At 49.4% G+C, this 116,711-nt stretch overlaps 2 protein-coding genes across 3 annotated transcripts; one reads left to right on the top strand and one right to left on the bottom strand.

Annotated features, from left to right (window-relative positions):
- The first annotated feature begins 14,308 nt into the window (after nucleotides 1-14,308).
- Nucleotides 14,309-59,695, top strand: PTPRO (protein tyrosine phosphatase receptor type O). The gene is made up of 14 exons (XM_032960081.2): nucleotides 14,309-14,893; nucleotides 22,331-22,454; nucleotides 36,388-36,502; nucleotides 37,801-37,869; nucleotides 41,316-41,351; nucleotides 44,302-44,383; nucleotides 47,089-47,179; nucleotides 48,095-48,171; nucleotides 49,901-50,035; nucleotides 50,292-50,414; nucleotides 50,893-51,047; nucleotides 53,865-54,000; nucleotides 55,112-55,232; nucleotides 55,606-59,695. Exons 1-14 carry the CDS (start codon nucleotides 14,864-14,866, stop codon nucleotides 55,617-55,619), a joined length of 1,308 nt encoding a protein of 435 aa, XP_032815972.2. The 5' UTR covers nucleotides 14,309-14,863; the 3' UTR covers nucleotides 55,620-59,695.
- A 10,114-nt stretch (nucleotides 59,696-69,809) lies between these two features.
- Nucleotides 69,810-108,715, bottom strand: LOC116945440 (epidermal growth factor receptor kinase substrate 8-like). Of its 2 annotated transcripts, none has more exons than XM_076069444.1 (21): nucleotides 108,465-108,715; nucleotides 96,798-96,895; nucleotides 95,800-95,855; nucleotides 93,564-93,628; nucleotides 92,282-92,443; nucleotides 91,608-91,757; nucleotides 90,756-90,820; nucleotides 89,923-90,083; nucleotides 88,918-88,997; nucleotides 88,299-88,425; nucleotides 86,948-87,036; nucleotides 86,174-86,248; nucleotides 83,945-84,093; nucleotides 82,492-82,663; nucleotides 81,905-81,939; nucleotides 80,557-80,656; nucleotides 79,564-80,103; nucleotides 78,662-78,866; nucleotides 75,872-76,049; nucleotides 73,895-74,027; nucleotides 69,810-72,105 (listed from the first exon to the last, which is right to left on the bottom strand). In XM_076069444.1, the coding sequence occupies exons 2-21, from the start codon at nucleotides 96,872-96,874 to the stop codon at nucleotides 72,043-72,045; spliced, it is 2,682 nt and encodes an 893-aa protein (XP_075925559.1). In that variant the 5' UTR covers nucleotides 96,875-96,895; nucleotides 108,465-108,715; the 3' UTR covers nucleotides 69,810-72,042. The 2 variants fall into 2 exon arrangements, with proteins under 2 accessions (XP_075925559.1, XP_075925558.1); XM_076069443.1 differs by having other exon boundaries at nucleotides 96,798-96,938; nucleotides 108,465-108,714.
- Between the last annotated feature and the right edge of the window lie 7,996 nt (nucleotides 108,716-116,711).

The following is a 116,711-nucleotide window of genomic DNA, read 5'->3' as shown; positions in this document are numbered from 1 at the left end:
TTCGACCTAGGGGAATCCCAGGACCGTTTCAGATCATCGTCACTGGTGTCGGTCGTGAGCCAACACCACGACAAACGCACACCTGTACGCACACACGTGCTTCAATGCTGTACTCTCTTTTGCTTTTGACATTTAGGTGACTCAGGCCACTCTTGAAAATTATATTATCCTGGTCTCTTGAGTTCCTACCTGGTTTCACAAAATAGACTTAACTTGACACGCATAGTCATATTCACTCCTGATTTGGTTATTTGACTCGGAGGCATCTGATAAGCAAAAACAATAACTGGCTCAATCGGTCGCGATTGCGCCAGCGCGCTGCGACTGATTGCATGGTGCAATAACGACGCGACGCTCTGCCAATAGTGGTGCGATCGATCGCCCTCGATACGATTGTACCAACATTACACAGTTTATACATAGGCCTTAAAGGTCAAAACTAAATGAATAACGAAGTTTGACCGTGCAGGTATCAGTATTTATCATCAGTGCCCTCTAAAATATCCAGTAAATCTCCCACAGCAGCATTCCGAGAGATACAGTACGTTCATGTAGACAGGCTTCATAGTAAACTATAATATTTATAATTATCAGCCATGATCGATCCACTGCTGGATGAGGGCATCCCAAAACTGCTGCCCACCTCTCACAAACGTGTGATGCAACAAGCATAAATCGAGCACATGAACGGATTTCATTGATCCATATCCTCAGTGGACGTCCTCTCGGATGCATTCCATTCTCTGGCTGCCACTCCATTATTATTATTATACATTCCACGGTTTTATTATTACAGAGAGATATATATATAAACATTTCAATGGATTGACATTCATTCAAAACGTCGTCTGTTTATTACAGGGGAAGGCAACCTGTGACTCCAGAGCCAAATGCGGCTCATTGAGGACTGCATCATGGCGTTGTTCGCCACGTGCATCACGGCTCTTGAAATATAAAGTTTGTTTTTTACCGAATTCGAAAAAAATGTATCTTCTTGATATGTTGTTTGCCGACCTCTGGTTTAGTATAGAATATTAACTCGACAGAGAGTTTAATAACTTGTTTCTTCAATAGTTTTTAAAAAATACGGACTCTTTTAAATTCCATTTATGTTAACATTTCTACACACTGTTATTTGCATAAAGCAAACCGAAGCTATATTCTTGGTTCTTTTGGTAAAGTCACGTAGAAGGGATACAATAAAATAATACAAATATAAAACAATAAAATTATCACGACGTTTCGACTGCAACACAAGCAATCATCATCAGGTGTGAAAACCACAGCAAGAAATTTTGAAAAAAAAAATCAAAATTCAAACCGAAGCTGTTAATATGTTTTAATGTTCCCGATATTGCACAATTTCTAACTGGTTAGTATTGGCTCACAACTCTGATTTGCGGTCTTAAGACGCAGGCAGTGCTTAATTTCAGGCGGAACAGTCCGGAACTCTGTTCTGGCAATTATTCTGGCACGACATATCCATCTCGCATTATTTTGTCCTCGTAACCCGTACTTTGTCCTCACATCATTTTAGAAATATAGGGTATGATCACATAGGTTTATTTTCCATAGGCACACCATTGCATTCTAGTGGTAGTGCCGACTTCCAAAAATCCCTACTCGAAGCCAGCCTAGCAGCGTTTCTGGAAGATATTGAGTGAAAATATGAAGCCCTGCGTGCAGCACAACCTATGCAGTGGCATTCGAGAGGAGAGACATCGCTTTTGTAAGATTGACAAAATTCGCCTAGGGCCAGTTATCGGTTCTTGAGCCATTGACTCAAAAGTGGCATATCAGTACCATTGGAATGCTTACAATATTTTTTTCTTGAAGCATTTATCTTAAAATCGCGAATAAATATCATAGCAAGATGGCAGTGGTAGCTTTATAAATAGCTACCACAGTGCCCAGGGTGCGTTTGACAGAAAAGATCGTCTTCTGTTAAACATACGATGACACAAACGTGATATGACACGACAAACGTGATATGGCACATCTACAGAACATGAAAATAAATAGGAAGAGTGTCTATAAAACAGACGGTATGTACCCGAAGCTGTGTTGCTCATAGTGGACACTGCCCGTGGTGACTTCTGCTTGAACTTTCCACCCAACGTGGGTATGAACAAACCTGCTTGCCTCTTGACCACCGTGTTTTGACAGCGCGCGGAAATGCTGGCGACGATCCTTGTGATGGGTGGCACGACTACGCTCCCCAAAAAGTAGTTGAGAGTTCAGAATAATTAAAATAATATTTCGTTTTATCTATCGCGTCGTCATCGTTCATTACAAATTGCCTCTCCCGATCGCCGACGGACCACAGACAAGCTTGGTGAGCCGGTGCTAGCAACAGCTGTCCAAGCTCTGCAGTCCTCCCTATATTAAGATGTTTTCAGCCAATTAATGAGCGTTTAATGTGGGAGAAAAACTCGGAGCACCCGGAGAAAATGACGCATGCAAGGGGGCAACACTCAATCCCGTACAGAAAGGACAGATTATATTATCCGCACTTTGTTGTACCGCCTTCTCAAGGCAAGCTAGGGTAAGGCACCTCGACGCCCCATAGGTAGGGACTTTCACAAACATCTGTGTGATTCACCAACCCTCACACCTCCACAGGACTGGTTAACAGGTGTGCCAACACCGCCCCGGCTAGCCACAAAACCAATAACGAGCGCCATTCATTTAAAGCGAGCAGATTCTGAACTGATTTATCACCCCACTCTGAGTCTCATCAACAAAGTCAGGTTTGCTAAACAAATGTAAACAAGCAATATTGTAAAACAAAAAATTTGAATGTCGAATATAAACAGCGAGATGTCTCAATTTTGCCCAGCTGATACAACCCCCGGCAGGAGCCATTAGTTTTTTGCAAACGCAGGCGCGCTCTGCGTCGCGCGCGGCTATTATTTGTGGAAATGAGACGTACGCCGATTATCCCATAATTTTGTCTATTTTTACTGCATCAGATGCTAGAGCAATTGCGGTTGAACACCCACCCATTGCAATTATGGCCCTGTACTGTTGTGACATAGGCGCACACACACACCAAGCTTCCTACAGCGGCGATTGTGAACAAAGATATATTGCATGCTGGAGTCATTTGTGATGAAGCTGTCAGGACCATCATTCATTTGGGTGTACAATTCGTGGTTAGTTTATATTTGTGAGTACGACCATGTCAGTTTGGATGTGTACATCAGTACTCAGCAGGTCTCGGAAGCTAAGCAGTGATGAGCCTGGATAGTGCTTGGATGGGTGACGACCACACATTAACAGGTGCTATCGGCTGCGGGACCATTTGGGTGAGCACCAAACGGCGGTGCTGCAAAATCTCTGATTGCACAAGGCACCTCTGCTGCCTGCTTTTACCAACGCGGTGAAGTATGGGTAAAATGACTCTGCACGACCAACGCATCATGGGGAGGCCCTCATCCAGCAGTGGATGAACTTCAAGGGGCCTGTACATGCACTTGTACATTCTAAGCAGACGTATTGTGTCGTGCTCCTTCATTATTGGCTCGAGACTCTTTGTCGGATGGAACTGGTGGGGTGCAGGTCGTGATCGCAGGGGGTAAATCAGTTACACGATTGAGTTGAACCGATGAGTACCTGGGGAGACAAAGGCGGCCGGGCGTGGTGTTGGTCACACCCATCCGTCGCGATTGAGTTGAACCAATGTAACACGTTGTGACTAAAGCGCCTTAAGCAGCCTAAAGGCCTGGCTAGTATTTGGATTGCAGACTGCTTGAGTCTACCCAATCAGCAATGGATTCTGTGCAGAGATTTGAATGCTATCTCCTCGTATACATAGGGGTTTCTCCAGGCACTCTGGGCTTTCCCTATACGCTAAATACTCATTTATTGACAGTTACCCTCAATAACTCAATTGAGGCTTTCAATTGGAAAGTCAATTACCTTACATGATTATTTATTTATTTGCTTGTTTGCTTTACAGCCCTACTCCCATCCACTGGTGGGTAAAGGCCTCTGACCGCTGTGTCAGTAATGTGGTCCTCTGATCATACTTCACTGCGCTGGTCAGTACGGATTGGTGAAGGTTGAGGTGGGGTGCCGATAACCGGTTCAGATATCACTCGCCGCTGATGTTAGCCGTGGTCAAGAATCAAACTCAGGTCGCCGGGTTCATAGCGCAGTGCGCTAACCGCTACTCCACCGCTCTCCACCCCCATTATTATTACTCACATCAAATCTTGTTGACTACAACTCTGAACCGTACAAGCACACACCGAGCGTGACAAACACCCAATAGAAATGTGAGCGAGAAAAAAAAAATCCCTGCCCTGCTGCCCGCATGGCGTCCTTAATACAGAATGTCATTCATTTCAGTAGTGGCCGTGAGAAAATAGGGGGGTGGGTGGGGAGATGGGAATAACAACAAAGATCCCCCGTATAGGCTTAACAGACTGTAGGGGCAAGTGCTGTTAGCGAGCACCTGTAAAGGCCGGCACGGCGCACGAGGGGGTGGATGGCTAACACCACACCCGGCCGCCTTTGGCTCCCTAGTGGCGATGTTTACACATCACACCAGGTACTCATTTGAGGCTGTCGACCTCGGGGAGGCCCAAGGCCGGTTCAGATAATCGTCACTGGTGTTTGCCGTGAGCGGGAATCGAACCCGGGTCGCCAGGTTCGTAGTGCAGCGCGCTAACCGCCACACCACCGCTCCCCACACTGCAATAACAACACACACACCGTCCCTCCCGTGTGCGCTCAGGGCCCTATGCTGCAACTGTTGCTCAACAAAGGCATCGGCCACCTACACCCCATTTTTGGGGGAGGTTGGGGGTGGGGGGGAGGAAATACATCGAGAGAGGTGAATGCGTGAATTAGTGAAGCAAATGCAGAATTACGGACACCACATTGACCGTTGAGGAATATTGATGTGCACATTATTGGTCTGGAAAAAAACCCCATAGCCATATGGACTCATACCATGTTAGAATTTTACGTGGAAATATGAAACGTAAAGTTTTTAGTTTTTTCATGTCATAACCCGTAAACGCCCCGCGCCAACGCAAGACGAGACGTTGCATTGACTCGGGAAAAAGTAAGCGGGCTTACGCAGGACACGTACAGTAGCTGGAGAGAGAGAGACGGTCGGTGGTCGAGACTAGAGACGCAGTGGCAGCCACGGCCGTCTGGAACGCTCTTCTTTCCGATATTAGGACGCCACTGGAGCTATGCACTTTTAAATCTAGATTCGAACACTAATTTCATTAAGAATATATTTTTTGTGTTTAGTTTGTTGTCCTCGCGCACCTCCGATTAGCATGGTTGGCTATGTACGGCGCGAAAGAAGTTCAACGTACACACAACACAACCACGAGGACGCCCACTGTGGAGATGGAGCGATGAGATAATCTCATCTCGTGTGCAGGTGCGAGATGGATTATTGCATCGCACGACCGTGAGAAACGGGGACGGGTCAGGGATGCCTTCACCACCGCAAATGGATTAATCAAGGCCGATGATGATACCTACACCTGTTCTTTTAGAGGCGATATCGTCAGCATAATTCAGTGCAGGCTGGTGACGGTGTCACCAATTTCATATGCTTGCATCACTCGAATCCTCCTAAGCCCTCACCGCTCTGCATATAATTATCCTAACTTCTGAAGCCTATCCTGACTGACACAGCCACTATAGCCAAATCCACACTTGCTTCCCTTTATACACGTGACACATGTCCAGCCCTGTGGCCGTATGGCAACGGGCACAGATACATCAGAGTGGCGTGGTTGGCAGGGGTCCTAGCTCGACACCTCGGGCCCAGCCGTGTGTGGGCCCTGGCGCAGTTGCACCGCCTGCACACTCTGCAGCTATGCCACTGAAATCTTACACGTCCGACAGAGTAGCTGGCGCCTTAAACGAGCATGGAGATATGCTCATCCCGCTGTTCACTGTGTTGAACGAGTGGTGGAAATGCCATGTTCCTATGGACTAAAATGAGTCAACTCCATGGGACAAACCACGCAATTACATATGTTGCCCTTCAAGTACCCGAGAAAGCCTCGCCGAAACACTAGAGGGGTTTTTTTTCAGGGTATGGGGGTCCTGCTTCAGAACGTTTGGCCAATTACACTCGTGACTGGCATGTGGGATGAAACGGGAGTAACCGGAGAATGCGCACACGTCAGAGGGGATAAATACTCTAAGGTCAAAACAGACAGGTGGACTTACCCACTCGGTTTGTGAAATCCTCTGGCCACCTCACAGCGCAGTGTGTTTGGGAACTTCACCAAATCTGCGCTGATCCACCAACCCTTGCCTCCAAAGTTCCCCATCACAAGCGTGCAGTCCTCCACGCCGAACACTTGCTCCGTTTTGAGGATGACACTCACAGCTTCGCACAGATGGATTAAACGTCCACGTTGCGTCTGGAGTCAGACCCTAGGTGTGGCTACCACACCTATCGAGTTGACCGGAGAACCGAAATGAAACGAAAACAAGCAGACCGAGTGTTTCTAACCACGTCCCATTACAGCCGCGTGCTGTGCAGGCGGTGGGGGGGTGGGGTAATAAAACGTGGAGCGGACCTCCGTGTCCCCATGCCGGGACTTTGTGCAATCGCGTCGAGCGCTTACCACGGCCCGCCACCACCACCACCGCCGCCACCGCCGCCACTAGAACCTCGCTCTGACCCCAACCCTCGTCTCAAGCGACACGCGCGTGCACATTAACGTCACTCGCGCAAATCGTTTTCTTTTTTGTTTGTTTACCACCGAGATAACGCAATGCCCTACCGCGTCTGTACACAGTCCCAAAATAATCCGTGGGCTCGTTTCGTTCGGCACCCCCAAGCCCCAGCCAACCCCCCACCCCACCCCCGCCGCGCCAAGCACTTCTAAGTTTGGCCCATGGGCTCATTCTAAATGAGTGGGACGTGTAACCAATCTGTGTGTGTGGGGGGGCATTCCGGTGGAGCAAGCTTCGGGGAACATTCCGCATGAAGCCATCAAGGTGGGCTTAATGCCTTAAGTACAACGTCGTAGCAATGCACAATTTCAGGCAGTCCGGATATTATTTTGGCACGCCACATCCAGCTCGCCTGACTTTGTCCTCATGGTATCAACCCGTTTGTGGGATTCTAGGAATACAGGCAGGTAACATAATACAGGATTGTTAGAGACAAGCGTACTTTGTACTCTAGTGGGAGTGCTTTACGCCGATAATTCATACTCCTAGTCAGCCGAGGAGCGTGCTGGAATGCATCGAGTGGGAAATATAAGCCCAGAGTACACACCATCACACGTATCCACACTGAACTATTAGCTGCAGTATTCGTGCAATGTTTAACTGTCATATGTGTCTTTAATAGACGCTCACAAATACAACCTGTTCACGTCCAGTCGTGTATTCTCAATCTCGCGCACATTCGCTTAAGTTTAGAGTACAGAAAAGCGTTCGCCCATGTTGAGAGTAGTTGCACTTTGTTTTTGTCCAGTGACCTACTTACGCACGGTTTAACTGCCGTGTGCTAAAGATGGTCACATCTCTGACGTTTTCCCATTGTCTGGCTATACCTTCAATCGCCAGTGAGTCGGATATGCGACGCTGTACCGCAATAGGGAACGGTCAAACGTGGAGAAGATATGAAGTAGAATAGAGCGCAGTCTTTATGTGACAGTAAATTCATGGCCTGCCTATATGAACTAAACTGTAAGTAAACTATGTTTTATGTTACCAGGTAAGGCCCAGTGAGCTATGTAGCTCTTTTTCAGAAGCGACCTGGCTACAAGTGATAGCCCAGTGAAGTGGCTTATCATGTGGAAATTTATATCAGTAAAAACTCTAAACGCAAGTTTCTAAATGTGAAGGGGGAAACAACTGGAGAACCCAGACAAAAACGGCACGTGTCCACGGGGAGAGAGACATGCAAACTCCAAATATCAGAATCAGAATATTTATTTATACTGGAGTAATCCGATGAGCTATAAAGTTATCTTTCACATATGTCCAGTCGGGGCGGGTAAGAACGTTACAACAGCAAACAAGACAAAAAAAACATGATAGGAGTGCAAAGTACAGGAAAGGTAAACAAATCACCCAAACACCACAAATACAGCACTCGACCAGCCACATCCTACCAGACAAAGCCCACTAAGCTATTAACGTATTGTTCAAAAGAGACCTGGCCACAAATGGTAGCTCAACAAAGTGGTTGATCGTTTGGACATTAATTGAACCTTATGGCGGGACCCCGGGGTCCCGAATAAACGGAAGTCAAAATCGTAATTATTTAAATTTTGGCGACTCCGTCCCACCGCGCACATAAACGCCGCGACCCACCAGAAATCAATCCTCTCGTTTTTCACCAAGCACCCCGGGTTGTTGCCAAAATTGCGGTAGTCAAAAACAAAACTTTTAAACTTTGATCAGCGCATCGTGTAGAGCTCGCCTAGAGGAATATATTGCCGTGTCGTTCGCCTTCAACAGACGTGAAATGACGTCGCAACGCAGTTTATGCGAGAACCCGGAGGGGGGGGGGGGCTTATGGGACCCCGGGATCGCGCCATAAGGTTAATTTACAGCTGCAAAATAATCGAAATATACAGCCGGCGTCAGGGTCGGGATTAAACCGTCGCCACCGTGTACCCCTACATATGTTTGGGACCAACTAACTAATGGACCTTGTGTATGCAATATGTGATTGTTCAGTTTGTCCTCCATACTGCACACACCTCTATGTCGTCTCTCATCCGCTCCCTTTTCTCGTCATTTAAAGTCATTAAGCGATGCACTTGTAATTGTTTCTGCCAAGATGCATTGCTAATGAAAGTGATACTAAGAATGCCACGAACGAAGGTATTTTTTGGGGTACGTTGTTGTTATGTCTGCCATTAATATGGGAATGAGCAGCGGCGCGGTGGTTCGGGTTACCGCGTTCTTGAACCCAGTGACCCGAGTTCAATTCCCAACCAGGGCCGACGTCAGCGGTGATATCTGAGCCAGACACTGCCCCCCCCCCCCCCCCCCCACTTTATAAACTCTCACTGATCGGTGTGCAGGTAAAGTCTGGTGAAATAACCCCCATGGCCAACACCGCATGAGGTCGCCTTTTCCCGGCTGTGGATGGACAAAGGGATAAACATTCTCGCTGTATTCAGTTGTTATTAATATGTTTTAAAGAACATTTGACGATCACATTCAAATTTCCGGACCAGTGTTTCGAGGGGTGTTCCGGCGTCATTTTCGTTCTTGCGGAATGCAATGCATTTTCAGTGGTGAGGATCACGTGATCACAATGCTGATAGATGAGTGGGTTTTTTTTTATACAACTGACGTTTTATACCCCCTCTTTGTAAATTCACGCGATGCGTGTATGGGGCATTTCTTACGACCATTTTCATTTTCGAGTCGAGTAGGATGCCATTCGATGCCGCTTTTCCTTCCTGTATTATGTTCAAAAATAAACCCACTTTCTCTCTCCGTGTATATAATAGAATCTCTCGCTGCCTGTCACACCTCTCTCTACCTCCTTCCTCCAGTCGCCCCGTGTAGAGCCGATATCCTTTCAGAACCGGATAAATCACTACCCTCCCAACCCACTCCGGGCACAGAAAGGCACTTCAACTGTTTGGCGGACGGGAGTGTCCAGCTAGCGAATGGGTCTCCCAGTGGATGTTGGCGCGCGTGTGTGGGTGTGCCATGCTGGCCTCCATAGGTGCTCGCGAACAGCACTGGCCCCAAAAGTATGTTAAGCCTATGAGGGGGATCTTTGTGCCGTGCTGGTCTCCATAGGTGCTCGCTAACAGCACTTGCCCCTTCAGCCGTTTAAACGTTATACGGGGCTCTTTGTCTTTGTGTGCTGCCTGAATATATGCGCGTGCCGTGTGTGCGTTGTTTGTGCGCGGGATAGTTTTGTGGTTAGCGCAACTGTATTACGAACCCGGCGATACGAGTTTGATTCCCGCTGGGCCTCCCCTAGATCGACCCAGCCTTAAATGAGTACCTCGTGCGGTGTGTACAAAAAAACACAAACACCGGGAGGGACAAAGGAGGTGGCCGAGCGTGGTGCTGACCACTTCACCCCGCCGTGTAACCGCGTTCAAAGATCCTCGCTAGAAGCACTTGCCCCAACAGTCGAGGAAGACTATAGGGGGGATCTTTGTCTATGCGAGTGCGTGTGTGCTGACCTGGGAGCGCAACTTTGTGTGAGTGCCTCCGAGCCATATCTAACACGTTTTTGGGGAGTGACCGGACACATTGGCGGAGGGGCGGGGGTGGGACTGCACCCCCCTACCCACGAAACGGAGACTTCTCACAGACCAAGTTCCGTCCCCGTAAGACAAAAAAGAAAGCGCCGAGGACTATTTCTGGCCAGATTTATCCTCCAACCGTGCCAGAGGGAATCTCCTACCGGCTAGAGAGAAAGTCGCCACTGCAACGTGTTACATCCAGAAGTGGCAGCAATATCATTTACAGGGAGAAGAATAGAACTAACAAGAGGGCGATGTTGACATCCGTTCAGAGCGACCTGGCTCCTTGTATCGAGGTGTCGGCGTTGCGATTGTTGAGAGTATCGCGAAAATGTCACGGACGGTGCGGCGGCGTTAATCTGCATCAGAATATTTATTCATACCGGAGAAAATCCGATGACCTGTAAAGCTCTTTTTCACAGATGGGGCAGGGCATGAGCGCTCCCGCCTTCATCTTGTAACGCTGTGGCCGTGTGGGTTGTGCGGGTGTCAGTCGGAGTTTATGTCGTTGGTTGCCGAGCCTATGCGGAGTATTTTAATAACGATGAAAGCAAAAACTAAAATCACCACTGTTTATTTAGCCCGGAAAGTCTCAATAGGTACCCTCTGGCAAGAAGGGTCCTGCAACATAGGCCGCGGAGTGGTGGCGCAGTGGTTAGCGCACTTGCCAGTCACGGCTAAAATCTGTAGCTTCCCCCTCAACCCAACACGCATTGACAAACGTGGTGAAGTATGGTCAAATAACCACCACCACCAACAACAACACCATCGACACGGCGTAGGGTGACCTTCATCCGGCAGTGGATTGACAAAGAGCTGTAACATTGCATTCATACCACCTGCTACATTGCAATATTTGACCAATGCCACGAATGAGTGTTGGCTATGTGGAAGGAAACGGGAGTAGCCGGAGAAAACCCACAACACATACCAGGAGGATCGTAAACGCCGCACACATAGATGCAGTTTTTGCCAACGAGCATGCTCAATGCCGAATTGAGTTAATTTTCCCCTTCACTCTTTGGTGCGCTTTGAGCGTGTTTCACGTCTCTTCCAGAAACTAGAACAAACTTAGCCATTGTGTGTCATGACTGAATGACTCATATCTGTGAGGGGAAAGAGGCACGTGTCCGTCTGACAGGCTGCTGCGTGGGTGATGCGTGTGCGCGCGCGTGCTTTGATGTGGGGGGAGCGGTGGCGCAAAGGTTAGCACAATGTGCTTCGACCGCGATCACCTGAGTTCGATTACCGCTCGCAGCCAACATCAGTGGCGAATACCTACAACCAGTCCTGGGCCTTCTGTAGGTTGACTCCGGCCTGGAAACGAGTAATCGGTGCCGAGTGTAAATGTCACCACTAGAGAGACAAAGGCGGCCAGGCGTGGTTTTGGCTACATCACCCCTTTGTGCACCGTTTGGGTCTTAATAAGTGTTCGCTAACAGGATCTACCCCAACAGTTGATGTATTTATGGTTGACGTGAGTGGGATGTGAGGGTGCATTGGTGGTGTTTGCTGTTGTTGATGCTGTGTGCATGTGAATGCGTGGGATGTGTAAGGGGGTAGGTGTGGGTGGTGTGTTTGTTATGGCTGCTGTGTGAAGTAGTGGGGAGCGGTGGCGCAGCGGTTAGCGCACTGCACTACCACCCTGGCGACCCGAGTTCAATTCCCGCTCACGGTCAACACCAGTGACGATTATCTGAACCGGTCCAGTGCCTCCCCTAGGTCGGCTCCGTCTCAAATGAGTACTTCATGTGGTGTGTAAACATTGCCACTGGGGAGACAAAGGCGGTCGGCCAGTCACACCCCCCCCCCTCGTGTACCGTTCCGGCCTTCAAAGGTGCTCGCTAATTGCACTTGTTCCAAAAGTCTGCTAAGACTACACGGGGGGGTGGATCTTTGTCTTGTTTTAGTGGTGGGGTTTGTAGGTGGGTAGTCGTGAGTGCTGTGTCTGAGCGCGGGGTGTGTATGCACGCAGATGCGTGTAGTTAGCTCAGCTGGGGTATGTGAAAGGGTTTGCTTAAGTGGTGTCCATGTGAGTAGGGTGTGTACGTGGTTATTTATGGTTGACATATAAATCATGTCAGTGCTGTGTTGATACCACATATTTCTATATGTTGGGACACATCGGCGTTAACACACTACAGGACACAAATCCAAGTTGTACCGTATCACGTCTTAAGTGGTGTCATTAGGATGACTCGAAATACCCATTCGTGTCGTAGTGGAGAGAAAATAAATCTCAACATACGTAAGCAGACAATGTTTCTTTCGCGTCACTGCGTTTCTTACGGAAGCATTCACCCGCACGGCCTTCGAGGATTTTATCATTTCAACAGCGTTGAATCACGACGAGGAAACGACCGACTGCGTCTCATCAGCAGAGTCAGCCTTGCTTGGCTCAACGCTCGAGTACGGAGCGTTCTGTCTGTGCAGTACGGTGTGTGTGTGTGCTCCCATCTGCAGCGTGTACTTATGTGGTGTCGCTGGTATGTAAGGACTGTGCGCATGTGGATGATAGCGCAATGTGCGTATAATTGGAATGTGGTGTGTTTCCTCTGTGCGGTGTGCGTGGATTGGTGTGGCTGATGTGTGTGAGTGTCTGCCTGTTTGTGAGTGATGTGTGACTTGGTGGCGTGTGCACGTTTGTAGGTGTGTGTGCATCGCGTAGTCATGTATACAGTTGTGCATAGATGAGAGATAAAGAACCCCCGTATAGTATTTCCAAGCAGATGGGGCAAGTGCTGTTAGCGAGCCACTATGAAGGCGCCAAAGGGGGTGTGGTGTTATGACTAAGAACCACGCCCGACCGCCTTTGTCTCCCCAGTGGCGATATTTTCACAGACCGCACCAGGTACTCATTTGAGGTTACCCATTTCAGTACCTGGTCAGGGCCAGACATTGGGCAGGGGTCGGGAGTCTTACTTTCCGGAGCGACTTATAAATTATAAGTTATAATCCGAATAAAACGGTCATCTGCATGAGGACAATCGTTGCGTTTCGTGCGCGCATGGCATCTGACAACTGAACCTTATGGCGAGACCCCCACCACAAGGTTCAGTTGTCGGATGGGGGGGAGGGGGTGCCCAGGCTGGCATATAGCAGCCGCGGTGAAACATTATCCGGCTGGGCGCGGTCGTACAGAGCGTGCCCACTCCGTACTCGGCGAAGATGAATCATAATTGGCGAGCTGGAGTACGCCCCCCGGGAATTTTCCTATAGGTCAGCAGAGGGGGTGGGGGGGGGGTGTTGATGTTTGGCTGCGTGGGACGAGATGGGATTGGTTCAACTTTCGTGTTTAGCCCTCCCTAGAAATTCTCTGAACATCGCGTCCCCCAACCACACAAGCCACCCACCGATCCACCCTGCCGGCCTCTCTCGCCTCTACCCCCGCCGCCGCCACCACCATCACCACCCTCCTACCAACGCCATTCCAGAATCCCCAACCCCATCGCACCAACTAACACCCCCCCCCCCGAACCCACTCTTCTATCAGACTATCACTACCGTACTCTCGGTGTTATATTATCAGATGCACCTCAAACGTGTGCAGGGTGTCAGAATCGGAAACTCTATTTATACTGGAGGAATCCGATGAGCTGTGAAGCTCTTTTCACAGATTTTCAGTTGGGGCACGGGGTCAGAACGTTACAACAACAAACAGTACATAAACACGATAGGAGTGCAAAGTATAGGAAAGGTAAACAAATCACTTAAAAATAAACAAAACAACTTGACATTTGTTTGCCTTACCAGATAAAGCCTACTGAAACATAAGATATACTAATGTGGTCACACCAACACATACAACATACACATCTACCGGATTATAAGACACACCCCCTCCCCCCCGAAGTTCAACCTTATTATTCAAATTCGGCGTTATTACTCTAATTCAGACTTATTATTCTAATTCAGCCTTACTATTCAAATTCCACCTTATTATTCAAAATCAGCCTTATTTTTCTAATTCAGCCTTATTATTCTTATTCAGCATTAATATTCAAATTCAGCCTTATTATTCAAATTCCGCCTTATTATTCAAATTCAGCCTTATTATTCAAATTCAGCCTTATTATTCTCACTGTTCAGCCACCCAAACAACCACTCTCCCAGCCAGCCAGCCCACCACCCACGGAGCTTCAGTCAACCGCTCGTAGTCCCGTTTCAGTAACTCGAGCTGTTCCACCAAAACCTTCACTGCTCTGAGCCCCCCCCCCCTCAGCCCACTCACTCTCCCCTCAACCCTACCCCTTCAAACCACCACCACCACCACCATCGACAACCCCCAAACTCTCCTCCCCCCCACCTCCTCCTCCTCCTCCACGTTCCCATGTTTTGAGCCATTCACACAAATGGCAGCCACAGCAATGGGGCACGGCGAGTGATGTCGTGACCGCTGTCTCCCGCACGCGGTGCAGCGACGCGCAAAGAAGAGCACGGCCACTTGTGAAAGAAATCAGCAGTAGCCCCCCCCATCACCACCACCACCACCCCCACAACAATCGCGGAGGAGGCAACGGTGATGTTGATGTCACTGGGACATCAGCAGCAGCAGAAGAGGAGTCGGAGAGAGAGAACCACGTTTGCTCCAAACGCCCCCCGGTGAACAACTCGGGGCTTTACTTCGCCAAAAAAACATGAACTTGACCAACGTCATCAGTCTGTCGGTGAGATGACGCACACACACACACGCTCACACACACTCACGCACACTCACACACACTCACTCACGCACACTCACACACACTCACACACACGCACACTCACACACACTCACGCACACTCACACACACTCACACGTACACTCACGCACACTCACACACACGCACACTCACACACACTCAGGCACACTCACACACACACTCACGCACACTCACGCACTCACACATAAACACAAAGATTCCCCCCACCCCGTATAGCCCGAACAGACTGTTGGGGCAAGTGCTGCCCCAACAGTCTGTGAAGGGACACGAGGGTGTGCGGTGGTCAGCACCACGCCCGGCCGCCTTTGTCTCCCTAGTGGCGGTGTTTAGACACTCATTTGAGGCTGAGTCGACCTAGGGGAGGCGCAGGACCGGTTCAGATATATCGTCACACACGCACGTACGAGTACATACAAAGACTGATCACCCGTATAGCCTACATGTAGACTGCTGTTGGGGGAGAGCACTCTTAGTGAACACAACATGTGTGTTGGCCAGAACACTCATGCACGTGTACGACAACAACGACGTTTACCACTGCGTTTTTGCCTGGATGGGTGCACACAAGTAGTTGTGCGCGCATAAACATGAACGCACGTGTGCACATACGTAGACATGCACACGTGCACGCAAGGGAACACACGAAGTCCCACAAACAAAAGACAAAGCTCCCCCGTGTAGCCTTAACAGACGTTTGGGACAAGTGCTGTTAGCGAGTAGCACCTTTGTAGGCCGGCACGGCACACGAGGGGGTGGGTGGCCAGCACCACGCCCGGCCGCCTTTGTGTCCCCACACAGACCTGTACCACACACCTAACATGTACACCCACACAGCCCAACAACCAAACACACCCACACCTATACACACACACAGCCCAACAACCAAACACACCCACACCTGTACACCCACACAGCCAAACAACCAAACACACTCACACCTGTACACCCACACAGCCCAACAACCAAACACACCCACACCTGTACACCCACACAGTCCAACAACCAAACACACCCACACCTGTACACCCACACAGCCCAACAACCAAACTCACCCACCCCTATACACACCCACATAGACCAACAACCAAACTCACCCACACCCATACACAAACACACCCACACAGCCCAACAACCAAACACACCCACACCTGTACACCCACACAGCCAAACATCCAAACACACTCACACCTATACATCCACACAGCCCAACAACCAAACACACCCACACCCATACACAAACACACCCACACAGCCCAACAACCAAACACACCCACACCTGTACACCCACACAGCACAACAACCAAACACACCCACACCCATACACAAACACACACACACAGCCCAACAACCAAACACACCCACACCTGTACACCCACCCAGCCCAACAACCAAACACACTCACACCTGTACACCCACACAGCCCAACAACCAAACACACCCACACCTGTACACCCACACAGCCCAACAACCAAACACACCCACACCCATACACAAACACACCCACACAGCCCAACAACCAAACTCACCCACACCTGTACACACACACACAGCCCAACAACCAAACACACGCACACCTCTACACCCACACAGTCCAACAACCAAACACACTCACACCTGTACACCCACACAGTCCAACAACAAAACTCACCCACACCTATACACACACACAGTCCAACAACCAAACTCACTCACACCTGTACACCCACACAGCCCAACAACCAAACTCACTCACACCTGTACACACCCACACAGCCCAACAACCAAACACACCCACACCTATACCCACACAGCCAAACAACCAAACACACCCACACCTGTACACACACACACAGCCCAACAACCAAACACACCCACACCTGTACACACACAGCCCAACAACCAAACACACCCACACCTGTACACACACAGCCCAACAACCAAACACACCCACACCTGTACACACACAGCCCAACAACCAAACACACCCACACCTGTACACACACACACAGCCCAACAACCAAACACACTCACACCTGTACACACACACAGCCCAACAACCAAACACACCCACACCTGTACACCCACACAGCCCAACAACCAAACTCACCCACACCTATACACAAACACAGCCCAACAACCAAACTCACCCACACCTATACACAAACACAGCCCAACAACCAAACACACCCACACCTGTACACAAACACACACACACACAGCCCAACAACCAAACACACCCACACCTGTACACACACACACAGCCCAACAACCAAACACACCCACACCTGTACACCCACACAGCCCAACAACCAAACACACTCACACCTATACACACACACAGCCCAACAACCAAACACACTCACACCTATACACACACACAGCCCAACAACCAAACACACTCACACCTATACACACACAGCCCAACAATCAAACACACCCACACCTATACACACACACAGCCAAACAACCAAACACACCCACACCTGTACACACACACAGCCCAACAACCAAACTCACCCACACCTCTACACCCACACAGCCCAACAACCAAACACACTCACACCTATACACACACACAGCCCAACAACCAAACACACCCACACCTGTACCCACACACAGCCCAACAACCAAACACACCCACACCTATACACCCACACAGCCCAACAACCAAACACACCCACACCTGTACACCCACACAGCCCAACAACCAAACTCACCCACACCTATACACACACAGCCAAACAACCAAACACACCCACACCTGTACACACACACAGCCCAACAACCAAACACACCCACACCTGTACACACACACAGCCCAACAACCAAACTCACCCACACCTGTACACCCACACAGCCCAACAACCAAACACACCCACACCTGTACCCACACAGCCCAACAACCAAACACACCCACACCTGTACACACACACAGCCAAACAACCAAACACACCCACACCTATACACACACACAGCCCAACAACCAAACACACCCACACCTGTACACACACACAGCCCAACAACCAAACACACCCACACCTGTACACCCACACAGCCCAACAACCAAACACACCCACACCTGTACCCACACAGCCCAACAACCAAACACACCCACACCTGTACACACACACAGCCCAACAACCAAACTCACCCACACCTGTACACCCACACAGCCCAACAACCAAACACACCCACACCTGTACCCACACAGCCCAACAACCAAACACACCCACACCTGTACACACACACACAGCCAAACAACCAAACACACCCACACCTATACACACACACAGCCCAACAACCAAACACACCCACACCTGTACCCACACAGCCCAACAACCAAACACACCCACACCTGTACCCACACAGCCCAACAACCAAACACACCCACACCTATACACACACACAGCCCAACAACCAAACACACCCACACCTGTACACACACCTATACACACACCTACACACACAAGCACGCATGTGGGTAACGGGTCGATCGCTTGCCACTGTTGTCGCTTGACACTGTTGTCGCTTGACACTGTTCTCGCTTGACACTGTTGTCGCTCAACGATTTCTCTGTTTAGTGACCGCAAGCTTCGCGCTGTCAAATTTAATTGCCCTGTTGTTGCGTTGATTTGAAGCTTTCGTGACTGCAGGAATTACTCTTTGTTTTTTTTCGGTAAAGTCACGTGACCTTACCGAAAAAACCAAAGAGCTGTTGTTGCGTTCTTTGGGTTAATAATACTGACGCTTGCCTGGTTTAGGCCAACCAAAGTTTGTTGATATTTTTTTTTGTCTCGACGGCTAATTGTGATCGATAACACACGGGCGCTAACCTCGCGTGTGTTTATTTAAGTCGTGCGATGCGCGGAATACAGGCACCGATGAAGCATACGTCCGTCCGGTTTTGGATGGGTTATTATTGGAGCCAAGTCAAACGCTGGCAACTTTGTTTCTTCCAAATAAGCGCACGCGGGTTGTCCAGATCGATAGATGGACTAACGCAGAGATAAACACTCGCACGTCGTCTCGTTAAGCGGTACGTTAGTGATGTTCGTCGCCATTCACTCTGAATCACGTCACTGATTTCCGTAGGCCACGTGGGATCTGAGTTTAACAAGAACACCGACATTTAAATGACGCACATGTGCACGTGAAATGCAAAGATCTCCACGCCAGAGCCTTGAGTAGGCTGTCGGGGCAAGTGATGTTAGCGAGCACTTATGAAGCCCGGAATGGCACGCGACGGGGTGGGTGGCCAGGACCCACGCCCGGCCGCCTTTGTCTCCCTAGCGGCGATGTTTACACACCACACCAGTTAATCATATGAGGCTGAGTCGATCTCGGGGAGGCTCAGACACACACATACACACATACGTACCACACAAAAACGCGTACGCACACAGCCTAACAACCAACAAACGCTATTTAAATGTGACCCAAAAAAAACCTTACATCAATCATTCCATAAAAATAGGGTTTCCCCATTTTTTCTGGCAACAAAACAGGTGTTAAGATGTTAAAACACCAAACTGAAACCTTTTACAAGGAATCATACCTGCATTAACCACAATACTTGTGGTCAGAATGCAAACAAAAAACATACATCAGAGAATAAAAAACCTATTCTCATATTTTGGTACTGGCAAAGTAGTCCAATGATGTATCAATCATTCCAATGCGTGGCACCTGAACTTTAACCACCGCTTCGACAGATCGACTATTGACGTCGTCGCGCTCAATGTCACCGGGGCAATGAGCGAGGATTATTAATCCGGCGGTGGCCGTAAGATAAGACGATCTTATTCTAAGCCAGACAAGCCCGAAAAATGTAACGGGATCGGCTGCTCGTATTTTATTTCTCCGCGTGCTTCCATTCCGTGCCTCTCCTCTGGCCACGTCATCTTGCCCTCGCGTCTTCGTTCCACCACATCTCGCCACCCATCTCGCATCCTCGGTCTTCCTCCGACTTCTTGCCTCTCTGCTCCGGGTGGCATCTGTTGCAACTAGCTGACCCCCCCCCCCCCCCCCCCCCCCATACTGGACATGTGTGAAAGAGAGCTTCAGAGCTCATCGGATTCCTCCTGCAGTCTAAATAAAGATTCTGATCTCCCATAGCCAGTCATCTTATTGCGTCTCCCATCACCCTTCTAAGTGCAGAAGACAGGGGGAGGGGTTCTTCTATGGTCCGTAGTGGTGCCCGTCTATAAATATTCCCGATGACCGCGACGATGTTTAAAATGGATTGGCCTGGCTGGGCGGCTCTACTTACTGCAGCTCTGACAGTGGGTGTCGCAATAACAACAACAAATTAAAGTGAGGAGGCCGCGTGGCATTATAAGGGGGCTTCACGTGCCGCTTCGGAGACACTTGAGCCACCATCGCTGAGATTTATGGGTTCAATCCAGGTTCCAGCCGCCCGTGGTCAAAGCATGTTTTCAAGTGCGTCTGCATGAAACAGAAAAAAAACCCGTCATTTTACATTACATTCGTTGCATAATTTCTGAATTTTGTAGCTCCGTGGATTACATATTTTGGCTTGATTGCTATGCGATGAATACTTTGAGCAGAACACGTAGAAATGTGGACCACCTCGCAAATAGAACATAATTGCATTGTTATTCTTCTTCTCTGTGGGGTGGAACGGTGGGCGCAGTGGTTAGGGATGAAATGTGGCCAAGCAACTCCCCCGATTGGAACGGCCTCAGGAGGCCTTCATCCAGCAGTGGATTGACAGAGGGCTGCAGAGTTAGTTTTAGTGCGTGTATATACACGTATAATTTGCGCAAATCTGGCAATTGCCTGATGATGCTGGTTGTAACATATATCAGCGAAACGCTGAAGCAATTTGTTAAACGCTGTGAGGTCGCTCTCCAACAACACTCCAGCGTGGGGCAGCTGAAGCAGTAACACGTTGGCCACGTTTGTTCATCACGTGACAACTTTATCAATTGGCTATGTCGGGTGGAGGAGGGTTTACGACACACATTTTACTGACGTGGCGATCTGAGCCCTAAAAAAATCCGTTATGATACACAATACTTCTGAGTACGTCTTGACACGTGAAACCTATTTACAGAGTTTGCATTAATATGCACGGATACAAATGCAGAAATATACACGGTATATACTGTAAATTCATGTGTGTGTACATGCAACCATGAAAGACAAAGATCCCCCGTACAGCCTTAAGATTGTTCGGACAAGTGCTGTTAGCGAGCACCTCTGAAAGCCGGTATCGGCACACGATGGGGTGGGTGGCCAGCTCCGCACCCGTCCGCCTTTGCCTTCCGAGTGGCGATGTTTACACACCGCTACACCAGGTACTCATTTTAGGCTGAGTCGACCTAGGGGAGGCCCAGGACCGGTTCCGATAATCGTCACCGAGGTCTTGACCATTGAGGGGGGAAACGAACTCGGGGATGCCGGGCTCGTAGCGCGACGCGCTCGTCGCTGACACCTCCGCTCAACGAACACGATGCGACGAAACGCACGTGTCACCCGTACGGTAAATGCAGGACGCGTACGAATGATGCTTTGTTCACGGCGAGGTGCGGAGGTCCCAACTGAGACAACCGTCTGCCTTCGTAAGGAAGACCGTGCCACCTTTCCAGGAGGGTTGCTCCGCTGTCAGCTCGACACGAGGCCGCTAACGATCGCCAAGCGCTCGGTGGCTTCGGGCTCCAGCGGATGAATCCACCTGCACCCGGACTGGGCGAGCCGGGGGGGGGGTGGGGGGGGGAGTTCGTACCTTCCGCGACCCGAATCTAGGAGCCACCGCAACCACTGCTGCTCACTGCGGTCGAGATTGATTTAAAAAATCGCCCTCACCATCTTCAAGATCTTAAAGATCCTCTGCCTAGCACTCTCCCCCTCATCTCACTCTGCTCCCCTCCACGCACTCTCCCACCTCTCACCTCACTCTACTCCCCTTCCACGCGCACTCCTATATTTTCCTCTCGTCCTACTCTTACTCTCCGCTCAAACAACCGAGGCTTTCTGTCAGACCCCCAAGTCGACCTTCGTTCAGCGGGAGGTCGCTTATCCTCCTCCGCCGGAATTTTCCCTTCCGTCCAGCCACCCTCGCCGTTGACTTCCTGCCCCTGCTCAAGTTCACGACCCTCCTTCTTTTCCTCTGCCCGCCATCTGCAAACTAAATACAACCACGTGTTTCTTCGGTTCGGCGGTCTCGCGCTTAGACATCGCGATGTGAATCCAAATCGCTTTGCTCGTGTTCAATCCAGGGAGCGGTGGTACAGCGGATAGCGCGCGATACTAAAAACCCGGACACCCGAGTTTGATTCCCGGGCCATGGCCAGCATCAGTGGCGAGTGACACTTGAACCGGTCCTGGGCCCCCGCCTTTACCAACCCACCGTGACCCAGTGCGATGAATCGTCCCCGCGTGCCTGTGCGTGTCTCTCAGGACGATGTAGCGAGCGCCGACGGAGAGAGTGGATCGCTGGTAGGGCTGGGCTCATCCGGATGGGTACGCGTCAAAAGTGGGGGGCAAAGCCCCCCTTCGCTCCTTCTGGCCGTGCATAGCCCAGGTGAGCCGTCATCGTCATCATCATCATCATCATCACGATCCATGAGCAGACATCCCGTAAGGTGTCCGCTGCACGTTTCGTCGCTCTTTGTTTCCGCTTTCCTCTGATGTCTTTTGCCAACATGCTCAAGTAATGGCCACATCTTTCTGGCACAAATCTCTTACGACGTCGTTGTCAAGCCTAGGCGAGTGCCCCCCCCTCCCCCCCATCTATCTCCAACTCATCTCCACCCCCACCCTGCTCCGCTTCGTCCCTCCTCTCCTTCCTCATCCGCCCACCCGGTGAATTTACGATTCCATTGCCGAGCTGCCTACGGCAACATCGCCCAGAATGCGCCTGGTCTCGTCGGTTCTTCAAAGATAAGCTAAGCAGGACGCTGAGCCTGGTCAGCACTCGGCTTGAAAGATTGCCGAGCTATGCCAGGTCTCGTTTGATTGGCCTCCGGGGTGGCCACGAGATGGCAGCAAGGCAATGGATTCTTGAATTCATTGTTGTGAACCTTTGAGTTGCTACCTCCTCGTACGTGTGTGTGTGTGTGTGTTTCCCCCTGGGTACTCCAGTGTCATTCCACACGAAACCAAAATGCTCAGTGTACAGAGCAGCGTGGTTGGCCATGAGCCCTGGTGCACGGAATGAAGTGAGGCTGCTCCCCACACTCTCTGTCCACGCCTGGGCCTTTCTGTACCATGGGCCCTGGGGGCAGTTGCACCGCCTACACACTCAATTTAGCTACGCCACTGCAAGCACTCATCAATGGAATTGGGCAGTGATTGATGAATCTCGATGGATCTCGAGTGAAATTCCATGTATCTAAAGACCGCATTCATTCGATCATTCGCATCTTTTATTTGTAATTGGGTTAGGGCCCATTGGGACTAAACATTCCTATTCAAGAGAAACCCGAGGGTTAAACAAGTGCAGCCTTATATTATAAAATAAAAGCAGAAAGAAAAAAGACTTCAGAGTAACAGGAAATGGAGGAACACACAAAAAAATCACGTGACTCAAATTTCAACGATTAAATACGAACATACTTTGCGTAAGTATTTAAAAAAAATATTTTTACAACACTTAGATTCCGAGCATCCAAGTAATTAACGCAGTTGATTTTAAATGGATGAAGAGCGCAGTTCGCAAACAATATATAACTAACTGCCCTTAGTCTACCCACCGCCTGCTTGAAGGCCACCCGCACACGGTGTGAATAATGGGGGTTGTTGGACCGTACCTCAGCGTGCGGCCTCAGTGCGGATTTGTGAAGGACGGCGGTGTACCCAGGACTCGTTCAGATGTATCGCTCTCTAGTGGTGTGAGCCGCGGCTGGGAATTGAACTCAGTTCGCCGGGTTCGTAGCGCAGTGTGCTGCTAACCACTCCACCAAATCACGCGTACGTACCCGCGCGAGCGTCATCAGAGGTGAGAGCCCATTAAGGCAAAATGTACGTTGAACTTCTTTCGCCACCGTTCGTAGCCAACTGTGCTCAATCGGAGGCGCAAAAGTCTCTCTTTGAAGGGCAACATGAGGTTGGTGCAAGGCATGCGCGGGTACAAAAACAGTATCATGGTGAAGAATATGAGCGCCGCAGTCACAAACATCGACAAAGATGAGATGAAAAACAAACTCAAGAAAATAATTGAAAATAATTCGTATGAGGACAACCTGGTAAAGCATTGCTTCTATACATACGTGCATATCTCCTTGGGTCTAGAATAGCGGCTCGGGTGTATGGAAACTCTGACATGTCTGTTATATAAAGACAAAGATCCACTCTTCATTCTATTAAGGCGAATACAGCGAGCACCCATTAAGACAAGCAGAGCTGACAAGGGAGTGGTGTGACCAGCATCACGGCCAGCCACAGGAATCACCAGATTTCGTAGTGCATTGTGCTAACCGTTGCGCCACTACTCCCCCCCCCCCCCCCACACACACAGTGTGCACGTATACACTAAAGCAGTTGCTGCAGTGTGTAGCTATGCCACAGAGGAATGTTCATCTTGACCTCTGCAGGAAATTATAATGAAATTGCTAACATTTGGCCGCTTTAAATAGCAATGTCTAGCGGCTGTGCGCGAGTGGTGGCGGGCAGTTGTGGGAACGAATACTTGAAAGCTGGACCGCATATTTGTCAAAATATACACCTCAATGGGCCACTTCACCAGGGCGGGTGGCAGGGCGAGTGGCAGGGCGGGTGGCAGGGCGGGTGGCAGGGCGGGCGAGAGGGCGGGCGGCAGGAAGCGCAGCAGGGTGGTGCAGTGCCTCACCGCAAGATGAGCCTGGGTTCAACTCCCGACTCGAGCGCTTATCTGCCAGGAGTTTGTATGTTCTCCTCCTGTTCAGCTTGGGTTTTTTTTACTTCTTCTGGATTCTCCACCGGCCTCCCATAGCGAGTAAGAACACTAACCATACAAACATCCAAGTGCTGAAACAAATGACCTGCAAAATACTCAATGGAGATTGCACAGAGCGGCAACATCAAGCCCGACTGAAAAATAGTTTTAAGGCTCAGTGAAGCTTTCCTGGGTAAACACGCATAGTAATAATAATATGTTTGAACAACCTCACAAATAAAATAGGTCGCATCCAAGTAGTGGTTTTGAGTAAGTTATGGAAATTCCACATTACCTATGGCAAGGACGAGTCTCTCCGAAGAAGAACGTCTGATGCGCTGTGCTGACCCGCCATGTCGTTTTCGCTTTAACGTGAACATCGGATGATGATGAAGGTGATGATGATTGCATTGCACAGATGAGGGTTATATTTTGTAACAACGTGATAAAAAAGATCATTATTCTTCTTAATATTACATGTAGTAGATGATTATTACATTTCATCGATGCTGATGATATATATGCCGGTGATATTGCTGCTGCTGATGATGGTGGTGATGATGATAATTAGTTAATGATATTTAACAAGTCGTTATGATGATTACCTTTAATAGATTATGTTGATACTGGTAATGACATTCATAAGGTATTATGGTAATGATTGCATGTAATACAATGAAGATGATGGTGATAACATTTCAAAGACGACGATAATGATTTATGATGATGACAAGTAGACCCAATTAATATTTAATTCAAACTTCTATTCCAACAATCGGAATGCCTTATCCCTAACCACCGTCTGAGCGTTATTCCCACCACACTGCAATTAATCCACAATTTGTGGTTATCTTCAAAATGCGATCGCATCTCAAGATGATGTACAGAAACAAAGTGGGCATATTTATTTTGTAGAGAGAGTGAGAGGCAGTCAGTGATGGGCAGACGAAGAAAAAAAAAGGTCTTGAGCCTGCAAATGAATATGAGCAGTGAGTTGACTGGGGGAAGGCACGAACATGAGCAATTAAAATTATATAGGAAAAACAAACACCAATTGTGATCGTTTAGGCACGGGTGGCTTTACTTAAAAGCTGCCGCAGTATTGTGCGCAATCCGAGCAATCACGTTGCTTCTCCCTCCCCCATTAAACTATTTCAGGTCATTGACCTTGGTAGACATCCCCGGGGTGCCCCAGGAGCCGTAAATTCTGCAAGAAAGTGGCTGTGCAGATGACTGAGAAATATTTTAAAATAAATACACATTTATGAAATCTCCTTTTGCTTTCGGTGATTCCTAAGCAATGCATAATATATGCCTGATAAGTAAACGATGTCATTGTGTGATTTATTTCTTATGCCGAGTGTAACATGGGATCACTGATATTTGTTAACCGACTGATCTGTTTTAAGTCTGTTCGGGGTTTAGAGTCGGGGAGAGAGAGAGAGAGACGAGAATTTACAGTTGGGAAGTGTTGATTGAGCAATGTCCATTCTTTAGCTCGCGATACGTTCGTCTGTGTGCAGCAACACTGACTGGTCTACAGTGAGGGAAAAAAAAGTATTTGATCCCCTGCTGATTTTGTACGTTTGCCCACTGACAAAGAAACGATCAGTCTATAATTTTAATGGTAGGTTTATTTGAACAGTGAGAGACAGAATAACAACAACAAAATCCAGAAAAACGCATGTCAAAAATGTTATAAATTGATTTGCATTGTAATGATGGATATAAGTATTTTACCTCTCTGCAAAACATGACATAGTACTTGGTGGCAAAACCCTTGTTGGCAATCACAGAGGTCAGACGTTTCTTGTAGTTGGCCACCAGATTTGCACACATCTCAGGAGGGATTTTGCCCCACTCCTCTTTGCAGATCTTCTCCAAGTCATTAAGGTTTCGAGGCTGACGTTTGGCAACTCGAACCTTCAGCTCCCTCCACAGATTTTCTATGGGATTAAGGTCTGGAGACTGGCTAGGCCACTCCAGGACCTTAATGTGCTTCTTCTTGAGCCACTCCTTTGTTGCCTTGGCCGTGTGTTTTGGGTCATTGTTATGCTGGAATACCTATCCACGACCCATTTTCAATGCCCTGGCTGAGGGAAGGAGGTTTTCACCCAAGATTTGACGGTCCATGACCCCGTCCATCGTCCCTTTGATGCGGTGAAGTTGTTCTGTCCCCTTAGCAGAAAAAACACCCCCAAAGCATAATGTTTCCACCTCCATGTTTGACGGTGGGGATGGTGTTCTTGGGGTCATAGGCAACATTCCTCCTTCACGACGTTTCGGCCACAACACAAGCGGCCTTCATCAGGTGAAGGGACCAGCCTGTCTCGAAGACTGCGCTGGAGTGAAAAAAAAACATTCCTCCTCCTCCAAACACGGCGAGTTGAGTTGATGCCAAAGAGCTCCATTTTGGTCTCATCTGACCACAACACTTTCACCCACTTGTCCTCTTAATCATTCAGATGTTCATTGGCAAACTTCTGACGGGCATGTATATGTGCTTTCTTGAGCAGGGGGACCTTGCGGGCGCTGCAGGATTTCAGTCCTTCACGGCGTAGTGTGTTACCAATTGTTTTCTTGGTGACTCTGGTCCCAGCTGCCTTGAGATCATTGACAAGTACCTCCCGTGTAGTTCTGGGCTGATTCCTCACCGTTCTCATCAGGGGCGGAGCCAGAGTGTGATAGGGTAGACAATTGTCACCCCCGAAAACAAATAAAAAAAATCGAAAATCTGAAACATTCTGCGTATAAGTGTACGACACTCGATCTGGCGGACTCCGTGCAACTGCATTGTCAGAGTGTGTCGCCAAACCGATGGCGTCTAGTTCAACAGCCTGACTCTCTAATCATTCTTGAAATTAACATTTGTTGAATGTCACCCCGGGCTGAAAATCCTGGCTCCTCCCCTGGTTCTCATGACCATTGCAACTCCACGAGGTGAGATCTTGCATGGAGCCCCAGGCCGAGGGAGATTGACAGATCTGTTGTGTTTCTTCCATTTGCGAATAATCGCACCAACTAAATTTTGATTTAAAGCTTTCGTGACTGCAGTGATTCATATTCTTGGTTCTTTCGGTAAAGTCACGTTGAAGGAAAACAATATATATATGTTTTATTATTTTATTGTTTCCCTTCAACGTGACTTTACCGAAAGAACCAAGAATATGAATCACACCAACTGTTGTCACCTTCTCACCAAGCTGCTTGGCAATGGTCTTGTAGCCCATTCCAGCCTTGTGTAGGTCTACAATCTTGTCCCTGACATCCTTGGAGAGCTCTTTGGTCTTGGCCATGGTGGAGAGTTTGGAATCTTATTGATTGATTGCTTCTGTGGACAGGTGTCTCTTATACGGGTAACAAGCTGAGATTAGGAACACTTCCTTTAAGAGTGTGCTCCTAATCTCAGCTCGTTACCTGTATAAAAGACACCTGGGAGCCAGAAATCTCTGATTGAGAGGGGGTCAAATACTTATTTCCCTCATTAAAATGCAAATCAATTTATAACATTTTTGACATGCGTTTTTCTGGATTTTGTTGTTGTTATTCTGTCTCTCACTGTTCAAATACTTTTTTCCCTCACTGTATGTTGTATCCAATGTATTCATGTGGCACCCTGCAGTCACTAGTGGCCACTAGGTTGATCACAACGCGAAAAGGTTAACGAATAGACGGTTACCTGTTTCCCCATCGAATCGCAGCCCCGATTCGTGACCATTCATCGAATCGCTAGAGATATTCGACTGATCGTTACACCGTTAATTTGGAGTCAAATTAAACCAATGATGAGCTGCCAATTTCAACTGTTGTATGCAGCTCTGGTGAACGTGTAAACGCGGAACCTCTGAGATTAATGAGTCCCCATGAATAGTCCAGGTGCGATTATTGTCGGTCTTTTTTTTTTCCTGGCACGAGGAAACTCCAAAATATACCCAGACAGACTTTAGGCGACCACCAGAAAGTCGGGGTTGAACCACCCCGTCCTTTTTTTGTCTCTTTCGCCGTTGTGGGGTTTTATTTTAAACCCCCGGACAGGGTTGTCCACGTCTCGTGGCCGAGCGGAGCAAATCGTCCGTGATCTCCGGCGGCACTTATCACGAGACGCTAACGGGAAGCGGTGCCCCGTGTAAACACTGCGGTCTGTCACGAGCGGCTCGACGCAAATGTAGAGCCATCTTATAAATAGATTTGCATCTGCCTTGCTCGTGAGGGCCAGCGTTGGCTCCGGCTCACGCCCAACGTACTCCTGCCCCCCCCCCCCCCCACGTCTCTATCTCTTGTCCACTGCTCTCACTCCCAAGCTTCCCAGCCTCCCAGCCGCAACGCACACCAACACACTCACCCAGCCACCCACCAACTCACACATGAACGCAGCCACCCACCAACTCACACACTCACCCATACACCCTGCCATCATCCATCCACCGAACCACCCATCCAACAACCCAACCGTTTCCCCACACATCCAAAAACTCACCCATCTAAGCACACACCCAACTACTCACCCATCTAACCACCCAACAACCCACACAACCACAACCCCACTTAGCCACCCACCCACCAAACTAACCATCGACCCACTCAATTATCCACCCACCAAACCATCCAACAACCCACACAACCACAACCCCACTTAGCCACCCACCCAACTAACCATCGACCCACTCAACTATCCATCCAACCACCCACGCGCCCCACACCCAACCCACCCGCACGCAGTCACGGCCAGCCACCAAAATAGCCTGAACGTAAGAAGGTCACTGTGTGCGTTCGGAGGCCCGTGTTTACCCTCGTTATGTTGATTATGGGAGCCCGTTTGGAAAGCCCAAGAACCATTGAACAAAAAAAAGGGGGGGGTGAAGTGTGTTGCATAGCTAAAGCCATGTGGCTTAGCGTGCGTGGCCATTCCTAGCGTGTTATCCTCTCCGTGTGAATTATATAGCAGCCAATCGGCATTCGTTGTCCCATTAAAGGGCGTTGCCTGCTTGGTTTTCATGCTGGCTTTCGAGCTCGCTGTTTAAAGGCAGCGAACTCGTACCCTTAATTTGGCACGATCGCTTCCTTTTCCAATCGGCGTACCCAGCGGTTTATCTCTGGGTCGCTGTCTCAACTCTTACTTGCTGGGCGTCACGGTGGAAAAATGTTACGTCCCTCGCCTGGTACACAGGAGGTCGTGGGTTCGATCCCGATCCCTGACGCCTGCTGCTGTATATTTGGAGTTTGCGTGTCTCTTTCCCCGTGATCGCGTGGATTTTTCTCCGGGTCCTCCAATTTTTCCGCCCACATTTAGAAACGTGTGTTTAGAGTATTTGTCTGCGATCTATTTCCACGTGATAAGCCACTTCATTGAGCAATGATTTGTGGGCTCAGTGCGCCTTACCTGACGAAATAAAAAAAACAGTGTAGTTTTTAGTTCAGTTTAACACGGCCACGTGACTCGGCTCAGCGCTTGAGTTGAGCGAGTGGCTCGCATTCGGAAGCTTGCGAATTACAATCCTGGCTGGGGGTTAACTCAGCCCATCATCCCTCAGAGGCCGATAAAACGAGTATCACTGTGCGGGGAAGTCAACGGTGGTTATCCTATGGATAGACTCGCCCTCGCCACTAGGAACGTGGAATCTTCCATCACTGGCTCAAGGTTGCAAGCAGTAGATGAGCATCCTCTCAATTCTGATTTGACTTAAACGTTTAATATCCAAGTGCTTTTGGGACAGTGAAACGAATGATGATGATGATGATAATAAGCAACTCAACAATGTGCCTAACGAAGAGAATTGCTCAATGTAAGCCTCGCTTACGCGTGCACTCGTTTAACCCGCCACGGTTATTAATGTTCGCGGCAGTGGAGTGACAACGAGCTGTAAATTATTATCGCGTTATTGATCGACACCGGGAATGCGCAGAACCCCGCCTGCCCTGTGAGCTGGGCACCGCAGAGTGGAGTTTCCCGCTCCCTTTGCACAACTCCGGTCAAGGAACAATCGCCTGGTCACAGGCGACAATTTGGCTCGACTCGTTGGGCACCACGCGGGGGAGCGGTGGCGCAGCGGTTAGCGGACTGCGTTTTGAACCCGCCTGTCACCCCGAGTTCTCGATTCCCGGTCATGTCAGTGGTGTGTGACTGCTGAAGTAGGTCAGGGACTCCCCCCATTTACCAACCTGCCCTTAACCGACATGACCGGCACGGCATTAGATGGCCTTCATTGAGCAATGGATAACAAATGGTTGTAAAAGAACGATGGAACAGCGCGTGTGATTCTTCACTCAAGCAAATCTAGTAATTCTTGTGATTCGTGGGTCTTCTTTGATACAGGAGTCGCTGTATAAAGCTCATACCACACGCTCGTTGTTTCAAACACAGGCCTCAACCCTTACAAAAAAACGAAAAACTTTAGTTTCAATGAGACTTCATTATTTGGTGAAACTGCGTTCGCAGGTCGTGCACAAGCACAAAGAACAAAATAGGTTCAACACATTCATCGATAACATGGAGGTCTTAAAAAAAGAGAGAGAAAGTGTGTAATAGGGCAACGTTTTGGGCAGTGGGACTTCTTTACAGCGCATACAAAGGGGCAAGATGTGAGAATCGTTATTCATCCTGGAGAAATCCGATGAGCTATGAAGCTCTTTTTCACAAATGTCCAGCAGAGAGTCTCAATTGGCATTTACCGGATTGTAAATAAATCGCCTGCTGGTTATCAATAAGTCACAACGTGGATTCTCACTCAGTGGAGCCTGGTGTGAGAGCACTCCGTGCCACGTATTCACGTGGCACGGAGTGATTATACGCACAGGACAACCAACAACCGCCGTTGACTTCCCCACGAGGTAGAAGTCTTTTTTTCTTTATCAACCGCAGGGAAACTACGTGGGGCCCGAGTCCACACGTGAGCGGGATTTGAACTCTCAAGCTCGTAGTGGCACGTCACCCAGGGGGTATCTCTCGCTCCTGGGAGGGCGGCGTTGCTCCCCCCCCCCCCCCCCCCACCTTTTGCGCTCCACCACCGTCACCGCACGGAGGGTTCGCCCCAGTGTCAGGATGCCGATGGGACAGCCAAATTCACACCCCCCTCCCCCTTCCCCGCCAGGACCCCAAAATAGGGCCTCGCCGAAAGCATGGCTCACGTAAATAGTAGCGCGGGAGGATTTTGATGCTCACGTCGGCTCCAACTCAAGGTTCAAAAGTTGTCCGCGCATCAGCTCTGCGTGTCCGCCGTCCGCAGAGAAACTCTCGCGATTCCGACGACGGGGAACCACACCGCGGTCATGAGGCCGCGGTGCCGTTGGGAAGGCGGGTTATCGCGGCGACCCGCGTGTCACGCAGACGGACGGCGAGAGCCGATGAGATACGAAGCTTTCGAGCATCGTTGGAGGGGGTGGGGGGAGAAACCCCACATACTAAAATTACACTTTTTTTTAGATCTTTTACAAAAGCGATCTGGCCACAAGTGATCACTCAACGAAGCGGCTTATCAGGTGGAAATGTATAGCAGCCAAATGCTCTAAACGCGTGATGCTGATTCTAAATGTGGAGGAAAAAACCGGAGGACCCAGAGAAAAATCCACGCGACCACGGGGAGAGAGAGAGACGCGCAATCTCGAAATATACAGCAGCAGGCGTCAGGGTGGGGATCGAACCCACGACCTCCTCCATACCAGGCGAGGTAGTTAACATCTCGACATCGGCGTCCGTTCGCAATGCGTGGTCGCTCGGGAGGTGTGGAGAGGCGTCGCTCGGCACAGCGACGCGTTCACGTTCACACGCTCGGCGGGCGGTTTCACCACCTGGACACTATTGGTTACTTGACGCCTCGTTTAATGCATAGATAGATGAAATGTGTTTTTAGCTTTAGCTGGCCTAACCGGGCGGGGTGGTGGAAGAGGGGAGGCTACCCGGACGGGTTAATGGGGTGGCACAAAGAGTTCAGCTGCCAATGGGGAGACCTTGAAGCCAGTTGGTGGGGGACTGTTAAGAGCAGACCTTGAAGGACAGGTGTCAAACTTACGACAGCTACAGGATCAAGCGCATGGAAGGGATAGCAGGTTCGGTGGCATCAAGGGAATTGGCAATGATGACCTATTGACCTTAACCTTAATCCATTGTTGTATGGAGGCTCCCACACGCCAGGTTAATATTGGTGGTTGGTTCACCGTACTTTAACCACGCTGGTCTTGGCAGGTTTGTAGAAGTTGGATGGAGGAGGGAAACGCAATACCGGTGCATAGATCACGCGACCTTAACTGGATGCGGTGCTCGATTTCACCCGGTTCTGCCTTGGTTGGCGGCCCAGGAAAAAATATGTTGTACCAGCACATCACAAACTTCTTGCTGTGGCTCTGGCTACTAATAGTCACGTACCACCTACTCCAGTCTGCCAACGACATGGAAAACATCCAGTGAAAATGTAAACCCTACCTGGATGGATTGTAATCTAAACTATACTCAACTATTTTTTTTATTTTACCGGAGGCCCACTGAGCTTTACAGCTGTTTTTTCTGAAAGGAGCTGGTTTATTACGTGGAAATTTACAGCAGCCAAATACTCTAAATGCATGTTTCTAAATGTGGAGGGGGAAGAAAAACGGAGGACCCGGACAAAAATGCACGCGACCACGAGAAGACGTGCAAACTCCAAAATATACAGCAGCAGGCGTCAGGGTCAGGATCGAACCCACGACCTCCTGTACACCAGGCGAGGTAGTTAACATCTTCTAGCCACCGTGATGATGATGAGAGAGAGAGACACGCACACTCCAAATATACAGCAGCAGGCGTCAGGCTCAGGATCGAACCCACGACCTCATGTACACCAGGCGAGGTATTTAACGTCTCACCACCGTGGCACCATGCCATTCACTTGGTGAATGTTTGCCGGGCATACTAATATAATGAGCCAAGAATGTATGTGTGTAACACACGTGACGTCACTCCACGTCGACCAGCCCCTCTCATTAATAATGATGAACAGGTGGGGTCCTCCACATGACCCCCCCCCCCCCTCATTAGGTCGAGCGGAAATATATTTTTTCGCAAATTCGCCTTACGTTTGACGTTTCTTCTTGAAAGTGATTCAAATAAATAATTATATGCAGCAACAAAGTCGATTTGGTGTCTTTATATATTTCTTCAGCACTTGAAACAAAAAGTAAGTCTAATTTATGCTTCGAACTTATCATAAAATAGACATTTCTCGGTGATTTTCCAGATATTGTATCAAATTCAAATGTCTTTCAACCCCAGCGACTGAAAGCAGAAGAGAATAAAGTATCAGAGCAGTGAATTTGAACAAATTGAAGGTCAGTTTATATACAGTGCTACAGTGACATGAAGTGAGGTATATTCTTGGTTCTTTCGCTAAAGTCACGGAAAGGGAAACAATAAAATATTTTTATTATTATTTTATTGTTTCCCTTCTACGTGACTTTACCGAAAGAACCAAGAATATGAATCCCTGCAGTCACGAAAGCTTTAAATCAAAATGAAGTGTGGTCTTTTATGACGTAGTTTTGTGCTAGATTCACTGCCATAAAATGTACACAAGATACAATTATTCTCTGCTCAATTTTTTTCGTAAACATTACAGCTTCCGTCCAAGGACGGCCGAACAAGCTAGTCTCGTGCAGTTGCCGACATGGAGGGTAAAGGCGCAGCCCCGCAAATGCCTTGCTCGTTCCACTGCTTGCGAAAGAGCCTCCACTCGAGAGAGCTCACAAAGGAGCCCCCTCCAGACGCTGCCCGAAAAAAACCATGAGAATACCCAGAGTTTACCCCCACGACATGCAAGCTGCCGACGGGCTAACCGTGTTGAACCCACGTACTGTTCAGCAGGTTGCTAGACGGAGCAGGGGGGATTGAAGGCAGATAGATGCCTGTGGTTTAAAACTGCTGCGCCAGGAGATCAAGTCGAAGCGGCGATCTTTGGAGTTCGAGTCCCCGCGCGCTGACCCTGGAAAATCAAGTATCGGGATCCCCGCCTCCTCGTGAATCTGGCTGTCCCATCGGCAGCGTTCACGCGAGGTGGACATTGTGGATGAGTCATCCACCACCTGCGTAGTTACCACAGGAAGAGTTATATTCATATATGTGAAGAAGAAATGTGGGGGGCGGGTTGGCGGTGTATATATAAACAAAACAATCCATGTTGACAACGAAAGCAAACAGGAATAATGTGACGATAATTCACCATAGATTGGACAGTGTGACAGTGGATGGACTGCTCGAGGGTAAATGAGATGCGATTATAATTGGTACGGCGTTACGTAATGCGAAGCAACAAAAGGCGAGACGGTGGTGGAGGGGTTTCTCTCTCTCTTTCTTCCGTTGTGATGAGTGGTTGTGTGTGTTTTTTTGTTCTCGTGGTTTTTCTGCTCGGATGTCAATGAATGTTCATGAACGTCCGTGGCATGAATGGACGAGATGCAGGGACAGCGCGCGCGCGCGCGCGTGTGCGCGTGTCCAACTTGGCGTAACTTGTCAACAAAATCACGGATCGGCTGCGCTACGTGTTGCTGTGTCCTGCGCGTTCTCAGCTACTGGGTGATGCGTGCGCCTGCACGCGTGGTGTGTGTGTGTGTCTCATTTTGTAGATGACAAAATGAGAAAACCATTCATCTCTATTCATCCATTATCTCAGGATCCGGTATCCCCGCTGCTGTGAAAGTCATCGACTCGCGAGGATTGGCATTCACCCGTTTCGCACGTGTACATTTACACAGCCCTGTTGTTGTCACTCTTGTTTGGCCATACTTCACCGCGCTGGATGGTGTCGGTTGGTGAAGGCAACATCAGCAGCGTGGCAAAATCCATTGTTGTTATGTACTTCTGTGCTCCCGTGTCTATGTCTGTGTTGACAGCTTTTACCAACTTGTACTGAGCAGCAGGCCCGTCCATCCATAGGGGGGTGGGAGGCCTGGGGCAAATCCCACAGTGTGCTCCCCCCCCCCCCGACGCCTTTAAACTAAACCGGGACTATTAATCTCACACCGTGACGTCGAAGCACGGGGCCTCCCGAAGCGCGGGGCCTCCCGAAGCGCGGGGCCCGGGCGGTGGCTCTGATCCACCGCTACCCTCGGGACGGCTCTGCACAGCGTGGTGTGGAGGCTCTGATCCCGCGGTGAATAGACAAGAGGCCTGTGTACATGTACTGCACGTTGTGGAGACACGGTCTCACCGTTGTCCAGGGCGCCACGGTGGCCAGATGTAAACCACCTCGCCTGGTATTCAGGAGGTCGTAGGTTCGATCTCAACCCTGATCACTCCTGTATATTTGGAGTTTGCGTGTCTCTCTCTCCCCGCGGTCGCGTGGATTTTTCTCCGGGTCCTCCGGTGTTTCCCTCCACATTTAGAATCAACAACGCGCGTTTTAGAGTATTTGACTGCTATATAAACATTTCCACGCGATAAGCCACCTTCGTTGAGCTATAATTTGCAATGGCCAGGTCGCTTCTGACAAAAAGCGAATAGCTCGGTGGGCCTTACCCTGGTGAAATAAAAAAAATTAGTTTAGTTTAGTCGAGTCCACGATTCTCGCGTCACGCATCCCCTTCCCCTCCCTGCCCGTGACGGGGCTCGCCGCCGCTGTCCGGTGCGTTGTCCGGGCAGGCGATGTTGCGGGCTCAGCGGACGCGGTTTTGCCGATCGTGGTGGCTCTGGCGTTGGTCGGCGCCCTGCTGTCGGCCTGCGTCTTCCTGCGACTCCGGCGTGCCAAACACCCCAGGTGAGGACGAGGGCCGGGATGAGACGCGTGCTCGGCACGCCGTTGTCAATCCACTGCTGGATGGACATGAGCCTCCCCAAGTTCTTTCAGGCAGTGGGAGTTATCCGGCTGGAATTTTGCCGTGGCCTGTCAGTGTGCAGGTTCATGAAGGCGGGGTACGTGCAGCATATGCAGGGTGCTTCAAAACAAATGTTAACACTTACATGGGAATATCGTTTTTAATGGGAAAAGATCGGATAATAATACATTGTAACGTGATAACAAATGTATGTTAATAGCTTCAAAAAGTCAAAGAGTCTCCGACTGTTCGCCATCGTTGGCAACACGTGGCATGGAATCTTCTCCTGGTGACCTCCAAAGCCCGGAGGCGGCAGCACATGTTACGTGGTATTGTTGCAAATTCTTAGAAGTGTTAAAAATAATGTTGAAGCACCCTGTATATATTGCAATACGTCGATTTACGTCTTTCCCCTTGTACGTCGTTTCGCAAGTAAGTAAGTTAGCGTCGTCTCAACCCCACACACAATTACGCCGCTGACGGCATCGTTCGCTCCTTTCTCGTTATCCCGTCGCCTCCACCATCAGCTACCGCTGTAAGTCGCTCTGATTGACGTCGTTTCGATATCCGTCGTCGTCGCACCTTTCAGGAACGCATCCCCGACGTAAACCGGGGTGTTGCTGGATCAGCAAAAAACAGAGAATGGTTTGTGATGATATCAATGACGGTCCGATTAAAGATGATTCATTGTAGAGTTAAAAGATTTGAGTAGTATTGATAAAATCATCCGGATAGTTGCCACTGCATTTAGCCATGGCTGGGAATCGAACTCGCGTTGCACTTTAGGCGAGACCAATATTCCAAATGCTGCGCTCTACACCCCCGGTGATTCGCGTGCTTAGCGCGAGCAATATTTATCATAAATATACCATTACAAATGATACTTAGGTAAGAACTCAGTTGCCGCATTAATACAAATATATTTAATCTGAAATTGCATTTGTATGTAAATCACAGTTATTATTATAATTGCTTCGTGAAAACCGATTAGATTCGCGATGTAAAAAAACATATCATGAATATTATTCAACTCCCTCCATTTTATTGATGATAAGCTGTGCTGTGTTTGTATTACGTGATGTGTTTATTAAATACAGTACTGACCTTTTTTATGCTTGTCACCGTGTCTGGCTATCTTTCCGCCTGTATCTCTCGGTGTTCCTCTCTGTCTGTCCGTCCATCTGCCCGTTGTGCCACCAAGTACATTAATACTCCCCCCCCCCCCACCATCTTTTTCCAGGGGCTATGGCTCTGGCTCAGCAGTGACCTTATCTGTGGCCAACGGAGACGGAAAGCTACCCTTTACAAAGTGGGTGATGCCTCGTTTTTGGCGCTGTTATGCAATTTGCGTGATGACACCGCGAGCGGCGATCGATTGGTAAAGATGCGCTGTGAAGATGCGCTTAAAACAAATGCGGTGATGAGCAAAAAAAAAAAAGCCAAGTAAAAATTAAACTGATCGAATTGTGGTTGATGTGTTTTGCTTGTTTGTTTTACTCTCCCGGTCCCACACGTCCACAGCGGCGGTGACTCGGCCCAGGGACAGAGCGTACGCCGCTCGTTGCAGGGGTTTCACGGTTAGAACTCCATTGGCCGCGCTGGCTATTACCGCAGTGTGTAGTTACCGTGGTAATGCTGCGCACCGTCCACTTCAAATTGGACGTTAAAGATCCCCCCACCCCGCCCCGCCCACCGTGACAGAGTTCGCAAGAGCAGGCCATTGCGTGCCTGCGTCAGGGGTCCAAGTTAGACATGTTCCCCCGCAAAGTTCGACAAAATCAACTTGAACGACAATCTCTCCGAGAAATAGTTTACCACGTAGGCTTTCGCGACCAATATAATTCATAATAAAGGTTTTTGGGTTAGATCGCGTTATTTATAAATGTGTCGTAACCCTCCACCACCCGACACGGCCAATCAGCAAAAAAAGTGTCACGTTGACAAAAGACAATTTTATTCACTATTTTAGCCCACCGGTGTGTTGAAGAGTGAATCCACAACATTTACAGTTTGAGTACGACGTTTCGCTGGTAAATACATCCAGAATCATCGGGCAATTCGCCAGAATGGTAAAGCCCTCGCTTGCTCCCGGTTTTATATAGAGCAGCAGTGTGACGTCATCCTTTAACTCATTTCAGGTGCAGTGATTAGAGGCGGAGGGGGGGTATTGTAATTATATAATCGATTAGTAGTCAGTCGATGGTTATGATTAGTAATGAGTTGTAGATTAGTAATTAGTTGTAATGTGTTAGTGATTATATGCTATGTTAGTAATCCGTTAATTAGTATGTGTTTCCCCTATAAGGAATTGTAATGTGCATTCATATTCCTAGCTCCCTGGGCAATACTTTAGAAAGCAAAGCGCAACGCAAAACAAAACGGCTCTTCTCTCGTAGACGCACACCTTGGCTGCGTGCTCTGGGCTGTCCAACACGAGTGTGATCCTCCGTTAATGACAAAATATAATTGACATTTACTCTCTCGGCAAACACGGAACGTCGGGACAACGTTGCACGTTTACTGTGAGGAGTGTTTAGCATATCCCGTCCGAGTGACATTGTTGCGGTGTGACTGCTGTTGGAACTTGATCTATGTCTACGTAATGGGCAGCGGAGGGCGGTGCGGAAAAATGCATTGTTGTGCTGTACTTCTACGCGCCCAAATCTATGTTCTCCACCGCCACCAACACGCACTGACCAGCATGGTGCAGTTTTACCCCCCCCGCCACGACCCGAACGGCATGGGGTAAGCGCCGATCCAGTCGTAGAATGATCACAGTGCCGTACGTGCGCATGTACATTATAGCTCGCAGCGCATTGTGGGAGCCAGTAGTACAGCTACACCACAAAACATAGCGCATTGTGGGAGCCAGTCTTACAGCTACACCACAAAACATAGCGCATTGTGGGAGCCAGTAGTACAGCTACACCACAAAACATAGCGCATTGTGGGAGTGGGTCTTGTCAAACTAATGGAGATCAGCGCCTCCGTGTGAATACAAAATAAACCAATGGATGCCGCTCAGCCCGAGAGGCGACTACCCAGTAAACTAGCAACGTTGGCATGTGCTTGGAACCATTGGACGAACGTTGGCCCGACGTTCCATGTTTACTTTGTCGACGGACTTCCAGATGTGAATTGGTAATTTGACACAATCAAATAGAAGCTATCGCATTGCCATGGGTTCGTGTTTTGCTTTCACAGTAAATTACAGTCAACTCTCAAATCATCATAGGTGACGTCGGGTTATGGATGGCCCCAGGAAAATAAATGCACGCATAAAGCAAGGCGCTTACACACGGCCATAGAAAGAAGCAATTTCTCTTGTTGACCGACTGGCAATATGGGGTGAAGTAACAGAATGTGTCGTCCATATGCATCACTTCTTGAAGTACCCGCTTTCATTAGCAACACGCTTTTGGTCATGATGGTGCCGAGCCATCGACCCTGGACGAGCGAGGAGCGGGTCTCGTAAATCTGACGGAGACGCTTAAAGGCCCGCGCCTCTCTCGCCCGGCTTCCGAGCGTCGCGGCTCTTGGTTCCGCGCCTCGAGTCACGGACATTGACGCCTGCGAAATACTGCGCGTGTTACACATCATCATCATCACCATCAAACCATAATACTGTGCGTGTTACACATCATCATCATCACCATCAAACCATAATACTGTGCGCGTTACACATCATCATCATAGTCAAACTATAATACTGTGCGCGTTATACATCATCATCATAGTCAAACCATAATACTGTGCGCGTTACACATCATCATCAAACCATAATACTGCGCGTGTTACACATCATCATCATCACCATCAAACCATAATACTGTGCGTGTTACACATCATCATCATCATAGTCAAACCATAATAGTGTGCGCGTTACACATCATCATCACCATCAAACCATAATACTGTGCGCGTTACACATCATCATCATCATCAAACCATAATACTGCGCATGTTACACATCATCATCATCACCATCAAACCAAAATCCTGCGCGTGTTACACATCATCCAGCCGAAATACTGCGCTCGTTACACATTGCATCACCATCAAACATAAATTCTGCGCGTGTTCCACATTGCATCACCATCAAACCAGGGTGAACGTAAAAGGCGTGGACAAGCGCGGATAGGGTGCCACGGTGCCCAGATGTAACAAAAAATATCTAATACCTCAGTGGGCTTTACCTGGTAAGATAAAACGTTTATATTTTATTTTCTATATATTTTTTATCATTTTCTTGCCTTTTCTATACTTTGCACTCCTATCATGTTTTGTACTGTTAAAAAGAGCTGTATAGCTCATCCGATTCCTCCAGTATAAATGCATATTCTGTTTCTGAATACCTCGCCTGGAATACAGGTTGTGGGTTCAATTCCGACCCTGACGATGCCTGTATATTTGGAGTTTGCATGTCTCTCTCCCCGTGGCCATGTGGATTTTTCTCCGGGACCTCTGGTTTTCCCCTCCACAATTAGAATCAACAACATCATGCGTTTTAGCGTTTTTGGCTGCTATACATTTCCACATGCTAAGCCACTTTGTTGAGCTATCATTTGTGGCCAGGTCACCTTTGAAAACGAGCTATAGAGCTCAGTGGGCCTTACCTGGCAAAAAAAAGAAAATAGTTAGGATAATTGTGCGCGGTCGTGCGTTGCTATAAACGTATCAGGAAAAACGCGCGTCACGATTCCTTTCTATCGCTGTCTCTTTCTCGTTTATTCCACTCCGCCCCCCACTCCACAGAGGCAGGAGCTTTGGGAGGCGAAAAAAGCACAAACAGTAAGTAGTGGCGGCGCGCGGATGAGACCTCGCCGAGACACGAGACTTACATCACCGCACCATCGCCGACAATCTCTCTCAACGGCGTCTATTCTTAGGCGGGGGAAGTCAGGTTATTGCCGCTGTAAAGGAGCGCCGGACTCACTTCTCGCATCTACCGGAGTTACGCCCATCAGGGGGAGGCTACAGCCCTGTTGAGAAGTTATTATTGTTCTTGCGTTTCGCCTTCTCCTTTTGTGTGGCTCATGTCGATGTAGAGCAACAACTGCAATTTAACATGCAGGTGGTCTAAGCCAGTTAACCGCGTCAGGAGCAGTAGCGCAGTGTATCGCCGTGATGTCTCCTTCGTATTTATCAATCGGGCATCGCGTCGTTATACGTTGCACGGTCTGTTCTGGATGCCCACAGTCGCACACTGCTGGAGACTTTTTCATTTCCCATTTGTGCATTGTGCCCGTTCACCCAGAAAAGCCTCACTCAGCCTCGTGGCTCTTTTTTGCGAGGGTCCTGCCAAAGTTTTCACAGCAGGGACCCCGTCGATGATCGCTCTGTATCGCTCCCAGATGAGCAACTGGCGGTGTAATTTTTCACAGTGGCAAACTTCGCACCGTGATGTTTTGGCACGCAACGGCCCGCCCTCGAGGGTGTTAACCAGGGCGGCCGCTGGATTCGAAGCGTGAGTCTCTTGCGGCTCGCGGATGACTCCCGGGGCGCGACGCCGTTGACCGACGCTGGGTGCGGTGGCTGCTATGGGACGTGGGCGCCTTTTAGTTAAGCGAAAACGAAAAAACGTTGATCAAAAAATAGACGCAATGTTTTTTTGTTGCCGACTTTTTTTCTCACACGGCTGCCAGCAAAAACTACAAAAGCATGCAATGCCTTAAATACGTGTAACCGATTTGGGGAGTGCTTCCGGAGATCTGGATTCAGGAAAATGAAAAGCGACAAGCCGATGTGCCTGAAGGGGGTGGTGGGGGGGGGAGGTTTTTAATTTGGTGCGCATTGCCCGCTCCAGCGTGTCGATCAGAATCGTGGATGCAGACAGAGAAAATGGAACATAAGGTGAATAAAGGAGAGCTTGCGAAGACGCATTGGAGAGGTGCATGCTAAACGTTAGGCCGAGAGACAGAGAGAGGAACGCATGGATTGGAGAAACTAACAAACGGTAGAAAGACGTAACATTGACTCACTAAGGAAAGCAAGCGGGATTCGGCAGGACACGTCCATCGTAGGGGCCGTGGCTGGCGGTCGAGACTTAGGACAGAGTGGCAGCCAAAGGTGGGAACACCCTCAAGAGAAGACGTCCATTGCGGAGATGGAGCGATGTAAACAAATATTGTGCATGAGATGGATGGATTGTTGCATCGCAGGACTGTTAGGGACGGGCACTGCTTGGGAAGGCCTTCATCCAGCAGTGGATTGATCATGGCCGTTGATGATGGTGCTGATAGTACGTTGGAAAGACGGAGCAGTTACTTGCTCAACCAAGTGTGGAGTGGTAATAATAATAATAATTTATAAAGCGCCCTTAAACAATCGTTCTCAGGGCCAATCTCATGTGACCATTTCGCCTTTATAAACGGAACATTGTCGGCCAGCCACAGCCATGTGAATGTGGCCATGCAACCTCAACTACGATCCCTATAATGAACCACTGCAGCCTGTGCTCTTTTAATGGAGGAAGAATAGTAACACTACACGAACTTTCGATCCTGATGCCATCTCATGGCCAGCAAAACCTCGACATCGGCATTGAGCTGATGAACATTTGGCTGCCATCGTGCGTAAGCATAGAATGCAATCTCACGTGTGCGAGCAGGAGCCAATGCAGCAACATTTAAACAATCCCATGGCAGGGGTGACTGTGGACAGAATAACCTTTGTTGCCTTCCCACAATGTTGGTACTTTATCAACACCAGGGGAGTGACATTGACCCGGAACTGGGGAAGGAAACGGATGACCTTCCGATGTGAACATTACGCTCCGTGTAACTCTTCACACAACGTCTCATTGTTAGCGGGTTGTTGTCGCTGCTGCTTCTGCTGAGAGTTTGCCTTGCGTCTCTTCCCCCACGCGCGCCCGTCCACGTGTGAGATGAAAGAGGGGCTTTTTATCAAAGTCGACTTTCCCGACCAATATTATCCATGAGAGGTTTTTTTTTTTGGGGGGGGGGGGGGGGGTTAGATCCCGTAAATATAAACGTGTCGTTAAACCCGTCACCACCCGACACAGCCGATTAGTAAAGGTTTGTCACATAAACAGAACGTGCCAATTCGTTACTGGTACAGCACACCGGTGTGTTGGAGAGTAAACCCACAACAATTACAATGTGAGTCGTCAAATTGTTTAACGACATATTTGTATTTGCGTGGTCTAGTCCCAAAAAAACCCCCTCTATTATAGGGGCTTTTATTTTGAAATATTTGTAGTTTTGTGAAAGGGGAGGGGTGTGGGGTGTTTTTTTTTAATTCACCACTTGGGCCTTTAAGATGGGGCACTTTAAACAGAGCACTGCACGCGCAAGTCTCAGAACCTCACCAGGTTTGCGCTCGAATCATGCTCGGATGGGCGACCACTACGCATGGCAGGTGCTGTAGGTTTACAGCCTGCATGGTGGAAAACAGCAGATGGCAGCGCAACTACATTCCATTGTTTTACACCGCTCCCACATCTACATATAGAGAAACCACAGACTCGCCGGGATAAGAGATGGAGCGGTGGCGAATCTTGCGACCCCGAGTTCTACGGCCGCCCACCTTTACCGACCTGCAGTAACCAGCGTAGTTGAATCATGGTCAAGTAACCCCAACCCCCCCACCCCGTCGTGGGGAGGCCCTCATCCAGCAGCGGATCGGCAGGAGGGGGCCGTGCACACGCGCAGACGGCACCTTGCGCGCGTCTCTGCGCGCTGCTTGGGGGTGCGCTGTCTCACATCGTCTCTCCTTGCAGCCCAGTTCCCATGTCCGAGTTCGGGCAGAACGTCCTCGCCATGTCTCGCGACTCGGGCTACAAGTTCACCGTGGAGTTTGAGGTGGGGGTCCTGACACGGCTTCGTTTCTTTCTCACCAGTTTCCCCGCGGGCGGTCACCGCTAGACTGGAGGAGGAGGTGGCGGTGCACGACTCCGAGTAGCCGCGCTCATAGCGAGAGAGCTGTTCGGGATTGTGGTGTGGGCTGGCTGCGGAAAAAAATGTTTAATGGTTGCTGGCCCAGACAGATCCTCCTTATAACTCTTCTATCGCTACTAGCGTAGTTTATCTTCCAGTGCAATTTACTGTAAACTAAACTTACTTTTTTTTTGTTACCAGGTAAGGCCTCCTGAGCTATACAGTTATTTTTCAGTTATGACTTGGCCACAAATAAAGCTCAACAAAGTGGCTTATCGCGTGGAAATCTATCGCAGCCAAATAATCTGAACGCATGTTTCTAAATGTGGAGGGAAAAATCCACAAAGCCACGGGGCGAATATGCAAACTCTAAATATACAGCAGGCGTCACGGTTGTGATCGAACCCACGACCTCCTGTATACCAGGCGAGGGAGTTAACAGCTCGCTGATTCCTTCACCCATGACGAGGACTCGCTCTACCAGACTGTTTCGTTAACATCCACAGCGTGTCCAGCCGTCACGCTGCAGATCACAACAACACATTCACTCACCCACTCATCCACCCACCTACCCACTCACTCACCACACTGCAGGCCACGACGCTTCTCTTTCTGCTTCTTCCCTCACGGTGCTCCACTTTGGAATTCCCTCCCATCGTCTGTCCCCCCCACCCCCCCCCCCCCAAAACAAAAGCTCTTACCACAATAAGCCCGCTCAGTTCATGAAACGCGTTCCGCTCTTTATCCGTTACAGCTTTAAAACGGTGCCGTTTGTTGCTGGCCGCTTGGCGTGTCTTGGCCTTCGGACCCGTGCTGAGCGACCGGCGATAGCGAGAGCGAAATAAAAAAATAACAACGCCACCCCCATGTGTCCCCAGCTGAAATGAAGCCCTGGGGGCTTGTGTTGTTGACAAAATCGCCCGATTGGGCAAGTAGACCCCATCGTGTCAGCCACCCGCTGGCAGGCAAATTGTGTATCCAGAGGCCAGACAGGTCCCCCCGCCCACAACCCCCCAGTTAACCTTGCCGCAAATCTTTTGAGAGCCAGCAAGGGCAACTGTCCACCCACAAACCAGAGCTTCCAGACCGTGAGTCATTCGTCCAGTCGCCAATTAAAAACAATCCCATCCGCCCGCCCGTCCCCCCCCAGTAAGAATAATAAACAAGGTTATAATAGACACATTGATACCGTGGCCGTTATCATACGGCATGGCTGGTGGCAGTGGTAAAGCCCGCGCCTCACGGCAGGAAGGGCCTAGGTTCGATGGCGAACACGGGAAACTTACTGTGTGGAGTTTGTTTTGTTCTCTCCCTGTCCTGCAGGGTTCTCTGGTTTCCTCTCACAGCAAACTTCCACCACCACCCGCCGCCCCCCCAAATAATCTAACTGGTTTTGACTTAACATGCCAATGCTGACAAATAACCTTAAAATGATTACATTTGGATTACATTTTCATACAGATCACACTCAAATATGATTATTCATGAAGGATTCAATCTTTGACCACACTTCCTCTTCTCACAAGTCTGACGTATACGTATTTCAGATGGTATTATACTTCACGCAAATATTAATCGAGCAGGATTCAACCATTTACGAGGGTTCAATCATTTACACCTCTCGCACAAACTCTACGCAAGTCGTAAGCGACCGTTGCCCTTTAGCCCGCGGAGTGGACGAGACCGGCCAAAAGAGACGACCAACCACGAACAATGCACAACGCGACGGAGGCCCAAGATAATAGATCTTAAATTTTGACTTAAAACTTCGTATCCAATCCGAATAGTGAAGCCCGCAACGGTGGCTAGGCGAAGCGTTGGCACTCTTGCTCCGGGATCAGGTGACGACCTGGGCTACAACAACACCTGTCCGCCCACGTCACGACTGGGCAATCTCGTGGGGGGCAGTGGCTTTGCCCCTCCGCCACAACTGCCCCCCCCCCCTCTCCAGAGATCCCCCCTGCCATGGCGAACGCACACGCGTGTGTTTGCGTGCGTGCACGAGGGTTTGAAAACAAAAAGAGTGGTGGGAACAGTAGTTGTCGCACTTGCGCTACGAACCTGGTTCCCCCAATACATTCTGAGGGCCTGCTGCTAGTATCTACGGCAAGTGATGTTTGAGCCGGTGCCTGGGAATCTCCTAGGCCGACTCAGCCTCAAATTAGTACCTGGTGCGGTGTGTAAATATCGGCACTCGAGGGAGGACGTTCGCCCGGCTATGAATGGTGCTGGCCACACCATCCTGTCATGTGGCATTTCCAGCCTTAATAGGTGCTCGCAAACAGAACTTACCCCGAGCGACTATAAAGTCGACAGAAGGGCACCTCTAAAGTTGTGGTGTATTTGGTTAAGCGGGTGAGAACTCAAAGAGACGAGGATAGTCTCACAAGCGAGAGTGACCTGGCTCGCCAACATGCAAGCACAGCAGTGAAGCGAAGTCGTAGCTAAAAAAAAATACAAACAGCCATATCCCATTTTAAAACGTAACGTTGAATAATAAATTCCCTGCAGCGCACACGGTGACTCGGGCACGTTAGTTTGAGACTGACCAGAGTACAATTCACGGAGCAACACTGCACGGGAAACGGGTGACGAATGGCGCTAATAAACTCTGCGTGTGGATTCCGCAGGAGCTGCGGTTGATAGGAGCGGAATTTTCGCACGAAGCCGCGGACCACTTGGCCAATCGCGGAAAGAATCGCTACACCAACATCCTGCCGTGTGAGTCGCTCACGCACGAGGCGTGCCGAGGGACGCCGATTAGCCCGTCGTGTCTGCGAAGCCGATAAAATAATATCGTTAGAGTTGTTATTATTTAATCTTGATTTGAAGCTTTCGGTAAAGTCACGTGGGTATAAAATAAATCACGACGTTTCGGGCGCAACACAAGCGACCGTCATCAGGTGGGAAAGACAATGTATTCAGCGCCGTAACATGGCAGGGATGCCGAACAAATGACGATGACATTACACGCGACATCACCCCACTCGATTTAAGACCGGAAACAGGAAGACTTCTTCACAATTCTGACAAATCGCCTGATGAAGCTGGTTGTAATCACCGGCGAAAAGTCGTACTCAAATTGTTAACGTTGTGGGTTTACTCTCAAACACACCAGTCAGGGTTGGGATCGAACCCACTACCGCTTGCATACCAGGCGAGGTCGTTAACATCTCATCACCGTGGCGTCATTGACAAATGAACCCTTTTGCGGGACCCCGGGGTCCCGAATAAACGGAAGTCAAAATCGTAATTAATACAAAAAAAATTGGCGACTCCGTCCCACCGCGCAAATCAATCCTCTGGTTCTTCAACAAGCACCCTGGGTCGTTGCCAAAATTGCCGTAGTCATAAACAAAACTTTGAAACTTTGATTAGCGCATCGTGTAGAGCTCGTCGAGCGGAACCGATCGCCGTATCGTTCGTCTTCAACAGACATGAAATGACGTCGCAACGCAGTTTATGCGAGTGTCCGGGGGGAGCTTATGGGACCCCGGAGTCCCGCCATAAGGTTTAATTGTGTTGAGTTTTTAGTTACTTGAGCTCGCAGCAGCAGCAGCGTCACCGAGTAATCCGTTTAATTTTAGTCTACGAGACGACCCTTTGAGTCACCCTGGCCGCCACTGTCACCTGCAGATGACTTCAGCCGCGTCATCCTGTCCAGCATCGAGGGCGAGGAGGGGTCCGACTACATCAACGCCAACTACATCCCCGTAGGTGCCACGCAGCCTCTCGGCTATCGAGTGTGCAGGCCGTGCAACCGCACACCGGGGCCCACGGGCGGGGTCGGAGGGGCCCTGATGCCGGCCTACGAAGAGAGGAGACATTGGACAGGGGAAGGGGGTCCCGGTGGGGGGGGGGGGGGGGGGCCCGTTTCATTGCTTACATCGGGGCCCATTCCAGCCATGCTAGGCCAGGCCACTGGCCCGGCTGATGCTCTATTTGAATACCAGAGAGCAGGATGACGGACAGGATTGATGTGACACTTGCGTGACACTCACCTGACCCTCTTCAGACATCGCCCCCACATTCACCCGAGCCGGAGTAAACGATATCTGGAGGCACACAATCCGCACACCATAGTGCACACCGCATCACACACACCGCACACCACAGTGCACACCATATCACACACACCGCATCACACACACACCGCATCACACACACCGCACATCGCATCACACACACCGTACACCGCATCACACACACCGCACACTGCATCACACACACCGCACACCGCATCACACACACCGCACAACACATCACACACACCGCACACCGCATCACACACACTGCATCACACACACCGCACACCGCATCACACACACCGCACAACACATCACACAATGAACAACACATCACACACAACACATCACACACACCGCACACCGCATCACACACCGCATCACACACACCGCACACCGCATCACACACACCGCACGCCGCATCACACACACCGCACAACACATCACACAATGCACAACACATCACACACACACCGCACAACACATCACACAATGCACAACACATCACACACAACGCACAACACATCACACACACCGCACACCGCATCACACACACTGCATCACACACACCGCACACCGCATCACACACACCGCACACCGCATCACACACACCGCACAACACATCACACACACCGCACACCGCATCACACACACCGCACACCGCATCACACACAACGCACACCGCATCACACACACACCGCATCACACACACCGCACACCGCATCACACACACCGCACAACACATCACACAATGCACAACACATCACACACACCGCACAACACATCACACAATGCACAACACATCACACAATGCACAACACATCACACACAACGCACAACACATCACACAATGCACAACACATCACACACACCGCACAACACATCACACAATGCACAACACATCACACAATGCACAACACATCACACACAACGCACAACACATCACATAATGCACAACACATCACACACACCGCACAACACATCACACAATGCACAACACATCACACAATGCACAACACATCACACACAACGCACAACACATCACACAATGCACAACACATCACACACACCGCACAACACATCACACAATGCACAACACATCACACAATGCACAACACATCACACACAACGCACAACACATCACACAATGCACAACACATCACACACACCGCACAACACATCACACAATGCACAACACATCACACAATGCACAACACATCACACACAACGCACAACACATCACACAATGCACAACACATCACACACACCGCACAACACATCACACAATGCACAACACATCACACAATGCACAACACATCACACACAACACATCACACACAACACATCACGCACACCGCACACCGCACTCCACACCGCACACCGCACCGCACACCGCACGCCGCGTGCCGCACCCCAGGGCCACCGCTCCCCCAAGGAGTACATCGCGGCGCAGGGCCCCCTACCCAGCACGTGCGACGACTTCTGGCGCATGGTGTGGGAGCAGGACTCGCGCGTCGTCGTGATGCTCACGCAGTGCGTGGAGAGAGGACGGGTGAGCCCACGCGCGGTACACCGCACACGAGACACTCGCTCGCTCACGAGTGATCCCACGCAGGACACTAGACGCTCGTGGCGCTCAATCGCTTGCCCATTTGTCCCGTCGCTTGAGCGTTCATCCTCTCGATCGTTCGCTCGCGAACGAACTGGCCATGGCATCGCAGTGCGGCAGGGAACGACGAGAGCGATGAGGCGGATTTGCGCAACGAGCGTCCCTGCGGGTCGGCTCATGTCCGTGGCTCCGCCCGCAGATCAAGTGCGAGCACTACTGGCCGTTCGACGAGGAGGTGGTGGACTACCGCGGCTTCGTCGTGCGCCGCATCTCCGAGTCGGCGCTCGCCGAATGGACCGTGCGCGAGTTCCAGATCGGCCGGGTACGGCGCAGCCGATGCCCTCCCTCGCACGCGTCGGCGGTGGTGGTGATGCTTGCGATGGTGATGATGGTGGTGATGGTGGAAGTGGTGGAGGTGGAGGTGATATATACGATGGTAATGGTGGTGGTGATGACCGTTGGTGGTGGTGGCGATCATGGCGATTAGGATGGTTGGCTACGTACGGTGCAAAAGAAGTTCAACGTACATATAGTACGTACATGATGGTGGTGATGGTCGTCAATTTGGTGGTGGTGGCGACGGTGATGGTAGCGACCGTGGTAGTCCATGGAGGTGTTGGTGATGTTGGTGATGGTAATGGATGATGTGGTGGTTCTGCTAGCGGCAGTGGCGATGGCGATGAACGATAATCACACCTACGGCAGCAGCAGCAGTAGCAGCGACAACAGCGTTGGCGCGTTGACATTGATCAATGACGACGGACGGGACGACTGCGCTAACGACGATTGTGCGGTGGCAGGGCGGGGAGACGCGCGTGGTGCGGCAGTTCCACTACACGGCGTGGCCCGACCACGACGTGCCGAGCGAGAGCTGCACGAGGCGCGTGCTCGAATTTGTGCGCACCGTGCGTTGCCACGTGACGCCGGGCTCCGCGCCGATCGTCGTTCACTGCAGGTAACTGTCGCCGCACCGCTCGCTAGCTCGCTCGCGCTGCGAACTACTTTTTGCTTATTTGCAGGGTAGATTTGAAGTTTTCGCGACTGCGGGGATCCATGCTCTTTTTGTTATGTCGGAAAAGTCACGTAGGTATAAATTCCGATTTAAAGCTTTCGTGACTGCAAGGATTCATCTTCTTTGGTTCTTTCGGTAAAGTCACGTAGAATGAGAATAAAAGCTCTGTCGTCCCGACAGTTTTTTGTTCCTTCACCTGAAGAAGGCCACTTGTGTTGTGGCTGAAACGTCGTGAGAATTGTATTGTTTTATTTTATTATTTTATTCTCATTCTACGTGACTTTACCGAAAGAACCAAAGAAGATCACGTAGGCATAATAAAATAAAATTTAATCACGACGTTTCGGGCGCAACACAAGCGTCCGTCATCAGGTGGGACAACCACAGCAAGAAACAATTGCTGAAGTGGGCAGAATTTATTTTATTTTTTTATACCTACGTGACTTTACCGAAAGAACCAAAGAGTATATATTTGCAGGGTGTTTAAAAGAGACGGACCCAATTTCAAAGCAGTACATTTCACGATGGCAACATGTTATAATTGCACAAAAATGTACAAACGGTTTAATGAGTTATTAAGTTTTACTAACCATTTTATAAATGCTCTATGTGCCCTCCACCTGCTGTACGGACAACATCGAGACGATAGTTGAATTCGTCCCAAACACCTCTCAAAATGTCTTCTTCCACTGAAGTCACCACTGCCGTGATTCTGTTTTTGAGGTCATCCAGATTAGTCGCTAATGGTGGCACAAAAATACCACGGTCTTTGACGTATCCCCACAAAAAAGTCGCAGGGTGTGATATCTGGGGATCTTGGGGGCCAAGATTGTAGCGCCAAGCCTTGGTGTCCCGTGCGACCTATCCAACGTTGAGGCAGTGTTGTCTTGCGAATGACTGAGGCTAGGGGCTGTTTGTGCGTTGGAAGAGGCATCTAGCGGTAATAATTCGAAACTCTATGCTCCGCCCTTTCAAGTGGTAAGAGTTTCATTGATGGGCGGTTCGTGGTTGCAGAGATATAGCGATTTCAAATCGGGTCCATCTTTTAAAACACCCTGTATTTTAACAGGTGCAAGGCTCCCGAAGCGACCTGGCCATCACAAATGATAGCTCATCATCACGTGGAGGTTTATCGCAGACCAAATGCTCCAAACGTGTGACGTCGATTCTAAATGTAGAGGGAAAAACCGAAGGACCCGGAGAAAAATCCACGAGACCACGGGCAGAGAGACACGCAAACTCCAAATATAGAGGCGTGAGGGTTGAGATCGAACCCACGAGCTCCTGCATACCAGGCGAGGTAGTTAACATCTCGCCACCGTGACTCAGGATGGGGTCGGGGGAGGGAAGCTGCTGGCCGATTGGGTACCCTGAGCAAAAAATATTTTTGACGGCCCCCCCCCCTTCTTGGCTTCTAGATTACGCATCGTACTGCAGTCCCTCCGCGTGCTGCCTGTGCAGTCCCAGATCACCGTCTCCAAGATCCTTCGAGGACTCGCTTCTGCCTGTCTCTCATCTCACTCGCCTGCCTCTCCCCTCTCATCTCACTCTACTCCCCTCCACGCACTCTCCTACCTCTCCCCTCTCATCTCACTCTACTCCCCTCCACGCACTCTCCTACCTCTCATCTCACTTTACTCCTCTCCACGTACTCTCCTACCTATCCACTTTCATCTTACTCTATTACCCTACACTTTCACTACTCCAGCAACAGACAACTTTTGTTGAAGCCCCCAGTCAACCATCACTCGGTGGGAGGTCGCTCCTTCTCCTGTGCTGCCTTCATGATCTGAGACTTCATATCATTCGGGGTGATTTGGTCTTAACAGGTGTTGCCATCTCTGTGCCACCCTGAATGTTGGATTTTTAAATCCATTTACCTCTTCAAAGTTTCATCCCAATATTATTTTAATCGCGCCGCATTGATCTCGTTGATCGCTCCGTGCCGATCGCTCCATGTCGACCTCGCTGCATTGATCTCTTTGTGTTGACCGCTCCACTTTGACCTTGCTGTGTTGGGTGCTCTGTGGCGAATGCTGCATGCCGACCGCTCCATGTTAACCACTCCACGTTGACCACTCCGCGTTGACCGCTCCATGTTGACCACTCTGTGTTGACCGCTCCATGTTGACCACTCTGTGTTGACCGCTCCATGTTGACCGCTCTGTGTTGACCGCTCCATGTTGACCACTCCATGTTGACCGTTCCTTGTTGATCGCTGCGTATTAATCTCGTCGTGTTGACCACTCCATGTTGACCACTTCGCGTTGACCACTCCATGTTAACCACTCTGTGTTGACCGCTCTGCGTTGACCGCTCCATGTTGACCACTCTATGTTGACCGCTCTGTGTTGACCGCTCTGTGTTGACCGCTCCATGTTGACCACTCCGCGTTGACCACTCCATGTTGACCGCTCCATGTTGACCGTTCCATGTTGACTGTTCCATGTTGACCGTTTCTTGTTGATCGCTGCGTATTGATCTCGTCGTGTTGACCACTCTATGTTGACCACTCCATGTTGACCACTCCGCATTGACCGCTCCATGTTAACCACTCTGTGTTGACCGCTCCATGTTGACCACTCCGTGTTGACCACTACATGTTGACCACTCCGCGTTGACCACTCCATGTTGACCACTCCATGTTGACCACTCCGCGTTGACCACTCCATGTTGACCACTCCATGTTGACCACTCCGCGTTGACCACCCCATGTTGACCATCCCTTTGTTGACCATCGCTTCTCGACCATCGTCGCAGCGCGGGCGTGGGTCGCACGGGGACGTTCATCGCTCTGGATCGGCTCATCCAGCACCTGCAGGAGCTCGACTTTGTGGACATTCTGGGCCTGGTGGCCGAGCTGCGACTCCACCGCGCGAGCATGGTGCAGACAGAGGCAAGGAACCCGCAGTAACATCACCACCGTCACTGTCACTAGCGTCTTCACGGTACGGCGCACGCATCATCGCAGCAGACGTCGGTGCCATCGGCAATGTCATCTTCGTCGTTGTCATCATTGCCATGCCATCGTCGTCACTGTTATCTTTGTCGTCTTCATCAATGCCAATTTCATTACCACCGCCATCATCACTGTCATCATTAATGTCAACATTATCAGTGTTTTTGTGTCTGTGTGACTATTCATATGTATATGTGTGTATCAGCGGTGCTTGCTAATAGCACTTACCCCACAATTCAGTTTAGGCTATATGGGGGAATCTTTGTCTTTGCCTGTGTACGGGTGGCTAATGCATGGTAAGTTGGCACAGTGGAGAGTGCAGGTGGTGCATCTGCCAATCATCTCAATCGGTCAACCCATAACACCTGGGTCTATCCTGTGACCTGGCAGCAGAAAACCTGCCACACGTCAAGCGATGTCATCAAAGTGCATCTGGCCTACCACAAGCGCCACTTAATGGCGAATGGCGGCTGCTGTTGTGTGCACTTGATTGTGTGTGCTCATGAGTATGTGTGTTTGTGTGCAAGCCCCATGCATGCATATTTACGTGTTCCTGCGCGTCTGTATATCGGTGGTGCTGGCCAACCACCCCATCGTGTACCGTGTCGGCCTTCAAAGGTGCTCGCTAACAGCACTTGACCCAAAAGCCTGTTGAAGCTTAAAGGCTTAGAAGGGGGCATTTATCTTTCTGTATCCATGTGTCTGTTCATGTGTGTGTCCCTGGCGGGGAGCGGTGGTGCAGCGGCTAGCGTGTGGTGCTACGAACCCGGTGACCCTAGTAGGATTCCCGCTCAAGGCACAACACCGGTGACGATTATCTAAACCGGTCCTGGGTCTCCCCTAGGTCGACTCAGCCTCAAATGAGTACCCGGTGCGAATGCGTAAACATCGCCACTGGGGAGATAAAGGCGGTCGGTGATGGGTGCTGGCCACCCACCCCCTCGTTCGCTGTTCTGGCCTTGATAGGCGCTACTCGCTAACATCGCTTGCCCCAACAGTCTGATGAAGGCTATACGGGGGATCTTTGTCTCTTGTCGTTACATGGCAGGTGCAGTACGTGTTCATCCACCTGTGCGTGCTGGAGATGTGGAGGCAGTCGGGCCAGGCCAGCGGGCTGAGCGAGGCCGTGTACGAGAACGTTCGCTCGGGCGCGCTGCTTCACCCACCCGGTGAGGGTCGAGGAGGGTTCAGACCAGTGAAAACTATTTTTTTGTTTTCACTACTTTTTGTTTTACCAGGTAAAGCCCACCGAGCGATGTATAGCTCTTTTTGTCAGAAGCGACCCGGCTATCACACAGTTGACATCTATCGTCATGTGGGGGGACACATGCACAGCGGCCAAACATTCTAAGCGCGCGTTCATTCTAAAAGCGGAGGGGGAAAACCGGAGCCAACCGCGCTAATCCGAGGTACAGCGGTGTGGGGAAGGACCACAAACTAAACACAAACAAAACGTGATCTGCGTGCGCGTAACTCGGTGACGTTCGCCGACAGTGCCCCCCCCCCTTCTGCACGTCTCACGACGTCGTTCTTGTCTCCTAGACGTCATCTACTGAACGCCACGGGGAGACAAGAGCACAGCAGGAGCTTTTTACAAGTCCGCCGAAGGGGGCTTCGCCCTTCGGCGGTTCCCAAGGAGGCGATGACCGTTTCGCGAAACAGGAAAAGAAAAATACGAAAAGCATCGCCGAACGCCCCCCCCCCTAACCTCTCCCCCCGAAACTAAACGGAGTTCGCTCCAAGCCAGGAGTTCGCTCCAAGCGAGGAGTTTGCTCCAAGCGAGGAGTTCGCTCCAGGCGAGGAGTTCGCTCAAAGCGAGGAGTTCGCTCCAAGCGAGGAGTTCGCTCCAGGCGAGGAGTTCGCTCCAGGCGAGGAGTTTGCTCCAAGCGAGGAGTTCGCTCCAGGCGAGGAGTTCGCTCCAGGCGAGGAGTTTGCTCCAAGCGAGGAGTTCGCTCCAGGCGAGGAGTTCGCTCCAGGCGAGGAGTTCGCTCCAAGCCAGGAGTTCGCTCCAAGCCAGGAGTTCGCTCCAAGCGAGGAGTTCGCTCCAGGCGAGGAGTTCGCTCCAAGCCAGGAGTTCGCCCCAAGCGAGGAGTTCGCTCCAAGCGAGGAGTTCGCTCCAAGCGAGAAGTTCGCTCCAGGCGAGGAGTTCGCTCCAAGCGAGGAGTTCGCTCAAAGCGAGGAGTTCGCTCCAGGCGAGGAGTTCGCTCAGTCGTCGTCTCCGTCGTCGACAAACGAAACGATCGGCAAAACAACCAAAAAAATGTACGCGAGGATGAAGATTGACAGCAGAAGATTGTACTGTTATATAAGCGCCCTGCTTACACAAGTCGTGCATATGAATACGGGTCACCCTGTAACGGTGAAGAAGTTGTCATAGGCACGGGAATGCAGACGGGTCGAATGAAACCCGGCCAACTGGAACACGAGCTGCAGTGGTGGTCGGATTCTGGACACACAAAAGAAGGCGCCGGTAATGGGGAGGTTGGTTGACCGCCTCATAGACCAGTGGTGGTGGGGGGGGGGGGGGGTGGCAGGACACCCCTCTTCATTCTGTCCACTCAGTGTAGAACTCCACGAGTGGGACGAGACTATACGAGCGCAGACCTCGAGGGTCCCAACTGCTGCAGGATCTAGCAGGAGGAAGGAAGAGATGGAGGTGTGGTGCCAGGCAGGCAGCGAGATGCTCAAACAAACACGCAAAGAGGAGGTAGGGGAACGTACCTCCCACTATGGCCTTCGTCGCCACAGAAGCGCGGATTTCAGCTCTCCTCTTCGTCTCTGCATCGTGTGAGCTGCCCTCGCTGGTGGCGGGGGGCACCATCATGGCAGCAGACGCAAACGGGGCGGCAATAAACAACGCGCAGGCCCTGGAGGTGTCCGAGTGACGCCACACGCGATGGACTACAACGCACGGGCGCGGGGGAGACGCGGCACCACCCCCCCGGTGGAACCACGCGGCCGGGCCGCCACTTCGGAGCGCGCGACCAACAAGAGCCTCGTCGCGAGCGGAAAGCACCACCACCACCACGTGTCGCAACCGCATCACCACCAACAACACGGGGTCCAACCTCAACACCACCAGTATCGTCATCGCATGGTCCAGCCTCAACACCTCCAGTGGTTCCAACCTCAACACCATCACCACGGAGTTGAACCTCAACACCACCATGACATGTTCCAGCCTAAACACCTCCATGTGTTTGGAGCCTCAACGCCATCACCACCACCACCACGTGTTCTTTGCTCCCAAGGCACCTCGATGTTTAGCCGGCGAATTTCTGTTGGATCTGGCCGCTGGGTGCCAGCATTGTACATGGCGGTTGGCAATGGGGAGAGGCGGGCTGCCTTCACCGACTGGCTGACGGTAGCCAGGGCCACGGGAGAGGATTCTTCTAAACTATAAACTCAAACTGTTTTTATTTAACCAGGTGAGGCCCACTGAGCTATGTAGATAGTTTCGTGGAAGTGACCTGGCCACGAATGATCGTCAAATGAAGTGGCCTATGGCATGTAAATATATAGCAGTAGCGAAATACTCCGAACGCGTGTCGTTGCTAAATGTGGAGGGAAAAACCGGAGGACCCGGAGTAAAATCCACGCGACCACGGGGGGAGAGAGAGAGAGAAACACAGGTCCTCCTGCACACCAGGCGACGGAGTTAACATCTCGACCGAGGGTGGAGCTGGCGTGATCTTCATCCCCGAACTCGTGAGCACGCAGTGCTTCGGCGGAGCGCTTATTCCACTTGTTTAATACATAAATTAAGAGTCCCCTGGAATTCAAGAGAGAGAGAAAAACACTTTTCACCCGTTTTCTCATTACGAAGGAGGGATAAACCGGAACTGGAAACTGTTGAGTTGTAAAGCAACACGTGAGGATATATTTTTTGTACATGTGTATATATAAACAAGGACAAAGATCCACCCCCTCCTATAGCCTTGACAGACTGTCGGGGCAAGTGCTGTTAGCGAGCACCAATGAAGGCTGGCACGGTCCACGAGGGAGTGGGTGGCCAAACACCACGCCCGGCCGCCTTTGTCTCCCCTCAGTGGCGATGTTTACACACCACACCAGGTACTCATTTCGGGCTGAGTCGACCTAGGCGAGGCCCAGGACCGGTTCAGATAATCATCACTGGCGTTGGCCGCGAGTGGGAATCGAACTGGGGTCCACCGGGTTTGTAGTCCAGCGCTTCTAACCGCGACACGAGAACTACACACACACACAGCGCGTTGAGATGTTTGATGTTGGGAAAATTAAAAGCACGTGCCGCTCACGACTGTGCCTTAGGCAGACGCCAGAGGGAACGCAGAGGTGACACTGGCCGCGTGTGAAAGCTGAACCCACGCGACCTCGCGAAACCCAGTGAAGAAACACAGTGAAAAAACACAGTGAAGAAACACAGTGAAGAAACACAGTGAAGAAACACAGTGAAGAAACACAGTGAAAAAAACACAGTGAAGAAACACAGTGAAAATAACACAGTGAAAAAAACTCAGTGAAGAAACACAGTGAAAATAACACAGTGATGAAACACAGTGAAGAAACACAGTGAAGAAACAGTAAAGAAACACAGTGAAGAAACACAGTGAAGAAACAGTGAAAAAACACAGTGAAAAAAACACAGTGAAAAAAACACAGTGAAGAAACACAGTGAAGAAACACATTGCTTGTACTACATTGGACTCTACGCTCCCTCGCCATCGACAGCCGACAAGGAGCGGCGCACGGTGAAGACGAGACGCGCGAGCCGCACGCCATGGTGAGAAGAACCTCATCCAGCAATGGATTGACAATAGGGCTGTAAACGAGCTTACACACAATTACAATTGCTAAACGATGGGGGGGGGGGGGCTCTTCCCTTCGACAAGTTGGCACAACAGCGGCCGTGCCAACTTTCACAACCCGGCCATAAAATTCTCACCTTGAAGATTCCGGTGCGAGTCGCGCCGGTGTTGTTTGGGTGTTGGGGGTTGGACTGGTACCGGTGTTTGGTTGTTGGGGGTTGGACTGGTACCGGTGTTTGGGCGTTCGAGGTTGGAGTCACACCGGTGTTTGGGTGTTGGGAGTTGGAGTCACACCGGTGTTTGGGTGTTGGGGGTTGGAGTCACACCGGTGTTTGGGTGTTGGGGGTTGGAGTCACACCGGTGTTTGGGTATTGGGGTTTGGAGTCACACCGGTGTTTGGGTGTTGGGGGTTGGAGTCACACCGCTGTTTGGATGTTCGAGGTTGGAGTCACACCGGTGTTTGGGTGTTCGAGGTTGGAGTCACACCGGTGTTTGGGTGTTCGAGGTTGGAGGCGGCAATGTTTGCGGCACTGCTGCAAGGAGCAGGGGAGGTGAAGCCGCACGAGCGAACACTTGCTACGTCTGTTGTGTCTCAACTCGCCAAAGCTTCGTCTGCTATCGTCAAAGCCTACGATTATTATTATTTGTATTAAACTGTTAAAGCCACTGTAGGTTAGTCAGCAAGGCGGCCCGGTGGCTCAGAGGCCAGAGGGCCATGCATTTCAGCGCTAAGATCGTGGGTTTCGAATCCGGCTTTCAGCCGCCCCGTGCGATTTAATCTGTTTATTAAGTCCGGCGAGTTGACGGTCTCGGCCCGCTCACTACTGAGTCCGCACACACACACACACAATAAAACCACGTGAATTTACTTTTTCTTTCCACTTAACTTGGCAAAAATATTCCAGCTCTGAGAATGAAAATAAATAAATCAATTTCACAGCCATGTGATGAACATTTCTCTACAGCAGGGTTGCAAGTGCAGCACCCCTAGTGTGGAGATGTGGTCACTTGAAGGGATCTCATAAAGAGGTCTGTCATATCTCTCCTTCCACGTGCTGTTAGCTAGAACAGGGGGGTGATACACTGCTCACTGCGATATTCACGAATCAACACTTCATCTCGTGACATGATGTCGATAGCACAAACGGTACAAGGAATGAGATGGGGGAGCCCCCTGTTCAGTTTCCCACCTCTTCCTAGCCTGGAGCGAGGACCGCTGGGATCTGTGGGCCCTGGTGCAGTTGCACCGCCTACACACTCGGTAGCTACGCCACCGCTTAGCAGACCAAACGCCCAAGAGCTCGGATGCTCTGCCACAAAGTCCTGAGTCTCTGCCAGCGTGGGTACCTTCATAGTTCACAGTGCATCTGGTATGGAAGTGCGTGAGTGCTTGAGTGAGTGCGTGAATGAGTCCGTGCGTGCGTGAGTGAGTCCATGCGTGCGTGAGTGAGTGAGTCCGCGCGTGCGTGAGTGCGTGCGTGAGTGAATGAGTGAGTCCGTGCGTGCGTGAGTGAGTCCATGCGTGCGTGAGTCCGTGCGTGTGTGAGTGAGTCCGTGCGTGCGTGCGTGTGTGAGTGAGTGAGTCCATGCGTGCGTGCGTGCGTGCATCCGTGAGTGCGTGCGTGCGTGAGTGAGTGCGTGCATGCGTGGGTGAGTGCGTGAATGAGTCCATGCGTGTGTGAGTGAATGAGTGAGTGAGTCCGTGCTTGCTTGAGTTCGTCCGTGAGTGAGTGAGTCTGTGCGTGCGTGAGCGAGTCCATGCGTGCGTGAGTGGGTGAATGAGTCCGTGCGTGTGTGAGTGAGTCCATGCGTGCGTGAGTGCGTGCATGAGTGAGTGCGTGAGTGAGTGAGTGAGTCCGTGCGTGCGTGAGTGAGTGAGTCCGTGCGTGTGTGAGTGAGTCCATGCGTGCATGCGTGAGTGCGTGCATGAGTGAGTGCGTGAGTGAGTGAGTGAGTCCGTGCGTGCGTGAGTGAGTGAGTCCGTGCGTGTGTGAGTCCGTGCGTGTGTGAGTGAGTCCATGCGTGCGTGAGTGCGTGCGTGCATGCGTGAGTGCGTCCGTGAGTGAGTGCGTGAGTGAGTGCAAGACGAATGGCTTGGGCACCCGAGGGGACACAAGTGGGGCTCGCTTCGCCGGCGTCACCTGCCGCTCGGCGCACCGCTGCGTCTTTGTCGGACTCCCTTAAGGAGCGTGTCCGAGGCCTCTTCACAGACAGCGCCGTTGTCACACGCGACAGCGGAGAGCTACGGCGGGCGTTGCTGTCGAGTGTACAGGCGGTGCAACTGCACCGGGGGAGTAGGGGGGGTCAACACGGGCTGGAGGGTTACGAAGAGAGGAGATGGGGAGAGGGTGGCATTCTTTACACCGGGGACCCATGCCAACCACGTGGCAGAACCATGACAAAGCCCCATGTGGTTTCGAGAGGGGGGAAGGGGCACCAGTTGGCATTTTGAAACCCCAGGCGTGTTGTGCATTGTACGACGCCGCGTGCCTGCGTGCACAGAGTCACGTGCAGCGAGGGTCGTGGTTCGCTCCTCAAGTTGGCCACACTGCTCAAAGGAACAAATGCATTCACATTGCACACGCATTCATACCTGCGCACGTACAATGCGACACACGTGCGTACGCGCATACATGCAAGCATACTGTTACTGTAATCATACATACATACGTGTATTCGTGCATTGACCTAAAGTGTAATGGAAATGTACGTACATTTCTCAATGTGACTGCAGCCAATTTATATGATCCTATTACTAGTCGCATGATGAACGTACGAATGAGGTGAACGCCGTGACCCGGTGGCAGGTGGTTAACGCGCAGCGCAACGAACCCGGCGGGCCGAGTTCGATTCCTGGCCGTGGCCAACTTTAGTTGGCGGTCGATTCTGAACCGGTCCTGGGTGCCACCTCCCCCCAGAACGATGGCTAAATAATAATCATAACTCGCAATGGAATTTAAGGATAAGTCGACCTACTGGACGTCAAGTACACGTTCAGATATGTGTCACTTTTTATTGGTCGTGCAAATCAAGCTCGGGTCGCTGGGTTCGTAACACACTGCGCTAACCACTACACTACAGCTCCCCATATAAAGAAACACACACCTGCACAGTCAAACCTCACCGAAAGTGCCAATGACTCAATGACTCGCAGGGACGTGAGTCACGCATATAGCAAGCACCCCGAAGTGTCACCGTACCACATGGAGGAGGACAAAGACAAAGATCCCCCGTATAGCCTTAACAGACTGTTGGGGCAAGTGCTGTCAGCGAGCACCTATGAAGGCCGGCACTGTGGCACACGAGGAGGTGGGTGGCCAGCACCACGCCCCACTGCCTTTGTCTCCCCAGTGGCAATGTTTTTACACACCGCACCAGGTACTCATTTGAGGCTGAGTCGACCTAGGGGAGGCCCAAGACCGGTTTCAGACAATGGTCACCGGTGATGGCCGGGAGCAGGAATCCAACTCGGGTCACCGGGTTTGTAGCGCCACGCGCGAACCGCTACACCTACCGCTGCCCATCAGCGCCACACCAAATGGGAATTCAGGTGCTCAGCCTCGTGTCTACAACATGACCCAAGTTGACAGTTCGGCTTATAAATCGAGCAGTTGTCGTTTTGAACGCAAGCGATAGTGGCATTTGTCATTTTCGTGTCATTGAAATTTCCGTAGATAATTGTATAGTGACGGCCGCTCTGTGTATGAATGTATTTATTGCCATTGTAAGCTATTGATTTGTGCTGGACCAACCAACCAGACAGACTAATGGGCATGATCATGATGGATGTGTTTCCTTTGGAGAATTTTTTTGTAAGTAGAGAAATTATTTTGAAAAAAAAACATTTTTGTAATTTAAAGAAAATAACAACTAAGTTTGATTCTTCGCCACGGCTAACGTCAGTGGGCGAGGGGTGTCCGAACTGGGCGCTCGTCCTTCGACCTGCGCGGAGCGCACGTGGAGAAGTGTGCTCAAGAAACCCCCACGACCAACATGCCGTGGAAGAGGCCTTCAACCAGCAGTGGCTTGAAAAAAAAGGGCTGTAAATTATTCCTATTGATACCAATATCATAGCAAAGCATGATGGTTAGGTTCATATTCACATTATTATTACGACTGTTTACCTCGCTAAAAGCCTTACTGAACTTACTGAATCTCATGACTATTTTTCAGGAGGATCCTGCCAAGTGTTCACAGTAACGGGGGGGAGGGGGGGGGTGTAGAGGGGCAATGATTGTTGTGTATATTGTATATCTCAGCTCAGTAATTCGCCGTGTAATTTTCTTCGCAAAATAAAAATTTGACTAACTTGTGACCAAAATTTTGATTTAAAGCTTTCGTGACTGCAGGGATTCATATTCTTGGTTCTTTCGGTAAAGTCACGTAGAAGAGAAACAATAAAATAATACAAATATAAAACAATAAAATTATCACGACGTTTCGACTGCAACACAAGCAATCATCATCAGGTGTGAAAACCACAGCAAGAAAATAAAAAACGCCACTTTTTTCCAATTTTCTTGCTGTGGTTTTCACACCTGATGATGATTACTTGTGTTGCAGTCGAGACGTCGTGATAATTTTATTGTTTTATATATTTTATTATTTTATTGTTTCCCTTCTACGTGACTTCACCGAAAGAACCAAGAATATAACTTGTGACCGTGATGACACCGCCCGCACACAATTCGCCGACGCTTGCGAATGGCGTCGCGGGATCATTGACGTCGTCCAGATTGCAAAGCGGACGTCACGTAGCATCGCGCTACCGTGGTTATTGCACCGCCCCCCCCCTCCTGCACGGGCCCGCAGTGATAACCAGGACGGCCGCTGGATTAGAACCGCGAACCCCTGCAACGAGCCGCAAACGCGGATCCGCCCCCCCTCCCTTCCCCGCCAATCAATGCCCTACATCACCGCACTATCCGGACTATGAGACGCTCCGGAAAGTCGCATCCCAAACGTGTGCCTGATGTTAATAAAGTGATGTCAAATCCGGGTGACACACACACAGACACGCGCGTGCGCACCTACCGTATTATAAGATGTAACCCCTCTCGCCCCCCCCCCCCCCCCGTAACCTTTCCTTTAAGATACGGGGCGGGGGGCGTGGAGCGGTGTGCAGTGCGTCATGACCCAGGGAATACGGTAAATGTAACCCGCTAGAGATTATTTGAAGCGTGTCGGTCACGTTCCAACTCTTTAACAGACGTGCCTTACTTTGTAAGATGGTCCAGATGTCTTGTGACCCCCTCCCCATTTAAGTCTCTAAAACGTAATATCCTTGCATACCAATGGGTGTGAAAACAGAAAACAATTAGCAAAGGCAGGAAAAATGTTAAGGGTCAATTATTTGGGGGGGGGGGGGGGGAGCACAAGACATCTAGAACACGCTGTACACTGCGCCCAGTCAAATCTGTCCAGCGCTGCGGAAGTGCCGCTGTTGTGATTTCACATTCACATGGCACCGCGAAAGGGGACTACAATTTCTGCGTTCACGATTCGCACAGCACACAACGAACGGCGCGCGACCGTGTTTAGGAAGAGCCGCAACTCCGCGCTCTCCATGTGCATTACGTGAAAACCACCAGCAACTTCGCGAACAAGAAGTGCATTTGCGTGCCCTCTCTCGTCTCGGGTCACCCTCAGAGTTGAGCGCGTGTGACCAACTGGACGGGCGGCAGCGATTCGCAGATAGAAAACCAGTGGACGGCTGCCTTCGAGCGGTTTCCGTCCAACAACATGTGGACTACTCTCCATCTTTTTCCATCTGTATTGCTCAGGGTAACGCGTTTCCCTCTCTAGCGCGTGCGTTTTTCTCCGGGTGCTCCAGTTTAACTCCCCCCGCCCCCTCCTCACGTGAATAAACGATCATTATTAATTGGCGGAATTAATCTTTAATACACACACACACGCGCCTTCGAGTTTTGCGGTTTTTAGTATGCACTCATCAGCACAGTGTGAGTCACTGCTGCACAAATACTAGATTACACCGAGCGTTCATCGTTTACAGTCGGCTGCAGGCTTAATAAAGTCCTAAATAACGGGGGGGGGGGGGGGGATTGACTTAGATAGCACAAATGTGTCGTTAAACTCGCCACCACCCGACACACATTTACGCGATCTCACCCAAAACAAAAAAAACCGTTATTATGAATATTGGTCGCGACAGCCCACGTGCAAAACAAGAATAAATTCGTCTAGAGAGAGCAAACAGCCTTCCTGTCTGCCACGTCTGCTGCCAAGCAGGGGCGGCTCTGTCAGGGTGTGGGAGGGGGCGGATTTGGGCAGCACCGTGCGAGCCACGTGGGGTAGCAGCAGCAGCAGGCGGTCAGCCGCAGGCCCTCTCCTCCTCCCACACGAGGGAGGTCAACTTGGCCCACCGACTTCCACGAACGGACGACTCCTCCACTCCTCCCCCCCCCCCCCATTGGGAGCGGACAGCCCGATACATAAATCAGCAGCTCGGTCAATAAGTGAAGAAAAATAACGCTTACGTGTGAGATTATGTAACGCATTTCAGCATGCGTTTGTTTTCGAAAATGATTAACTCGAGGTATGGAAACCGACAGGTGTCTGTCCGGGGGCCAAAAAAACCACCACGCGTTTGCCAATTTGCAGTTGGTTCTATTTTGCTAACAGAATCAGAATGTTGATTTATCCTGCAGGAATCCGATGAGCTATGAAGCTCTTTTTTATATCACACATGTCCAGTGCGGGCGGGTCAGAAAGTTACAACAACAAACAATCCTACAACAACAAACAATCCTTGGATAAATTCGGCCAATGTTCAAGCGGGTGATTTTTTGCGAAAAGCAACACGACTTTATACTCTTTGGTTCTATTCGGTAAAGTCACGTAGGTAAAAAATAAAGCAACAAAAATCACGACGTTTCGGCCACAACACAAGTAGCCTTCATCAGGTGAAGGGACTGGACTGTCCAGAGGACAGCGTTGGAGTGAAGACAGTGAAGACAGGTATCGGAGAAAACTTCACCAAGGTTCTCCGCAAACCCACGGGTTTTTATCAGAGATTTGTCCACGAGGCAATTTAGATTTACAAACACAGACACAATTTCAACCGAGAGGATGGTTTCAAATTAAGCAATCATTCGAAAGATGTTCTAAATCATACCAAACATTAAGCTATTTTTCAATTGTGCAGTATATTTATTAAAGTAGTGGTATCCCAAACGTTCACAACAGCTTATTTCCCTTCACACCAACATTATGTAAACTCCCCCCCCCCCCCCCGTGCCAGTCCAGTACATCATTTCATGCTACATCATTTTATGATAATTCCTTTGTCAAGGCGTTTTTGTTTCCTCCCCCACACATTAAAGGACGCGACCTGGGCTTGGCTGTTTTCACTCCAACGCTGTCCTCCGGACAGTCCGGTCCCTTCACCTGATGAAGGCCACTTGTGTTGTGGCCGAAACGTCGTGATTTTTGTTGCTTTATTTTTTACCTACGTGACTTTACCGAATAGAACCAATGAGTATGGATCCTTGCAGTCACGAAAGCTTCAGATCTAGAACACGACTTTATGCTAACGTATAATTCATATTGGGTCATCTTTAGTTCAGTCGGAGAGTTGCGAACATGCCAATTCCACGAAATCAGGCAGCAGCTGCATCTACTTTTATAATTTGGCAAGGCGGCCCACGAAAGCGAACAGCTCTTACCCGCAGGCATGCAACACACACGTCGAGCCCATTTTGTCAGTCCACTGCTGGATGAAGGCCTCCTCCACTCCGTGTCAGTCGAGGGCAGTTGTTTTGACCATATTTCACTACGCTGGCCAGCGTTGGTTTGTGAAAGTAGGGAGCATACAAATGTACTGTACAACAATTGGACTGTGTTGCCCTGCCCTCTGCTGCCCACCACATAGCTCTGTACACACACAGTTCTGGGCTGTGCGATACGCTCATGAAAACAAAGACTTTAAATTTACTCCCAGGTGCACCAACGTAGCAATGTAGGCAATTGGCATTCGACTTTAAAAATGCTAATTGTAATCGTGTTTGAATACAGGGGTAAGTAATGAGTAGGGGTGGAAGGACCCCCCGCCCCCCCCCCCCCCACCTGCCCAATCGTCTACATTTTAAATTATTAGATAAATGTATCCGTCTTGAAAACTCACGCCCATTAACTGGCCTTTACCCCCTCTAGTTCTCGCCGTTTACCCTGCAGGTTCAGTTCATTTTCTGCATGTTCTGTTCATTTCCTGCAGGTTCTGCTCATTCCCTGCAGGTTCAGTTCATTGCCTGCAGGTTTTGTTCATTTCCTGCAGGTTCTGCTCATTCCCTGCAGGTTCAGTTCATTGCCTGCAGGTTCTGTCCATTTCCTGCAGGTTCTGCTCATTCCCTGCAGGTTCTGTTCATTCCCTGAAGGTTCTGTTCATTTCCTGCAGGTTCTGTTCATTTCCTGCAGGTTCTGTTCATTTCCTGCAGGTTCTGCTCATTCCCTGCAGGTTCTGTTCATTTCCTGGCTTTCCATACACGGGGCGCATTGGTGGGATCTACGGATGAAATGGGCCAATTTACAAATGTAAATGATAATTATCATGAAATCAGATCAAGTGGCTCGCTGTGGCCACCCCCAACTCCCTCCACTCTCCCCGTCGCCCGCGGTTCCTCTCCCCCCGTGTAGCAGCGTCACTGCCTTCGCGTCGCCTCTTCCTCCAGATCCTCACCTTTCATGACGCTTCGCTCCCGTTTCTCCCCTCCTTTTCCATCCTTTTGCTCGTAGTTCCCATTCTTTCCTCAATTCCGTTTTCCGTTCCCTTTAAATGTTTAATGCATTCTATATATCCACCATTGTATGACCTTTGGCATGGGTGTGCCACGGATAACAAGTTGCGAGTCCGAAAAAATACCGTACAAAAGTGAATTGTACCGTTATTCAACACCGTTTTCAACCGCGATGATGTTCGTGTTGTTGTTCACGATTCGGTGAATGGCAGCGCCTCTCGTGGCGGCCTGGGTGAGATGCCCTCACATCCATCACGCACGCGATTCCTCGCACGTACCGGGAGCTCAAGAATCGATGTCGATGGAGCAATCCGTAAAAATATCGTGCTACTTCCTCCTGGTACGAGTTTCAGATCAGTGGTGCGAGCTGTGAAGGACGATAATGGAAAGTGCCTTGCCACGCAGACTATTCGTTATATCCCCTGGACATTCGAGAATATGCCATGCTATGGCTCACCAGGATTAAACGGCACAGCAACATACGGACTAATACAATCCGTCTCATCTGTACGGGATAGAGCGTTGTCCCCTCGCACGCATAGGTTTTCTCTGGCTGCTCCGGTTTCCTTAATTTAAATAAATATATAATTCCGGGACCCTCGTGAAAAAAATATCCCTTTCATTCAGTGTGGATCCCTCCAGTCTAAATAAAGATTCTAAATATTATCCTTTTCTGGGCAAATAAGTAAACATTATTGTTATTGATATGAGATGTCGCCTCTGCATCTGGTGCTGAAAAGGAATATGGAATTTTACATACCGACAAGAGAAAGAAAAATCATGCCTATAATGTATTGTTATTTTTGCGACTGGGTGTGGGGTTGATTAATCCAGTTTTAGCCGAACGAGCTGTACAATTACGGCAACGGGGGAATCCGAAAAATTCCGTTGGCGTTCGGGCACGTGTTACGAGACCGATGTGCCGCTACTCGTAATTACGACGCCAAATCGGGTTCGCGATGTCCTTCAGTCAGATGCCGACAACACGTGGGGGAACGAGTGCGGTCGATGTTGTTACCTAACGTAGCCCATAAAGGGGACCGTGTTTAAATATACGCCATGGCATTTGAACCATGGAGATGCTGCGTCTCTTTTTCCTCATCCATGAAGCGCCATGACCAAAGTCACCGCCCTCTGCACCCGATCTTGTCGGATGTTGCGAGCCATGCCGAGTGGCGCCTGGTAACTGCTCGGATGGGTAATCACCTCGAGGGCTTTCTGGGTGGCCAGATGGCAGTGTTGAAATTTGCACCCCCCCCCCACCGCCCCTCCTCGTATGCGTGGTGGGGTTTCTCTGGTCTCCCTGTTTTTTCCTGCCACGTGAAGCCAAACACTAGTGAATGGAATTGCCCAAACATCACATTGAAGGACCCCCCCCCCCCCCCTGCTGAAAGCGTCTCAAGACTAAAGTGAAGCTTCGTGGATTTGATTCCTGGCCGCGGATCTTGTCAGTGACGAGTGATATCTGAAATCACCCCCCCCCACCCCTCCCTCATTCACCAACCTGCATTGACCAACAAGGTGAAGTATGGTCAACCAAACCCACACGAGGGCCTTTACCCAGCAGTGGTTGGACAAATAATCTGCACATTTTCCCGATATCTTTGGAGTACATTCTGTTCTTCTATAACGCTGTAGGAGTAGTTGTATTCTTGAAGAACAACAGCGCGTTATTGGAAAACTGGCGTTATAATAGATAATATATGATAAAGCACAGTCCGCTACAACACGTGAGATGTGTACGCAGGCCGACCAAAGACTGATGCGCGTGGGTAGTATCTAGGATCATCCAGCAGCATTCCGCTGCCCGGTGTGATGTTACGACCGCTTATTCCTACTCGCGCTGCAAAGTAGTTCTGTTCCTTCGATCGCGTTCCATCCAATTCGCATCCGGGTTATAGAACATGTATTCCGATAATCCATTCATCGCGTTATATCCAATTCGCGTTATGAAAACAGCACGCGTTCCAGGAGAGCCGACGGCAACATTATATTGGCATTACATCTCGAGAGTTTCTGACTGACCTCTTACACCTCCTTTCGAGTGGGAGTCCTTCACAAACATTGCGTGCGCGTGACCAGCGTTGGGCGTTGAACTTATAGCTGGCAAGGGGAGTGTCCAAACTCGGGCAGGAGGGGGAAGGTGGTCAAAAGGAAATCCACACGAGCAGCAATTGTTATAAAATAAATTACTGTTGGTTCCGCATTGGTTACTTGTTTTTTTTAATTGCTGTAATTATGAGCAATGTGTATAACGTTGTGTTGCATTTTGGAGCCTGCAGTTAATACAAAAATAATTGTCAAAGGTCAGATTTTTTTTTTTTTTACAATATAAAATACAATCGTAAATGGCTCGGAATGTTTCTTGCCGTCTTTGTTGTTGCTAAACTTCAACTAGAATTGCGTGAAAGTAAATGGGAGTAATAACGTGTGCAAGACATATTTTTACAATGTTCTAAACGCATTGATTACATATTTTTTCCCTTCCTCCAGAAAAGGTTATAACAGCATTGACAATATTAGGTTATCTTAACCCAAATAAGGTTATCTTAACCCAGATAAGATTATCACAACATCGAGCGCTTTGCAGAACCGACTATTACGCTCAATCGGTTTGGTTTTCGTCTATACACTCGAGTATCGTTATACATCGTGCAAACAAGTGGACATGAATGAAATCGTTGAGAGTTTAGTCCGTGTCACAGCACAGTGGGCAAGAAACATACAACTCACACGTCGCGTCATCACGGTTAAACATTGCTACATTGCGCTACGGGGTTTGTTAGCTTGCTTGTCGTGCAGTGTTACCACGATGCATTGCGAAGCATGCGTACTAGGGAAGCCGCATACAAGCACAGTTCTGATACACGCAACACAACTCTTCTTACATTACACGGGGAGCGGGGGGCGGGCGAGGTGCAGAGACAAAGAATAACCATTGGTACAGGCACAATACCTCGGATATAAGCACACACACGGCTTAGTTTCTCGCTCGATATTTTCCAAAACGCTGCTACAAGCTGGCTTTTGAGTAATAATCATTGGCACAAGGCACTACCACGCAGCGTACCACGCATATCCATCCCTTACTCCTATGAATGGGTTTATGCGAATGTAGGCACACATTGGGGACGTGAGTCGCGATGCACCGCTGTGGCTGTAATTAAGGCCTGGACATCAGCACAGCTGCACTTGCTCCCAAGGCTCTTGCCGTATCCCGCTTCTGATGCATGCTGCTGTGTGCGTTGCGTTGCATTGTGTTGTGCCGCTGCTGTTGTGCCGTGTAGGGTCCAGGCGTGTAACGATTCCCGGTACCTCCGATTAGCTCGATTGGCTATGTGCGGTGCGAAAGACGTTCAACATAAATGTACTACATACGTTCAATTCAACAATCGATTGAGTTTTTTTAAACATTGTGATCAATGGTAACGCCTCAATTTGATGCATGGGTCATGTTATTTATTGATCGATGGACCTTATTTTTTCCAAATGAGAACTCAGTGGGGGTTGGAGCGGTGGCATAGTGGTTAGCGCACAGCATTATTAATTCCTGGCCATGGCTAACATCGATGAGTGACCATCCGCAGCAGTCCCACGTCACCCTTCGCCAACCCACACTTGACCAGCATGAAGTATGATCAACCCCCCCCCCCCCCATTTCCACGAATGACACAACCTGGGAAGGCCTTCATCTAGCAGTGACAAACCCAGCAAAACTTCAAGTATTATTTGTGTGTTGTTGTTGCTAGGGCGATCCATGCATGCCATAGGAAGTATATCACTCGAACAACCCAAATTCTTACGCACGTAATACTTCCCGGACCGAGTGATTACGAGCCGACGTTGGTCGACAAATTGCTACACCCCCCAGGCAGATTGTACGGCGCTACTATGATCGGAGGCTAAAGTGATGAAGCGTGGCAAAGCAAAACATCGCTATACCAAGCCCTATTGCAAAACACACCATGCAGCCCACAGCACCCCCTCCAACCACCATAACTCAACCCAGACCGCCTTAGTTTATCAATCTGCAATATCCGGAATGCTGCAAGGTTGCCATGACAACAGGGGTTGTTGGCGTAAGGCACTATTACGAGAGTAGAAGGTGCGCCTCTCCTTCAGAGCCCTATATTATCGTACCAAATATTCCTACAATTCTACAAACAGCCTTAGGACGAGCTGAAGCGAGATGGATGTGGCGTGACCGAATTAAAACAGCGTACCGTACCGTTCCGGGCCGACGTTAAACACTGGCTCGTTCCCCCTAACACTAAATCCCATCTCTCTCGCGTTGACCCCAGCACCATGGCACCGAATGTTCGCGTGGCCCTTCCACGAATTGCAGGCCAACGTATGGCCACGTGCGGCTCACGGGCCCCTCTTGCTCGTTCTTCATTCCCCGGCATCGCGAGATCGGCCGCGGCGTGTCCAGCCGCTCCTCACGGATCATTGAGCCTCTCCTGTTGCCGCTTCATGATAGCGGCCAGCTCCGACTCCTTCTCCTGTCGTTCGTACACAACAAAGACAAAGATACCCCGTATAGCCTTAACAGACTGCTTTGGCCAAGTGCTGTTGTTGACGAGTAGCACCCGTGAAGGCCGGCATGGCGAGCGGGTGGGTGGCCAGCACCACGCCCGGCCCGGCTTTGTCTCCCCCATCGGCTATTGTTTATACACACCGCAACTTTGGTACTCATTCGAGGCTGGGTCGACCTAGAGGAGGCCCGGACCAGTTCAAATAATCGTCACTAGTGTTCGATGACCGCGATCGGCACTCAAACCCGAGTTTGCTCGTTGCGCAGCGAGCTAACCGCTACGCCACCGCTCCAAAAGATCCCCTGTGAAGCCTTAATAGATTGTTGGGGCAAGTGCTCTTAGCGAGCACCTACGAAGGCCGGCACGGCACACGAGGGGGTGGGTGGCCAACACCACGCCCGGCCGCCTTTGTCTCCCCAGTGGTGATGTTTACACACCACACCGGGTACTCATTTGAGGCTGAGTCGACCTAGGGGAGGCCCAGGACCGGTTCAGATAAACCTCACTGATGTTGGCCGTGAGTTGGAATCGAACCCGGGTCTCCAGGATCGCAGCGCAGCGCGCTAACCACTGCACTACCGCTCCCCACCGCTCCACACACGTACGCACACACACACACAAGTACACGCGCACGCGCGCGCGCACTCGCACAAACACATTCCAAGAACGTTAGCTCATCGTCATGAACTGTCTGGGGCAAAGAGCTACGTCAATGTTGGTAATGCACCGCTAGTGGGCCTGTCTAGCCAATTGCCACGGCTGGCCCCCTTTGTCTCCCAACTGCTGATATAGACACACGCGCACCAACATACTCCAAAATGTCAGATCGACCTAGTAATCTGTTGGGGCATATAGAGTTACTTTAAGGGTTGGTACTGCACCTCGAGCGGGCTGCGTAGTCAACGACACACATGTGTCTGTATTCTGAACTCCTTTCACACCCAACCACCACTGATATAATAAACAAATCTTGCAGAAGATTCACATGGTTTTTTTTTGGCTGATTCGACACAGGGTAGAGTCAGGCCAGTTTTTGACATTTGTGGCATGGAAACAAAGATTCCCCCATTGTAGCCATCGAGACTGCCGGAGCAAGTGCAATTAGCGAGGATCTACTATTTGGACCGACACGACATAACAGGGGGTGGTGGTGTAGCCAATGCTATACCAAGCCACGTTTGTCTCCCCGGTTCTGATGTTTTACACAATGTAACAGATGCTATTTTTTTTTAACTGGGCTAGCCAAGGGAAGAACCAGAACAGGTTCTGGTATCAGTGCCAACTCGCGGTACCCATGGTCAGGAATCTAACCCAGGCGAACGTAACACAACACGGGCATCAGGGTCACTGCAGAGTGCGTGAATCACTGAGCCACCGCTCCCCACACACGTGACGCTGATGATCCATGATGATATTGACAGTGATTATGATGATTACGATGATGGCGGTGCAATGAAAATAATGACGAACACAACGACCATTACAATGACGGCATTTACCGTAGCGGTGATGATAATGATGACGGCAGTGATAATGACTGTGACAATGATGACAACGATGATGATAACAATGATGATGATTGCGATAACGTTGATGGCAGTGACGATAATTCTGACAATGATGACGACGACGATGATGATGACGTAGATGGCGATGACGTCGATGGCAGTTATAACAATGATGAAGACGATCCCAACAACAACAACGATGATGATGATGACAGTAATGGAGCGGTGGGGAGAACCCAGCCACTCACGTTCACCAGGGACTTCTGGATGGTGATCTGGCTGTAGACGCGGGAGGCGTCCTTGTCGCACACCATGCGGATCTCATCCTTGGTGAGCGCGAACAGCTGCTCACCTGACAGCACCCCGAGCGTCTCCACCGTGCTGCGCACCAGAGGGGCATGGGTGACGAGGGTGACAGGGTGAGCGGGTGAAGGGTGAGTGGGACAGGGTGAGTGGGCGAGGGTGAGCGGGTGAAGGGTGAGTGGGACAGGGTGAGCGGGCGAGGCTGACAGAGTGAGCGGGTGAAGGGTGAGTGGGTAAAAGTGAACGGGTGAGTGGGTAAAGGTGAGCGGGTGAGGGTGAGTGAGTGAGGGTGACAGGTTGAGCGGGTGAAGGTTGAGTGGGTGAAGGGTGGGTGAAGGGTGAGCGGGTAAGGGTGGACGGGTTAATGGATAAGGGTGACAGGGTGAGGGTGAGTGAGTGAGGGTGATGATGATGAGCGGGTGAAGGTTGAGTGGGTGAAGGGTGGGTGAAGGGTCAGCGGGTAAGGGTGGACGGGTTAATGGATAAGGGTGACAGGGTGAGGGTGAGTGAGTGAGGGTGATGATGATGAGCGGGTGAAGGTTGAGTGGGTGAAGGGTGGGTGAAGGGTGAGCGGGAAAAGGTGGACGGGTTAATGGATAAGGGTGACAGGGTGAGGGTGAGCGAGCGAGGGTGAAGGCTGAGTCGATATGGGTGAGTGGGTGAGCGGGTAAGGATGAGCGTGTGAGGGAGAGAGGGTGAGTGGGTGAAGGGTGAGCGGGTGACGGTGGAGGTGAGGGGTGATCACCAAGAGGTGGAGCGAGTAATTTAATAATTCTGGTACAGGAGCGACCCCTCGTGGCTGGCAGGGTCGTGTGCGTAAGAATCGACTGCGTTTTTTTTAAAATAATCGCCGATGACAAAAACTGACATTAAACAATTTTATTTGATAAACATGTTTTGGTTATTTTACCAGGTAAGGGTCACTGAGCTGTATAGCTCCTTTACCGAAGTGACCTGGCCACAAATGATAGCTCAACGAAATGGCTTATTACGTAGAAATTGATAGCAGCCAAATACTCTAAATGCGTGTTTCTAAATGTGTGTAGGGGGGGGGGGGACCGGAGGACCTGGAGAAAAATCCACGCCACCACGGGGAGAGAGAGACACACACAAACTCCAAATATACAGTAGCAGGAGACTGGGTCGGGATGGAACCCATGACCTCCTGCATACCAGGCGAGGGAGTTAACATCTCTTAGCCACCATGATGATGATGAGAGAGACACACACACTCCAAATATACAGCAGCAGGAGTCTGGGTCGGGATCGAACCCACGACCTCCTGCATATCAGGCGAGGAAGTTAACCTCTCCTAGCCACCGTGATGATGATGATAGAGACATGCAAACTCCAAATTTACAGTAAGCATCAGAGTCGGTATCGAACCCACGAGCTCCTGTATACCAGGCGAGGGAGTTAACGTCTCACCACCGTGGCGCTCCATTGACACAGCAGACAGAGTAAAACAGTGCGCACATCAGCATGAGCATTTGCAACACAGCAGCCCATGATGCGTGGTGGCCACGTGATGAGCACGTGCACCGCGGAGATGGAGCAATGCAATCGGCTCAGGCGGAGGCACTATATGGATTTTTACATGATGATAATAATGAGGGTAGGAATAACAGGAAGACGATGGGAAGCCTACATCCAGCAGTGGATCGATGACGGCTAATGATGATAATAACGAGGATAGGTTCGGGAGGCCTTCATCCAGCAGTGGAGTGATCACGGCTGGCGATGAGGGCCGGGGACAACCAAAAGACGACGACGTGGGGGAGCGAGGCCTTCATCCATCCCGCAGTAGCACGTCGATGGTGGCCGTCCCGATGATCGACGGATCGTCGAGCGTGGGGGGGGGGGGGGGCGGACGGACAGACGGACGGACGGAGGGGTCAAGGTGACGAGGCGGCACCACTCACAGCTCGGAGAAGCCCTTGGCCTGGAGGAAGTTGTGCACGTCGCGCGGCCGCGACTCGTTGGTGATGCTCAGCTGCTGCTCGACGGTGGTGGGGCGCACGCGGGGCCGCACAGTGGTGGCGCTCCGCCCCAGGGTGAGACGCGACACCAGCTCGCTCTGCATGATCTCCATTTGCGAGTCTGAGGCATCGGACGTCGCCGTTAGTGGAACCCCAATCCAGCCAACCCCCCGGATGCATGAAAGCGACGTGCTCGGGTTGAAAAAAAATCAAACGACGTCGAAAAAAGTTACAAATAAAACTCAGCGCCTCTGATTGGCGTGATTGGCTGCGTACGGTGTGAAAGAAGTTCTACATGCGCACAACACTTTGGCCTTGAAAATAAAAAAAGTGTATAATAGGCAAACGTTTTGGCAATGGTCTTTTTTCGCAGGGCCATTGCCCAGAACGTCGCCCGTTCTATACCTACACTTGAAAGACCGCACACGCTGCGATTGATGCTTGTGTTTATTTGTCAATGGTGCTCCTGCACAACTTCCAACGCAGCAGTAGCCGCATCACCGGATAATGATCTGCTCCTATGATGATTCCGAATCTGAGCCTCGTCACGGCTAGAGGGGACGATGGCCAACTATCAAGAAGAATAATAATAGAGGAGTGGCAGTCAAGGAACGGAACGCGTCTTACAGCACGCCCACCGAGGAGACGGAGGGATGAAATCAGTTCTTGTGCAGGTGCTAGGTGGATTATCACGTCGCAGGATCGTCAGCGTTGGTGGTGGCTTGCGGAGGCCATCAACAAGCAGCGCGTTGGCCATGGCTGATGATGATGATGAAATGTTTAATTTTAATCAACAATGACCGAGCTATTGCTGCTGACGCAGGTGACGAAGATAACGCTACTGCTACAGCTCATGGTGATACCACTCATGTTGCGACGCCTGCTGACCATGCCGCTGCTGCTCATTATTATGACGACGTCATCGCCGCCGCGGAGAGGCAGAGTGGGTCGTGTGGAGGAGAGTCGCGTCACGTAGAAGTGGCAGCGATCGGCTGAACAAAATATCCCGACTTGAGAGCCGTGGCCATTACGAGCTCTCGTTCCGCTCTCGTTTTTTTTGGTATTTTTAGCGCGAGCGTTAAAGTCTGCGACCATAAAATCCAAACAACTTCTCCACCAAGAGCGTGCGGCTATCTATTTTTAACTCTCGCCGTGTCTCTGAAAGCAGATATGGAAATTTGCGTACGGTCACCGAGCCTCCACGAAACTTTGCATTTTATTGTCCGAATTTGCATTTGAACTCCAGGGCACTGGTAAATCGCAACGCGAGCCCTGGTCCTCCGGTATTTTACACGCGTCCGCATTACTGAGAAGCTCCGTATTTTTTTATTGCCCCTACTCTCAAGCCGCACAATAAAACCACGCCGGACGCGGGGGGGCCCCCGGCTCGAACCGACTTCGGAAGCGACAGGCGAGTGCTGGCACGTTTCACTGCACGCACAGCGAGCGGGCACGCCGTCGTAAAGGTCGCGAGTTTAAATCCATCATCATTCCGGGGGTAGATATATATTTTAAAAGTGCCACTTCGTGGGGGAAAAGTCAAACGGTGGTTGTTCTATGGCAGTGGTTCTCCGAGGGTGGCCCCCGGTAACACTGCTGGTCTGCGACAGTCCTCCGGGTGCTCCGAGGACTGTGATGCAAACGCAGGTTGATCCGGACAATAATGTTTCGGGCATTAATTAATATTTTAATCGTGATATTTAATAAAAAATGTAACTAAGTTTAACTACCCTCATTGAACTACCCCTAACCCGAACATTTAAATGCCTCCGTCCCCCCCCCCCCCCCCCATAATAAATATTATAGCTGCGTAAAAAAATCCGGTCATGTGAGTTCTTTAGTATGACTGGTATTTAGAGAGAAGAATGAATGTGTTTTGTCAGCAAGTGGTGGAGGTGGGGGGGGGGGGGGGGGTGGCTGTGTGGGCCTCTGAAATGTTGGCATCGGCCGAGTGGTCGCTGGGCCACACTGAAGAGCGAGAGGCCATTGCTCCAGACGGTGCTGTTATGGCCTCCACCAGCCCGCCTCTCGGTGGAGGCGGCCATACCACCAGCAGTGGCGCCAGCAAGCGATGCCAGGGCTGGGCATCTCCCTTTCACCATTTAAGTACCACTCTGTGGGGAAGTCAACGGCGGTTGCCCTGTGGATAGGGCTCGCCGCCGCTGGAGGGACGTGCGAGTTCCACCACTGGCTCAGGGCCAGCAGGTGAGGAGGGAGAATGTAGAGAACCGTGAGGTGCGAACGGTATCAATCAATCAGCAGCACTGACCAAGATGCCTGTGGCGTATATCCTTGCTTCTTTTCATATGAGGACTACAGTCAACCTTCTGTCTGTTTAATGTTGAATGTGTCTGCCGCTCAGTTTGGTCATTTGTTGCTCTGATCAATCTCACGGTAATTTGCACCCAGCGGATTTGCGCTGCTGGGATTTTTATATTTAGCGTCGATTTAAAATTGATCAATGTTTGCAATATTTAGCATTCTTCGTGTGCTACCAGTTATTTTATTTACATTTACTTAATTGCTGTACTTTGTTTTATTTGTTTTTCTTTTGTCATTGCGGTGAACTAGATCGCTCATCCTGGTCTCTAGAGTCCTCGCCCGGCTAAACACCAAAATCAACTTGAAAGCCTGACCTCTTGAACTTCACCCTGATGCACGGCGCGTTTAGACGAATCTGCTGTGAATCTCCGACATCTATGACTTCACGTCTCTTGGTGACGAGGTACTCACGTTCCTTCGGCGCTTGGTTGGCAGAGGAGGAGGACGTGGCAGAGGTGGAGGAGGCGAGGGTGGAGGAGTTCCCGTGGCCCTCGTCTTCCCGAAGGCCCACGCCGTTGGGGGTGGAGAGCGCTGGCGAGAAGGACGGTGGTGGTGGTGCTGGCCCTCGTGGGAAGGAGTGCGGCATGAAGCCCCTCGACGGAGCAGACGCCAGGCCCTGCGCAGAGACCGACAGCGGCGTGACGAAAAATAATAATAACAAATAAATGTATTTGACCACGTAAGGCCCAGAAGCGACCTGGCCACGTGCTTCTCTTTTTGTTGCTCAATAATTATCCAAAGCACGCATTACGCTCAGTGGTTCTTTGCGGCACTTTTCAGCTTATGTTCCACGTTCTAATTTAATGTCTATGCTTTTGATCCATCTGCCATAGCAGACCGTATATGCACCCGAAACTAAAAACTAAACTTTTTTATTTTAACCAGGTAAGTAAGGCCCACTGAGCTATATAGCTCTTTTTCAAAAGCGACCTGGCCACAAATGAAAGCTCAACAAAGTGGCTTATCGTGTGGAAATTTACAGCAGCGAAATATTCTCAACGCGTGTTTCTTAATGTGGAGGGAGAAACCGGAGACATGCAAACTCTAAATATACAGGCGTCATGGTGGGGATCGAACCCATGAACCTCGTGTATACCCGGCGAGGTAGTTAACATGTCGCTATATAACGTCACGAAGCAATCCTTCCAGAGCTGCGTGCGGCTCCGGAGCTGCAGTTTGCCGACCCCTGGCTGAGGAAGCGAGAGAGTAAAGACAGAGAGAAGGGAGGAGGAGGAGGAGGAGGGGGGGAAGGAGAGATGGACAGAAGCAAGACGGACGCAGAGAGAGGCGCGAGAGGCAGGGTAGCCACTTGCCATGGCGCTGGGTGCGTAGGTCGTGTGCAGCGGTGCCCGGGCTCCGTGCTGCACGTGGGGTAGCACGGGTTCGTACACTGTGGGCGAGCTGTAGTCGGAGGGCGGCAGCAGGGGCTGCCCGGGAGGAGCACCGCCAAACCCAAACGGCTGATGATGCTGCTGCTGCTGATGATGATGATGCGGCCCCACGTCCATGCCATTGGCGAACCCGGCTGGGTACATGGCCTGCGGCCGCACCACCTCGTTCCGCGAGGCCGCATACCACGGCTGCTGGCGGGCGCCGTAGAAATCGGCGAAGTTGGCCGGCTCGTCGTGAGGGAGATGAGCTCGCAGCTGCTGCTGCTGGTGCAGCTGCTGGTGAAGCTGCTGGTGCTGCTGCTGGTGCTGCTGCTGGTGCTGCTGCTGGTGCGTGAAGGCCCCGAGCGGGCTGGGTGCGCCGCCCGGCGCCTGCTCCAGCGGCAGCATGATGTTGGAGGGCACGTGGCCCAGCTCTCCGCTCTGGTTGCGCACCTTCCACCACTGGCGGGTGTCGTTCAGCACCTGGGGGGAGGGCGATCGCGGACCGTCGAGACGAGAGCGGCGCCGCCCGTCGCTCGTGATAGGAAAAGCGCACGGACCGCGGCGCTGTGGAAGCCGCCACGCTGCCCGTGGGCGGTCGAGGTAGCCGTCACCTGACTTGCCCGGTAATGGCAGAACAGCAAGTGGATTCATTTCCATATGTAGTCCATCCATACGGGGACTTAGTGTTACCACCCCCTTGCACGTGGGGGTTTTCTCCGGGTATTTCCGCATGCGTAAACACTCATTAATGGAGTTGGCCAACCGTAATGATAAAGGGCCGCAGAGCTTGGACAATTGTCGGCGCCGGCTATGGCCTCTGCATCATTCTCTCTCTCTCAAAAATTGAACAAAATCCGTGCGTCCGGTCCATGGAGGCAGACACCGCACTCCTGAGTCAACCGTTCAACAAGACCTATGCGAGGCAGCACCAACCTCCAGGATGTCGTCCTTCTCCACCGAGATCTCGTTCTTGTTGCGTGCAGTGAACGTGTACGAAGCCCTGGCCATCCTCTTGCTGTGAGCATCGTCATCTCTACGGGGACACAAAGACAAAAATCCCCCCCGCGGAGCCTTAACAGACTGTTGGGGCAGTTGCTGTTAGCAAGCACCTATGAAGGTCGGCATAGCACACGATGGGGTAGATGGCCAGCACCACGCCTGGCCGAATTTGTCTCCCCAGTGGCGATGTTTACATATCGCAACAGGTACTCATTTGAAGGCTGAGTCGACCTAGGGGAAGCCCAGGACCAGTTCAGAGAATCGTCACTGGTGTTGCCCGTGAGCGGGAATCGAACTCTGGTCGCCGAGTTCATAGTGCAGTGCGCTAACCGCCACACTACCGCTCCCCACACAAAACAAAAAAACAAAGATCCCCCATATAGCCTTAACAGACTGTAGGGGCAAGTGCTGTTAGCGAGCACCTATGAAGGCCGGAACGGTACACGAGGGGGTGGGTGGCCAGCACCACGCCCGACCGCCTTTGTCTCCCCAGTGACGATGTTTACACACCGCACCAGGTACTCATTTGAGGCTGAGTCTACCTAGGGGAGGCCCGGGACCGGTTCAGATCATCGTCACACACACACAAACACACACACAAACACACACACACAAACACACACACAAACACACACACACAAACACACAAACACACACACACAAACACCCGTGCTGGTAATCGTCGACACGTGGGACTTGCAATCCACAGGTGGGCGGTTCGATTCAGTTGGGACGAACGTTTCTCAAATCCCCCCGTGCTGCCTCTGTCCACCCAGTGGTGAACATTGGCCCACCACACTTAAGTGTGATCGCTAGATCGTGTGCGGTGGGGTAAAGTTTGAGTACCGCCAGCTCGCCAAAGATATCCAACCAGCATAGACGAGAAGGCCAAAACATCCCAGGAGAGGGGCTGTCTAGAGCTCCCCCTAGTGGAGGCTTTTCTGCCGGCAGTGGCGTGAGCAAGACATTGTAGGCCTGCTCCTGGACTGATATTCGGCATTTCCAAACAGAAGTAACATTTGGGAATATTGGTTCCCAAAATGCATGCATTAGTTTGTGACTGTGGGAATCTTTGTTATTTACAATGTGTGTAATCTCTCTGCATCATATGTCAACGTTACATTGAGGCCACTGGTCCAAACAAAACTTGCCCAGACGAGACCGGACGAGAGACAATGCAAACGGGAGGGTAAAAACGAGACAGACAATAAGATGACCGTGGCCACGTGCATCGAATCGTTTGGAGGGAGAATAATCGGCAACGGCCGTGAAAACAACTCACCTGAAGCCCGGAGGAGTCTGAACATTTTCACGTTCCTGGTGGGAGACACACAAACTCCGCGTCAATTTAACCCTCGCCCCACGATGACAGCGACCAGCTCGTGTCCCTTAAACGTGCAGACACGCACGTCTCCAATCGGTCAATCGAAGGGACTGAAGCTCATTGGTCTCACAGGTGGCGCATTAGGCGGTTGCTTATTGATATGCCTCAAGTGGCTATGGGCTTTATCACAGGAAGTCACGGGCCCTCTCCAGCCCAGGGGCTGTAGGTTTTCGACCCCTGGCACAAAGGAGAAGGGGGAATGCGGGACCATCGCGGGGCTAACGAAGGAAGTGAGGGGTTGATGGAGGAATCGAGTGAACGACAAGGCGATCAAAGGGATGACAAGCGAGATTGAGCGGATGACGGAGGGATTGAGAGGGATGATGGATGGATCGAGTGGATGATGGAGAGATCGAGGTGGCGATGGATGGATCGAGGGGATGACAGAGGGATGGAGTGGATGACGGCAGGGTGGATTAAGCGGATGATGGATGGATCGAGTTGATGACGGAGGCAGCGAGGTGATGACGGAGCGATGAAGGTACCGTGATGGGGAGTTGGGTCTCCGGAGCGATCCTGCGCGGCGAGGAGGGCATGGGGGCGGCGTCGGGAGAGTCGTGCGCGTGGGCAATAGGAGGGACATTGAAACGCTCCGGCTCCCAGTTGGGGAAGCGTGGGATGTAGGACGGCAGGGGCTTGTCTGCCGGCCACTCTGCCCTGCATGGATCAACATCATCACCATTCAAGTCGTCGTCGTCATCACCATCACCTATTAAATGAAATTATCATCAGCAGGAGCGGCAGCAGCAGCTTCTTCAGCACGCCAATCGAAGCTGGCTGTTGTAATCGCCTGCGAAACGTCGCACTCGAATTGTAACCGTCGTGGGTTTACTCTCCAACACAGCGGTGTGCTGAAGTAGTAACAGACTCGCACGTTTTGTTCACGTGACAAACCTTTACTAATTGGCTGTGTCGGTTGGGTGGCGCTACGCCTCTCTAAATACAATTAACGCAGAGCCGCTTGTGCGCGCGTTCCGAGATTCAGAGGTGAACGGGACACCACCCTGCAACTTGCAGACGTCTCGGAACGCGAAAGGGTTCGTTGGCCGCGAGTCGGGTGGAGGAGGGGTGTACGAAACAACATTGTACATTTCGTGTTTGAACATCTTAACGCCTTTGGAACCTCCTTTGCCACTAGCAAAATATGATGATTGGTCTTTTACCCTTTTATCTGGCAACAAAACTGACACATTTTTTTTTACAAGGAGTCATGTTTGCATTGACAACAATACCTGCGGTCGGAATGCAAACAAACAACATAACTCTGATAATGTATGCTGTCTCGGGTGTGGACCAACCAATTTCAAGGAGAGTGCCAATACATTATCAGAGTTATGTTTTTTGTTTGCATTCCGACCGCAGGTATTGTGGTCAATGCAAACATGACTCCTTGTAAAAAAAAGTGTCAGTTTTGTTGCCAGATTAAAGGGTAAAAAAAACAATTATCTTAACACCTGTTTGATTGCCAGAAAGGGTAAAACCTATTCTTATCTTTCATCATTTTGTCTAGAAGGTCCCGCGATGTAGCTGCTCACCCTGACACTGGTGAGACGAGGCCAGGGAACGTCACAAGGCGAACAGCACAAAGACGACGCCACTATCAGGGCATTTGTAGCTCGGGGTGAGCAGCTACAAAAACAAAACTGGACCATTGTTTTTGCCAGAATCAAAGTGGTTTGATACTGACAAAAAAATGTCCAATTATGACATTAATTGTATCGATTCTGCTCATTCCATACCATAATAACATCAAAGATACCGGGTTCATCGTAATTTGCGATTTCATTACTGTGCCAATCCATTGCCGATCGATCCACGGATCGAGTAATGATTTGGCAGCGCCCCCCCCTCCCCCTTCATTTTGATTGGCTAACATCAGCAGGTGCGGTGATTCCGTCGCAGTCCCGCTGTCATTGCCACCACAGGTGCGCTTCTCACCTGGTGACGCTCCAGGCGTTTCCCAGCGAGAGCCACAGCTTGCGCTGCTCGGGGTTGGTGCTCGTGTTGAGGATGTCGATGGCCTGGCGCGTGAGCAGAGGACTCGCCACGCAGCGAACCATATCCAGGCCGCCGCACGCGTGCAGTATCTGCGCTCGTGCCATCGGGAGAGGCGTTCGTTTCGTCAAATGCGTTCGTTCGTAAGCGCGAACTGACCGTTCACATACGCGCCAACCCCTTATCGGTGCCTACCTTGTTACAGGCCAATTCAGACCTTATTGGTCACCCCGTGCCCTTATAAATTCTCAACGTTCATCCTAGAAAGTCCCATCGCAAGGGAGAAACAGACAATACATTTGTTTTGCCCGTATGGGAATGGCTGTATGCCGTATGGGCCTGAAAACTCGAATTCCCCGCACAGGAATACGGGTAATCCGTATGGGTTGACAGGTATGCGTTCAAGAGTTTTCTTGTTCGTCACTGATGTATATATGTGTACATTCATTCACTCATTTGTCTTAGCTGGTGTTTTAGCCCTGGTGCCCTTCGCAACCGGCTGAGAGTGGCGGTTGCAAGTTGCGTCGTAAATGTATGATGTAAATAAAAAAACATAAAAATATAACTGCGACGAACAGGCACATGGCTAAGGAATAAAAATCAAGGCATAGAATTGACGCTCACACAAGCGACAGAGCGTCTTTCATTGGGTTTTCAATTTTATTATCCCGTAATGAGTAACACAGTCGCACACAGAGACACAAAGATAAATGCACACAGACACAGACACACAGGGACAAAGTCTGAGTTTTATACAGCCAGGACGGCTGTTGACCGAGCCTCATGCCAGTGCGTTCTCCTCCCCTGCAGACCACGTGTCAATTGGTATAGCGATTGCCTGGTGATTCATGCCGCAGTAAGCACATTAGCGGCGGGCCAAAGAATGCATCGAACGTTTGCAATTGACCGCGAGCTGCGTGCGATAACCGATGCCGCCGATGCTTGGCGATTAAAAAAAAAACCTGAAAAATAAAAATTGACGAGGTTAATCTGTAATGCGGCGGTTATAGCCCCGTCACACGCCGGCTTTTCTTTAACAAAAACAAATGTGGTGCCTGTTCTGTAACTCACGACGGATTGCCTATGCCTAATCTCAGACAAAACTCTGCAGAACAATGTTCCGGTAATAGTTCTGGCACGTCACATCCATGTCGGGTTCATAGGAATATAAGGTACAATAATATGTATATACACAGTTTTACAAAGATACTAATATAGGTTTGTTATAGACAGGCGAATTTCTTGTGTGACAAAGGATTCATTCAAAAGGTGGGACTGGCATCTCCCCAGTTGGCTGAAAGTGGCTCTCATCTCTTAATAATAATAATTCACATCCATTAGTCGATCACTCCCGAGGGGCGGCACGGTTGTAAATATAATGAGCAAAACAATCATTCGGCTTGCCGTGTGGCACAGTGCTAACTAAAGAAAACCCTATTTTTTTTTAGAAGCTACCTAGCCACAAATGATAGCTCAACGGAGCGGCTTAACATGTGGAAATGTATAGCGGCCAAATACTTCAAACGCACGTTGATTCTAAAGGTGGAGGGAAAAAGTGGAGGATTTGGAGAAAAATCTACTCGACCATGGGGAGAACATGCAAACTACAAATATACAGATGTCAGGGTCGGGATCGAACCCACAACCTCCTGAATACGAGGCGAGGTAGTTAACACCTCGTGACCGTGGCACCGTAACCAACCAACGAGGCAACCGCCACAACTATAACTACCCGGTAACGAGCTCACAATCACACGCACGTATGCACACATACACACACCCACACAGGCTCCCTGCGTAGCCTTTAACAGACCATTGGAGCAACTTTCTGTTGACGAGCACCTACAAGGGACAGCATGGGCTCAAGGGGATGGCGTGGTCAGCCAGGACCACGCACGGCCACCTTTGATTCCCATTTGCCAATGTTTACACACCGCAGCAGGTACTCGTTTGAGGCTGAGTCGACCTAGGGGGAGGCCACAGGACCGGTTCAAATATCCGTCAATGATGTTGGCCTTGGGCGAGTGTGGAACTCAGGTCGCCAGGTTGGTAGCGCAGCGTGCTAACCGCTGCACGACCACGCACTTGTACGCGCACGCTCGCACGCAAGCGGCTTTACAGTATCCAAACATAATTTCCAAGGACTTTAGCCCGTTGCTTTTCATGACTCACCATCTGCAGTGGTGGGAAGAGGCTGGTTATCATCTCCTCTGCGCTTGGATTATCAATGATTCCCTTCAGTCGGGCCTGCACGAACACATCGTTCAGTCAGAGGTTTAGCCGACACGCTTTCAATCGGTGTAAATCACTCGCCGTGAGACATACACATCAGAAATGTGATCGTCGGTGAAGTAAATGGAACGGAAGCTCGCAGCGCGTGGGGTGAAGCGTCGGACCAACGATGCCGCGGTACACCTCGAATAACACGACCGAAGAGCCGTGCAGCACAGCAACCGCGAACACCTACGTAGGTGTGAAGCTCTAATGCTTGGGATTACAATGAGAAACAAAATTAAGGAGCACGTGGTTCAGACATAATGTGCAGGTTAGATCCATCATCGTATTGAGCGTAAAAAAAATATGGCCTTAAGCAGGACGATGAGAGCACACCCGTAAGTACAACCACCGCAGAGTGTCGCAATTGGCTCGCGTGCAGCTGCTCGGCAGAACAATGCGTCGCGAGAGCGTGAGAGATGAGAACGGCATGGGGCAGGCCTTCATCCAGCAGTGGGGAGATCATGGCTGATGATGATGATCACAATGATGCTGCTGATGATGATGAAAATATATAAATGTGCGATTTCAAAATAACTGATTCATACATCCACAAGTCGACGTAGTTTTTAAATGGCAACCGGGTCAAGGGCAAGCAGGGGGTGCCGATTTTTTGGAAAATAAAAAACGGGGGGGGGGGGGGGTGGGAAAGGGGCCAGGCGGTTCACTCACCAGCAGGTTGAACCCGTACTTGAACTTCTGCAAAATGTCAACAAACTCTTCGGGCGGAGGGGGCTTGGAGCGCAGCGTCAGGATTCCGTCTGTCCCACGCAAGAAGGGAAGAGTATGGAGATGACTGTTGTGGATGGGGGAGGCGGGGAGGGGGGAAAAGGTGGATAGGAGGCAGCTACGCCCAGAGCTACTTTATGTTTGTCAGGTTGGATGGTGATCCCAGGGCTGTAATAATTTTTTTTCAAATTCATGTCCTTCCCTTAACTGTTTCACCACTGCCCGTGCCCAATGCCAAACAACTAACACTGCTTTAAACATTGAGTTATTGCAGTTCTGGTTTTGAAAGGCGATTTTAGGAATTTGTAAAGCTAAATCAAAGTTAAAAACTAATAAAACTGGTATTAATTTCAGCGTGCAGCCCGTGGCAATGCACACACTCATGTAATGGCTTTGATTACCAAATAACACTAGGATTTGACGTAGGATTGCAGTATTCCATTTCACCCATTTATAAAGCAGAGGGTATACTTGGGAACTGCTAAAAAATGGAGGCCGTGGCCCTGCAACCATGGTCGCCTACCTGTCCAGGTTTTGACTTGTCTAGGTTTTGACCTGTCCAGGTCCAGGTCAAAACCAGTCAGAGGAATGATATCTGATATCTGCGTTTCGGGTGGCAGGAGTTGATAAGCACTGAGATCTGGTCCGGGTTATTGCGCTGAAGCGTATCACAGTGGAGATGCCCGGTTTTGATAACAGACCTCGTGCTGACTGAGACTTCTCTTCGGCTTTCGTCGACAGTCGGTAGCTCCCTAAAGCGCCCGCGTACATCGAATAATAGCCGGGTGCACTGCTCCGTCTCCCTGCAAGTGGCACCGTCCCTTTAAGTTGTCTCAGGGAATTAAAAGGAATGTAAAGCTGCCTGCCAGATGTAAAATAATTATGGTGAAATATAAAACGAAGTGACGGTAAAATGGCGCCGTAAATCACTTCAGGAACCGCGAAGCACTTCCTCTTTGCTGGTGTTCCAGGAAGTGCAAACTAGCTGAGCTGTGTTCTACTCACTTCCTGTCAATTATTGATTTTGTTAGTAAACAATGGATCACCAATACCGTCTTTGTTGTCGTCCTCACTGTCGTCAGTATCAGCAGCATCCTTGTCATCTTCATCATTATTACGAACAACACTATCGTCATCGTTGTTGTCGTCATCACTGTCATCATCATCATCATCGTGACCATCTCTACGCTCAACAGTTGGCACCACCGCCAATGTGTGTAGAGTCCCTGGGTGGTGGCGACAATAACGACGATGGTGATGACTATGGCTGCTGTCAGCGGTCTTTGCGTCTAACCTCCGTTCTTCTTCTTCTTGCTGCGCTTCTGCTTCTTGCGTTTGCCCAGCTCGTTGAACGCCTGCGCCGCCTTCTGCAGCTTCGCTACGAAGCCCTCGATCTCGTCGAAGAGGTGGTTCAGGATCTCCTACTCGATCGCCAGGGACATGCACCGCCGAGGGTAGAGGGGGCGGTGGGGGGACAGAGACAATGGATATCAACACCGAATCGTTTAAGTTAAAGGTGCAGCCTGGCAATTACTTTCTCACGCCAACCGCTAGCGAGAGGGCCTCCATTCGAGAAAGCTCCATAGAGAGTAGGACAGTGTCATTCATCGCAAGGCCCACGGGCCACTGGCGGCCTCTAGTGGCGTTTAGTGCGGCCCCTGACGTGCAGCCTCCGACAATACACATCATCGTGCTGTCAAACCTCCAATGGTTTCAAATGTGTGGTGGCCCATACCCTGATGATGTCTTATTGGCGAAAGTGCCCCGCCCCCTCCCCCCTCTGAAAATTAGTGAAGAACGCTGTGGTAGGAGGAGTCCTAAGCTCCTTAAAATGAGCGCTGAGGCTCCACCCAGACGTCAATGTCAAACACAATCCTGGTGGGTTTTTTTAATCGCCATTGATTTGTCGTTACCGTATCTCGCTGCACACGTTTTTGCCTAAACTCCGGCACGTCCTCCAGCTCTTGCTCAAGATCCAGACTGTCCCTGTCTCCTGCGGGGTGGGGGAGAAGCCAGCGGCCACATTACTTCTGGATACAGCCACATTTGCAAATGTGATTTCTAACTTTGATCATTACCTGCTGTGTATCGATAGTTCAATGTTAATGTACCATTTTATAGAGGGGTCTACTGACTGTGTGGTGTTATCTTGGTGTGGTCTAGGGCTGTTTTGCTGTTGTTTTTGTTGTCTTGGCCAATTATGATAAATCGAACGCATACAATGAATGAATTCAGTATTTATTCATATTTAGTGACTTGCTTACCATTTTCGCTATTTTTGCACTCGTATCGTGGTGTTTGTATTGTTTGCTGTTGTAACTTGCTGACCTGCTCATACTGGGACATCTATAAAAAAAAGAGCTTCATAGCTCATCGGATTCCTCCTGCAGGCTAAATAACGATTATGATTGTGATGGGGACCCAGGGCTGTTATACTTCTGTGGGGCCCCTCTTTTCATATTTGATTCCTTCCCTTTGACCGTTTCACCACAGCCTATGCCCAAAAAAACAATCCTTACTGTACATTGTTATTCACCTTGGTTATTGCAGTTCTATTTTTTACATGTTATACGAATTGTAAAGCTAAACCAAAGTTAAAATATCTATGGGACCTGTTTACCAGCATCCAAAATAATGTGGTTTTCACACCTGATGATGATTGCTTGTGTTGCAGTCCAAACGTCGTGAAAATTTAATTGTTTTATATTTGTATTATTTTATTGTTTCCCTTCTACGTGACTTTACCGAAAGAACCAAGAATATATATTATCTGTTATAACGCGATTTTCCCCAAAATGCATTGATCTTCTTCGGGAACGCAACTACCGCCGTTATAGGAGCACAGGCTGTAGGTGAACCCGCCTTCCAGACTTTAAGCCTCCCCAAGACTGAATTTGAGCAATGAAACCACGCCGCACCTTGATCATTCGGGAACATGTTCCAGATGGCCACCTTGCTGCGCGAGTCCACCTGGGTGAGCGTGGGCGGCGGCCGGGGGGCTGGCTCACTCGTCATCATCGTCGAAGCGGGGGGGGTCTGCTTTTGGGACATTTCCGGTTCTCCGTGCGGATCCCTGGGCCTGCGAGAGGAGCGGACGTGGGGTGAAGGGGGGAATGGGGGGGACGCCAAATGGCGAGCTCACGGCAGGAACTACAATGTGATGATTGAGACAAACGCAAATCGGATTTTGTACAGAGGGCTTAAAAATGTGGCCGTTATATCAAGACGGTTTAAAGAGACAGTAAGATATTGTTTGATAGAAGCACTCAGTCATAGGTCTTCTATATGTGTGTGAGTCTGTAGGTATATGGATAACTTTGTGAGTCTGTGGGTCCCTGTGTGGGTATATGGATCACTTTGTGAGTCTGTGGGTCCCTGTGTGGGTATATGGATCACTTTGTGAGTCTGTGGGTCCCTGTGTGGGTATATGGATTATTTTGTGAATCTGTGGGTCCCTGTGTGGGTATATGGATCACTTTGTGAGTCTGTGGGTCCCTGTGTGGGTATATGCATCACTTTGTGAGTCTATGGGTCCCTGTGCGGGAATACAAGTATCTTTGTACGAATATGAATCTCTGTTAGTCTTTCGGTATTTATGTTAGTTTATAGGTCTCGGTGCAAGTTGATACAACGTGGACTTATACGGAGTCTAAATGCAGCTGCATCTCAAGACACTGTTCAAAATCTGCGATCATATTATTATTATTTTATAGAGAGAGGCAGTCAGTCTCAATGCGGGTTCCAAACTCACTTGTTCACTGGAGAGCGCGGGGACCCAGACAACACGTGGTCCACGTGCTTCTGTATGGCCATGCCCTGGCAGGGAAACACACAGACGACATTCATTTCCTTCACAGTAATTGTCTAAGCCATTTGAGTGTATGCTAGTCTGAAGAAATCCACCTAAACTGCTCCATCCATCGATCCGTGGAAAATCCTATTCTTTCACGAGTAGTTACTCTCCATTATCTACACTCGCCCACTGTAAAGGGGAGTTATCCCAATGTGGTGGCATATAATTCCCAATCATCTGCGTCTTTCAGTGGACGAGAGTCACGTGGAAAAGTTATCCTGGAATGGATGCAACTCATCCCACTGTTTTCGGTTTCCACGCATGAGAGGAGTGACCCACAAGTGGCGGGAAATTTATCAAATTATCCGCGTTCATCCACGGATAACCGTGAGTATAACAGGAGACGAATCCACCGATAGCCTATCACATAGCGCTTTCCCCCCACCCCACACCCCCGCCGTGGAAAAGAGCAGTTTCACTCGACAACAAACACAACAACAACAATGTCAATATATGTGCCGTCTAAATGCAACCGCGGCTCAAGACGCTTTACAGAGAAACTGCATGAGGTTTGGGAGGAGAGTTGCAGCGAGATGTTCTGAATAATTAATAATACAAATCTAATTTATATCGCACCAAAATGGAGCAAACATCTCTTAACGCGGACACTAACAGTTGATTAAAAAAAAATACCGTAGATTAAGCTCTGTAAGGCAATGTGAGATACTCTTAAATATTTCTAGAGTTTCAGACTTCCTGTCTTTAACTCGCGCTCGTCCCGTAGAGACGTCCGGGTTGCTGGCTTCTCACCTGCACGCGCCCGCACTGGAACAGGTAGAGCTCGGCACACGGCTCTGAGGGATCGTGGCAGATGAGCGACAGGATGGGGTCTTCCGACGACATGCCGGCCATCGCCAGGCAGCGCTGGATCGTCCGGGTGGGGAAGTTCTCCAGCTCCTCCTGGATGTTTTTTTTTTTGTCATTCCCGCACACAATCATGAGGGATCACGCGGTTGCCCATCGACGGAGGATTCACAGGCGGCGACGAATGCGGTTGAAGTCTTGAGAGAGAGCGCTTTTGGCATTGTCCATCACGCCCACCTAAGGCCCGTTTGGAGGAGGGCCTAAGGCCCGTTTGTTGTTCGTTAGGGGCAAGCATAAGATGTATAAGGGCATTTCCACTAATTAGGTGACCTCACAGTAAAAATCTCAAAATTACCCTCTTAATACTTACAGTGTAATTTTGAAGGTAATTACCTATAGAGAGTACAACATATGGCTTCATCGTGGGATAAGTCAGTGGTTTGACACACACGAAGTTATAAACACCATCACCATCCCAGCGTGGATGAGTCAGTTATGTCCTGCCCTTTCACTTCCCTGACATGCCCTTACCTGCCATGCCCCTTTTCTTCCCTGCACTACTGTTCTACCCCCCCCGCCCCCGCCGCCACCCCCGTGCCCTTTCCGTGCCCCACGCTCACCTTGGTGTCCTGGTCGAGAAGCTGAATGCCCTCGGCCGCCACGCGGAGGCTCACGTCCTGCGACCACAGGTGCCCGGTGGCGGCCAGGCGCCGCATGCGCTGGACGCCCTCCTCCGGGGAGCGCACGCCCTCGGGGCCGCCCATGGGGAGCGACACGAGGTGCTGCCCACGTTGCCGGGTGGAGGGGGCAACAGCGGGGGTGCGGCGGGGGGCAGGGGTGGGATGGTGGAGGAGGGAGAAGAGGGTAGCGGGGAAGAAGGAAGGGAGGTAACCAAATCATTTAATACGATGATGATGATGATAGCGCGAGGCTGTGTTTCACAGGTGGGGAGATTCTGTCGGTACGGGGTGATTTTAAATTCGGTAATTTTGGGGGGATACATTTCAAATTGGTCAAATTTAACGGAAACAACTTTGAAGCGGACAGCGTGCAGTGTTTATGGGTCATGCCCTGCGGCTCCATGGATTGCTGCATTGTAGGGCCACGAGGGACGGCAAGGGTTTTGGGGAGACCATCTAGCGATGGGTAGATCTCGGCTGGCGACAATAAAGCATCCGCATATGCACACACACGAGGAGCAGCAGTAGTATAGTGGTTAGCATGCTGCGCTGCAAACACGGTCACCCGAGTTCCTTCCAGCAGTGGATAGACGACATGCGATGATGATGATGTAAATTTTCTTCTGTCATATGGCCGATGTAGATGCAAAGCAACAACGACGATTTCACATGCAGGTGGTCAAGCCAGACAACAGCGTCAGGAGCAGTGGAGTGTATCGCTGTGATGCCTCCTTCGTATTTGTGGATCGGGGCATGATGTTAATGACGACAGACATCATCCACCTCCTCTGGTCACACACATGTCAACACCACGGTTTATTACAGTGCCTTGAGATGCTGTCTCAGTTTAACATTTTATGGGCCATCACGACCAGGTTGAGGTCGATCTTGTAAAAGAAACCCGTGTCGGCTCCAGGTCTTATCTGCTAAAAACGAACTCTTCTAAAACCCACTGCTGAGCACACACCCCGAAGATCCAAAGCATCGAGCGGCCAGCAACAAACGGCACCGTCAACGGCCGTAAAATGACAACATGAGTTCAAGCGCGCGTCTCCAACCGCGGAAGGATGTGCGTTTGGACGTTATGCAAATCCACATCGTATTGTGATTGCAAGTTCAACCCGGTGCAGTGGGGAACGCGTGACTTCAAAGTCGGTGGGCTTTTTCCGTCCACTGTCATTCCCCTGCACCCTGAACCTCGTGCCAAGTGACGACGGCTCACCTCCACGCGGTACTCCGCCGCCTCTGCCTGCACGCCGGACCCACGAGAGTACTGCTTGCGCTGCTCTGCACACGCACACACACGAAGACAAAGGTCCCCGTATAGCATGAGCAGGTTTGTCGGGGCAAGTGCTGTTAAGCGAGCTCCGATTAAGGCTGGTACGGCACACGACAGGGTGGTTGGCCAGCACCGTGCCCGACCGTCTTTGTCTCCCCAGGGCGGAGGGTTACACACCGTACCAGGTACTCATTTGAGGCTGAATTGACTGAGGGGAGGCCCAGGACCGGTTCATTGGTGTTGGCCGTGAGCGGGAATCGAACTCAGGTCGTCGGGTCTGTAGCGCACTGCGCTAGCCACTGCACAACCACTCTCCGATTAATAAAATGCACACGCACATGAATATGTACAAACACAGATGCATATGGATAGAAAGAGCGCTCTTGAATACATTAAATGTGACTAAATATATCTAAACAATTATGGGTGAGGAAAGAGCTCACCAAGATGATGAAAACACGACAGTTGGAAAAGCATCGTAGAGGTGACATCTTGCCTCATCCATCGTTGTTTTAAGAGCTCTGTAGCCTCTCACACACTTTTGGGGCGAGTTCTGTTAGCGAGCACCTATTAAGAGCTGTATGGATTGTTGCATCGCAAGACCGTTCATAGGGCTTGCGACAGCTTGGCGTGGCCTTCATCCAGCAGTGGATAAATCATGACCAATGATGATGATGCCCGTGTTGTTTCCGGCCGTTGAACGCGCGTTTATAGTATTTGTCTTCTGCAAATCTATACGTGATGATAAGCCACTTCGTTGAGCTATCATTTGCGGCCAGGTCGCTTCTGAGATGTATGGATTGTTGCATCGCAAGTGAACGGACTTGCGATGCAACAATCCATACAGCTCTTGTATTCAAACTCATTTCACTGCTCCTTCTCAACGGGATCACGTCAAGTTGTTACCCTGTGACCCTGATGCCTCCTGTATATTTGGAGTTTGCGTGTCTCTCTCTCCCCGTGGTCACGTGGATTTTTCTCTGGGCCCTCCGGTTTTCCGTCCACATTTGAAAACATGCGTTTAGAGTATTTGTCTGCTATAAATGTCCACCTGACAATCCACTTTGTTCATCTATCATGTGTGGCCAGGTCGCTTCTGAAAAAGAGCTATATAGCTCAGTGGGCCTTACCTGGTAAAATAACAAAAAATAGTTTTATCTTATCTCCCCTTAGAGGCCGCTGCTGTTGCTCGAGCGTGTCGAGGGCTATTTCTCTTGGTGGAACTGGACTGACTCACCGAACAAGTGTAAGGTTCATCTCACTGCCGTCACGCTTGGGCAAATACGCTCGCTTGCTCGCTCGCTCGCTCGCCCAATCGCTCTTGGGCAACCGTGACACTTTGCGCAACGGCGCTGCAGCGTCACTCACGGCACGCTCACCCGCTTGTGTGTGCGTGTGGCACCTGGGTCTGTCCGATGACCTCCTGACAACGGGCGTTCGACACTTCACGTGGCCTCAAAGTGAACATAGCCTGTCACAAGCGCCGTGGTGACGTCACCGCCACGTGTATGTTTGTTGAACTTCTTTCGAACCCTACGCAGCAAACCGTGCTAATCGGAGGCGCGGGGGAAGGACTAAAAAACTAAAGACAAAAAGCAGTTATAAAGAAGTGAGTTTTCAATCTAGATTATTTAAAAGTGCATAGCTCCAGTGGCTTCTTAATATCGGAAGGAAGAGCGTTCCAGACGGCCGCAGATGCCAGATGCGCATCTAAAAGGGCGCGATGCCCTTGGTGGAAAATGGTGGATGTTGTTGTCGTCGTCATTGTCGTCGTTGTTGTTGTCGTCATTGTCGTCGTTGTCATTATTGTCGTCGTTGTCATCATCATTGTTGTGGTCGTCGTTGTCGTCATTGTTGTGGTCGTCGTTGTCGTCATTGTCGTCGTTGTCATCATCATTGTTGTGGTCGTCGTTGTCGTCATTGTTGTGGTCGTCGTTGTCGTCATTGTTGTGGTCGTCGTTGTCGTCATTGTTGTGGTCGTCGTTGTCGTCATTGTCATCGTTGTCATCATCATTGTTGTGGTCGTCGTTATCGTCATCATTGTTGTGGTTGTCGTTGTCGTCATTGTCGTCGTTGTCATCATCATTGTTGTGGTCGTCGTTGTCGTCATTGTTGTGGTCGTCGTTGTCGTCGGCATCGTTGTGCGTGTGTGTGCGCAAACTCTCTTAGATGTCCTCACCGTAAAGCTCCCTGGCGCTCTTGGCCGGCGGTCCGCCCTCCGTGGGTCCAAGGCCACTGGCAGAGGGTCCAACAATGGCATTGATTAGTCGCAGCAATTCACAGGCCCAGCCAGATAATTAATCGATTAGGTACGAGTGGGGTTGACCACATCATCTCCGTGTTTTCGTGGGGAGCGGCGGGGGCAATCGGCCCCGGGGAGCGGTTCAGATGTCAGTCGTAGCCGGGGCTACGGGTTCCACAGTGCGGTGCAGCGTGCGATAACCACCGCGCCAAACAGAATGTGAAGATGTGAAAAGAAGACACGGGTTGTAATAACGTATCGAGTCGTCGATTAAGCTCAGGGTTGTCGCGATATCATCTCTCACGATATTGACTATTAGCACGAAATATCAGCTGACGGAGGTTGCAGAGCACGAGAAGGAAAAGAGGCGTCAGCGATGCCAGTCTCCTGTAACTGTGCTCAGCGATTGTGTTGCTGAAATGCTTTTGTGTAGTTTCTGTTCTTTGCTGACCTTCCGGTACAAATAAAGATGATATAAAGTGCAGTTCACTCAACATAAACCTGCCATAAAAACCTGAAATCACTGTAACTTTCAATCTGTAAAGTTTATAACGTACAATGCAACATGAGAAAAGTCTCTGAAATTACCTCCAAAAATTCCAACGGAACATTACCACCATCCCCGTCAAAATACATTGAAACATCCGTGTGTGTGTGGTTTTTTTGTGGCAAGATGCGAAATGTATGGGCACAATCTATTTGGAACAACGATCATTGTCCCTTAAAAAACGATTTTGTCCCCATCCACTTGTACTCTCATCACAAACCTGCCTCCTCTTAGGCAACGATTAGCACTCGGTTGCCTGCGTACGGTGGGAAAGAAGCTCGACATACTGTGAGATGCTGTGGGTTATCATTGTTGGTTTGCGAGGATACATCTCTCAACGGGTCGATGTGTGGAGACGGGCGCAGGGTGTGAGAGCGATTGTCCTTACTTGGCACGTGGTGGGCCCATGGTCGCGTGCTCGGCCGTGGGTTGGACGTACTGCGGCTGCGCGCTGTGATAGTTCATGCTCGCGGTGTTTTCCCTCGCCTGGGAAGCACACGGCGCAAGCCTCCGTCGTCACACGTTCAACCTACAACAGAAGGCCAGAGACGTGTGAGGGTTGGGAAGCTGTCAGGAAATCTTCCCGGCAAAGACGGCCCGGCTTGAACTCCGACTGCTGTGAATGTTCGGTGCGTTATGCATCATTAAGTCAGTGGATATTTTCAATCATTTGGTCCATCGGTCATTAACTCGATCCAGTTTGCTCGGTGAGCGAAATGCTAATTATAAGTGCTGGTCGTGTTATTACACCGAGTGAATTCTGAAAATGTGCCGAGTTAAACGCTTCTAATAAAATGTAACCAAAGTTATTAATTAAAAAAACCTGAATATGGGTCAACTCCACTACCAACATAATTTTTCTTCTTTGGTTCTTTCGGTAAAGTCACGTAGAATGAGAATAAAATAATAAATTGATAAAATAAAATAACACAATAATATTCTCACAACGTTTCGGCCACAACACAAGCGGCCTTCATGAGGTGAAGGGACGAGACTGTCTGGTAGGACAGCGCTGTCCTGAGAATATTATTGTGTTATTTTATTTTATCAATTTATTACTTTATTCTCATTCTACGTGACTTTACCGAAAGAACCAAAGAAGATGAATCATTGCAGTCACGAAAGCTTTAAATCGAAATTCAACATAATTTTATTCATAACCCTTCAATCCATTGCTGGATGAAGGCCTCCCCCCATGGTGGGGTGGTTGTACGGTTTGTTTGGCCATACCTCACCACACTGGTCAGTGCAGGTTGGTGAAGGATGGTGCCAGGACCAGTTCAGAAATCATTAGCCACTAATGTTAGCCATGGCCGAGGATTTAGCTCAGAAAGCACGGTTCACTAACTACCGTGCCAATGCACAACCAATATCGTTAACTTCGACCAGACCGCCCTGGAATGCGCCCAAGCTAATTGTATCTCAGATGCTAAGCATTCAGTTCAGTTCAGTTTATTTTGGTATAGCCCTGTGAGTCATTCGGCTCTTGAATCGGGTGCAACCACAACAAACAAAAAAACAAAAACATGAACAAGAAAAACATCTTAAAGTGACTATGTGACTGTGCAAACAGAAAATCCAATGGAAAAAAAAACAGGAAAAATATTCCTGAAAAAAGCACCGTACACCAACGCTGTGTGCAAAAAATCCCAGTGGGATGCAAGTCAAACAACAACAACAACCACAAAAACTTAGATTAAGGCCATCAGTCTAACTCCGTACTACAACAAAACAAACATGTCCAAACCAAAAAACTTTTCCAAATCACCAAAAAATAAAGCCATAATTGCAACGTAACAGTGATCACAAGGACTGTGACCGAATTTTTACAATAAACTACATAAATAACATGTAACACCAAATCCTAGAGCCATAGCTGGCTGCATGAGTTACTCCACAACAACAGAAGCATCGGTCGGAGTATCAAATTTTTCAATGCACCTTTAATATCAGCACGCTAAATCAAAATACAGATAATACTTTGCAGCGTCATCCGGAGCGAAACATTTTATTTTATTTTACGCCAATGAATAGCAATGGCAGCTAGGGGTGTACAACTCCTCTAAGCAGCGTTGAACGTGGTTATTATGAGGATGAGAGACTGCCTGGGAAAATCAGATGTTATAGGCTTGACCTTTGAGGTGGCCAGGAGATGTCAGTTAAAATATTTATTGGTGAATCTATTCGTGTGGAGATTTACCCCTCGCTCCGTTTTCCTCCCACACAAAGTCAACAACTCTCACGCACAATATGGAAACCTGATCAAGCCAAAGGACTCTGTGGAGCCATGTGGGTTAAAGGGCATTATTGTTATAAGGATTGAAACTTGATTAATTATATGATGGTTGAAGAAGGGAGTATTTACAAAGCAAGCGAGACATGGACAGAGGAGAAGAGGGACGTCTTGGGAACCTTCCGATAAAGCTCACACTTATCTTTTCTTCATAACTATTGAGCGACTTATGGGACACAGTAATATCAACCAAAACTACAAACACAAATGTTTGCCAAAGAACAGAAACACACGGCCAAAGCGTGGTAACCTTTGAGACAACTACAGTTTATCCACACAATAAAATGACACCGACGCGGGGAAATTAATGTTAACCGCTGCGATGTTTGTCTCCTGTACGAGAACCAACTCGGTGCTTGAAATTATATTGAATGCGTTCATCTGTGAGATATGACCGCGAACGAACATTGATGCAATCTACACCCCCACACGTATAGTGGCGTGTCCATAAGGGCAATATCCACGTCTGTGTGTTTTATTACGAGGCTGCTCAACTCACACCCCAGTTTGTTTGCCATTCGTCATTCGGCTGGCAAGACATTGTGTGCCCCATGTCACACGATTACAACTGTCGGCTGTGTAGAGAGAGAAAAGCCTCGATTTTAGAACCCGCGATCGTTTCACCGTAAGGGTGACACCGTAAGGGTGACACGAAACAGGGTCGTCTCTAGGCCGGGGAGGGGGCGGGGGTTGCGGGGCCCTGGGCCAAATCACAAACGACGCCTTCAAACTAAACCGTCACAGCCCCCCGAAGCGTAGGGCCCGGGGCGATCGCCATGATTTGCCGTGCACCCTCGGGGACAGCCCTGGGAAGTCAATGGAGAGTGTGTGGCGTCTGTTTTGTATGTCTCCCCACTCCTGCCCCCCCGCAAGTATGTCCCGAAATGCGCTATCGGTGTCATCGTGTTTTAAAACAAAGTATCCATCAGATCTCTTGCACAACGGCAGACGTTCCTCTTGTAGAGAACAGCCCACACGTAAGCGGACATCGCAGAGCTGCCTCTGAAATTAACTAAACCTCTGGCCCTTTCAGTCGAGGACAGCACATTCCCCACCGACTCCGCCATTGAGAGTGATGTTGGACCCATGGCAGACAAACGAACTTTTTTAATTCCCAGAGCTGGAATATAGACAAATTTAACTCAGAACAAAACATGTAATTTGCTGGGTTTTTTGTTGCTGTTGTTGTGCGGTCGTTGGTGACCGGCCTGAGACCAACTTGCTAGACCTGAGAACCTGGTCTCATCGCTAGACTTGAGAACCTGGTCTCATCGCTAGACTTGAGAACCTGGTCTCATCGCTAGACTTGAGAACCTGGTCTCATCGCTAGACCTGAGAACCTGGTCTCATCGCTAGACTTGAGAACCTGGTCTCATCACGATGTAACGGCTGAAACCCAGATTCGAACCGAGGATCTTCTGCGGTAGTGCCAGCTCAGCTCTCTGACCTTTTGAGCTGGAATCTGTATTTATACTGGAGGAATCCGATGAGCTACAAAGCTCTTGTTCACAGGTGTTCAGTGCTTTTCACAGTAAAGCTACATTGTGCTATGCCTGGGGAACTTGTCTGAGTACACTAGAGGATAATTTCCGACACAGGGTGATGCACTGCAAGCTGCACAGTTTCTGAATAGAAGTGTCTCCAATTAATTACACGACGCAGATAATCACGATGAAGTTGAAAAAAATAAAATAGCAATTTAGTCCCTATAAATCTCGAACAATCATTATATTTCCATAGGATTATCGACATATATGGTACAATAGTACTGCAAAGTGTTATTGTGCATCGGCACTCGAGCGCCTATACTGTCGTGGCAGTGCCTTACGCCGATTATAAACTCCAGGCCGGCGTAGCAGCGTTCCTGGACAATATCGGGTGAGAAATGAAGTCCTGGATGTGTAAGGCACACCTTTTCGCAAACTTGCAACTAACTCTGCTGAGTCGGTGCTGGCCCCGCCGAGGCCACGACTGGTTTCTCTTTTCTCGCCGCTGCCGCTCAATGTCTCCTGCGCTGCTCCCGCCCCACTGTAATGTGCACCGATGCCCCCATATGTTGTGGGGGCGATAATTGGCACGTACAAAAATAAATGAGGATTGATTGATTTGCCCACTCTTGCTTTCAAGGGGCTGCGCCTATATCCTTCTTCTGTTGCGATGCACCACCCTTGAGAAGCAAGGCAGACCCACCTGGTTTACTGTGTGTGTTTTTTTTACTTGTCTGTTTATTTTTCCCAGATGAAGTCTGCGCTTGGGCTTTAAGCCTGAGCTGTAGAGGTGCTGGCTCAGTAATTTAGAGATGTGAGCCCGCTGGTCCGCCTTGCGCGTGTTGATTAGCCGGGTAAACTTGCCACCCAGCCTCTGTGAGGCCCCGCACTCACCACCTGCGTGGGAATTTTTTTTTCTTATGCTGCGATATTTAACTTCGCGGTTATCGATGACAAACCCCAAGCGCTGGATGCGTCATTGCCATCGCATGGGCTTTGTGGATTTACGATGACACGTTGGACCTTCCGATTTACCCAATCTCTGCACTTTAAAAGTCTTTATCAAGTTCGGTAACCTTTGCCGCTGACTGGCTCGGGGGTACACAGCAACATTGGCGCAACGTTAATTGCTCAGTTTGCGAACGCCTTTAAGTATGGCTATGCCGTTGATACGGCGCGCGGTGGGTGGGTCTCGATTTGAGGCGGCTTGGGGGACTGCGCCGAGCAGTGTGGTGAAGTATGGTCAGATCACGCCAATAACAACCTCTAATTTATAAAGCGCCTTTCATAGTGAAGCATCTCAAAGCGCTCTACGTACAAAAGATAAAACTACACTTACAGGTATAGACAACATCCAAGCGAAATATCTGATAATAACAAAATAAAAATTCCAATGAAACCAAGAACTATGATGAAAGCGAATATTATTGACAGGGTAATCCAAAAAGGACAACAAAATTGGTTCTTAAATCTTAAGTTACAGGGAAAGCCTGGAAAAATATTTGAGTTTTTTAAGACATGATAAAAACAGTGAAACAGACTCAGAATCCCTCATGGACCTAAACCATGTTCCCCAGCAGGGCATCCATGGGGGGTCCGAGGCAAACCCCACCGTGTGGGCCCCCCGACGCCTTCAAACTAAACCGGAAGCATTAACATCTGACGCTGTGACGGTGAAACGCAGAGCCCCCCCCCCCCCAAAGCGCAGGGCCCCGGGCGGTCGCCCAGAGTCTCCGTGCACCCTAGGGACGGTTCTGACCCCCAGCCACCAGCAGCTCTGGATCAAGCGGCCGTGGCGTTGGCTGGGCAGGTGAGGGAGCGGGGGGGTTTGGGGGTAAGAATCGCCGGGTACGAACTATTGTGTGGAATCACTACACGCAACATGTGACTACAAACCTTGTCGGAATGAGGAAGGAAAATGTTAAAATGAAGCTTGGGAGGCATTGTTTAACTCGGTGAGGTGAGGCGAAAAGGACGTAATTCAACAGTGACAACAATGTCCCACAATAGAGTCAGACGAAACCGCAATGCACTCCAGACAGAATTATCGAACGAAGAGAGGAAGTCTATGCTGGCCACTATAGCAACAAAGTCAAACGTGTGACATGAATGGATATATAATTTTACAACGTGAAGCATTGAAAAGGGTTAACATTCGATAGGCACAGTTGCTATACAAAACAATTTTCCACCGACAGATGCCAGACAGCAAACTTATTGTGCACGTTAATATATGACTGGAATGTACTCCTGGGGTATTTCCCCAGTCATGTTTGCAATAGACCAAAACTGAATGGCAGAACGAACGACCCACGAGTCCCCTATCTCACGAACCGAATAACGGGCAATCTAGAGACCAACCGATCGAATTATAGCATGCCGGATTTAGACATGGGATTTCTACCGTTTACCACGGACGTATGTACTATCAATCAGATTTGAGAAAAGTGAAATTAATTTCAAATCGTGTCATTCTCAAATTTTGTAGGTGGGCCTATGAAGGCGACGTTTTTGGAAGGGATTACGGCCAGTGGACAAGACTGGTGACGGAATGGCAGCCGAAGGATGGATCACGCCCCCGAGAGGAGATGGAGCTGTGAGATCGGCTCATGTTCGGGAGCAGTGGGGATCGTGTCCTCGCAGAACAGCGTGGGATGAAGGACATCGTGGGGAGGCTTCATCCAGCAGTGGAGTGACCATGACTGCTACAGATGTCGATGATGAAAGGGCCAAAGGTCCGTTCCGTAGAGGCTTCTGGACACTCTTTGACTCGTCAAGAAGTTCAACAACTGATTTTGGGTGATAGCACAGGTGCTGGGAATTCGCACTAGCCATGACCCGCGGATTAGACGTTTATAACTTACTGTTCCATTGCTTCTGTAATCTACTCACGAGACAAGATCACAGTTCAACCGCACTATCTCTCGCAACTATCCGCCAGCTCTCCCCTCTGTAGCGCCATGCTGTGACGCTGCGTCAGACAGAATATGGAAGTGAACAAGTGGTCCAGGATAAGGGGACAGGGCCAACACCGCTGATGCCCCTGGGTTCGAATCCAGGATTCGGTCGCCCGTGATTAAACCAGCATCTCACGTGTGGTTAGTGAGTTGCTTATCTCAGCCGCGCAAACTAAATGTCTGCAATAAATAAAAAATCACCGCTAAATTTGTTTTTTGGTCTCTCTCTCTCTCTCGTTTAGGCTCCGAGAACTTTAAAATGTCAATTGGATTCCATGGAGAAATTAAAAGCTGAATAAACTTATTGCGGCAAAACTACATCACTGACAATACAAAAAAATAAACAATTTGAATGCCGTGCAACGAACAATTCGCCGTGCAATGCTGGTGCAGTTCCCCTCGTGTGGATAAAGGCGGTCAATCAAATGGATCTCAGAAGTAGTTTTGCGATAACTCCTTCCGCGGGCCGTTCTCTAACAAACAGGATGACGCTGCTCTGTGCAAGATCCATTCAGACACGTCATCTCGTGACATGACGTCGATAGCGGAGTCAGAATGAAATCGGGAAAAGGACAAAAACTCGAACACTTTGCTCCATCATTGGCGACCTCAAATCAAATCTCACCAAAAACTGGATCTTTCCGGCTGTGTTCCCGAGCCCAACATAAACCTCGCCGACCATTATTGCTGCTCAAGTTCAAAGCCTTGCCAGCGTTCTGTTACCAACATGGTTTGACCCACAACTATGCTAATGACTGCAGCAACCTTCAGTAACTGTACCTCCTGAAAGGCGGCATTGGTAGCTCTCTCTATCCCAATTCCTTTTGGAGAACACTTAGCCGTTTTGTGGATATTTGCATAACCAGTCAAATGGGTCGGCTCTGCTGCTTTTTGTTGCTCTGCGTTAATTATTGCTCGCGCCTTGATTTAAAGCACGGCCCGTGCCCAGCCAGCGTGTTCATTTTATTACCAATAAATAGGTCGCCCTCAACTCTGTGCTACCGGATCCCCATTGTATTACATATTTAAATAAATAAGCAGACTATGTCTCTCGACATACCAAATCCCCCCCACCCCCCCCAAAGTATTTCTGACACAGCCCATCAGTCACAGGGCCTTCTGGGAGTGCCTAATTTCAGCAGCATTGTTTCAAGACAAGCAAACGATCTGTACCGGTTTTCAAAGCACAGCGTCTCATCAGCAGAGGCAGGCTTGCCTGAACGAAATGTTGTTGGATTTGTTAACGACGCTTCGAGTAATCGATTACCACTGATTCTCCTTGTCGTAAACAACCAACTTGTGGTACCGCTTTGGCAGCGGTGCACAGTCATGAAACGCTAAAACTCGACAACGCTGAACAGGAGTTCGAGGCTTGGTGGTCACCTGTCCTAACAAAGTCTTAAATGGGCAGCCTGCGCGAGGAGGAGGTCGGGAGATAGGGAGAGAAATATATAGGGATGAGAAATAGAGGGATGAGAAATAGAGGGAAGAGAAATAGAGGGATGAGAAAGAGGGATGAGAAATAGAGGGATGAGAAATAGAGGGATTTGAAATAGAGGGATGAGAAATAGAGGGATGAGAAAGAGGGATGAGAAAGAGGGATGAGAAATAGAGGGATGAGAAATAGAGGGATTTGAAATAGAGGGATTTGAAATGGAGGGATGAGAAATAGAGGGATGAAAAAGAGGGATGAGAAAGAGGGATGAGAAATATAGGGGTGAGAAATAGAGGGGTGAGAAATAGAGGGATGAGAAATAGAGGGATTTGAAATAGAGGGATTTGAAATAGAGGGATGAGAAATAGAGGGATGAGAAAGAGGGATTTGAAATAGAGGGATGAGAAATAGAGGGATGAGAAAGAGGGGGGTGAGAAATAGAGGGATGAAAAAAGAGGAATGAGAAATAGAGCGGAATTGGGAAGCGATGGAAGGCCATAAAGCCCTTTGCCGCATGTAGGTTAAGTTGTTTTTCAGGGTTTTTCTGTGTTCCGATGAGCGATACCGCTCCTTTTCCACAGATGTCCAGTGGGGGTGGACCAGAAAATTACTACAACAACAACAACAAACAACACAGAAACGCGATAGGAGTGCAAGAGTACAGGAAAGGTAAGCAAATTACGAAAAAAAAACCCTCAATTTTTATTTGACCATGTAAAACCCACTGAGCTATAAGCTTCTTCTTTTTTTAGAACAAGGGGAGATAACATCGCGCCAGCAGCCAGCCACCCACCCACCCCGTCGCTGCCGACTCTCGATCCGCTTCACGTCGCCCTTCAAGCGCTGAGACGTGCCGCTCGATGGCCAGCGGAGAAACGTTTCCGCTTCCAGTCGGAGGATTACCGCCGTGTGGAAATGAGCGGCAATCCAGCGGGGTTAACGATTGCGGCCCATTGTGCAACCATAACTGGTAGCTCGGTTATTCTTTCTGCATTCTCCGTTGGCTTGTGGACGACTTTGCGATGCGTGTGCGCGCTGAAGGTGACGGTCACACGTATCCTGTACGCGGCGGTATAGTTAAAGTCTCTTTACAAGGTGTGATTTGGAACAGATATGCCGTCTCTTTGGACTCTCTCCTGATAAAGGAGTGACTAACTTACCGACTCATATATATTTTATTGCGCATACTATGCACACGTGTTAATCATATACGTGTATATACATAGTCGCACACGCTATACCCTAGAACTTTGCATGTGGTAAAAATCAACCGGAATATCCCCCAATTTCATAAGATCTTGGAAGCTAATTAGCTTTGAGCCTAGCTAGTTCTTGGGTGGGCGACCACTATACACATCAGGTTGCTAGAAGCTCCTACGGGGCTATGCATTCGACAGCGGAGGGCAGTGAAGCTTTTTTTGTTTTTTGTTGTTATACTATACTTCTGGGCTTCCACGTTTATGCTCCCCGCCTTCACCAACCCACACGGACGCACGCACACATGAGCTCAATTCAAGAAGCATATTCACTTGTATGAATTAGATCTTCAATTGTGCTGCTTGTTGCTGGGCTGCCTGGCGTTGTGGGCTTTTCGGACCTGTTCTCGGCAACCGTTATAATAGTGATCACATCCACGTGCTCGCATTCTAACACACGCACACTAATTACATTGGTACAAACTGTAAAGTTAAAAAAAATCAGTTTTTAAAGAACGTTTTTGAAAACCTTACATAAAAAAGGACAGATCTGGCCAATTGGTATTTGTGAGCTGCGCGGCGAGTTGCATAACGATTAATACGCTTCGGGGTTATGTCCTTTGTGTGGAAATGAGAAGTGTTCTTGGACATAAAGAGATGGACAGACCAAATATTCCCCAGGCATAGCAGTCGATTGCCCAATTACACCCTTTAAAAAGACATCAAACATAAATCTTAACTTAAAGCTTTTGTGACTGCAGGGTCTTTGAACCTATCTACGTGACTTTACCGAAAGACCCAAAGAATATGACATCAAACATGTCACGGACATTATTCAAAGTTCCCCTTCGATGAAATCCCTGAATGTTACCTTTTGCTCTGCCTTACCAGAGACGTCAACCACATCATACCAACGTTCTTATAACCACCGATTACCACTAAGTATTGCAAAAATGACTGGGAAAATACCCCAGGAGTGCATTCCAGTCATATATTAACGTGCACAATTCGTTTGCTGTCGGTGGAAAATTGTTCGTATAGCAACTGTGCCTACGAATGTTAACCCTTTTCAATGCTTCACGTTGTAAAATTATATATCCATTCATGCCACAATACGCATCTACCCCCCCCCCCCCTCCGTCCCTCTGTTCTAAAGGGCCGTTCGTTGACAATTTCGCTTTAATATTGACATTTTCTACTTTAAGGCAGTGTTTTTCATTTAAGACAAAACAGTACTATAGTATTTTCATCTTGTCTTTCTACGTCACGGCCAATGAGGTTCATTCGGCATCACCATCATCACCGCTCATGATCAATCTACTGTTGTATGAAGATATTTCTTGTGGTCCTGCAACATAACAATCCATCTGGCACCTGCACGCGAACTGCAAGATCCGACCGTGTCCGTCCGGTGCTGGCTGAGCTGCATTGGCTTCGGGTTGCCCAACGAATACATCGTGAGGTCGCACTCATTACACACGAAGTGCTTGCCACAAATGAACTACACTACCTTGCTGATCTCGTCAAGGAGCGTAAAATGTCACGCGAACTATGGTCATCCTTGCAGCAGCTGCTTTGGCTAGCCATCGAACACGGTCACCGCATCATCGCGCGCTTTCAGATGCGCTTCTGCGGCCGTTTGTAATTATCTTCCTTCCGATATCAGGAAAGCCATAGGAGTTATGTACTTTTAAATCTGGATTGAAAAGTAATTTCTTTAAAACTGCTTTTTGTGTTTAGTTTATTGTCCTTGCCCAGCACCTCCGATTAGCACGGTTGGCTACTTATGGTGCAAAAGAAGTTCAACATGCATGCATCGCTTCATCTCTGTGGTGGTGGTCCACCACAGGTGCTTTCTCTCCGTTGGCTGCCAATCCGTTATTAGTCTCGACGACTAGGCCCTCATCCCTTCGAGTGACGTTTGCTGTTCAAGCCAACTTACTTTTGTGAATGAAATATATAAGGTTATTCACGTGCGTATGTTCTAGAATCCATGTGTTCCTGCCTGTCAGTGTAACTCCAAGCAATGCATCTGTCCCACGCTTCTCGGCACAATTTTGGAGCTGTTGTTCTATTGTCTTCGTAAACGTTTGTGTCTCTCATCCCTCTCATAGCAGGTGATATACACTCATGAACGTGTTTATTCTTTCGGCACATTGATATATAGTCCCGTGTCTTTTATAAAAAAAAGCCCGATTACGTAAAACGTTGCCCTGATTCAACACAATTTAAATATTAACACGGCACTTTTTTGTACATTGCACGCAAGGGTGAACAGGAGTGAACACGCACAGCGGGTGAACTGCGGCTATTTTCACACGCGTGAATACAATCCAGTTTTTTACACAAGCGTTTCAACCGAAACATTACATTTAAATAAAAAAAAACACACCGACCTCCTTCGCGTTGGCCTAATATTTGCAGCATTTTGAGCAGCAAAATATCGACCTTTAATATGGCTTTTACACGTACAAGGGTTAGGCATAACATTGACTGAGACAGTTGTATATTTTACGCGCAAAAACGGTTTTAGCCGAGTCGATTGTGCCAAACCAGCGACTTTCTCTTCGCGTGAAACAAGGGGTTGTCGGCTGGCGTGAATTATACAACAACAGAAACGGGGGAGGGGGGGATACGATTTTCCGAACATCACAACCGCGCGCAACCGGCACAAAACGGGATCTTACCGCGCAAGACGCTACACCGTGCGGCGGTGAACAACGCGCGGCTGGGCCGTTTAAAGTCCAGCGCGCGGGGGATCCGCGACACGCAGGGAGAGAATCGCTCCTCCGGGTGCGTCCGCGGCACTCAGAGGCGGGAGCCGCTTTGCTCTCTGCCTCTGCTCTCTCTCTCTCACTGCAACAACAAAAAAAGAATAGCACACTCGCATCGATTGCAAGACACTTAACTTTGGTGGCCACGCCAGGGTGGGGGTGGGGGGGGGGCGTTACGTGCAATCTCAAAGGTCGCCACGGAAGGCTTTTATTGCTCAGATATCACGTGCCACCGTCTGCCAACCCCTCTCACGTACACACACACACAATTACTTTGCGGAGTAGAATTGTTTCCATCCTGTGTTGTTCGGAAGTAGTGGCACAGTCAAATAAACAATGTGACGTTGTTAGGACACATTGGCGGGTTTTTTTTCTTGACACGGTCAAGAGTCACTGACAAAACTTTGGACAGAAATTATAGTATTTTGAGCCTACATTTTTTTTGATATATTGAGTGGCACCGGTGTTGTCATTTAGTATTCGGCCATTGTACGTCATGTCATAAGCCATTTAAAAAAAAGTTGTATACTAAATGCAACTCATGCATTCAATAATGGGCGTTTCATCTTAAATTAAAAAAGCCAAAGACAAAGTTAGGCAAGCTTAGTTCAGACGTACCTGAAGTTATTTTTTAGTTCTTCTTGGCAGGAAAAAAATAAATTGCTCGTATCTGAATTCTTTAGCTGTTATGCGCTGCTGCTGATGCAATCTGTGTCTCTCATGGGACACAAAACACGTGACCGGTTTTTTGTTTGTTTAATGTCAGGTGCGTCAGATGCGCCGACTCATACCGCCCTCGACCTATGTTTTACTGCTACCCGGCATGGCACAAGACTTGGCAGTTACTGGCAACAACTCCCGTTGCTCGATCCGGGCACAACTGGCTGTGACAGGTCGAGACGGATTTCGGTGCCTCGACTGACGGCACTTTGACGTTTGACGCAGATCAGTCGACGGGGTGGGCCACGAACTCACCCTGCGCTGGTGACGCGTATCAGCGAGTGAGCGAGCGTTTTATTTACGTCGGCAAATTTGAAAATGTAAAGTCGATTCGATCTCAACGGGCATTTTTTTGGTTTATTTTCTATTTCACGTGAGCCGAAGGAACTCGAGCGACGGCTGGCACTGGTTTTTTTTCATAGTTGTTGTGTGAAGCAGTTGACGAAGCACGGATCGTGAAATCAATAGCGAGCCATTGGGCCAAGTGGGATGCTGAGAGTCCTTCACTGCCGAGAGAGTTCCTCGGGCAGATTCCTGTTGCATTCGCTCGGTGCACGTTCGACACCACACGGGCGTCCTCGCGTTGAGCCTGCACCGCTGAGATCTTCGGAGTTTAAAGCAGGGTTGAAGCCACCTGCCATTAACTCACGTCCTCAAGTGTACCGAGCTGATAGGTCTTCTCAGGGAGGCCACCAATGAACCTGCGCTACAGGGCCATTCTTTGGCACAGCGTGGCGCGCCGCGATTGATTTTCTCACCTAAAGTCACCTCACTCAACATGATGCCGATAGCACAATTTGAATATTAGTTGTTGGTTTTTTGGGGGGGGCATGAATAATGATTTACGTTTTGTCTATCACAGATGCTGAGCACAAGTCGCACGGTGCAAAGGGCCAATCGGGTAACGAACGAACAGCACTACCGATGATGTAACAGACACACCGCCCCGCCGAAGCTTAGCGACGCTGGCATACTTTCAGATTATTTTAGCGCAATAGACGTACCGCTATGAATAAAGATACGTTGAAGCTGTGCAGAATTACACTCGGCCGCTTTACCACCACCGCTGCTACAATAATTGGATAGCCTCCCAGTTTCAAGGGGCACTCAACGTGTCCAGACAAGCTGGAAGGGGAGGAGACTAAAGCTCCGTTAACCGGCTGCAACTATGGGTTGTTAAACATTGTTTTATTTTTTTGCATTGCCAATTTACCGAATGGGAAAAAAATGGTAAAATAAAAATCAGTTACCAGTTTGCCCCACATACATATAGTACTGTACCCTTAATGTCTGGCATTAAACTCAACATTGTCACCCGCTTCAACTGTGAAAGCGAAGGGAGCTGCCAAATCGGAACGTCGTCCTTCACTCGCACCTCCGGTCAGCACGGTTTGGCTACATACGGTGCGAAAGAAATGCAACATACATGCAGACATACGTACATTGGACTCGCAATCCATGATAATGAGCCAGCATTTCCAATCCTCTTATTAAACCACCCGGCTCTTAATATTGTAGTCCGAGCAGATGGTGTCAGAAGTCACACTTAAATATGAAAGCGCATCTATAAATGAGAGTTTGCACCACGGTGTGAATTAGAATATTTAATCATACTTGAGGAATCCGATGAGCTATAAAGATATATTTACAGATGTTCAGTAGCGGCGGGTCGTTACAACAACAAACAATACAAAAACACAACACGAGTGCAAAGTATATGAAAGGTAAATGAATCACTTCAAATATATAGCGTTCAAATAAAACTAACGTATACTTTTTTTCTTACCAGATAAAAAATAGTTTCGTTGTATTTGTGCGAAGCCGAGTGAACTGATTTTCACTTCCTGCCATGCAGTGAGCGGCGGCGATACCTGAACGAGTCCTGAACGAGTGCTGAACCAGTCCTGAACGAGTCCTGAACGAGTCCTGAACCAGTCCTGCGCACTCCGCCCGCCCACCGTTTGACAGCCGACACTAACCAGTGTATGGGCACGATTTTTTTACACCGATTACTTTTGGGTGAAACCAAAGCCTCGGTGTTGAAAAGTAGAAAGAAGAAACTTGGTTACGCAGAGGGATACTTTTTCACCTTCATATGGGCAATGCCATGCATACGTACGAAATGTTCAATTTCTTTCACACGGTACGTAGCCGACCTTGCCATACCTGTCAACCCCTACCTTATAACACATCAATTCAGACTGTATTGGTCACCCCGTGCCCTTATACATCTCAACGTTCATCGCAGAAAGTCCCATCACAAGGGAGAAACACAGACACAACATTTGCTGTGCGAGTATTGAAACGGCTGTACGCCGTGTGGACCTGAAAACTCAATGTCCCTGTACAAGAACCGTGATGTGTTCACACGGTATGCCGTGCTTTACCCTCTCCGGGATGCTGTACGTGACATTTCCCCACTGAATCGAGTACTAAGACCTGTTCTTCCCATTTGCATATCAAGTGCAGCTTGTGATCTGCCTGGCTTGTGATTCGTTCACCTGACAAAGGCACCATCCTGGTCAGCCAATAACAAACGCCTCGTAACGCCAGGCAGAACCCCTTAAAGGCTGCTGCTAACCCTCCGAGTCAGAGAGTGCACGAACGTCGTGAAAGGCAAGGTCACAGTACGTAGCCAATCATGCTAAGCGGAGGTGACTTAGCTCGGCTTAAAAGGAACCTACCCATAATCAGTTACCTAATATTCACCCAGATTCTCAACATGGCATTGAGTTAATGGTACCAACAGTGACACATTCATTTTAAAAGCACATGTTACCTACCAATTCGGGTTTGTACTTTATTAGATATAACCTAGCTACGAGTGTGCTCATTTGCAGCAGTGAATCAAGATTAATGTGGTTCATTTTCTTGGTTCTTTCGGTAAAGTCACGTTGAAGGGAAACAATAAAATAATAATATATATAAAACAATTAAATTATTTAAATCAAAATTAATGTGGTTGTTTAAGGTATTAGACCACTGATGGTTCTATCATGAAGGGTAAGTCCAGGTTGTATATTGTCAACTGCTATTTTTTTCCGCCAACAGATGCTTGGCCGCTTCAATGTGAACTGGAGAGTAATCAAACACGATAGCATATCTCCGATTGTATGGTTGCGATATTATTAACGAATGACGCAAAATAAAATAAAAAGTAAATATAATTCACTAACTTAATTCTCCGCGTCATCATTGGTGTAGTAACTACATTATCAGTGGTGTAGTAACTACATTATCAGTGTTGTAGTAACTACATTATCAGTGGTGTAGTAACTACATTATCAGTGGCGTAGTGACTACATTATCAGTGGTGTAGTAACTACATCATCAGTGGTGTAGTAACTACATTATCAGTGGTGTAGTAACTACATTATCAGTGTCGTAGTAACTACATTATCAGTGGTGTAGTAACTACATCATCAGTGTCGTAGTAACCACATTATCAGTGGTGTAGTAACTACATTATCAGTGTCGTAGTAACCACATTATCAGTGGTGTAGTAACCACATTATCAGTTGTGTAGTAACTACATTATCAGTGGTGTAGTAACTACATTATCAGTGGCGTAGTAACTACATTATCAGTGGTGTAGTAACTACATTATCAGTGGCGTAGTAACTACATTATCAGTGGCGTAGTGACTACATTATCAGTGGTGTAGTAACTACATCATCAGTGGTGTAGTAACTACATTATCAGTGGTGTAGTAACTACATTATCAGTGGTGTAGTAACTACATTATCAGTGGTGTAGTAACTACATCATCAGTGTCGTAGTAACCACATTATCAGTGGTGTAGTAACTACATTATCAGTGTCGTAGTAACCACATTATCAGTGGTGTAGTAACTACATTATCAGTGGTGTATTAACTACATTATCAGTGACGTAGTAACTACATTATCAGTGGTGTAGTAACTACATTATCAGTGTCGTAGTAACTACATTATCAGTGGTGTAGTAACTACATTATCAGTGTCGTAGTAACTACATTATCAGTGGTGTAGTAACTACATTATCAGTGACGTAGTAACCACATCATCAGTGGTGTAGTAACTACATTATCAGTGGCGCAGTAACTACATTATCAGTGGTGTAGTAACTACATTATCAGTGGTGTAGTAACTACATCATCAGTGGCGTAGTAACTACATTATCAGTGGTGTAGTAACTACATTATCAGTGGTGTAGTAACTACATCATCAGTGTCGTAGTAACCACATTATCAGTGGTGTAGTAACGGCATCATCAGTGGTGTAGTAACTACATTACCAGTGGTGTAGTAACTACATTATCAGTGGTGTAGTAACTACATCATCAGTGGTGTAGTAACTACATTATCAGTGGTGTAGTAACTACATTACCAGTGGTGTAGTAACTACATTATCAGTGGTGTAGTAACTACATTATCAGTGGTGTAGTAACCACATTATCAGTGGTGTAGTAACTACATTATCAGTGGTGTAGTGACTACATTATCAGTGGCGTAGTAACTACATTATCAGTGGTGTAGTAACTACATTATCAGTGACGTAGTAACTACATCAACAGTGGTGTAGTAACTACATTATCAGTGGCGCAGTAACTACATTATCAGTGGTGTAGTAACTACATTACCAGTGGTGTAGTAACTACATTATCAGTGGTGTAGTAACTACATTATCAGTGGTGTAGTGACTCATTATCAGTGGTGTAGTAACTACATCATCAGTGGTGTAGTAACTACATCATCAGTGGTGTAGTAACTACATCATCAGTGTAGTAACTACATTACCAGTGGTGTAGTAACTACATAATCAGTGGCGTAGTAACTACATTATCAGCTCAGGGGGAGTGGCAATCTGGCAGGTGAGGGCCCCAATATTTGACGTCTCGCACGGTCCGTACCTCGACGCTATTCCATATCGCGGCTCCTCTTACCTAATCACATCGTCGTTGCGCTCACGGTCTCGGACACTTAACGCTGTTGGGGCGCTCCGTCTTCACAACATGCAGCCACTACAGCTCCGCAGTAGCTCTTTGTATTATTACAGTACTGCTATCAATAAGAAATAAACGTGGAAAGTAAATGAAAGCCGTTTCATATATATTTTTTTTGTATTTAACCGCGTTATAAACAAGTTGTAGTTATTTTACACTGTTGTTGTTGAAAAGATTTATCATGGTGGTTGTCAAGGGGGCCCGACTTGTAGTTCTGACCACGGGGGGGGGGGGGGGGCAAGGCCCCCCCCCCTTCCCCACGTTCTCAAAATAAATGAATAACTCAGTGGATTTTGCCTGGTAGGCTGGGGATGGTTTAGTTTAATTTGCATGTTTTTGAGTGATGTGTCTGCCTTTGTTGCACTTTGCACTCCTATCGTGCGTTTTGTACCGCTTGTTGTTGTAACGTTCTTACCCTCCCCGACTGGACATCGGTGGAAAAAAAAGAGCTTCATAGCTCATCGGATTCCCCCCCGTGTCCGTACATATTTCTGATTCTGAATGACGCTGCTGTCAGCATGGGGCCTGTGCTCGCCCGTGCAGGGCAAGAGGGTGCCCGGGTTGTCGATGCGAGGTAGGCTCCGTGCTGAACTCGACGCCTCCGATAGCGGGTACAGCGGGTGGGCGCTGTGGAACTTTGTACCCCTTTCTGGGATGAGGATTAAGAAATGGCATGCCGAAAGGCGAGTACATAGAGTACTACTGTACTCGCAAACAAAAGCCAACGGGAGACCGACACGACATCGAGTGTCAGTCAGAAAGCCACGCGGGGTGCACACGGTGGTGAAAACTGCCGCGTCTGTTGACAGCTTCGCTATTATGAATAGAATACTGTAAAAAAAACCGAATATCATTGGTTTATTGATCATACAATATTCAAGCAAATCAACGAGGCAGGGTTTTCTAAAACTTCAGTCCTCGGAACTCACCACGCTACGTCTCTTCGCGTTTATCAATTGACTCCACCATTCAAATAACAGGAACTCATTCCACGCTGCACGCGCCCGATGATTGTTAAACACGTCCCACGTGACGCGCTAAGCAATTAACGCCGTCTGCTTCACCTGGAACACGTGCCCACACACGCGTGTGTAACAAGTGTACACACACGCACACTGAGATCTCGAGCTTCATTTGCATCAGCTCTATTCACGCGTGCAGCGTTAATTGCGTAGTGCGACACGCGGGACGTGCTTAACAATCATCGGACGCGTGCAGCGAGGAACGCGTTAGTTTGTATTGGAATTGGAGAAGTTGGTAAAGTGGAAAGACGGCGGGTGGTGGGTCACGAAACCTGAATTCTGGTAAACCCTACAATAAAGACGGAGGTTAAGGTAATGTTACGATCTAAATGCATCATCAAATTATTGAAATAACTTTAAATGTTGGTTAGTTTATTACATCCAGTGTCATCGTCAGTCATGGTCAATCCACTCCTTGAAGACCATCCTTTCCGGTTTTGCGATGCAACAATCCATCTTGCTGATCTCATGACTATCTCCACAGCGACCATCCTCGAAGGCAGCGATTCCAAATCTTTCCTGGATCCGTCGACCAAAGTCGACGCTCAAAACAATGCACCAATAGAATATTTATCCAAATGCAAAACTGCTCTCAGTATCTGCAACAGTTCTATGGATCACTTCCCAGTCTTATGGACCACAGGCGTTCTTGTCCTTCCCCCGCACCTCCGATTAGCATGGTTGGCTACGTGCGGTGCAGAAGTTCGACAAATCTACACATTGCTTTATGGCGCGTTCACTCCTTCGACTGCCATTCCATCACTAACCTTAGTCAATTTGAATTTTCAGAAAGCATCTTTCGTCACCGTGAATAGTCATCGCGAAAGTGCATCTCCGTGCCCGACTCCTTGCCTCATTTATATTTTTTCTTCTGGAAATCTGTGTAGCTGTCCCATAATCATCAAGGGTTTAGACAATGTCTAATACTTGTGAAAGATCAGATGACGACATCTGTTTTCACCGAGTCGACTACACAATTAGTCTACCAAACCAGGTCATATATTTAAAAGTCCCGCCTGCTCATGTGGTTGGTATCTAAATTGTCCATTATTACGTTCTATTTGATGTTCGTGAACAATCTATATATATGTGCGATAGCCGAGTAATGGATTTAATTCTTATGATCAGTTTTATCGTCATTTTTTATAGAATGGGGCCTCTTCCATGATTCAGGTTTATATTTTTTAGTATTAAATTCGTATCAAACTCCACTATTTTAATGATACTGCTTCTTTGAAGCTATGCATAGCTATACACTCTGGTCTGGGAGATTTCAGTGTTTTTTAATACCCTGCAAAGGGCAGAGTTTATATTCTTCAGTATGACACCTTGAACCCCACACTGGGATTTTCCGAGATAGTTTCCCCAACGGCATTTGTTTAGACGCCTAACCTTGGACGATCTTCAATGCAATATCAACGGCGATACTGTAGGTG

Source organism: Petromyzon marinus, chromosome 24 (genome assembly GCF_048934315.1).
Source record: "Petromyzon marinus isolate PM22_M1 ecotype Great Lakes invasive population chromosome 24, UKy_Petmar_22M1.pri1.0, whole genome shotgun sequence".
Lineage (NCBI taxonomy): Eukaryota > Metazoa > Chordata > Hyperoartia > Petromyzontiformes > Petromyzontidae > Petromyzon > Petromyzon marinus.
This window is presented reverse-complemented; position numbering and strand designations above follow the sequence as displayed.

Coding starts and splice junctions, on each gene's coding strand:
- PTPRO (XM_032960081.2), top strand. CDS start 14,864: ATGAACTTGACCAACGTCATCAGTCTGTCG. Junction 22,455..36,387: donor TCTGGCCGTGCATAGCCCAG/GTGAGCCGTCAT, acceptor TTGTCCGGGCAG/GCGATGTTGCGGGCTCAGCG. Junction 44,384..47,088: donor AGTTCACCGTGGAGTTTGAG/GTGGGGGTCCTG, acceptor TGGATTCCGCAG/GAGCTGCGGTTGATAGGAGC.
- LOC116945440 (XM_076069444.1), bottom strand. CDS start 96,874: ATGAACTATCACAGCGCGCAGCCGCAGTACGTCCAACCCACGGCCGAG. Junction 95,856..96,797: donor ATGGGCCCACCACGTGCCAA/GTAAGGACAATC, acceptor ACCCTCTGCCAG/TGGCCTTGGACCCACGGAGG. Junction 76,050..78,661: donor CAACCAAGCGCCGAAGGAAC/GTGAGTACCTCG, acceptor CCGATGCCTCAG/ACTCGCAAATGGAGATCATG.